At 39.3% G+C, this 102,734-nt stretch overlaps 3 protein-coding genes across 5 annotated transcripts in view; 1 reads left to right on the top strand and 2 right to left on the bottom strand.

Moving 5' to 3' along the window:
* Nucleotides 1-1,981, bottom strand: part of LOC306885619 (lipid scramblase CLPTM1L-like) — an 8,310-nt gene extending 6,329 nt beyond the window's left edge. The window contains exon 1 of the mRNA XM_079442268.1: nt 435-1,981. Coding sequence (XP_079298394.1) covers nt 435-599 — 165 coding nt within the window. The 5' untranslated portion in view covers nt 600-1,981. The remainder of the gene's footprint in view (nt 1-434) is intronic.
* Nucleotides 1,147-2,996, top strand: snrpd1 (small nuclear ribonucleoprotein D1 polypeptide). Its single transcript, XM_079442269.1, has 4 exons — nt 1,147-1,273; nt 1,810-1,886; nt 1,979-2,170; nt 2,251-2,996. The coding sequence occupies exons 1-4, from the start codon at nt 1,260-1,262 to the stop codon at nt 2,325-2,327; spliced, it is 360 nt and encodes a 119-aa protein (XP_079298395.1). The 5' UTR covers nt 1,147-1,259; the 3' UTR covers nt 2,328-2,996.
* A 15,558-nt stretch (nt 2,997-18,554) lies between these two features.
* On the bottom strand, nt 18,555-98,169 carry LOC306885622 (NACHT, LRR and PYD domains-containing protein 12-like). 3 transcript variants are annotated; one of them, XM_079442271.1, is made up of 16 exons: nt 97,979-98,169; nt 79,491-79,571; nt 79,235-79,351; nt 79,018-79,107; nt 76,889-76,975; nt 76,586-76,684; nt 74,666-74,776; nt 67,102-68,880; nt 66,709-66,882; nt 64,015-64,188; nt 43,670-43,840; nt 41,667-41,840; nt 31,592-31,765; nt 21,263-21,436; nt 20,377-20,550; nt 18,555-20,133 (listed from the first exon to the last, which is right to left on the bottom strand). In XM_079442271.1, exons 2-16 carry the CDS (start codon nt 79,538-79,540, stop codon nt 20,127-20,129), a joined length of 3,555 nt encoding a protein of 1,184 aa, XP_079298397.1. In that variant the 5' UTR covers nt 79,541-79,571; nt 97,979-98,169; the 3' UTR covers nt 18,555-20,126. The 3 variants fall into 3 exon arrangements, with proteins under 3 accessions (XP_079298397.1, XP_079298398.1, XP_079298399.1); XM_079442272.1 differs by having other exon boundaries at nt 79,491-79,602; nt 97,979-98,149; XM_079442273.1 differs by lacking the exons at nt 18,555-20,133; nt 20,377-20,550; nt 21,263-21,436; nt 31,592-31,765 and having other exon boundaries at nt 41,709-41,869.
* Between the last annotated feature and the right edge of the window lie 4,565 nt (nt 98,170-102,734).

Below are 102,734 nucleotides of genomic sequence, written 5' to 3' on the forward strand. Positions count from 1 at the left end.
TTAAAATATAGGCAAATAAAAAAAAAATTGATTAAACTTAATAGATAAAAAGTAAACATTAGTTAAAATATATTAAACTATAGATAAATAAAAAAGTAATCATAAATGATAAATCAAATTATGTATAACGAATAAGAAATTAAGTAAATATATAGTTCAGTGCTTTAATGAGTAAGAAAAATGGAAACATTTTTACAGTCTTTACATAAGAAACTACACAGATGCCTTTTAAATTGTAGAATTGGGGCCCCTTGCACAAGAATGATCATATTTGGGGATCAGTGGCATCTAAAAGATTGAAAATGCCTGTGCTAATGTACGAAAATGTAATGTTATTTATTAATGCATAGACATATGTAGCAATATGTGTCTCTATAAAGACCAGGTTTGACATGCACTGTGTGATATAAGCAGTAAATGCGCATGGCACTCACCTGCAGGCGAGGGCTCGCGGCCAGGTAAGGAGAGATACAGCTGTCACTCTCGGGTGTCTCGCAGGGTTTGGTGTAAACGATCCCGAACATCACCCAGCATGTGTGCAGCACATAGAGGAGGAAGACCCCCACGATCACACTCGTCAGAGAGGTCTTAGGAAACATCTTACTGCATCAATCACAGCACACACACGAGCAACATGCTGCTCAGCTGCCAATCAAATCAGTCTAAACCCGCGCATCAGCATCGTTCAAAACATCTCCAGACTGTTCTTCTTCTGATATCTCATCCGCTTTCACTGCAGCATCCCGTATAAAGTCACCGATGAGTCTTCATGATGCTCGAGTCACTTTAGACGTGATGTTTCAATGAGCGCTTACTTCCGGGTTTCACTTCCTGTTACAGAGGTTGCCAGATTTGGTCCCTTAAACGTTTTGAATATCAAATAATGTTGCTGTTTTAGAACTGTAAGCTCTTTAAAACATTTAAAAAAATATTTATTGCGACACGTCTTTGGACTTCTATGATCCAGCCGTGGATATAAAGACTTTTAAACGTATTATCACAATTAAAATATAATATACACAATTGTAACCTCGTTTTTATTTACGTGAATGTTTGTTTGATATTAAAAAAACGCTAATTAAATATTTATAAATATATTCTACTAATGTGTAAAAATATTGTAAACGGATTCTACTTCCGTTTCGCACAGGAAGTGATACCCCTCATAGCTCCAGTAGCATCCGACGCTTCTCTGTCGTTTTGCGCTACAATTTTTTCTCATTTCGGTGGAGGATTTACCCTTAAAATCCACCGCCAGCATGAAACTCGTCAGGTAATAAACATCTATGTGTATTATATTATTAATATGCACTAATAACACACAGCGAGGTGTGATGTAATCTGACGGATGGCGTTAGATGTGTATGTAGCTGTTAGCTTAGCTTCAGCAGGCGGGAATGAATGAATGAATCAGAATGTGTTTGTTTGGGGTTTTTATTTCATTATTTCCTTGTTTTAAATGCACTTGTTTTTTAACATGTAATTAGTCTTATGTTTATGCAATTAAGTTCTGCATTTGACACAGTTTGTAGACGCGGGCCTTAAATCTATCAAACGCAGCAACAGAAACAATGCTAATAACTTTCTGTTTGCTTGCTACTACAATAAAATCTGCTAAACGCATGTAGAGAGATTTATATATTAATGCTATTAGGGAAATATATAATGAATGTTTAAAGTACAATTTCCCATTTTTATGTAGGTTATCCAATATAAATAAAGCCTTTGTGTGAAGTTCCTTGTATGTGATGTTTGTGCTGCTGTAAAGATGTTTATTGTGATGAGTCGTTTTTGATTGTGATCCTGCAGGTTTTTGATGAAATTGAGCCATGAAACAGTCACTATCGAGCTGAAGAATGGCACACAGGTCCACGGGACAGTTACAGGTAATTATGATTAAAATTAAAAATGTTTCCACTGGATTCTGTAATTCTTGAATTGATGGATGTCTATGTTTTCTCTTGAATCCTGCACACAGGTGTGGATGTCAGTATGAACACTCACCTCAAAGCTGTGAAGATGACCCTCAAAAACAGAGAGCCCACTCAGCTGGAGTCTCTCAGTATCCGCGGCAACAACATCCGCTACTTCATCCTGCCCGACAGTCTTCCTCTGGACACGCTGCTGGTCGACATCGAGCCCAAAGTCAAGTCAAAGAAGAGAGAGGCTGGTGAGTGTTGAAACAAATCATCTAAACGTGACATTCAGCCATTGATACTGATGTATAATTTGTTTCTCTCTGTCTTGCAGTTGCTGGTCGGGGTCGAGGAAGAGGACGGGGTCGTGGCAGAGGAAGAGGTCGTGGCCGCGGCGGGCCGAGGAGATGAACGTCTCCAGCCACTCTACATTAGTGTGCTTTTGTACAGCATTTTTTGTTTTTCATTCAGAAAATATTTTGATGCTCATTTGTTTGAATTTTGTACATTAAATTCATTTCTTTTGAAAACTGTTTTGAGTCTTTTGTTTAGCTGCTGAACTGTTTGTATTGATCATAAGGCAGAGATGTTTCTGCATAGGTGTCTGGTTATTTTTCTACATTAGTCAATAAAATGCTTGATTTAACTTGTGTAGATGTTTGCTGAAAGATGTAACTTTATTTAAGTGATAAGACTGTGTCCGATAATATTATTTTTTTTATTTTTCGGAAAAAAAAAGTGAGAGTTTGTGTTCCATTTATTCAATGTATTTACTGCAGTCGGTACTGAAAGGCGCTCTGTTAGATCGCTGTTCATTGGAAATCTGGAAATAATGAAAGAAATTTATGTTCTTAATACAAATATTTCTGGTTATGCACAAAAAGTTTTTCAATTCAGTCACAATTATAATTTTTTTATAATGCTCGAAAAATCCTGATCCAAGTTTTGTTTTTCAAATATGTTAAAAATAGCTTTACTTTCCATAAAAAGTTATGATCCAGCTTTGTTATTTTTACTTTGGTTTAACAACGAAAAAGTATTGTAGCAATATTGCCCAAACGTATTTATTAAAGCCTATTTAAAAAAACAGCGATTCGATTTTTTTTGCTTTCATTTTTATTTAAAATACCGTATGTAGCTGACATCATAATCAACATATCAATTAAATTAATTTTCTTTTTTTTATTAAAATCCTAACCCAACTCAGTGAATCATTCTAAAGAGTCGACTCACCAGAACGATTTCTTAGCGAATCGGACACTTTTAGCTAGTTGTCTTTTAGCCAAACAGACCGCAGGGAACAAACTGGAGCTGCCTGCCAAAGGTTAGAAAAGCCGTCAGGATTTGCTTTTTTTAAAACGCGTATGCATATATTTTCTTCACGTTGCTTAGGGCACATCGTTAGTAAAATGTCATCCAGCGGGTTTTTCATGTACTTTGCTTTTGGCAGTAATTTACTGAAAGAGAGACTTCATCTAAAAAACCCATCAGCTGTGTTTCACTGTGTCGGCAGGATACAGGTAAACAAACACATTATTTGATCGATTACCATATTAAGCACTTATTTAATTGAGATACGTACATAAAATGACAAAATAGACATTGAAAGTATTGTGTACATTAAATTTAAAATGCTTGGAATTAACCTTCGCTGGAATCAGAAATATCTACTCTATAAAACAACAGAAAGGATGTAAGGAAATTGCATTTTGAAACAATGTTACCAAGTCAAGTCAAGTCTGCTTTATTGTCAATTCTTCCACATGTACAGCACATACATACAGAGAATTGAAATTGTGTTACCCTCAGACCCTTGGTGTAAACAGTTAACATTAAACACGTTCAAATGCAGATAATACGGTTTAAACATATGTACATACAACTCTATAGCTATACAAGTAAGGACATTGTAGAAAAAAAATAAAGAAATAGATAAAGTGGCATAAGGCGCATGGCAGATAGTGCAAACCAGTTAAATAAAAACAAAACTGTGCAGATATATTTGTAGTGCAAAGAGAGCTTATCAATCTGAGAACATTGTAGAAAAAAATAAAATAAAATAAAAAGATAGATAAAGTGACATAAGGCACATGGCAGAATAGATGGAGTGCAAACCAGTTAAATAAACCAAAACTGTGCAGATATATGTGTAGTGCAAAAAGAGCTTGTCAGTCTGAGGACATTGTAGAAAAATAAAAAAGATAGATAAAGTGACATAAGGCACATGGCAGAATAGATAGAGTGCAAACCAGTTAAATAAAACAAAAACTGTGCAGATATGTGTGTAGTGCAAAAAGAGCTTGTCAGTCTGTTAAATCGACAGGAGAACAGTCTTTTTATGAGACTATCCAAAGAGGTAGTTTGCAGTCAATGCTGGATGAGGTAGTGAACAGTCCAATGCTGCACAAGTGAGAGGTGCTGGTCACAGTTTGTAAGTAGGTGGGGGTGGCTGGTCCTGGGGGTGTGGGGAGCCGTGGGGGGAGGGGGTCTCATAGTGTCAGAGTTCAGTGTTGTATGGGGTAAAAAGAGGGGAGGGGGGGCAGGGACGGGAGGGAGTTCAGCTTCCTGACAGCCTGATGTATGAAGCTGTCCTTCAGTCTGCTGGTCCTCGCCTGGAGACTCCGCAGTCTCCTCCCTGATGGTAGCAGACTGAAGAAGCTGTGTGTCGGGTGGGTGGGATCACCTGCAATGCGGAGGGCTTTGCGGGTGAGACGGGTGCTGTAGATGTCCTGGAGGGAGGGGAGAGAGACACCAATGATCTTCTCAGCTGCTCTCACTATTCGCTGAAGTGACTTGCGGCAGGATGCGTTGCAAGCGCCATACCACACAGTGATGCAGCTGGTTAGGATGCTCTCGATGGTGCCTCTGTAGAAGGTGCACATGATGGGGGCCGGGGCTCTGGCTCTTCTGAGTTTGCGGAGGAAGTAGAGACGCTGCTGTGCTTTCTTGGCCAGTGCTACAGTGTTGTTAGTCCAGGAGAGGTCCTCTGTGATGTGCACACCCAGGAACTTGGTGCTGCTCACTCTCTCCACAGTCGCACCGTTGATGGTCAGAGGGGCATGCTGAGTGTGTACTCTCCTGAAGTCAACAACAATCTCCTTCATCTTCTCCATATTCAGAGAGAGATTGTTGTCACTGCACCACCCGGCCAGGCGGCTCACCTCGCTCCTGTAGTTTGTCTCATCTCTGTTGCTGATGAGACCCACCACAGTTGTGTCATCCGCAAACTTAATGATCAGGTTAGAGTTGTGTGACGGTGTGCAGTCGTGGGTCAGCAGAGTGAAGAGGAGGGGGCTCAGCACACATCCTTGGGGGGCCCCAGTGTTCAGTGTGATGGTGCTGGATGTGTTACTGCCAACCCGTACTGCTTGAGGTCTCCCGGTCAGGAAGTCCAACAGCCAGTTGCACAGAGAGGTGTTGAGCCCCAGCTGGACCAGTTTGTGTGTGAGCTGTTGAGGGATGATTGTGTTGAATGCTGAACTGAAGTCTATGAACAGCATCCTGACATATGAGTCTTTTTTGTCCAGATGTGTGAGGGCTGGGTGGAGGGCAGTGGCGATGGCATCATCGGTCGAGTGGTTGGACCTATATGCAAACTGGAAGGGGTCAAGTGAGGGGGGGAGGACAGACTTGATGTGGTGCATGACTAGCCGTTCAAAGCACTTCATGAGAATAGGAGTGAGTGCTATTGGACGGTAGTCATTGAAACAGGATGGAGATGACTTCTTCGGGACTGGAATGATGGTGGTAGCTTTGAAGCATGTGGGGACAACGGCCTGATTTAGCGAGATGTTGAAGATGTCTGTGAAGACATCAGTGAGTTCCACTGCACAGTCTCTCAGTACACGCCCAGGAATGTTGTCAGGACCCGGAGCTTTGCGTGCATTGATCCTGCTGAGGGACCTCCTCACGCTGTCCGGGGAGAGCGTCATCACCTGGTCGCCGGGAGGAGGTGGAGTCTTCTGTGCAGTGGTGCTGTTTTGTGCCTCAAAGCGAGCAAAGAAGGCATTCAGCTCGTTCAGCAGGGGGATGGTGCTGTCACAGGTCTGTGGTGGGGGCTTGTAGTCCGTAATGGTCTGTATCCCCTGCCACAAGCTCCGTGAGTCTCTGCTGTCGCTGAAACGATGGGCTATCCTCCTGGAGTACTGTCTCTTGGCCTCTCTGATGCCGCGGGATAGGTTGGCCCTAGCTGTCTCCAGGCCCTCCTCATCTCCAGCTCTAAAGGCAGCGTTCCGAGCCTTCAGCAGTCTGTAGACTTCCCCTGTCATCCACGGCTTCTGGTTGGCCCGGACAGTGATGGACTTTGTGACTGTTACATCATCAATGCACTTGGAGATGCAGGCAGTGACAGTCTCCGAGTACTCTTGGAGGTCTGTAGTGTTGTTGTATGTGGCAGCCTGTTTAAACATATTCCAGTCAGTGGTGTCAAAACAGTCCTGAAGTGGCTCTGACGACCCTTCCGGCCACACTTGAATCTGTTTGTGTATTGGTTTGATGACTTTGACGAGCGGTCTGTATGCAGGCATAGCATGACAGTGATGTGGTCTGAGGCTCCGAGGTGGGGGAGGGGGAGGGCCTTGTAAGCTCCTCTCTGGGTGGTGTAAACAAAGTCCAGGGTATTTTTTCCCCTTGTTGGAAAGTCTATGTGTTGATGTATTTTTGGGAACACACTCTTTAAGTCTGCGTGGTTGAAATCCCCGGCCAAGATGAGAAAAGCATCTGCTGCTCACTGGTGTGCTGGTACAGTTCATTTAGCGCCTCACTCCTGATGTTGTTGTTGGAGCTGGGAGGGATGTATACAGCAACTAGCAGTATGGCTGTATATTCCCTCGGTAGATAGAACGGCCGGCACTTAATAATCATAAACTCCACCAGGGGTGAGCAGTGTTTGCAGACCACAACAGCGTCGCGACACCATGCATCATTGATGTAAACACAAAGCCCGCCGCCGCGGATCTTACCTCACTCGACGAGAGCTCTGTCAGCTCGATAGCATGTTAGCTGGTCGAGCTGTATGGCGCAGTCCGGTACGCTGTTGTTAAGCCATGTTTCCGTAAACACAAAAACACAACAGTCTCTTACAGTCCTCTGAGTGGAGCGGAGTAGTCGGATGTAGTCCAGTTTATTGTCCAAAGAGCGTACGTTCGCCAGTACGATGGTGGGGATAGCTGGCTTGTGTGGATTGGCCGCTAGCCTAGCTCGGATACCTCCGCGCTTACCCCTCTTCTGCTTCCTCTCACGCCGCTTGTAGCGCCTCAGCTGTGGGCGAGATGCAGTAGTGGGGGTCGGTGATGGAGTAGGCTTTCGGAACAGGCCGAGGTCCCGCAGCTCTTCGGCGTGTGCTGAGTTTAACTCAAAAAATGTGATTCTGCCGACATCGAGCAGAAACTCACGACTGTATGCGCGCTTACAGACAGGTAGACGAGACGAAGATGTTCAAAAACATTGCGACTTACAAGACAAAAAACACGAAAACACCGTTCTGTCGGGAGAGAGAGAAGCCGCTGCGATTGTGCGCACCGCCATTTTGTATCCAAAAAAAAAACACCTACCTTGGTGGTTTTCAAGATGCAACTGATCCAATATTACTTGGGAAAAAATAGTTTATTACACTTTTCCCCTCTAACTAACTGTATGGTTAGATATACAGGTGCATATCAAAAAATTTGAATATCGTGAAAAAGTTTTTTTTTGGTAACTTATTTCAAAAAGTTAAACTTTCATATATTCTAGATTCATTACATGTAAAGTAAAACATTTCAAAAGTTTTTATTTTTATTTTGATGATTAGAGCTTACAGCTCATGAAAGTTAAAAATCAGTATCTCAAAACATTAGAATATTTACATTTGAGTTACAATTAATGACCATACCTACAGTATAAATTCCGGGTATCTCTTGTTCTTTGAAACCACAATAATGGAGAAGACTGCTGACTTGACAATGATCCAGAAGACTAAATTTGACGCCCTCCACAAAGAGGGTAAGTCATAGAGGGTCATTACTGAAAGGTGTGGCTGTTTACAGAGTGCTGTATCAAAGCATATTAAATGCAAAGTTGACCGGAAGGAAGAATTTGGGTAGGAAAAGGTGCACAAGCAACAGGGATGACCAAGCAAGCTTGAGAATACTGTCAAGCAAAGCTGATTCAAACACTTGTGAGAGCTTCACAAGGAGTGGACTGAAGCTGGAGGCAGTGCATCAAGAGTCACCACGCTCAGACGTCTTCAGGAAAAGGGCTACCAAGCCACTTCTCAGAATCAGAATCAGAATGAGCTTTATTGGCCAAGTATGTTTACACATACAAGGAATTTGTTGTAGTGACAGAAGCTCCACAGTGCAACAGAAAGACAGTAACAGGACAGGACACGGGTAATAAAACAAAATAACAAGAAATAGCCAATAACCAATGTACAAAGCAGCAAAAAAAGAAAAACAAAAAAAAACACAATATATAATATAGACAACTATGTATGTACAGGTCAAGTATGTGCAAATTAGAAATTATAAAAATTAAAATAAAATAAGTGAGTGTGGTGAATGGATGATGTATTAGTTGTGTGTTCCACGTATATTATTGAGTGTTCATGAGCTGTATTGACTGAGGGAAGAAACTGTTCCTGTGTCTGGTCGTTCTGGTGCACAGAGCTCTGTAGCGTCGACCAGACGGTAACAGTTCAAAGAGGTTGTGTGCTGGATGCAAGGGGTCCAGAGTGATTTTGCCAGCCCTTTTGTTCACTCTGGATGAGTATAGTTCTTGGAGAGTGGGGAGGGTTGTACCAATGATTCACTCAGCAGTCCGGACTACCCTCCGTAGTCTTTTGAGGTCAGATTTGGTAGCTGAGCTGAACCAGACAGTTATTGAGGTGCAGAGGATGGATTCAATGATGGCAGAGTAGAACTGTTTCAGTAAGTCCTGTGGCAGGTTGAACTTCCTCAGCTGGCGAAGAAAGTACAACCTCTGCTGGGCCTTCCTGACAATGGAGTCAATGTGAATGACCCACTTCAGGTCCTGAGAGATGGTGGTGCCCAGGAATCTGAATGACTCCACTGCAGTCACAGTGCTGTTCATGATGGTGAGTGGGGGGAAAGCAGGGGGGTTTCTCCTGAAGTCCACGATCATCTCCACAGTTTTGAGCGTGTTAAGCTCCAGGTTGTTGAGACTGCACCAGACAGCCAGCTCCTTAACCTCCTGTCTGTAAGCAGACTCGTCACCGTCCTGGATGAGGCAGATCAGTGTGGTGTCGTCTGCGAACTTCAGGAGCTTGACAGGGGTCTTTAGATGTGCAGTCGTTGGTGTAGAGTGAGAAGAGCAGTGGGGAGAGAACGCAGCCCTACAGACGTTAGGGCCACAGGTCTGTAGTCATTAAGTCCAGTAATTTTGGGTTTCTTTGGGACGGGGATGATGGTGGAGCGTTTGAAGCATGAGGGGACTTCACACAGCTCCAGTGATCTATTGAAGATCTGTGTGAAGATGGGGGCTAGCTGATCAGCACAGATTTTTAGGCAGGCTGGTGACACACCATCTGGACCAGGTGCTTTCCTTCTTTTGTTCTTCCTGAAGACCTGGGCCCGGTTGCATGAAAACCCTTAAGATAAGAAAACCCTTAATTATAAGGTTAAGGGTACCCTTAGTGAAACATGGGTTGCAAGAAAAAAACCTAAGGGCTTACTTAAGGGAAGTCAAGGCTGTCACTTAAGTATTTCCCTTAATTGCTTAAGTGTTCCCTTAAGTTCTGTTATGCGTTGCTACAAAGTCCTTAGTAACCGTTTCACCTTAAAAAATTAAGGGACCAAAATAGCTCCCTTAAGTAATCTTTTACTCTAGCAAGATGGCTGATTTCATGTTCATAGAAGAGGAGCAAGTACCTAGGCGCATTTTTAATGATCGAAATAATCCATTGGAGACTATGAATGATGCGCAGTTATTGAGAGAATATAGGTTTGATTGTCAGTCAATCCTTCATCTCACCGCAACGCTTGAGCCTGACCTTGAACACCAAACCCGACGAAGTCGTGCACTCCCAGCACTGCTTCAAGTTTTTATTGCTTTAAGGTTTTTCGCTTGCGGTACTTTTCAGTCTGTCATTGGCGACGTTTTCAGAGTACACAAATCCACTGTCTGCAGAGCTGTCCATCGAGTGGCCTTAGCTCTGTGTCGCCGAATTGACACACATGTCAAATTTCCTTCCAGAGATGAGCAGGACGTATTAGCGGAGCGTTTTTTTGCAGTTGCTGGTTTCCCACGCGTTTGCGGAGTGATAGATGGAACACATGTGCGAATTCAAGCCCCACACCTATATGAAGATCAATTTGTCAATCGCATAAATTTCCATTCTATAAATGTACAGCTGATATGTGACCCAGACAGCAAAATAACAAATGTTACTGCTGAGTGGCCCGGCAGTACCCATGATGCACGCGTGCTGTCTGAAAGTAACATTTATCTGAGTTTTGAGGATGGAACACACAGGGGCTTACTTTTGGGGGACAGCGGCTATCCTTGTTGTGCATGGCTGATGACACCTTTTAGAAATCCAGTAGGAGCTGCACAGGTAAAATTTATTTAAATAACATATTTAAGCTATTTAGATAAATCAATAAAAGTAGTGAAATATTTGTAGGACTATAACTTAACGTGAATAACTTTAAAAATGGTTAATTTATTTTGACGAGTTAAAGCAGGCTAATGTAACTTATTGGCCATAATTCTTTGTGCATTTTTAGTCATCTTTCGTTTTTATATATATATATATATATATATATATATATACATACATACATACAGGTGCTGGTCATAAAATTACAATATCATTAAAAAGTTGATTTATTTCAGTAATACCATTCAAAAAGTGAAACTTGTATATTAGATTCATTCATTACACACAGACTGATACATTTCAAATGTTTATTTCCTTTCATTTTGACGATTATAACTGACAACTAATGAAAGTCCCAAATTCAGTATCTCAGAAAATTAGAATATTGTGAAAATGTTCAATATTGAAGACACCTGGTGCCATACTCTAATCAGCTAATTAACTCAAAACACCTGCAAAAGCCTTTAAATGGTCTCTCAGTCTAGTTCTGTATAGGGGTCGACCGATATGTGTTTTTCAGGGCCGATGCCGATACCGATTATTACAGACCAAGTAGACCGATAACCGATATATTGAACCGATATATATGTCTGGTGTAAAAATGAAAATGAATGTCAAAATTAAGAATAACAAGGGCTCTGACAAAAACGGCCTTCCCTAGTGTTGGTTGCACTTCTTACTCGTCTTCCCCCATGCATCCATCTACAATAAGGGTAATATATAAAGAGAGAGTTAAAAGTGGGGCCACTGTATGCTTCATGATTAAGCCTATGAATACTAAATACCAAAGCTAAACAGCTTGGGGAAATGTAAGTATTTGGCTTCAATAATTTACATGTTAGAAATGTATGTGTAATAGCATAACCTCTCATAATTCTTCATTAATTATTTTCGGTTGACTAAATCATAACCTACAAGAGGTGACTATTCAATTCATCATCTAATGCACATCAATTGATTAATTTAAAAAGCGCAATGTATATAATACCTGTAAATAATTTAATTGTCTTCATAGCTCCATTGTAGAAGTTGCGAAGAAGACCGCAACTATTTTAATGAAACTATAACACTAATAGCCTGTTATAGGCTCACTTGGTTCAATAGCCTATTGAAATGTCCCAATTTCCGTCATCATAATCTTGGCCTATGTGACAGTATCTTAATCTTGGCCTATGTGACAGTAACTTAATCTTGGCCTATGTGACAGTATCTTAGTCTTGGCCTATGTGACAGTAATTTCCATTAGTTTTCATTTACAGAGTAGTGCAAATGAAGGCATAAAACATTAATTTAATTTATCTTTTAATCAAATGAGAGTTGAACTCTATTTTTGGCAAACAAATGTGTTTACTATAAATTAAAACATGTAAGAAATAGCGTATTGTGAGATTGTTCTTTTAAACAAAAGTTGTAATAATTATAGTAGCATTAGTAAATAAACCGAACTTTTATTTTGACGGGTTGCCACGAGGACCTCTTAAGTTTCTGTAGCCCATTTATGATATGACGATCGTTTTACTCAAACGAAACAGTCAAATGCTCATGAAGTAACTCTCAGAGCAGTTCTGGGGATGATGTTCATGTATTTATGTCCTCATTTAGTGACATGGCAGATGCGGAAAACACCGCGAGCGACGCGCACTTCAGTGTGTGTGTGTGTGTGTGTGTCAAAACCGCGCGTATGTGCCTTTCACATATACAGAGACACGCCGAACATGCAGAATTCATATTTAAATAGTCTTTTTGCAGCTTAATGTTTACAGATAGTCCATATCATTTGTTGATTTAAGTGTACTGACCTACTTTTGATTAATTCATCCAAACTTTGACTAATTCCGTGACTCCGCGTTATACAGTAAATTCCATATGACCGGATTCCGCGATTCCCCCTGCGTTTCCCCCCATCTCGGAAACCATAAATAGATAAAATTGAGGTTTTTACAACTTCAGTGTAGTGGATTGTAATTTATTGCAACTTGTGCAAGGTCTGCTGCTGCCTTTGAGAGAGAACTGATGCGTGATGAAGCAGCACCAGTTAGCAAGCGCTTTCGGTGTGAGAGTGCCTTTAGTCTTCCACGTTGATTGGTCGGACTCCTGACTCTCAACAAATCAGATGCGCGGTGGGCGGAGACTGCTCTAGACCACAGAGTGGTGAGTTCCGACAGGCTGCATCAGAGCCAAATAGCGCGTTTCATAATTAAATAATTTTATCGGCACATCGGTTTTGAAAATGACCGATGCCGATTATTATAAAAATTCTTAATATCGGTGCCAATAATCGGCCAGGTCGATAATCGGTCGACCCCTAGTTCTGTAGGCTACACAATCATGGGGAAGACTGCTGACTTGACAGTTGTCCAAAAGACGACCATTGACACCTTGCACAAGGAGGGCAAGACACAAAAGGTCATTGCTAAAGAGGCTGGCTGTTCACAGAGCTCTGTGTCCAAGCGCATTAATAGAGAGGCGAAGGGAAGGACAAGATGTGGTAGAAAAAAGTGTACAAGCAATAGGGATAACCACACCCTGGAGAGGATTGTGAAAAAAAACCCATTCAAAAATGTGGGGCAGATTCACAAAGAGTGGACTGCAGCTGGAGTCAGTGCTTCAAGAACCACCACGCACAGACGTATGCAAGACATGGGTTTCAGCTGTCGCATTCCTTGTGTCAAGCCACTCTTGAACAAGAGACAGCGTCAGAAGCGTCTGGACTGGACTGCTGCTGAGTGGTCCAAAGTTATGTTCTCTGATGAAAGTCAATTTTGCATTTCCTTTGGAAATCAAGGTCCCAGAGTCTGGAGGAAGAGAGGAGAGGCACATAATCCACGTTGCTTGAGGTCCAGTGTAAAGTTTCCACAGTCATTGATGGTTTGGGGTGCCATGTCATCTGCTGGTGTTGGTCCATTGTGTTTTCTGAGGTCCAAGGTCAACGCAGCCGTCTACCAGGAAGTTTTAGAGCACTTCATGCTTCCTGCTGCTGACCAACTTTATGGAGATGCAGATTTCATTTTCCAACAGGACTTGGCACCTGCACACACTGCCAAAGCTACCAGTACCTGGTTTAAGGACCATGGTATCCCTGTTCTTGATTGGCCAGCAAACTCGCCTGACCTTAACCCCATAGAAAACCTATGGGGTATTGTGAAGAGCAATACGCCAGACCCAACAATTCAGAAGAGCTGAAGGCCACTATCAGAGCAACATGGGCTCTCGTAACACCTGAGCAGTGCCACAGACTGATCGACTCCATGCCACGCCGCATTGCTGCAGTAATCCAGGCCAAAGGAGCCCCAACTAAATATTGAGTGCTGTACATGCTCATACTTTTCATGTTCATACTTTTCAGTTGGCCAACATTTCTAAAAATCATTTTTTTTGCATTGGTCTTAATTGATATTCTAATTTTCTGAGATACTGAATTTGGGACTTTCATTAGTTGTCAGTTATAATCATCAAAATTAAAGGAAATAAACATTTGAAATATATCAGTCTGTGTGTAATGAATGAGTATAATATACAGGTCCTTCTCAAAAAATTAGCATATTGTGATAAAAATCATTATTTTCTGTAATGTACTGATAAACATTAGACTTTCATATATTTTAGATTCATTACAACACAACTGAAGTAGTTCAAGCCTTTTATTGTTTTAATATTGATGATTTTGGCATACAGCTCATGAAAACCCAAAATTCCTATCTCAAAAAATTTGCATATCATGAAAAGGTTCTCTAAACGAGCTATTAACCTAATCATCTGAATCAACTAATTAACTCTAAACACCTGCAAAAGATTCCTGAGGCTTTTAAAAACTCCCAGCCTGGTTCATTACTCAAAACCGCAATCATGGGTAAGACTGCCGACCTGACTGCTGTCCAGAAGGCCATCATTGACACCCTCAAGCAAGAGGGTAAGACACAGAAAGAAATTTCTGAACGAATAGGCTGTTCCCAGAGTGCTGTATCAAGGCACCTCAGTGGGAAGTCTGTGGGAAGGAAAAAGTGTGGCAGAAAACGCAGCACAACGAGAAGAGGTGACCGGACCCTGAGGAAGATTGTGGAGAAGGACCGATTCCAGACCTTGGGGGACCTGCGGAAGCAGTGGACTGAGTCTGGAGTAGAAACATCCAGAGCCACCGTGTACAGGCGTGTGCAGGAAATGGGCTACAGGTGCCGCATTCCCCAGGTCAAGCCACTTTTGAACCAGAAACAGCGGCAGAAGCGCCTGACCTGGGCTACAGAGAAGCAGCACTGGACACAAATTTTGCATGTCATTCGGAAATCAAGGTGCCAGAGTCTGGAGGAAGACTGGGAGAGGGAAATGCCAAAATGCCTGAAGTCCAGTGTCAAGTACCCACAGTCAGTGATGGTCTGGGGTGCCATGTCAGCTGCTGGTGTTGGTCCACTGTGTTTTATCAAGGGCAGGGTCAATGCAGCTAGCTATCAGGAGATTTTGGAGCACTTCATGCTTCCATCTGCTGAAAAGCTTTATGGAGATGAAGATTTCATTTTTCAGCACGACCTGGCACTAGGGTTGCCACCTATGTCTGATAAAAAACCTGGACATATCGATGACCTGACCGACCGCTTTGCTCACAAGTGAAAATGTCCATTAGACCAGTGGTTCCCAAACCTGTCCTGGAGGCACCCCAACACTGCACGTTTTCGTTGTCTCCCTAATCAAACACATCTGATTCAACTCATCAGCTCATTATCACATGGGTTAATGAGCTGATGAGTTGAATCAGGTGTGTTTGATTAGGGAGACAACGAAAACGTGCAGTGTTGGGGTGCCTCCAGGACAGGTTTGGGAACCACTGCATTAGACATTAGACCCACAAGACAAAATTGGCCTTTTTGCAGTACGATTGTGCATAGTCGTGACTCGTGTATATTTTAAACATCTCAAGTATTCTCACTTATCTTACTTAACTTATAGCTTACCTGATTGCTTAGATACTGGTGCTTGCTTTTGCTTCCTCTTTGCTAAAGAAAGGGATGACATTAGATTTGCATTTACCATACCTTAGCCACATCTATAGCCACTTTTATTTAGTATGTCTCAAACAGACATTGGAATAACACAATCATACATAAATAGGCCTAAGCTTACCTAGTCTTTCATCTATACTTGGCGTTTCCCTTTGCTGCAGCTATCAGTGGTTTCTGTTCTTCAATGAATGTCTTGAATTCAGTGCATGACAATTTGAAATTCAATCTGACCTGAAGCTCAGACTTCACCAAAGCAGTTTTGCCTTCATGTTTAACCAGAATTTTAACTGAGCATACGGAGCAAGTAGCATATAGTGGATCGCCTGGTGTTTGCTTTAGCCATGTGGAGTAATTGTCATTTTTCATCCAGTCATTATTAAAGTAGGTCGAACATTTCATTTTCTTTTTTTACTGGCCTGTCAGTCTTTGTTGACACACTGTCATCTTCGTCCTCCGTCTCGCCACCCATGTTAACTCTAACAAACGATGTTGACGACGTATAATCTTCTTCACTGCTTCAATTTGCCGCCTGTAGTAACTGGCTAGCTGCCAAGACAGACGCGCTAGATGACGTAGTCTACGTCACGACACACCCACCGACCACTCTGTGCACAATGCATAGGCTATTTCAAGTGAGAAAATAGTAAATTGAACATACATATTCACGTAGCCTTTCGAAAACCAGGACATTCAGTGTCCCGGGAGAGTGGATACATTTCCCGGGACAGGTTATTAAAAAGAAGGACAATCCCGGTAAAACCGGGACAGGTGGCAACCCTACCTGGCACCTGCTCACAGTGCCAAAACCACTGGTAAATGGTTTACTGACCATGGTATTACTGTGCTCAATTGGCCTGCCAACTCTCCTGACCTGAACCCCATAGAGAATCTGTGGGATATTGTGAAGAGAAAGTTGAGAGACGCAAGACCCAACACTCTGGATGAGCTTAAGGCCGCTATCGAAGCATCCTGGGCCTCCATAACACCTCAGCAGTGCCACAGGCTGATTGCCTCCATGCCACGCCGCATTGAAGCAGTCATTTCTGCAAAAGGATTCCCGACCAAGTATTGAGTGCATAACTGAACATAATTATTTGAAGGTTGACTTTTTTTGTATTAAAAACACTTTTTCTTTTATTGGTCGGATGAAATATGCTAATTTTTTGAGAGAGGAATTTTGGGTTTTCATGAGCTGTATGCCAAAATCATCAATATTAAAACAATAAAAGGCTTGAACTACTTCAGTTGTGTTGTAATGAATCTAAAATATATGAAAGTCTAATGTTTATCAGTACATTACAGAAAATAATGAACTTTATCACAATATGCTAATTTTTTGAGAAGGACCTGTATATATATATATATATATATATATATATATATATATATATATATATACATACATAGATGCAATAGAGCCCCCCCCACACACACACATAACAAATACCAATTTAACCTCTGCTTTCACATAGAAAAATTTGTCCTGACTGCAATAAGTGCGTTTCAATTGGACAGTCTTGACCAGTACATTTTCAAAATTATTCCATGTTAGCAACACACACTAAAACAAACAAACAAAAAAATATATAAACACGCTTAAAAGCTCACGAATAGCCTACATTATGCACGATTATCAGAAAGATTATAACATCTTGTAATTTGCAGATTGGAAGACCGGAAGTAGGCTACAGGATTTTCATGTCAAAACCTAAATTTTACACTCATCCTCGAACCACTCCTGGAATCAAACCCATCATTTCAGCATTCTAGCACTTTGCTCTACTGATTAAATAAATAAATGGAGCTTTAATAATTTAAATGTAATGGATTATCAACTAATTATGAACCTTACTTTGTAGGTGCGTTCAGATGTAGTATATGTTTTTTTTTTTTTTTTTTTATGTCAAAGTGCATACAGCACCAAGTTTGACAGCTGAGACAAATTCTGTAAACACTGCTTTTAAAAATAAAGCTTTTTTTTTTTTTTTTGCAGGTTCATTCAGACAATCACCCTTTGTGGCACCAAATGCATTGAAAGTCAGATCAGATTGACTTCTGGAAAGAGGTTGCAAAGAAAAAGCATCAGCCTGCATCACACTTGGATTGTTTTTCACAGGTAAAAAATGTTTAAACTAAATGAAAATAAACTGAAAGTACTGAAACTGTAAATGACAATATGGTAATAATACTGTAAATGAAAATACAGTAAAGACACTACTGTACTGTAAATAAAAATACAATAATAACACTACATTTTTTTTTTTTACAGTAACTTACTGGCATCCATCCCTTAGTTTCAAAATACTTACAGTATAAATAATTTGTAATTTTCCAAGTTGTTACCCCTTTATTCTCCAAACTTTGCATATTATTCCCTTATAGCTAGACGGAGGTACTGTATAGGTAAACTATAATATAAAAGTTACACTGTAAATTCTGTTTACTTAAGCTATAAATTGCGGGCTGTAATCTAAAGCTTTACCAAAAGGTCCACAGCATGAATTTGTTTTTACTGAAGAATAGAAACAGAATATTGAATATTCTGGAATCACAAAATGAATTGTGGTTAAATATATCAGCTCCCAGTTTCTGTTACTAAAAAGTTGGAAAACAAGCAGGCTTGTTAGTTAATATGGGTCAACTTTGAATATTGTGTTGGGCAATAGGGTCCTTCAAGTCAAAAAGGTTGACAACCACTGGCCTAGAGCCATTTTGATAAATAATTACTCTCAAGAATGTGAACTATGAGGGAAAATATGTTATTTGCGGTCCATTATTTAGTTTGTCACACAGCAACACAATGCAAGAAAAAAATAATAATTAAAACCTGTGTATGTGTTTGCACAGAACCAGTATAATGTTGCAAAACTTCAGCAAACAGTTCTTTTGCTTTTAATAAGTCGGCAATGGTCATTATTGCTTGCAAAGAAGATATAACACATATCTAATAGTTATCACAACATTTTTTTAAAAGTTAAACCACTGCCTCCATTTCTGTACAAGTCTAACATCTGACCTGTTTTAAGCACTGACAAGCAGACACAGAGCCAGTGTACTACCATAACATTCTCAACTTTATTAAGAAAGATGGGTCATATTTATACCACAGATTCATACAAGAACATAAGGATGTCTTGGGCATCCAATCAAAGTACTCAAGAGGTCAAACAATAGCCTATATTAATATTAAGAAATATGACAAGCAAGATGTGCAAGCATGTCACAACGAGCAAATTTCCAAAAATTACTTATTTTAATTTTCACATTCTCAATTAAAATGCCTTCAAAATGATACATGATTTGTTGGAATCGGATGAAAAATTACTGAGCTACACTCATTTTAAGTCAATATAGTCAGCAAAGTAAATTCTGAGAAAAAACGAGTTAAAAGTTTTTTAAAGGTTCTAATGCAAAATCACCTGGCAACGGTGCATCTTTTCCTCCAATCCTTTTCTTAATGAGCATTACTATTTTAATAATCACAATATAGCTATTTTTTTATTTTATCTTTGTTATTATAAATAAGAACAGATGCAAAAAAAATCCCCAAAACAGTAGAATATAAGAAAGATAAAAATAGGCCTACGTTTTTTCTAAACAAAGCATTAAAATAAGAAAAACAAATAATCTAATGTAAAAATCACTTTAGTGTGTTCATTACAAATAAATGGATTATTAAAACTACAAAAGCAGTTCAATCAAGAGCAGTGATCTTTTCTTTTATTGTTAGATTAATATTTATGAGACAGACAGCCTATATAGTAAATTCTACTTGCTGCATGGATCTCATATAATGTTACACATCAGAAGTTTTTCCCCAACAGTTCCCAGAGCATTCACTTAAGGCATAACACATTATGTTTGTGTGAATAGCATACTTGAATACTGTAATTCTGTGTATACAGTATGTGTATGTATCAGGATTGCGTGCTGGCAGAAGTGCCTTTATGTGCACGATTCACATATTTGCCAGCGGCAGCACGACAAGCTAGCACAGAAAAAGGTAATAATTTTGGTTCCAATTCTGGTTCCAGTTCCACCTAACAATTCCATTTCCAGTTACATTAAAATGATCAAACAACTAATAAAAATAGCGGTGAGGAAAAAATTCCCAGTACTCAACTTGGATAATCCTTTTTGTGTTTACAATTTACTGTCAAATGAGTTTAATAGACTGGTAATGTCAACAAATTCAACATTATGTAGCAATTTTTGCAAAAATTATTTATCTGAAGGAAAATTATATGTTAATACACTTAGTTATCTCACTAAAATAAAGAAAATATGTAGATAAAATATAAAAATTAAATGTTATTATGTTCAAATTAACATGTCTGAAACTATCTAATACACTACTCTTTTCATTTTATACAGTTCTCTCAAATATAAACCTTTTAAAGACCTGCATTTATTTATGAGGTGTCAGCATTAAAGTATATGCTCCCAGCGCTTCACCCACAAGTTGCTCCAGAACCGTTTTCAAAACCGAAACTTTGGAATTTGGCACAGTTCCAGTATTTTTACAAAAACACCACCAGTTCTAGCTAAGAGCCGGTTCTCGGTTCCCAACCCTACTCTTTATTCACAATCAGCTCATGCAGAGAAGGCCAGAATTAACATCTAAAACCTGTAAATAAAACACAGACAGCCAAATTAGACAAACTAGGGCCTATATATACTGTTAGAGAAAGAAAATAATATAATCATGTTATACATTGTGTCAATTACTTAGGGTACTCTTTCTTTGCAATTTAATAATGCATTCACCAGAGACATAAAACTCAAACATGGTCTTCCCTACACAACTTTCCTTAAAAGGAATCAATAAGAACCAATTAAAACATGAACATTTTTAATCATCAATACTTACAGAAGTGTATTCAGTTCATAATGTCTATCATCTTCTAGATCAGAGAGCATCTTCACATCTGAGTCTCTCAGCTCATTTCCGGTCAGATCCAGTTCTTTCAGGTGTGAGGGGTTTGATCTCAGAGCTGAAGCCAGAACAGCACAACCTTCAGTTGTGACTCCACAATCACTCAAACTGTGGAAAACAATGACACTCTTCAGTCTCTCAGGATCTACAGCTCTACAGGATCTACAGATAATTAGGAACTTCAGAAAGAGAGACTTAATCAACGGTGTAGGAGCCATATTATTGTTTCCATTGAATTTATTTAATATATATATATTTGAATTATTATTTTTGAATAATAAGTAATGTTTTGTATGGTTGTCTTGTCTGTGCTTATAGGAGTTGGCGTGCACACAAGAAAGAGCAGAGGCTTAAATTCTTGAAATTTGTTTCAGGTTTTAAAAGTAAAATAAAGAAAATTAAGTTTTGGCAACTTTGGGGTTTTTATAGAAGAGGAAGCATGAATCAAACACTGGTCAATGGCGATTCCCATGTGGTAGAGAAACGGGAGTCTTTGCCAATACAGATGGCATGATTAACAGATCCAGTCTAAAGTGCAGAACCACTTCAACATGAGTGCTTGAGGTGGGTTCATCTTATCAACATTTTCACATTATAAAAATCTTGGCAAAATCCTCTACACATTTGCTGTGCAGTCTTAAAAGTTGTAAAATGATGTAAGACACTTTGGGGGGAAAATATAATGAAGATTAAATCAACATGCTCTTTAATTATCAGATAAAACACTTTTTAGTGGTGTTTAGTTTTTGTTTTAATTTTGTTCAATATTCACTACAGGAGAAAAACGGAGGATGCTGTTGACTATTTTATGCAAACTTACCACAGTTTCTTCAATTCACAGTGAAAATCCCTTAGTCTATCTGAGAGCAGATTAATTCCTGTCAGTCTTAGCTTATTTCTAGACAGATCCAGTTCTCTCAGGTGTGAGGGGTTTGTTCTCAGAGCTGAAGCCAGAGCAGCACAACCTTCATCTCGAACTCCACAATTGCCCATCCTGTAGAGAACAATGACACTCTTCAGTCTCTCAGTTCAGGATCTACAGCTCAGATAGCCGTAACTTCACAATTAGAAAGCAACTAAAAAAAGACAGTCTTTTTGAAAGGAAGACTACAAAAAATACTTGGTACAAATACTGAACTACATATAGAAATATTTTAAATTGCCTGATGTCTCTGTCCACACTCTATTTGCCCAGGGCCACTTATTTAAAGTATAGTTCCATAGTTCAAGTAAAAATGAAAATTCTGTCATTAATTTCTCACCCTCATGTCGTTCCAAACCTGAAAAACCTCTGTTTATCTTCGGAGCACAAATTAAGATATTTTTTATGTTGGCGCTGATAGCCTATGTGGGCAGCACGCCGACATACAGCGCCGTTGCGCTTCAGGAGTCCTGTGTTCGAGTCCCGACTCGAAGACCTTTCCTGAACCCACCCCCTCTCTTTTTCCCACTTCGCTTCCTGTCACGTCTGATCTGTCCTGTGACAATAAAGGCAAAAATGCCAAAAAATAAATCTAAAAAAAGAAGGTATGTTTGATGAAATGTGAGAGCTCTCTGACCCTCCATAGACAGCAACACAACTGTAATGTTCCAAGGTCCAGAAACGTAGTAAGGACATCAGTAAAACCAAGTCCATGTGACATAATTTTTTTGTGCGCAAACAAAACAAAAATAACAATTGATTCAACAATTAATCTCCCCAAAGTTACATCTTGTTACTTACATTTTGGAGAGTACCCAAGAATGTATTTGACGTAATCAGCTTTGTTTACATTTGAGGGGAAAGCGCACGCATGAACGTTGTAGAACCTTGTCGAAACAAGAACACACACACACCTATTAACAGGACAGCACGTTCCTGAGGAACCCCCCCCCCCCCCCCCCCCTTTCATTATCTGTGGTCATAAAATTAATAAATGACCAGCACTGCGCTCAACATCCTGCTCTGCTCTCCTTAACGTCTCACGAGACCCCTAAAACAAGGATAGATTTGTGGAGAAAATCTGGAATGTTTCTAAAACAGGACTTCATGGTTGGTTCTTATCACTTACCCATAATTCAACCAGAAACAGGACAAAGACCTCGGTATTTGGACATGATCTCCTGACCATTAACGCATAAATTCAATGATGCTATCAACCGGGAAGACCTTTTTATGATGAGACTCTGAGCTTGAAGTTTTACAGACACACACCCAAAAGTGACATTCCCAGCAGAGAGAAACGCGCCTTTTCTTCTTATTGGCAGAACAAAGAAAATTAGACCTTTATAAGTGTTCCAAAAGGACAAATAATAATTGTTGCTGCTACCAAAAGCAACATATATATATATATATATACACACACAATATATAGACAATATATATTAAGGTTGTATGTTTATATATATTTCAGTTATGAGCTTGCAGTGGTATTTAGAACCGATGGTAGTTTCGTAATCTTTTGATGCATAATTTTCCTGTAAAAGTATCACTGGTGTCTAGTATCATATGCATGATGTGTTATTTCTAATCTTTAATTTGAACCCTTTTTGGTGTTTTAGCAGGAAAAGATATCATTGTGTGTGGAATATCTTGAGTTTAGTTTCATATGGATGGGCATGATAATTACAAATCAATGGTGCAACTGACATGGTGATATTATAAACGGTATGCATGTGATAACGGAAAACTGAGCCGTGCGGGGCGGGGCTCCGCCCAACAGGAAGAATCCGATTGGGTCAGTCGCCCGTGGGTGGATCCCGAGTCAGGTCGTTTAAATGGACACAAGAGCTTTGTTTATGGCTTGTCTTGCTTGCTTGCGCGCTGCTTGAAAACTTTGGCTTCGTCTCATTGAGTCGCGCCAAGAGTGCTCCCAGCCGTTAACATCTGGCCGAGCATTGAACAACTACCAATACTTAGTCAAACTTCTGAAGAAACACTTGAAAGTCTGAAGCTATGTGAAAGGAACTCAAGGAAGAACTTCAAGCGTCATCACGTCACAAAGAAGCCAACCAACCACCGAAGGGCATTCCTTGAAACGCGACAGACGACGACACATCAGCAGCCAATCAGACGGAGGTTCCCTCCAACCCCTCGGAGACCAATGCGGAAACACCCGATCAGCTGTCAAACTCAACTTAAAGCAAGTAATCAAACAATTCTCCATAATTCTGCTGGAAACTGGTTGAAGTAATTTTAAGAGTAAAGATAGACAAGTTCTCTGCTTGAAACCTCCTCAGGGAAAGTTTCAGCAACTGGCAAAAGAGTGCTAATTTTAAGCTTTCTTCAAGTTCATTGCCTGCAATGTGTGTGTTTGTGTGCGTACGTATTTTGTTTTGTGTTATTTACCTTAGTAGTATTGTAGAGTAGCAAATAAACTTTGATTTATAAAGAAATTTTTTGTCTGGTGCTATGTGATTTTCAAGTCTGAAAAACTATTTGCCAAAGATCGCGTTACCTATGCTCAAAATTACCTAATCAATTTTGTATTATCGTGGCCACGGAAGTAACAGGATTGTGAAGATATTTTTAACGATTCCTGGGACGATCGTTAATAAGGTATAAGTTGGACGTTTTGATTAATATCAATTAATCATATCAATATTGAATCCATACGACTCGATTTCCAAAAGATGCTCCTGTTGCGTTGTTTTCACCCTCTAACGAGTCTGCACAAATTGCATAAAATGCGTTTTCAACAAAAACACTAACAAAAACATTGCACGTCTTTGCACACGTTATATAGATCTGAGTTTACTAGTTACCTTTTCCTACAACTACTGTGACGTAATCACGTTCTGTGCACTATGACCCCAAGGTTTGTCGCATGTGGTGATGTCACAAGCCGCGACATTTGACTTTCATTTGCTGTACATACTATTCAATGTGTTCTATTCGTCACTCTCTCTTTATCATTGCAATCTGTTGCTTCATCTTTTCTTTTTCACGCATACACACATATGCACCTTTACAAATGCAAGCACAATCACACACTCGCGTGCATAATGTCACGACTGCATGAAAAAATAAGCACATGGACACAGAGGTTTTGGCGCTACTAACGTTACTCACATCCAACGACGAGTAACTCTCCAACTGCTCATCTGCTCCAGATTCTGTTTCTAGTGGGGTTTATTTTTGTTTATATATGTTATGTATTTATTTATTTAATTTTTTTTTTACACAAGAATAACTGAGATGGTCTTTAGATATTTATTTATTTAGATATTAGATATTTATTTACTTGAGCGCAAATGGAGAAAAACTAACTTGGAAGTTTTTAGAATTGCGTGGAAAAACAGTATGTCCAGCTATAGACAGGCTCTAAAAGCTGCCAGAGCAGAGCATATCCGCAAACTCATAGATAATAACCAAAACAATCCAAGGTTATTATTTAGCACAGTGGCTAGATTAACAAATAAACACACGCCACCCGATCTAAATATTCCCTCACAGTTTAATAGTAATGACTTTATGAATTTCTTTACTGATAAAATAGATAACATCAGAAATACAATAACAAATGTAGATTCTACTGCGTCTAGTATTTCAGCTTCATTCATCGCACCCAAAGAAAAACTGCAGTGCTTTACAACTATAGGACAGGAAGAGCTAAATAAACTTATCAGTGCATCTAAACCAACAACGTGTTTATTAGATCCTGTACCCACTAAACTACTGAAAGAGTTGTTACCTGTAGCAGAAGAACCGCTTCTCAATATTATTAACTCATCGTTATCTTTAGGCCACATCCCAAAACCATTCAAGCTGGCGGTATTAAGCCTCTTATTAAGAAACCACTGGATTCAACTAGATTCTAATGAACTGGCAAATTACAGACCCATTTCAAATCTTCCGTTTATGTCTAAAATTTTTGAAAAAGTTGTGTCTGCTCAATTGTGCTCCTTCTTGCAAAAAAATTATCTCTATGAAGAATTTCAGTCAGGTTTCAGGCCTCACCATAGTACAGAAACTGCACTTGTTAACATTACAAATGACTTGCTTCAGACCAAGGCTGCATCTCATTGCTAGTATTACTTGATCTTAGTGCTGCGTTCGACACTATAGACCATGACATACTCATAGATCAATTACAAAACTATACTGGTATTCAAGGGCAGGCTTTAAGATGGTTTAGATCCTACCTGTCCGATCGCTACCACTTTGTTCATTTAAATGGAGAGTCATCACAATTATCACCAGTAAAGTATGGAGTACCACAAGGATCTGTCCTAGGTCCTCTGCTATTTTCAAAATACATGTTTCAATTGCAGTTAATTATTTGTCATGCTATACGTGTAAACAGATGACGGCGTTGTTGAAACCATGCTCTTTTGTTTGCCGTCAAAAGGTTGACCACTGCCATGTGTGTATCCTGTCACAAAATGCTGCAAAAAGTCCTACACAACGTTAATAGTTTGATTAAGGTGTTTACATGTCTGTACTGCACCTCGATAATGCGACTAAAATAGGAATACTCCACGTCTTAATTCGATTTGTGTTTACTTCGATTATGACTTTAGTCGGATTAAAGCAATCAAAAATCTCTGTTTACATGGTACATTCTTAATCAGAGTATTGTCTTAATCATATTAAAATCAGAGTATTGCTAACCATGTAAACGTAGTCAGTGTCCAACGCTGGTCCTGACAAACACACCTGAACCAACTAATTAGGATCTGAAGGAGCACTTGATAATTACAGACAGGTTGGTTTAATCAGGGTTGGAGCTGAACTCAGTAGGAAGGTAGATCTTCAGGAACAGTATGCACCTCTGGGCCCGTATTCTTAAAGATTCTAAGAATCCTTTTAGAGAGCTCCTAATTTAGCTTAAAAATTTAAAAGTCATTCAGAACCAATTTGAGTGCAACTCAGTGAGGAAAAGACAAAAACTTTTATCTTAGTGAGGAGGCGCCAGTTGGTAGCTATGACACAGTCTTTTGAAAACTGTGATTGGTTGGTTGTCCAAGAAGGAAACAAAAGAGCGCTTTTAAGAGTAGGGTTTATTATAAGCCTTCACTTTGAAATTACAGGTGTAATTTTTCCTGTTTTACCATACTCTGTCTCGCTCTCTCTCTCACACACACACCTTATATATATGTATGTATATATATATATTCTTTTTTTTTTTTTATTTACCATGCTGTTAGGGGTGTGCGATATGACGATTTTTGATCGTGGACGATAAAAATGTCTCCACGATCTGCTTTTTAAGAAATATCGTAGTATCGCGCTACCGCGCACATTGTCAAATACAGTTCTGGCGCCGCCGTCTCTATATACTGTACAACACGACATACAGCAGTAGAGTTACTCAGACAGGACACTGCACTTATTCGCGATCGCAAAACTACATTATTTGCACACAAGCCTTGCTGGTTAAATGTTTAATTCGCGCGCTGGTCTGACGTGCGCTTGTTCTGAGCGCATACACCTGAAGCACGCGCACTAAAACGCCTGTCTAACAGCGCCTGATTACTCAACTAAGTTATATTTTGCGCTAATACTGTCAAAACACACAAGGTTTACATACAGACTGAGTTGGTTATCTCTAAAATGAAAGTAAATGGTTAAGAGAGAAACGGATGCGTGCCTGTACTGTATATTAGATGCGTGCAGCTCTTAAAGGGACAGGACACTAAACGTGCTGTCGACTGTCATTAAATGGATAGTTCACCCTAAAATTTAATTTCTGCCATTATTTACTCAGTGGAAAACCAAACAGTTGCTGGTCCACATTGACTTTGATAGTAGGAAAGAAAAATCCTATGGAAGTCACTGAGGACCAGCAACTGTTTGGTTTTCCACCTTCTTCAAAATAGCATTTATAAATGTTCAGCAGAAGAAAGAAACTCATTCCGGTTTAAAACAACTTTTGAGTAAATGATGATATAAAAATACAACATTATGACAGAATTGACAGACAGATGACAGAATATTAATTTGTGGGGGAACTATTCATTTAACGTTGACAAAACAACAAAACGCAAAGAGAAAAATCACTCACAATTCTTGACTGAAAAACTTTAATACAGTTGCTTTAGGAATCAGTCTATCTAGTGTTTTGTTTTTATATTTGTTCATTCAATTTCATTGAATGCTCTGCTAAATACACCTATTGTACCTGGAAATAAAGCACTGTTTGTTTTATTTGTATATTATGTGTATTTGTAATGTGTATCTTTGTTCTTATTTTTTAATAAGAAAAATAAAATAATGACAAATATTTTTTATCTTCGCCCACTTTGGCCTAAATATCTGCCATGCATCTTTGTCTTTCTAGTTTGGCTGTAATGCTCAGACAACTTGTAAAACCAAAATAGTAAAACTAACAAAGAATCGTGATAAAAATCGTGAATCGTGATATTTCTATAAAAAATCGTGATATGATATTTTTCCCATATCGCCCACCCCTACATGCTGTCATACTTAACGTATTTTATAGGAAATGAACAGCGACACAATAAGGTTCTGAAAGTGCTGTAACAGACCCAAATCATCGCTGCTGCGTAGTTGCATTAATGTTAATGTTGTGATGATTACGTCAATTTGTGGCGCTATGGCATTGCTGCGCGGTGCCGGACATGTTAGCGTGTCTCTAATACAATCAGTCACAAACATGATCCCTGCATGATCTAATGTGTAGCGTCTTATTAACTCACTGTCATGCATTGTGTGCAACACATTTCTTCTCCCTCTTTCATGTTTCATCCATTTTCTCCACTGCTAAAAAAAACTCTTAAGCCTCTTAAAAGTCCTCGTTCGTACTCATTTTTAGACCTTAAGACCTCTTTTAAGGGTTAAGATGCTTTCTGAATTACTTTTTTCTTTACTAGGATCTTTTCTTTAATTCTAAGAGGAAACACCTATTATTTTCTTATAATTTTGAAACTAGGAGCAACTCTTAGCACCAAGATTTTAATGTGCTAAGGTTTTACAGAAAAAATGTACAGTCCTTAAGGACGGCGTTTTCCCCCACTCTACCCTACCTAAAATTTGCTGTTTTCACTGCTTGCTGATGTTGTATCAGACTGTTCCTTAATATTTCACAAGAAACTTGCAGCTTTTCTTTTTTCATGGGGTGAGCGATTCCTTGGAGGTTGATCCAGCAGATCCCCAGAAATCTGTATATTCCACGCATATAGTGGTTCTTGAGCTCGCCCCGCAATGAAGCGTGAAGTAGTGAATGTAGGTGTGAAGGCCAGCACGAGGTAGAAAATCTGATTCAGACAGGAGAAGCTTGAACTTGACTGGAAAACCTCCACGCCTTCCCCGTCTCTTGCAGAGCTTCCTTCCCGGCAGAGGACCAGGCAGCCAGCGCAGATAGTCAGGTATAGTCACCAGAGGAGAAGCAAACTGTGCGTTACACTTAACGTCACGGAATAACTCTTCAGTGATGTCTTTAATGCCAAGCAGTGTTTGATTATTGTAGATTAAAAATGATGAAACATGCTTGGTGTTCAAGACTGAAACTGATCCAACTCCTTTCTTCCCACTGCAATGTGGCCCAGGTCAACAAGTGGAAGACGTTGCCGCCTAGATGCTGAACATAATTATATCACTCTTTCCAAACCTCTTTCCAGAGACCGTTGGCATTAGTGTGTTGTCAGTTTATGATATCTAATTCGCATTAGATTCTATATAACTGATGTCAGTTAATAACAAATAATCTTTTGATTTATTTGTTGAAACTAGAATAAGGTCTACCTTATTACTTCCAGGCAGGGACGGACTGAGAGTAAAAAACGGCCCTGGATTTTCATCCAAATAGGCCCACCACAACTACAAACAGCCGCTGCTATCTCACAATATTACAGCAATCAATGTATTGCATTATGGCAAATAACATCACAAAACCCATGGTGACCCTGCTGAAAAAAACCCAATAGAAACCATCACAGAAATTCTAATGGTTTCCACTACAGATGCCATTACAAACATTACACAAACCATCAACTTTTAATCATTAAAACCATTAAATATGTGGGAAGTCGTGGCCTAATGGTTAGAGAGTCGGACTCGTAATCCAAAGGTTGCGGGTTCGAGTCTCCGGCCGGCAGGGATTGTAGGTGGGGGGAGTGAATGTCCAGCGCTCTCTCCACCCTCAATACCACGACTGAGGTGCCCTTGAGCAAGGCACCGAACCCCCAACTGCTCCCCAGGCGCCGCAGCATAAATGGCTGCCCACTGCTCCGGGTGTGTGTTCACGGTGTGTGTGCGTGTGTGTGTTCACTGCTGTGTGTGTGCACGTTGGATGGGTTAAATGCAGAGCACAAACCAATTACCAGTAGAGACCAATAGGGTCCATTAAAATTTCCATTAAAACAATACAATTTCCATTATAACCAGTAAAACCATTACAAATTCTATTGATGGTTTCTATTTTTGTTTTTCAGCAAGGAATGGAAATAAATGTATTATTATATGAACTTAAATACTTGAAATCTACATAAAAAGAGCAGAAAGCAAAAATGTATATGACATAATAATAAACATAAAATCTAGAAATCTGAAATTATGTTTTATTAACAAAGTTCGGGAGGAGCACGTTCAGATAATTAACCTAATTAACACAAGAGGAGCACAATCAGTAATCAACCCAGTTAACAAGAAAAGAGGTGTGTATATATATACACAGCAGATTTACCTCTGTTCCTTGACAGTTTTCCAGCATCCCTCCGCAACCCCTTCTCTGCACTTACAACTATTCCTGTCCTAACCTATAGGGGGGTACTCAGGGTTCGGGCCAAAGTTCCGAGCTCGGAGCCCTCCCCTCGGACAGCACGCCAAATACGCATAAACTTTATTCTATTTATTATATGTAAGTGTGAACTCGTGAAATTACATTCTTCAATTTGAGTATTCATATGTGTGTGTGTGTGTGTTAATCGGAGCAATCACCTTATATAGGCTACTTCATTTACTCTAATTTCTAACTCAATGTCTCTCAAGTGTAACCCGTTGTTGGATCGCTGCTGTCTCTTTATGAATGAATGGAATATTCATGCCAGACAATGTGGGGTGACAAGTAGCAGTGGACGTTCGGACTAGGGTTGTCCTGGGATTTTACTATAGTGCTATAGACTACATGCTGTGTATAGTGAGAGAGGCAGGCAAAATAACCTGACGTAACTGTTCGCTTTTTTCCTTTTTGCTTCTCACAACCACCTTTATCGTCACATTTTTTTGCTTGCCATCACGAGCCCACTCTCCTTCGCGTCAGTTTTAAAAGCAAAAATAGATTGCATTAGTGCCCCCTTTTGTCGGCCGTCAACGTCACTTAATTTGACACTTTTTCTTTGATGATGAACCAGCCAGGCCGACGGCCGTCGAACGGACTTCTCCAGAATGTCCAAATGGCCAGTCTGCCCGCCCCTACTTCCAGGAAACTTCAGTTTATCTTTCCATAAGATAACGTCCACAGTAACATCCAACTCAGTCACTTGCATTTATCAATCTTTTTTGTTTATCAATCAAATTGTTTCCATTTAGTAGTTGTTACTCTTGTCTATCCATTTGTTAAGAAAACCCCGTTATTACACTTGTGTCTTCCTTGTGTTGATAATACAATGAAAAAAAAGTCGCTACAAATTAACGATATCTCACAAATCCTTCCGATTGGTCAGACTGCTACTTCCTATAATTAAAATGTAATTCTTATTTATTCAACAATCTTCCATGATTGTTCATTATTGTCAAGGTGGAACTACTTGGCTGGTGCCCTGTAAAATAGCATGACCAAAATTAAATATTAATAATAATATTTAAGCCCAAAACCATTATCCTGGTGGTGCCACTTAAATCTAAAATCACAATTTAGTTGTGCCCCGTGTGAGGCTGTCTAATATTTTACATCATTACAAGTCTTTGTTTGTATTTTGAAATTCACTGTTCAATAAACTGCACTTGGGTGAACCACACTCACCTCCAGTAGAATAATTACATTCATATTATACAAATAAAGGGTATTTGTTCTTTTTGATTCCAACTTACATGGTCGAATCCTATTTGCATGGCACCCCTTCTGAATTTTTTAAAGTCTAAGCCACTTCACCAAAGGTTTCAACAACATAAAAATGTAAAACTCTTAGATTTTTTTTTATAAGTACAAAAACAAAAATCCTCAACTTAACAATGAAAGAAGATTTTAAGACTTTTATACAATCTTACCTCAGTATCTTCAGTTTACACTGAGGATCTTTCAGTACAGCAGAGAGTAGATTTACTCCGGTGTCTCCTAGTTTATTTCCAGACAGATACAGTTCTCTCAGGTGTGACGGGTTTGATCTCAGAGCTGAAGCCAGAGCAGCACAACCTTCATCTGTGACACCACAATCCCATAACCTGTAGAGAAAAATGACACTCTTCACTCTCTCAGTTCAGTATATAAACTAAAAAAGAAACATCCTCTCACGTTTAGCTTCTTTTATTTCAGCAAATTCAAATGTGTAATTATTTATATTAACATAAAAACATTCAATGCTGAGACAAAGTGAACAAGTTTCACTGAGAGTTGAGCAGTTCACACTGGGGGGGGGGGGGGGGGGGGGGGTTGTGGGGCATGGCACACCCTTTTATGGGGCCAATTTTGAGGGGCTCTGTAGCACTCACAGTTTTACCTGCAGTCTCCAAAATTCATACACTTATAGATCCCATCAGCCCAAACAACTTATGTGCTGACACTCAGTGCTCTGCCAAACAGGAAGTCACCTATTCAGAGTTTTGTGAAAAGTGCATGGCCTGGAATAGACGTAGTTGTCCTAAAGTTTTCATGCAATCTTCAAGATATGCCAAAACACTTAGGATGCTAAATTGTGAAGGGATTTTTTTTTATATACGTATATATCTTGAAAGGTTTGGCCATGGCAAGGTGATGAATTTATGGTGAAATGTGTTAAAACCTCTGCATATATTGACTTATTTTGATGAAACTTCAACAGTTTGTTAATTGAAGGAGTCTGATGACTCAATATGCTTTGAAATTGCCATCTGATATTTATCAAATTTGCTTCAAACTTTGTCAGAATAACGTCTGGAGACAGATTTAAAAATGTAAGGAGATTCTTCCTAGCTTAAATACTGTTGCCATGGCAATACGTCAAATTTTAATATTCTTCTCAGGTGTTGCTGAGGCTCTGGACATGCTTAGAATTTCATGCAACTTGACACGCACATCAGAATTATAGACCGTTAGACACTGGCAAAAGCTCAGAAATGGGCGTGGAGAAGGGTAGCACTCCACGCAGCACTGAGATCTATATGGAACCAGCACTGATATTTTGCCAAAAATCAGCATTGAAGCTAATATAATTTATTATCTTGAGGGCTGTCCTTCACCATCATCACAATCATCAGTCACCACTTACACCAGATCACACTCACCTGAATTCTGATTACCTGCACCTGTCATCTCCAATCAAGCCACCTACAAGAGCACACTCCTCACAGTCACTCATCGTCTGGTCTACTGTTCATATCCATGAACTATACCTGACTCCTTGCATTCTACTTACCTGTGTTACTATTCCTTAGATCCTCCGACGAATCCTCCTACTCTGTTTCCTCATTGCTGGCCAGCAATCTCCGACAAACCTGCAAATACAGAAATCCTTCTATACTCAGCTAAGAACCCTTGAACTGCCTCCAGTGCTTCATACTCACCTGCTTGCTAACCTGACGATCTTCTTCCCCTTATTATTCAATAAACCATTCCTGTTTATTCACTTACCTGTTGTCTCTGGCTTGATCTGTGACAGAAGACCGGACCATAACAGTCACCTCTATGGATCCTCGGCCTCCCACTCCCGTAGAGGTCCTTGAGGAGCTGGTGAACACCCTCCAGGCCTCTCTCATGCCAGTCACAGCTCCTCAATAAGCCTCTGCCAGTCCCATGGCCTTGCCTGCTTTCTACACGGGTGACAAGGCTGGATATGGCGGCTTCCTCCTGCAAGTAGCTCCCTTCATTGAGATGCAGCCACAGAAATTCACGACTGAGCGTGCCAAGGTAGCCTTCCTTATTTCCCTCCTCTCTGGTAGAGCGTTGTTGTGGGCTAAAGCCATATGGAACGCCAGCAGTACCATAATTAATTCCTATGAAGCTTTCTCTAACCATTTCAAAGGAAGTGCTTGGCTTTGCAACAGGTGAGCTCTCTGTGTCTGAGCAACTCCTGCGGCTGCATCAGGGCTCCTCTTCCACCAACGATTACACCTTACAGTTTCGAATGCTGGCGATGACCAGATGCCCTTCTCAGCGCATACAGGCAAGGATTAGATCCCAGGATTCGGGCTCAGATCGGGCTATTTATGATGATTCAGCTGGATGAGAGAGCTTCATGCAAAAAGCTGATCGAATCTCACAACGCTTATCTGCCTGCCACACCACCAAAGCCGCTCACCAGCCAGTCACACTCACCATGGGTTCCCCAGTACCAGAGCCCATGCAATTGGACTCAACACGGCTCCTTCACTCAGCGTGCACACGTCGCCTTGTGACCAGACTCTGTCTCTACTGCGCTGCAGCAGATCATTAAATTGGGACCTGCCCAGTTTGACCCCCACGTCCTGCGGTAAGTACCCTTCAATATGCTCACAAAATTTCTGCACCTTCCATGTTATCAGTGCAACTATTTACCCCAGGCCATTCTGTTACAGTACCAGCCCTCGTTGACTCAGTCTCCTCGGGCAACTTCATATCGCAGGACCTATTAAAGCATCTCAATCTGCCCCGAACACGTCAAGCCCGGGAGCTCCGTGTGGAAACCATCCAGGGAAAACTGCTAGGACGTGGGCGGGTGAAGTACAGCGCTCCTCCCCTGAAACTCAAGATTAGTAATTTGCATGAGGAAACTATAACCTTTCTGGTACTGGAGGGACCCACGGTGGACATCATCCTGGGACACCCTTGGCTTGTTCTCCACTCTCCGGAAATTAGATGGGACTCATGTAAGGTTACTCGCTGGAGCGAAGTTTGCCCTCACAACTGCCTCTCAGCCCTTCCCAGGCCACTCCACAAGACACTTACAGCCCTGATTGCTTCCACACTCATCGAAAGTCCCAAACCTCAGGAGAAACCTACTGTCCCATCTGATTATGAGGCATTCCAGGATGTCTTCAGTAAGCAGGTAGCCACTCATCGGCAGTGGGACTGTGCGATCAACTTGCTGCCTGGAGCTAAACTCCCCAAGGGTCGAGTTTATCCGCTGTCCGTCCCTGAGCGCAAGGCTATGGAAGAATACATCCAGGAGGCTCTGAATCAGGGATTCATCCGACCTTTCACCCCTCCAGCTTCAAGTTTCTTCTTCGTGGGCAAGAAGGACAGGGGCTTGCATCCATTCATTGATTACCATGCCCTGAACTCTCTGACGGTAAAGCTCCCCTATCCACTTCCCCTGGTCCCTGCCGCTCTTGAGGAACTCCGTGGGGCCCGCATCTTCTCCAAGCTGGACCTGTGGAATGCATATAACCTTGTTCGTATGATGAGTGGAAGACTGCATTCATCACCCCCTCTGGCCACTATGAGTACTTTTGTTATGCCGTTTGGCCTAGCTAACTCACCGTCCGTCTTCCAGAGTTTTATGAACAAGGTGTTCTGGGAGTTCCTTCACGACTTTGTGATCGTCTACATCGATGATATTCTCATATACTCCCGGAACTTGACCGACCACCGCCACCACGTGATGCAGGTCCTCCAGAGGCTCCGCCAATACCATCTCTACCTCAATACCATCTCTACCTCATCGGCCAAGAGGTATTCAGATGAAGGTAAGAGTGGCCTCTGCCCCAGTCGGTGAAGGAACTTCAGAGATTTCTGGGGTTCGCTAACTTCTACCATCGTTTCATCAAGGATTTCAGTCTGCATACAGCCCCGTTAACCTCCATGCTCAGAGGCTAGACCAAGTCCCTGTTCTGGCATTCCAATGCCCACGAAGCCTTCGAAGGACTCAAGCCAGCGTTCAGCACGGGCCCCATTCTTCGCCATCCAGATCCCCACGCTCTGTTTGTGGTTGAAGTGGATGCGTCTACCACCAGAGTCGGGGTCGTGCTTTACCAAAAATTTGGTGAGCCTCCAGCCTTGCGCATACTACTCCAAGAAACTGACCCCAGTGGAGCAGAATTACGATATCTGTAACAGGGAGTTACTTGCCATCAAGCTCGCTCTGGAAGAGTGGCAGCATTGGTTTGAGGGAGCTAGCCATTGATTCTCCGTCATAACAGACCACAAGAACCTCCAATATCTCCAAGATGCCAAACGACTCAATCCCCGCCAAGCCCGCTGGGCCTTGTTCTTCACCCGGTTCAATTTTACCATTACCTACCGTCCTGGAAATCGCAACTGTAAAGCCCAATTTATACTTCTGCGTCGGACCTACACCGTAGCCTCTACGCCATAAGCTGTGCGTCGGTTTTCATTTATACTTCTGCATCGTCGACGTACAGTACTCATTATTTAAAACTACAAAAAGGAGACAACAACGGAACAGGAGATGATAGCATTCTTTCAATCTCCACAAGGATGTGTACCACAGCAGATCAACATTGTTTGTCGTGGACAACTACTGATGTATGATGTTATGTACTATAATAAATAAGACACTTGTTCTTTGCTTTGTTTTATTTCAAATAAGAAGGTGTAACATTAAACTATATTACAGTGCTCATAAACGCACACAAAACTCAAGTACATACGGAGGGAGGGCTTCTAGCAGACCAATCGCAGCGCTTGCGCTCCGCGTAGAATTGACGCGCTGTTAGATTTTTGGAGAGGTGCACGTCAGGTACGGTGTAAGCTACGGCGCAGGCCTGTGCGTCTCTGCGTAGTTTATGACGTACGTTTGACGCAGAAGTATAAATTGGGTTTAAGGCTGATGCTCTTTCATGCTTGCATTCCCCTGACTCACCTACTGACCCAGAACCGATTCTCCCTCCAACCCTGATCGTCAGCCTGATCCACTGGAACATCGACAAGGACATTCGAGCCGCCACTCTAACCGAACCCGCTCCACTGGGAGGCCCAGAAGGGAGAATGTATGTTCCCATCTCCCAATTTCAGTCCCTTCTGGGTTCAGTTCACAACACACCGGGCACTGGACACCCAGGCAGCCAACGGACCTTTTCGCTCCTCCAAGCTCGGTACTGTTGGCCCAGTATGTTTCGTGATGTCATCAGGTACGTCCAGAGTTGCTCAGTCTGTGCTATGTCCAAGACTCCTTATCATCTCCCTGTAGGCAAGCTTGTGCCCCTACCAGTACCTCGCCGGCCATGGTCAGACATGAGAATTGACTTTGTGACCGACCTCCCCAACTCTGATAACCACACCTGTATCCTGGTGGCAGTAGATCGTTTCTCAAAGGCCTGCAGACTAATTTCCTTCAAAGGTTTGCCCACTGCACTGGAAACTGCCGAAAGTCTATTTACTCATGTCTTCAGGAACTTTGGATTCATCTCCCGTGTCTGGAGAGCCTTCTTCCGGCTTTTAGAGGTCACGGTGAGCTTGTCCTCCGGCTACCATCTCCAGACGAACAGCCAAACTGAGCGTAAGATCCAAGAACTCGGGCGAGTGTGGGACTCAGCTCACGTTCACCTTCAACGTGCGGTGCGGAGGCTCAAAACATTTGCAGATGCCCGGCGTTCCTCCACTCCCACATACCATCCTGGAGAAAAGGTATGGCTGTCCATCCGGGATCTGCGCCTCCACCTGCCCTGCAAGAAGCTGACATCGGTCCATTCGAGATACAGAGGCAGATAAATGAGATCACCTATCAGCTCCAACTACCACCCATGTACAGAATTTTCACCCCACCTTTCATGTGTCCCTCCTCAAACCCTTCTCTCCTTCTGCGCCAGGATCCACCATGCCGGACGAGCCTCCTCCTCCAGAGATCCTGAACCAACCATCCGTCTATCAGGTCAGAGACATTCTGGACTCTCGGCGGCGGGGTGGCCGGCTAGAATACTTTGTGGACTGGGAAGGATATGAACCCGAGGAACGATCCTGGGTGGTCCGGGATGGCATCCTTGATCCCATGCTATTAAGCAACTTCCATTGCACCCATCCGAATCGTCCCGCACCAAGAGGCCGTTGCTTGAGGGCGTCAGGAGCCGCCCCTGGAGGAGGGGGTAATGTCAGCGAATCCACACAGTGACTGCCTTCACCATCACCACAATCATCAGCCACCACTTACACCAGATCACACTCACCTGAATTCTGATTACCTGCACCTATCATCTTCAATCAAGCCACCTACAAGAGCACGCTCCTCAGAGTCATTCATCGTCCGGTCTACCACTCACATCCATGAACTACACCTGACTCCTTGCATTCTACTTACCTCTGTTACTATTCCTTAGATCCTCTGACGAATCCTCCTACTCCGCGTTTCCTACTCCGAGGTTGCTGCTTGCCAGCAATCTCCGTTGAACCTGCAAATACAGATATCCTTCAATACTCAGCTAAGAACCCTTGAACTGTCTCCAGTGCTTCATACTCACCTGCTTGCTAACCTGACGATCTTCTTCCCCTTATTCAGTAAATCATTCCTGTTTATTCTCTTACCTGTTGTCTCTGGCTTGATCTGTGACAGTCTCTGTACTATGATGCAGTCGGAAACCAGATTGAAAATTGTTCAGGTATCCATTTAAGTTCAACAAGTTGTTGAGCTGACTGAAAACAACCTTTTCAATAATCTTGCCTATAAAAGGAAGATTTGATCCCAGGTAAAAAAGTACTCTTAAATTTATTAAAATTGTACATGAAATTCAGACGGTAAATTTATAGTGTAATTGTACTCCCAACAGCCTTCATTTTAATGCCATTAAAATGCATAAAAAATTAATTAAATTGCATTTTAATATATTTTTTAAAAAGTATACAAGTAATTTGTTAAGTGCTTGGTTAAGCTTTTAAAAAATATGCTAAAACACAAGAATACTTTGTGAAATTTTTTTGTCAGGGAAAAACACAGATTCAGTTGCAGGTTCAACTCAGATATTTATTAAAGGCAAATCCAGAGGGAGTTTTGGTTCCTTGCCGCTGTCGCCTCTGGCTTGCTCAGTTGGGGACACTTAATTTCTAATGATTATCGTCAATTTGATTTCGCAGATACCATTTAAACTAAACTGATCTAGACAATGACATCTCTGAATTCAATAATGAAATGCCTTAACTGAAAATTGAGTGTTTAATCTTATTTTTATACATTACTGACACTCTATCCTCCAATTTGATACTAAATACTTTGACACAATCTGTATTGTTAAAAGCGCTATATAAATAAAGGTAACTTGACTTGACTTGTTTCTTCACAATACCTGCAGAACTTCTGATGGTTCGGCTGGCGACTGGCCTAGAACATGGGCGGGTATATGCAAATGTGGGGGGCGTAACTATTAGTGACCCTGACTGTAACATCACAGTCAGTGTTATGTTCTGATTCGCCTATTTTTCAGTGGTCTTTTTTTATTCACAAGATTTACATAAGAAGGAGGAAACAATGGTGTTTGAGGCTCACTTATGTCATTTCCATGTACAGAACTTCTTGTTTATTGAAATACTATTGTATAAAATCAGTCACATTGCAATCGTGTTGATATTGATATTCGGAGAAACATCATGGCCATATAATGTTGCTTATCTAAATCATATTTTGTAAATATCTTTTTCTTCTACCGCAGTATGCATCTATAAGTCAAGTCACTATTATTTGTATAGCACTTTTAACAATGCAAATTGTGTCAAAGCAGCTTTACATCAGCTTGATATAAAGCTGGGTGGCTTTATATCAGCTTTACAGTATTTAGACGGGGAAATAATGTGTCGAAACAGTGTCATTCCCCTCTGGCCAGACAAAATCAGCAGTTTAATCTAGGCTAAAGCAGAGCCAGATTGTGCAAAGGACTCATCTGGTTCCTGTGGTTTTGTCCCGATGGCCGTCTAGGAGACGGGGTCTTCACTGGGGAACAGTCTCTGGGGCTCATCTAGTTGTCCTGGTCTCTGCTGACGTTTATCCTGACTAGTGCTATACATTTCTGTGAGTTACTTTGTGTGTGCGGTCTCTCTCACACACTCACTCAGGCTGTGCAAGCCTCATCTGGCACGACATAAATACATTATCAGTCACCGTTTAAACTGAATGCAATTAAAATTAGAATCATTCTCACGCAAAACGGCGTGTGTACACGTGACTGTGAGTGTGCGCGTGGCTGTGACGTCATTGCCTGCGCCGCTGGCAATAAAAGGATCGGCTCGGAATCAGCAAGACGTGAGACATGTGAAAAATCGTCTGATTCCGATCACTGGCCGGTCAATCGGTGCATCTCTACTTCTTTATTGATGTTCAACAGAAGCTTGCAAGTGATACCACAGAAGATTTCACAGAAAACCCTAAACACTAGCACAAGATTAAGAGCAAGAACATACAACTCCAGAGCTCTTCTGGAAATCCTGCCTTTTGTGATTTAGACCCTTGAACAAATTCAGACAGTTTTGACAAGGAGTAACCAGGTAATGAAGTGGCACTCCATTGGCTCTCAAGCCATTGATTTTGAGTTCTGCTTGCATCTGGTGGGAGTAAGTAAAATTCTGTCAGTAACAGGTGTTCTCTCAAAGTATCTCCAAAAAGAAGACATTAGATGGACATTATTACAGCTGGTCTGCTGGTTACAAATTGCAGAGAACAGCTATTTTAAACACAATCTGATGATGCTATTGAGGATATGTGGGCTGAAACAGTAAAACTAGCCTCAACAATTAACATTGAATTGCAGGAAAACAAGAAAGCCAGACAAGTTTCAAAGAGGTTGGATGACAAAAGGCAAAGCCAAACTCACTTTTTATTTTGCAAAACTGGACTTCAGCATACAAAGTATCACTGACCTATTCAGCAGTGAAACCTTGCCTCTCATCAAGCCTTCATCTGAAAATTTTCCATACTTGAAATCCCTGTGTAATTTTTGTTGGAGTTTTGAATGTGGAAATAGCTAAGGTTGAATACAGGATGTTGAGTAATACATATTTTAACTTGCACTGCATACTTATTGCTGCCATAATAATGACCCATTTCAAATGTTTACATGCTTTTCATCTTATCTTTCTTCTTTTTGTACTTAACAACTCCCACTCTGCTGGAGCAGTTATGAAATATTGTTTTTGTAGTCACAACAAGTCACAACAACCTGGAGCTGAACACGCTCAAAACTGTAGTCCTGATAGTGGACTTCAGGAGAAATCCCCCTGCACTCCCACCACTCACCATGAACAGCACTGTGGCTGCAGTGGAGTCATTCAGGTTGAAGTGACTCACATTGACTCCATCGTGAAAAAGGCTCAGCATAGGTTGTACTTCCTTCGTCAACTGAAAAAGTTCAAAAAAGTTCAACCTGCCACAGGTGCATATGACAGTTTTATTGAGTCGGTTCTGTGCTCCTCTATAACGGTCTGGTTTGGGTCAGCCAGCAAATCAGATATAAGACGACTGCAGTGGACTGTTAGGACAGCAGAAAGGATTATTTGTGTGCACCTGCCCAGTCTTCAGGACTTGTACTACTTCAGAGTGAAGAAACGGGCAGGTAACATCATCACAGACCTCTGTCACCCCGGACACAACCTGTTTGCACTTCTCCCCTCAGGCAGACGCTACAGATCTCTGTGCACTAGAACGTCTAGGCATAAAAACAGTTTTCCCCCCATGCCATCTCCAGCCTAAACAGCTAACACATGTGCCAACAGCTAATTATTAGCTGTGTTCTGTAATTCCTGCCTGTAATTCATTCTCCATATCTAATTATTGCCTCTCTCTCAAGTACTATGTAAATACATATGAATATTTTCTATACAGCTGTGTATATAGAGTAAATATTGCACAAATCTGTACATAAATCTTATGTTCCAGATTCATACACATTATTATTTTTTTTTTATTTATTTATTGTTAAGTCTTATTTAAATGTTTCTGTTCTCATGTCAGATATGTATGTATGTATGCATGTATGTACCAAGAGCTTCTTAAAAACCACAACAAATTCCTTGTGTATTTGCGCACACTTGGCGAATAAAACTGATTCTGATTCTGATTCTAAATACTTTCCAGGATTTCAGTATTATTTTTCAATAATAAATATGCATGCGAATTACAGCGAAGTGCAACAGTTACCTTACAGTGTTCGAGCTATAGTTATAACTACAACTATAAAGTATTTATGAATATTTCAATGAGTGCCAGTGTGTGTGTGATTCAGAAAGATGAATTACCACAATATCTCCAGTTTACAGTGAGGATCCTTCAGTCCACGAGAGAGCAGATTCAGTCCTGAGTTTCCTAGTTTATTTCTAGTCAGATCCAGTTGTCTCAGGCGTGAAGGGTTTGATCTCAGAGCTGAAGCCAGAGCAGCACAACTTTCATCTGTGACACCACAATCACTCAACCTGTAGAGAACAGCTCAGATAAGCAGGAACTGTACAATCAGAAAGAGAAACTAAGGTGGCCCAGTCTAAGGTGCAGAATTACTTCTATCTGGATTAATTTAATGTCAAATTAAATGTAAGAATCTTTTAACTTTTCATGTGACTACCTTAAAATCCTTAATATGTCTATATAAACTACACAGTCTCATCCCAACTCGTCATATATTGAAGCTTGGTCAGGACCGTTTTGGCATCGCTTTTTGACACTCAAGGTACCCCTTTAGCGTCACTTTTCGACATGAAGGGTCCTCCGTTGTTTTAAATAGGAAACTCTTAGCATCAATATGCCGACGCAATACTGGGAATTTTATCATCATAATTAAATGATATATTGGGTAATAGCATTGCCATTATTGCATATATGTAGGGGTGTGATTTTTCAATGTAAACAGTCAAAACAGTTTTATTTATATTACATTATTTACACATTTATTAGCATAACCCAACCCTGCCCCCTAAACCTACCATCTGTCAATAAAACACAAGATATAGCAGGCAGATACAACTAACGTCATAATTTATTGAAGAAAGTCGTGACGTATTGTCAAGTATGGTGAACCATACTCGAAATTGGTGCTCTGCGTTTAACCCATCCAAGTGCACACACACAGCAGTGAGTAGTGAACAAATGCACACACACACACACACACCGTGAACACACACCCGGAGCAGTGGGCAGCCATGCTGCAGCGCCCGGGGAGCAGTTGGGGGTTCGGTGCCTTGCTCAAGGGCACCTCAGTCGTGGTATTGAGGGTGGAGAGAGCGCTGGACATTCCCTCCCCCCACCTACAATTCCTGCCGGCCGGGGGCTCGAACTCGCAACCTTTCGATTACGAGTCCGACTCTCTAACCATTAGGCCACGACTTCCCCCGAAGTATTAATATTTCAGGTCTTCCGAACAGATGCGATTGCCATCTCCGTCCGCCGTGAAGACTTCCTGTGTGCTGCTGCAGTCTGTGCGTGAATTCAAAAAATGCCGCCAGAAGAACATCAGCTTTGGTTGTGAAATGCCATTGGCTCTTGCATGTCTCATGATCGATTGCGTCATGCTGTTGTGAAAGGCTATTGGCTCTTGTGTGTCTTGTGACCAATTGCGTCATGCTACGTGATGGGAATATCTTTTTGAATGAGATGTGAGCGCGTTAATGGAGCGGGATAATTTTCAGCGATTAAAACCTTGTGTTTTAATCTCTTCTTCGCATAAAGACTTCGTATGGCGTCAGAAGACTTGGAATGCAACACAACGTCTTTGTAATGTTTTTATACTGCTTGTTTATGGTCAGTTTCTGCAATAAATAGCTGTGACTGCACTTATATTTGCCTGTGTGTGTTTTATTTTGTTCAGAGGTGGGTAGGTTTAGGGGCAGGGGTGGGGTTAGGTGCTCCAATGAAAGTAAAAATGTATATAAAATGATTTCTATTTTTTATAAATGCATGCAAACCATTAAATTAAAACAAACAACTGAAAACAATGGAGGACACTTCACGTCGAAAAGTGATGCTAAAGGGGTACCCTTGAGAGTCAAAAAGCGACGCCAAAACGGTCCTGACCAAGCTTCAATATGTGACGAGTTGGTAGTTAGACTGGGTTGATATAAAACCAGTTGTCACATTTTTACATCATTAAACAGTATGTACTATTGTAAAGATGTAAGTAAAAATCAAGTTATCTATAGTAACTTTTTTTAGTCTTTTAGCTTTTGTGGTCATTTTGTTTTATTGTAAATTATAAATTTTTCACATTGGGAGGACAACAAAGGAGAATGCTGAGATTTTTACAAGACCTTACCGCAGTATCTCCAGTTTACAGTGATCCTTTTCAAAAGCAGAGAGCAGATTCACTCCTGACATTCTTAGTTCATTTTTAGACAGATCCAGTTCTTTCAGGTGTGAGGGTTTTGATCTCAGAGCTGAAGCCAGAGCAGCACAACTTTCATCTGTAACACCACAATCCATCAACCTGTAGAGAACAATGACACTTTTCAGTCACTCAGTTTAGAAACTACAGCTCAGATAAGCGGGAGCTTCACAATCAGAAAGAGACTGGCATGATTAATAGATCTAGTCGAAAACAGGTCTAGTGCAAACCAACTTCAACATGGGTGTTTGAGGGTGTTAATTTCAGTATAATAGTAAAAATTTCTGAATCTTTACATTTTTTATGTGAACACCCCATAAACCTCCAACATCTCTATGCTAGGAAAACAACCTCAAAAAAGTACTGAAACCTATGTGTAAGAGCCATTTTTGACTTTACTTTAAGTTTTGTCATGTAGGGATGTGTCCAGCAGGGGTCCCTTTTGGGCAACTTGTTACAGAATATAGGTGGGAACCTTCCATCAGGTGTTGCTGGAAGGAAGGTGCACACAGTTTTTTGACCACTATGCTAAGCTTCACTATGCAAGTAAAACATGTGTATTTGTGAAGGACTGGAAATGTTATAGTGATGGCGAAGTGAAGTGTTCTGAACCAGCAAAGCTTTCAACACAATTGTATCGGAAAAAGGTTCATTACTCTAAGCTTTTTAAAACGGGTTATGCTGTTGCCATTTAGTGGTCATAAAAATAAATAATATCTTCCAAAGTGTTATGTTCCATTACAGCCAGTGGTTTCACATCTGGTTCTACAACTGATTCTTTGTTTTATTATATTTTATATAAATAATGGTCATTGCCGAAGGCATTCATTTTTGTTGGTGTACTGACACTAAAATAAGAAATATAAATAAAACATAAATTAAATATATGATATGTTTATTTTAACTCTGCCTCAGTCCTTAGACTGTTATTTCATGGCCAAATTGAATTTTTGAGTTCAATATAGAAATTACGTAAAAAAAAAAACAATGCTAACACATTATAATGTAATATATAATGTAAAGGAAACATTGCTGAGGTTTGCTTCGTTTGAACCAGATACTGAAGCAATCACATGGTTTTCAGGCGAATGAAGCTTCGGATGTCATAGATCATGTGCTTTTCTCAAAACGAATCAAGCTCCGATACAGTGCTTCAATGTGAAATGTGTTGTTGTTTTTTTATACAAGCTTCGAAGCTTCGGTGTAACATCACTAAAATGTGGATTTATTGACTGTTTGTTTGGATCCTTGCTCACTTGGAAACGAAGACCAGTCACGGTAAAATAAATCTACAACTGTGAGCATTTTAACTTGTGTGTGGACATTTGTTGTTAAGAGTTGTTAAGGCCACTTAATATAAAGTTGGACCGAATATTTAATTCAACTTATTAAGTTCTGATCAAACTGTTTTGTGAATTGGTACAGCATTTTAAATGTTGAAATGTATTTCCTTTAAAGGTCCCATATTGTCAAAACTGAAATTTCCTGGCTTTTTTCATGATAACTGAGGTCTAGGGGCTATGTAACTACCATTTAAGTTTCAAAACAGTCAATCCACGGTAAAGTGCACACAGCCTGCATAAAGTAACTGTGCCTTTTCATGAGCCCTTGTGACTTCCATAAAATGGTGACGTCTGAACTACTCAGTCACCGCCTTCAGTCACCATCCCGAGCACCGCCCAGCGTCCTTTTGCCAGACCCCCAGACAACATCGCGTCCATGCCATTGCTTAGCAACAACAACACGGAAACATATCGAAAAGGTTAACTTTAACGGACGAAACCAAATCAGCCGACCATTAACGTATTTCATACACTACACAGTCGTGAGATGCAAGAAATCTTCAGACGCGCCCATATCACAGGGAAGTCGTTGCCTAATGGTTAGAAAATCGGACTTGTAATCCAAAGGTTGCGGGTTCGAGTCTTGGGCCAGCAGGGATTGTAGGTGGGGGGAGCCATTTATGCTGCGGCACCCGGGGAGCAGTTGGGGGTTTGGTGCCTTGCTCAAGGGTCCCACCTCAGTCATGGTATTGAGGGTGGAGAGAGTGTTGGTTATTCAATCCCCCACCTACATTCCCTGCCGGACCCGAGACTCAAACCCACTACCTTCAGGTTACAAGTCCAACTCTCTATCCATTAGGCCACGACTGCCCCAACAACGCTGCAAACGTTAACATTTTTTACCATCGTTTCTGTCCAGTCCACTTGTTTTATCGCATTTAACCACAGCTGTTGTCATTTTTTTGTCTGGCAGTGGCAGCAGGTATGCGATCAAATTTCTAATTTGAGACTGTATTACGTTGATTCTGGCATCCAACATCACAAAAAGATGATATTTTAAGCTCCTCATGTCACTTAGCTGAATTAGTTTGAATGGGCCGCCTCCAGTTTTCCCTTTGTTTTGCGGAAGGCTGCATCCTCCGGAGGTCGCATTTGTAGGCTGCATACATCATAAAGAAGATCTTATTTTAGAACATTAAAAATTATTAATTTTACCATTATTCTTAGTTAAATATAAATTGTTGTAATAGGCTTATGACTCGCGAATGTAATGCTCAGTTAACTGAAATAACCAGGTTTGATGACATATGCAGCCTACAAATGCGACCTCCGGAGGATGCAGCCTTTCGTTTGAGAAATGAGACAGGGCCCCGTACTGCCCTTTACCCAGATTCCCTGGCCTCTGACCCCTACTACCTGGAAGCAGCTCTCCACTCTCACGAGTCAGGTCTTTGGTTCTGTGAGTCACTACCTGGCGGCTAGACTAGTGCGACTCCTGAGATTCACTTCAAGCTACGGGGTCCCTGTCTTCCTGCCTTCCTCTGGAGTTGCTGCCTCCGTGTTTGAGTCCGCTACCACCTTGGACAGGCTCAGTGGTCATCCCTCCTGCCTGTATTGTGTTGTCTGCCCTGCCCCTCTGTTTGGACTGATTCACTTCTCACTCTCCCTGCTGTTTCTAGTCAACGTCTTGACAATAAACCACCATTATCCGCTCATTTGCATCTGGGTCCCATTTCTTGCAGATCCCTGACAGAACGAACCAGCCAGTTCAGGACCCAGCAATGAGCATCCGTATTGTTCCTCCCAGTACCGCCAAGGGGAGACTGGAACTCCAACGGGCAGTGGCATCACTCCGCCAGCAGGGCCGGGAGGTGGGTTCATTTGCCCAGTTCTTCTGGACCATGGCAATGGGCTTGGAGTACCCGGACTCAACTCTAAAGGAGGCTTTTAATCTCTGCTTGGATGACCCCCTACCACAATGGGAAATGGAGCAACTAAGAGGCCTAGATTATTGGACCTTTCAAAGTATTTGCACCATCGCAAGGATTGGCAGATCCTTCTTGGGGTGATTCTGGAGACAGACCTTAGTTTCAGTAGTCATGTCAAAGCAGTAACTAAATCAGCATACTATCATCTCAAAAACATTGCAAGAATTAGATGTGTTGTTTCCAATCAAGACTTGGAGAAACTTGTTCATGCCTTTCTCACCAGCAGGGTGGATTACTGTAATGGTCTCCTCACCAGCCTTCCCAAGAAGACCATTAGACAACTGCAGCTCATCCAGAACGCTGCTGCCAGGATTCTGACTAGAACCAGAAAATCTGAGCATATCACACCAGTCCTCAGGTCCTTACACTGGCTTCCAGTTACATTTAGGATTGATTTTAAAGTACTTTTACTCGTTTATAAGTCACTCAATGGCCTAGGACCTAAATATATTGCTGATATGCTCACTGAATATAAACCGAACAGACCACTCAGATCATTAGGATCAAGTCAGTTAGAAATACCAAGGGTTCACACAAAACAAGGGGAGTCTGCTTTTAGCTATTATGCAACCCGCAGTTGGAATCAGCTTCCAGAAGAGATCAGATGTGCTAAAACATTAGCCACATTTAAATCAAGACTCAAAACTCATCTGTTTAACTGTGCATTTGTTGAATGAGCACTGTGCTATATGTCCGAACTGACTGCAATGAATTTTATGTATAATCATTTTCTTTAAATCATTTTCTATATCATTTTAAAATTCCTTGTTTTTATTATTTTTATTTCCATGTTTTTATTGATTTTTAATGTTTAGTTTGAACTTAATTCCATACAGTTCAAACTGGACTACCAGTACACTACTGCACAAATACAACAATCTTTTTGCCAGCACTGGATACCATCCAATGCACATCCATGACATTTGCACATCCGGTTTATATATAATCTGCTGCATCTTCGCATATTACTGTGTGTATATAACGTAGAATGTGTACTACATACTGTGTATAATGTGTATCGGTAACTGTATGTCTGTCTAATAGTACACTGTGTGTACTGAGTATATGTATGTGTATATTACACATTGTCATCTGTATAAGTCTGTACGTATGTATGGTAATGTCTATATGTAAATTGTTTCTGGACTGTCTGGAGCACGCTCTCAAGAATTTCACTCACAAAGGCACATGTGCTGTGGTGATGTGACAATAAAAGTGATTTGATTTGATTTGATTTATTTCACTTTCTTTTATGTAAAGCACTTTGAATTACCACTGTGTATGAAATGTGCTATATAAATAAACTTGCCTTGCCTTGCCTTGCCTTACACTGCCAGAGTCGGCCTGCAGAGACCATGCCACCCTCCCTCTCATTTTGAGTCAAGTTCAAGACCCTCTTCAGTCTCCTACATTAAAGCGTAGACTGAGGAGGAAGAGAGCAGCTAAGACTGCTGTATCTGTTCCGAGTCCACGGAGTTAGCTGCAGTCAGTGTAGAAATGATCACGGCAAAGGATCCTAGGTCTGTTTCAGTTATCCCTGGGTCTGTCCAGTCTTCTCCAGTCATCAGCGACCAACCTGTTCTCTTACCCTTGCTGAGTCAAGTCCCAGATCGTCTTCTGACTCCAATAAAGCGTAGGTCAAGACGAAGGAAAGCAACCCAGAACACTGCATCGGTCACTGAGCCTGTCAGGCCCGCTCCAGTCAGTCCAGAGCCTGTCAGGCCCGCTCCAGTCAGTCCAGAACCAGTCAAGTCGGATTCTTTCATCCCAGAGATGGCCAAATTAGCAGCAATAACGTCAAATGTGGTTAAATTCAATATAGTCAACTCAGAAGCAGCCACGGCTGCTGCCGCCTCCCCAGTAGCAGTTGATCACACACTGCTGTGCCCCCAGAAGCCAACGCGAAGGAGGGCCCGGGTGGTGCAGTTTGACATTGCCTCTCAAGGTGTCCCAAGTCCTCTGGTCCAGGAGGGCCTAAGCCACCAGATCCCAGGCACATTGGTCCGGGTGGGCCTGAGTCAAGAGGCCCCAAGTCCAGTGGTCCAGGATGACTCAAGTCAGGATGCCTTGCCTCCAGAGGTCTTGGAGGACCAGACTCAGAAGGTTCCTAGTCCAGTCGTCCAGGTGGACCCAAGTCAGGAGGCCCAAGGTCCAATGGTTCTGAAAAAAACAACTCTGATGGTCCAATATCCAGTGGTCCCAGAAGTATGTAACCTGGTTGAACCACACCCTAGGCTGCCCACTTCACCAGTTGTCTCTGCCCTAGTGAAGGAATCAGTAACTGTCCGTGTAACTTTACCTGAACCACCTGTTAATCCTGTCACGCCCAAGAAGGGCAGTCATGTCAGTCGTGCCATGTCCTCAGACCCTGTCCTGGTTCCAGACTTGGAGGCCTGTCCTGAGCGTCCTAATCTGCCTGCTACAGCCAAGAAGGCCATATCTGTGCTGCCAACCAGTCATGTCATGATAACTGAAGGGGATGCTGTCTGTCAAGTTGTGTTCTCTGAGACCGTTCCTGCCTCAGTCACAGATGCCTGCCCAGAGCGGTCAAATCCCCCAGCTATGGCCATGCAGGCCGAGTCTGAGCAGTCCGCTCACCTTGTCGCGACCATTGAAGCTGTTGTTAAGCAGCCCGCTCCCACCGTCCTGGCCACAAAGGTCCAGGTCAAGCAGCCCGATCTTCCTGCAATGACCATGGAGGCCATTCCTGGGCAGCCAGTTCTCTCAGCCACAGCTCTGGTCCAGAAGCCTCCAGTGTCTGCTCCAGCTCCAGTGCCTGCTCCTCCAGAGCGCCCTCCAGTGGCCACTCCCCAGTCAGTCCCAGAGTCTGTCCTTGCGGTCCCGCAGGGCCCGTCAGAGTCAAGCCCAGTGTCTGTCCCAGAAGCCCTGGAATGTGCTTCCAAGTCTGTACCTGAACCTGTTCTTGCATCTCCTGACCCTGTTTTCCAAGAATGCACCCTCCCTGCCAGTGCAGTCATGGCCCCTGAGTTTGTCCCAAGGTCCTTCACCAGTCAGGAGTTGGCTCCAGAGACCACTAAGGCCATTTTAAAAGACTCCACCAGTGAAACAAGCCTCCAATTTCTCCAGAAGGACCACCAACAAGGTCCCCATCCCGCCCTCCCTGTTACCAAGGCCTTATGAATTTGCTAAGCCGGCACCTCCCTGGTCGGCCACAAGCTATTTCCCTGGAGTATTTTCCTCCCCAGTCCCACCTCCTATGTTTAAGGGCCGCCCTGGAACTCAAAGTTTTTTTCCCAGCCCGCCCTCCCAGTTGGTACCCCCTTTGACTCCTTTGCGCAGTGTGGACGCCTGCAGGCGTCCGTTGGGGTGAGGGTACTGTCAGGATCCTACCCTTTCTCTAGGTCTGTCTAGTTTTTGTTTTTTGATTGTGCATTATCTAGTTTTTTTTTCTCTTTGGATTTAGATTTTCTCTTGTCTGTCTTGTCGTTGTGTTGTCTAGAGTCTTGTCTTGTTTGTTATCGTGTTTTGCCCTGTCCTGCCCTTTACCCAGATTCCCTGGCCTCTGATCCCTACTACCTGGAAGCAGCTCTCCACTCTCACGAGTCAGGTCTTTGGTTCTGTGAGTCACTACCTGGCGGCTAGACTGGTGCGACTCCTGAGATTCACTTCAAGCTACAGGGTCCCTGTCTTCCTCTGGAGTTGCTGCCTCCGTGTTTGAGTCCGCTGCCACCTTGGACAGGCTCAGTGGTCATCCCTCCTGCCTGTATTGTGTTGTCTGCCCTGCCCCTCTGTTTGGACTGATTCACTTCTCGCTCTCCCTGCTGTTTCTAGCCAACGTCTTGTCAATAAACCACCATTGTCCGCTCATTTGCATCTGGGTCCCATTTCTTGCAGATCCCTGACATGACCCTAGTTACCTGTGGTTGGCCTGGCCGTGCGTCACTCAGAAAACAACAGGCCAATCAGAAGAGAGGCTCATGAATATTAATTAGACAGGCCAAAATCGACCTGTTCTTAGCAGAGCTCCTGAGAGAAGAGCTGTAAAAATATATTGAAATGGTTTTTGGTACTTATACCGCAATTATATATTCTTCAGGACATCAAAAACTAAAATAAAACTCCAGAAAGGTGTACAATATGGGACTTTTAAAATTTGTACTGTTTTTCTTCAAAAACTCTTTTCAGTTTTTTACAGTATATGTACAGACTTTGTATTTTGTCTTTCAAAATAAAACTTGAATTTACAATCTTGAGCATGCTTTAACACTTTGGGCACTATTTTAATGATCTAAGCGCAAGGTCTAAAGCGCAGGTGCACTTAGGGCATGTCCGAATCCACTTTTGCTAGTTTTACGATGGGAAAAACGGTCTGCGCGCCCGGTGCATGGTCTAGTGTTGTCCCTATTCTCTTAATGAGTAATGGGTGTGTTTTGGGCATAACACGCAATAGCAGTTTTTGGGCATAACATACAACAGCAATTTTACAGAGCCTTTCTGTGTTTCTGGTCCAGTTTAGTCAAGTATTGAGTCTTAGCCTGTTTCCTTATCTCGTCTTGTCAGTCTGCAGCCTGCCCTGGAATTATCAGATGTCTCAGATTAATGCTTTGTCTTGCCGTTTTGGACTCTTGTTCACCCCTCATCTGGACTATTGTTTGTCTGTGTGGATTATCCATTCGCCTCGTCCCCCTGGATTATGTTTGCCGTCAATCGACCCACGCGTGTTTACTGGACTGCTCTTGTGACTTGCCCTCTATATACCTGTTTGCCAGTTTTCGACCCTGCTTGTGTATGACCATGTCTATGAATAAAGCCCTGCACATTGATCCGTAAGTCTCATGTTCTGATCACTCCGTAACACACATATTGATTTAATGTGGAATACCATTCATATTAAATAAGGGAAAATTCTGTGTTGATGTCAAGCCCTGTTTGCAAATAAAGTGAAAGTGAAAGTGCCGTGACATACGGCCAATTATGGTGATCCATACTCTGAATTTGTGCTCTGCATTTAACCCATCCAAAGTGCACACACACAGCAGTGAACACACACACACCCTTAACACACACCCGGAGCAAATATGTGCTAATATTGCCAACTCCTTGCAAAATTATAACAGACTGCTGATATTACTGAATTCACAGTATGAAATATCACAAAACATTACTTTTGGTACCATATAATAGTCATAAATTGCTCAGTCAGTTGTTGTTTGTTCTCTCTCTTCTGTGTACATACAACAGAACCAAGTAAATGTTTAGAGATTTTTCACATTCTCACTACCTTTTAGCATCAACACAAGGAAGGTTTTAGGTTTTGAAATTGTGTGATATCAGTCTCCAGAACATAAAAAACTAGCAGTTTGGGTGGGCCCATGATCTTCCATCTAGCAGCACAGTAGAACCAATGTAACATCTACATTAGATACAACAAACCTAACACAAACTATAACAAGTGATTCATAGTGTGTTATAATTAATTATTTGGACATTTAACTCCTCTTCCTTTTGTATTCACAGGTTGATGACAAATGTGGTAATAGCCAGTTTCAATAAGGATGTAATGCAATGTCTGTCCAACGTTGGAGGTTGAAATCAATTTAATGTTAGGTTCTGAAGTCAACCCGATTTTCATTTTTGACAAAAATACAATGTTTGCCACCGTTGGAGGCTGACGAAAATCTGATGTTGGGTTCTGACGTCAACCTGATTTTGATTTTCAACTGAAAAGCGAAGTCTGTCCAATGTTGGAGATTGACGTCAATCTGACTTGGGTTCTGACACCAACCCGATTTTCATTTTCAACCAAAATGCAACAACTGTCCAACGTTGGAGATTGACGTCAATTTGACAATGGGTTCTGAAATCAATCTTACGTTGAATTCTTATGACAATCTGGCATTGCGTTCTGATGTCAACCCGATATTCATTTTCAACCAAAATACAATGTCTCTCCAAAATTAGGGTCCAACATCAATCTGACATTATATTGATGTCTGGTGCCTGCTGGGGAGGCCAAAATATATAAAAACAATATTGATTCTCTAAGTTCAAAAGTGGGAGGGTCAGGGGCACAGAGCATCTGAAACAAGCCAATTAGAGCTCAGCCTCAAGTTTACAGACCTAAAGGGCTGCCCTCGACTAAATATTTTTCTGGTCGACTAATAGTTGTTCATTTGAATCATTAGTCGACTAATCACACGTTTATTAATAAACCATTTAAATTATAATAATGAGCCTCAATTACCTACATAGCCTAAACAGCAAGAAGGCTGCATTAACAGTTTAATAATTAATTGATAAACTAGTTCTTTCATTGTTTTCGGTTTAAGAGATGAAGTCAGCGACACTGACTTGTCATCTCCGCAGTAGTGGGTGCACCTGTCTGCATGTTTTATTTGGACTACATAATCTGATAATATTTGTCCTCCATTTGAGTTGGTTCATTTGGTTCAATAATGATAATTTTAGATGACCTTTCGGATGTATTTAATTATAAAACCCTTTATAATCTATAGTAACATTACACATTTCATATTTTCTTTAAACCTTCTTGGATATTAAAACAGGCACCTGAAATTCAAACCAAATTAAAGTTACATTGTGCATGAATTTGCACATGTTATAATGTAAGCATCATTAATAACCTCTTGTGTTTAATAATAATAATAATAATAAAAGATTGATTAGTGAAATGAAAGAATGATTAATAAAATAAAAAATGAGAATGATTAGTAATTGTCTCTAATTGGCCTGTTAAGGTAAGCCCTCAAAACACTTCTTATTTAGTGGTACAGTTTTGCATGATTTGTATATTATATTTAATAGTTCACATTTTGTATAACCATTTGCAATTAGTTTTTAAAATGTAATATTACATTCTTAAGGATTCTACACCGCTTACATTTTAGGAGCACTTGTGCTCCTACTTAAAAAAATAAAAAATAAAAAAATAAATAGGAACATCTTCTGATCACTGACAGAAAGTAATCTTCACATTATAAGGCAATATTTGACACCTTCAAGTTTTTTTTTTTTTTTTTACCCTTGTAATGCCTCTAACTTTTTTTTTAATTTGTCATTTTTTTGTGCCAAAATATTTTGATTTATAAACTTTTATCGAAAATTTTAATTAAACAATAAATTCAATTAAAATAACAAGATACAATTAGGAAGAATAAGTTACAAGTCAAATGAAATCAGCATCAACAATTATCATGTCACAGAAGAGCACAAATGTGGCATTAAGCATTATTTACAGATTTTTAACAAGACTCAGGTGGCCTTAATGCATTTCATAATAACAATACTATGAGATTAATGTTTTAAATATACATTTTTGAATATAGAAATGTAAAACGATTTAAATGACTCAATTTATACTTTAAAAATGAAACTGAAACGCCAGTAGGTGGATGTAAGTCACTGTCTTTGTCACTGAATCATTTATTCAATAGATTAATTCAAACGGCTGAGTTATTTAGGAACGAAGTAAGTGACTCTCTTTATGAATGGGTCATTGAATAATTGACTCACTAGATTTGTTCAAAAATGCAGATTCATTCATAAATGAAACACAGCTGTGTTTGCTTGGAGAACGGCTCAGCTGTGATGTTGTTTGGAATTATTTTAGTTGACTTTATTTTATTTTTAAAATAAAGAATTATTTTAGTTAACTATCGCTTCCAGCTTCGCTACTGTTCTTGCTTACTGCTCTGCGCTTTGCTCCCTGTTTATGTACTTTTCTCAGATTTTTCTAAGACTTTAACTTCAGCAGATCAGAACAGTGCTCAAACAACAAAGTTTTTTGGGACTGGAATACTCTTCCCACTGCCAGCAGCTTACATTCCAGAGACAGGAAAACACAGCTGCCATCATTCTAACAGACAGGAAAGAAAATGCCTTTTGTGGAATGTACTTGCTGCATGAACTGCCACAGACTTCTAAAGGATTGTGGTTCTTGAAACAAAGTTACTTGCTAGACATCCAAACCAAGTGGAACACACAGCAGATCGTCATCACGGACCCCCTCAGCATATAGCCGGTGAGTCCTGTGAATCTAGTGAATCTCAACAGTTTATACCAAGTGTAGAGGAACAAGCTGAAACTGATCGATAGACTAAGGGACAAGCTGAAACTGATCGACAGACTAATCAATGGCACAAACAGGGAGCGAGACCCAAAGGCACTCGAGACATCAGATTGTCACGAGTATCTTGTATTGCTGCCGTAGCATCCTCTACCCCAGATACGGCTATGACAATGCTTGCAAACACTGGTATTCTACCAACCCCCTATACATCTTGAGAACAGATTTGAAGCATTAATGAATGTGGGTGAGGTGAACATAGATTGTATCAGCAAGCAGCTAACATTGCTACTAGCAGGCTCTCAAGGTCGAGCAGACAGCAGCGTTCAGCTCAGAGCGCAGCCGAGCCCAGGACTCTGATAGTGGGCGACTCTATCATCAGAAACATCAGTAGCAGGACTACAACTACATGCTGCTTTCCTCAATCAACCGTCTCTGATGTGAACAGGGAACTTCGGAACATTCTAATGAAGCACAAGACTGCAAATCGAATTATCATCCATGTGGGGAAGAATGATATTCGGAAAGAGCAGTCAGAACTCCTTAAGAAGGATTACAGTGAACTCTTTGAAACACTTCAAAGACTTAAAGTTCAGTCATTCATCAGTGGACCATTCCCACCAAGGGGAACTAACATGTTTTCACGGCTGCTTGGGCTGAATACATGGTTACAAAGAACCTGCAGTATAAAAGTAGTCAACTTCGTTGACAACTTTAATCTTTTCTGGGGCCACAGACAACTGTTTAAACTGGATGGCCTCCACCCAAACAGACTCGGTGTAAGAGTGCTAAAGGACAATATCTATTTCTCCCTTTGTCATCCTTCAGTAGTGTGTGCCAATCCACTCGGCCTGAATGGCACACACACACCTGGACAGAATATGAGTGACCACAGGACTTCATATCAACTTCCGAGTCATCATGTGGTTGACTTGACACATCCCACAAGGACATTGATAACGCCACGCAGCCAAAACAAACTCTGCTCATAGAAACTATCCCAGCTGAGCCCTGCCCACAGAGCTCATCACAAACAGATTGTGACGTACTACAACAGCTCCAAGACTCAGCACCCAAGGACGACTTTTTGGAAAACAGCCAGGGAAGCCAGGACAACATATCACAGCCACCGGTAACACCAGAGCCAGAGCCCATCTCACCAGACACATTATCCCTCTCTCCAGCATCTCCACTTCTAAGCTTCTCACAGAAAATGGTGGAACTGATGTATGCTGCGACCAAAATCGTCCACTCTTTCGCTGCAAGCCCACAGATATCAACTAAAAAATGGCGGGCTCCACAACCACCAAAGCCTGTAGACCCAGCTCTCCCTCCTCCTCCTGTGAGAGCTCTCCGACTGCTTCCACAACGCCAGGGCCCAAACCCTCCTCCATTGACTGTAGGTGAACCAAAAACAACTGATAACAGCTCTCAGTGATATGTGTCGGGTGCCCGCTATGTTAGCAGCAACTTTCACAAATGTTTACAGAACAAGCGGGAACCCAGTGTGCTTGTAGCTTTCCTTATTTCTGTTTTTATCACGTGATAGAAAGTCTAAGGCCTTCTCAAGCCATACGGCTGACCCATCTAACCTGCGGCCTATAATGCATCAATCCAAGACTGCTGTAGAGACAAAATTTAATTCCATCAAGTTAGCATTTTTAAACATTCGCTCACTAAAAAAATAAATAATTTCTGATCAATGATTTACTAACCACAAATAACCTGGATTTTATGTTTCTAAATGAAACATGGCTAGAAGACAGCTGCAGTGCAACAGTCCTCAATGAAACAGCCCCTCCTAACTTTAATTTTACAAGTGTCTGCAGGAATGTTAGGAGAGGTGGAGGTGTAGCTGCTCTATTTAAAGATGTTTATCAATGCAAACAAGTGTCATTTGCTCAGTATTTGTCTTTTGAATACCTAGGTAGTGTGCTGAAAAGTGCTCCACGCACCCTGATTATCATTATTTACAGGCCTCCAAAACACTCTCCAGCCTTTGTTGAAGAGTTCACCGAACTGTTATCAATGATTTCCTCAGAGTTTGACTGTTTTGCTATTGCAGGGGATTTTAATTTTCACATAGATAATGCAGAAATCAAAACTACAAAAGAAATTATAACTGTTTTAAACACTTTTGACCTGAGTCAGCATGTGCATGGACCCACACACAATCGCGGACACACTCTAGATTTACTCATCAGTAGAAGTTTTAAACATTTCATCCATTGTTATTAAGGATGTAGCACTATCTGATCACTTCTGTATTTTCTTTGATATATTGATCTCTGTTACCACTGAATCTAGATCTGTATCTGTCAGAAAGAGATGCATTAACGAGAACACTAGTGTGCTATTTATGAAGGCTATACCTTTAACACCAAGCATTTCTGCAGACTTTGTTGATCTTCTCCTGGATTCATTTAACTCAAAAGTTAAGAATGATGATATTGATTGATGATATTGCTCTGGTAAAGGTAAGCAAGAAGACTGGCAGAAAAAATGATCTTGGAGAAAATCAACATCAGTTCAGAGTATGAAAAGACAATGCAGAAAAGCTGAGCTGATGTGGTGGAAGACGAAACTCGAAATTCACTATAGCATCTATGAAGACAGCCTTCATGCTTTCAATGTGGAACTAGCCACAGCTAGACAGACCTTCTTCTCAAACCTTATAAACAGTAACTTTAACAACACTCACACTCTTTTTGCAACTGTGGAGAGACTGACAAACCCCCCCCCCCCAAGTCAGATTCCCAGTGAAATGCTCTCCGACAGCAAATGCGAGTTTGCTTCCTTCTTTTCTGAGAAGATCAATTATATCAGAAAGGAGAATGGCACGTCTTCCAGTTATGCAGAGGTCACACAGATTCGACCGCAATTTCAAAAAGAAGTGACTATGTCTGTTTTTGAAGCAATTGATAGCAAAATTTTGGAAGAAATAGTACAGCACCTTAAATCGTCAACCTGCTATCTTGACACACTTCCCACATCTTTTTTTAAAAGTGTGCATAACTCTTTAGAAGAAGATCTCGTAGAAGTGGTGAACGCCTCACTTCTTTCTGGGACTAGGGATGGGCGATATCTTATCGTTTGCGATATACCGTTGAAAATTCTCCTCACGATAAAAATTTGTCTCCTCACGATAATAACGATAAGTCTAGTTGATGATGTAGTTTTGTGCGCGCCCGATTCACTGTTCACGTGCGGAGTGAAAACAAGCATGGCGGAAGGCGGACGTGAGGCTGAGGAGGAGCTTGTTGTTAAGCGAGGAGCTACCTCCACAATTTGAAACTGGTTTGGTTACAGAAAATCAGATGAGCAGCAAACTACCGTAATATGCAAAGTTTGCAGAAAAACGGTGGTTACAAAGAGTGGAAACACGTCCAATTTGAATTTGACATAAGAGATGCCATACTTTTAATAAAGTTAGAAAAATGCCATTACAAAGGTAAAAACAAAATTCCCTGTAAATCACTTTAAGTCAAATATCACCTCATAATGGGAAGGTTAATTTTTGATCAGAATTTTTGATTATTGATTTGAAGGTGCTGCTAAATTTTTGACCGTGCTCCTAAATATTTTAAATTAGGAGCACAAGTGCTCCTAAAAAGAAAAGTAAGCGTAGAGCCTTGAGATATATTTCTCATGTATGTGAGGAGCCCCAATTTTAAGTTTTATTTTTTTTATTATTATTATTTTAAGTTGTTTCATTATCAGGAAAAAATGCAAGTGATTCGCGCGAGCACCTCACTGTCATGCATACGCATTCTTTTCCGCACAAACACTTGAATATGAATAATAGTATAGACTCTAGAGAATAGCCTCATAAACTTGTTTTAATAAATCGCTCATGCATTAAATAACGATACAAAACAGGTTGTTAAATATGCTGAATATATTGTTCAAATATTTATAAAATGTGAAACTGTAGCTAATCTTATTCGCAGTCTAGCATTTTGCATCTGCATAACATAGTGAATTATTTTTAACATGCAATGATACAAAATAAAACCAAACAAGATTTGTAATGAAGAAAAAAAATATTTAGACAAATAAGAATGATGTAGCCCACATCTCTTGAGCGTCGCACTCAGCATGCGCGTGCCGAACACGCTAAATCTTGCTCTCTGCATGAATGCAACGCAGATAGTGACACAAGTTTGTTTGAAACACATAAAAAGTTTAAACAAGATAATAATATTAACAATGAACATTATATGACATTTAAAATAGTTTTGGCGATTTTTCCTTCAGTCCGCCTGTGCATTTCTGACCCAAACAGCAAAGCAGTCTAAATCTCCGCGATGTTCTCGTTAAATATGCAATTTCTGAGATATTACAATTAATTAATTTCTAAAATGTTATGATATGGAAAGCCTGAAACAGATCACAGGCTTTCAGTCATCAGCAACGTGGTAAACGTGTGCCAGTATGCATCTGATTTAATATGAAGCGTCCGTAATGCATTATTATGGTTAATAAGAGCAATTAATGGAGATGAGCTGTTGATCATAATTAGCATGGCCATAAGTTGGCTTTGTACAGAAAGTTTCAAGTTAATTGCATTAATAATTACTATATGAAATAAACTTAATCTTTAAAACGTTACGGACGTGACACAGCGCTGAAGCGTCCTGACGTCATAAATCTAGCCCTTATAAATCCAAAAATCATCGCTGTGTTTAGACTAAGTGAGTGTATTTACTTTTCAGACAGGCCTCCATCTTTCTACAAAATACTTACTGTTGACATAAATTAAAAAAGTCTTTGGGCAGTCTTTGATATCTCATTTCAAAATATGAAATACAGTCGAATGAAAATATATTTTTACTATAGGTGCACCCCTCATATCAGTCATATGTGGTGGATAAACATAGCGATTAAAGCACGTTAATGCAGTAAAATACAGACCTAAACGCACAACTTAAACAGGGTTTTGTTCTTTTGGTAAAAACTTCATTTTTTTTTGGTAAAAACTTCATCAAAACTTCATATCGCCCATCCCTATCTGGGACTTTTCCAAACTCCCTGAAAAATGCAGTTGTTAAGCTCCTTCTGAAAAAGCTTAATCTTGGTAACACCATGGTGAGCAACTATAGACCAATATCAGATCTTCCTTTTATAGGTACAATTATTGAAAAGGTAGCTTTTAATCAGCTGAACAACAACTTAAACTCAAATGGATAGCTGGACAATTTTCAGTCTTTTCACAGCACAGAGACAGCACTCATTAAGATAATAAATGATATTCACATTAATTCTGATTCTGGCAAAATATCAGTGCTGGTACTACTATCTTAGTGCTGCGTTTGACACTGTCGATCATAACATACTTCTAGAGAGACTGGAAAACTGGGTCGGGCTTTCTGGGATTGTACTCAAATGGTTCAGGTCATACTTAGAAGGGAGAGGTTATTATGTGAGTATAGGAGAGCATAAGTCTAAATGGACGTCCATGACATGCGGAGTCCCACAAGGCTCAATTCTTTCACCGCTCTTGTTTAGCTTACCTATATGTTCCCACTAAGTCAAATAATGAGAAAGAACCAAATTGCCAATCACAGCTATGCTGATGATACCCAGATTTACCTAGCCTTACCTCCAAATGACTATAGCCCCATCGACTCCCTCTGCCAATGCATTGATGAAATTAACGGTTGGATGTGCCAAAATCCACCAGCAGGGTGGATTATTGTAATGGTCTTCTCACCGGCCTTCCAAAGAAGACCATTAGACAGCTGCAGCTCATCCAGAACGCTGCTGTCAGGATTCTGACTAGAACCAGAAAATCTGAGCATATCACACCAGTCCTCAGGTCCTTACACTGGCTTCCAGTTACATTTAGGATTGATTTTAAAGTTCTTTTACTCGTTTATAAATCACTCAATGGCCTAGGACCTAAATACATTGCAGATATGCTCACTGAATATAAACCACTCAGATCAGACCATTCAGATCATTAGGATTGAGTCAGTTAGAAATACCAAGGGTTCACACAAAACAAGGGGAGTCCGCTTTTAGATATTATGCCGCCCGCAGTTGGAACCAGCTTCCAGAAGAGATCAGATGTGCTAAAACATTAGCCACATTTAAATCCAGACACAAAACTCATCTGTTTAGCTGTGCATTTGTTGAATGAGCACTGTGCTATGTCCGAACTGATTGCACTGTATTTTATGTATAATCATTTTCTATTCTTAACTGTTTTAAATTCATTTTAAATCAATTTTTATATAATATCATTATTATTATTAATTCCTTGTCTTTATTGCTGTGATTATTATTATTTTTAATGACTATTTCACTTCCTTTTATGTAAAGCACTTTGAATTACCACTGTGTATGAAATGTGCTATATAAATAAACTTGCCTTGCCTTGACGAAATAGAGCACAATCAAACAGTGTTCCTAAAATGTAAGTCACTTAATATAACTTTTGTTTAAAATAAAAAATGTATAAAACTGTTGTATAAATTCAGTTTCACATTTGCAAACTCCCTTTATAATCATAAAAGAACTGTTACTCGTCTTGCATCTCACAAATTGTCCATTTTACTTAATGAAGCTCTCTACACTGCATGATGAATCTATACATCGTCTCTACACTTAGCTTGTTATAATGAATGACAAAACCTTCAGTCTGCTTAGTAATTTCATGATCTGTTGTTCTGTGAAGAGTAGAGCAGCACGCGTAGTGATAGTTAAGCATTTCTTTTGGATGCAGTCTGCAGGTATCATGCCCAATCACAAAAGACGGCATTGCGCAGCGAACCATAGACACAAATATTGCGCTAGGTTTATGTACAGAACTGTGAAAGCTTTTTCATAGTCTTTTGAATGGATAGAATATAGAAATCACTTTAATTTGCATATAAACCTAACCAGTTGGAAATGAAACACTGTCCCCCCTCGAAATTCACTCCCCAGACTCCGTCCCCCCCATTTCCAGCCCTGACTACCACACAGACCAGTCATTAGCAATCTGCGTAAATCCGCCAATGTGGATTTTTATTTATTTATTTTCTGCGACTAATAAAATTTTGGCCGACCAAGCCTCTTCTGGTCAACTAATGGTTAGTCAACTAAGGGGCAGCTCTACTAAAAGACACCCATTTGTCCAGCACACCGCACACACAAAACAAACGAAGAACAGCTTTGATTTATTTTATTTTTAATAGGTGCTAACATGACTACCAGTTGAATGGTATGAATAAATAATGTAATTTCATTATTATTTTGCAATATACAGGTCCTTCTCAAAAAATTTGCATATTGTGATAAAGTTCATTATTTTCTGTAATGCACTGATAAACATTAGACTTTCATATATTTTAGATTCATTACAACACAACTGAAGTAGTTCAAGCCTTTTATTGTTTTAATATTGATGATTTTGGCATACAGCTCATGAAAACCCAAAATTCCTATCTCAAAAAATTAGCATATTTCATCCGACCAATAAAAGAATGGCCATTATGTTCATTTATGCACTCAATACTTGGTCGGGAATCCTTTTGCAGAAATGACTGCTTCAATGCGGCGTGGCATGGAGGCAATCAGCCTGTGGCACTGCTGAGGTGTTATGGAGGCCCAGGATGCTTCGATAGCGGCCTTAAGCTCATCCAGAGTGTTGGGTCTTGCGTCTCTCAACTTTCTCTTCACAATATCCCACAGATTCTCTATGGGGTTCAGGTCAGGAGAGTTGGCAGGCCAATTGAGCACAGTAATACCATGGTCAGTAAACAATTTACCAGTGGTTTTGGCACTGTGAGCAGGTGCCAGGTCGTGCTGAAAAATGAAATCTTCATCTCCATAAAGCTTTTCAGCAGATGGAAGCATGAAGTGCTCCAAAATCTCCTGATAGCTAGCAGCATTGACCCTGCCCTTGATAAAACACAGTGGACCAACACCAGCATCACTGACTGTGAGTACTTGACACTGGACTTCAGGCATTTTGGCATTTCCCTCTCCCCAGTCTTCCTCGAGACTCTGGCACCTTGATTTCCGAATGACATGCAAAATTCGCTTTCATCCGAAAAAAGTACTTTGGACCACTGAGCAACAGTCCAGTGCTGCTTCTCTGTAGCCCAGGTCAGGCGCTTCTGCCGCTGTTTCTGGTTCAAAAGTGGCTTGACCTGGGGAATGCGGCACCTGTAGCCCATTTCCTGCACACGCCTGTACACGGTGCCTCTGGATGTTTCTACTCCAGACTCAGTCCACTGCTTCCGCAGGTCCCCCAAGGTCTGGAATCGGTCCTTCTCCACAATCTTCCTCAGGGTCCGGTCACCTCTTCTCGTTGTGCTGCGTTTTCTGCCACACTTTTTCCTTCCCACAGACTTCCCACTGAGGTGCCTTGATACAGCACTCTGGGAACAGCCTATTCGTTCAGAAATTTCTTTCTGTGTCTTACCCTCTTGCTTGAGGGTGTCAATGATGGCCTTCTGGACAGCAGTCAGGTCGGCAGTCTTACCCATGATTGCGGTTTTGAGTAATAAACCAGGCTGGGAGTTTTTAAAAGCCTCAGGAATCTTTTGCAGGTGTTTAGAGTTAATTAGTTGATTCAGATGATTAGGTTAATAGCTCGTTTAGAGAACCTTTTCATGATATGCTAATTTTTTGAGATAGGAATTTTGGGTTTTCATGAGCTGTATGCCAAAATCATCAATATTAAAACAATAAAAGGCTTGAACTACTTCAGTTGTGTTGTAATGAATCTAAAATATATGAAAGTCTAATGTTTATTAGTACATTACAGAAAATAATGAACTTTATCACAATATGCTAATTTTTTGAGAAGGACCTGTATATTTAACTTATCTTTAACATGTTGAAGTAGGATTCTTCCCTGGCTAACTTTATGGGGGTGGCGACCCAGCGCCCCCTATTGACCAGCCACCCCTGTTAGTGTCAGAGAGTTATTACTGTCACAATGTGACCATCAGATAAATTATTTACCTTAGTTTCTCCAGATTACAGTGAGGATCCTTCAGTACAGCAGAGAGCAGATTCACTCCTGCCACTTTTATTGTATTTCCAGTTAGATCCAGTTCTCTCAGGTGTGAGGGGTTTGATCTCAGAGCTGAAGCCAGAACAGCACAAGCTTCATATATGACTCCACAATCACTCAACCTGTAGAGAACAATGACATTCTTTACTCTCTCAGTTCAAGATATACAGCTCAAATAAACAGGATAACTGCTATTGATAATTAATAATAATCCAAGTGCACAAAAAAGTTAAAATAACAAAATATACCATATAGCCAGTTATTTTGTCATTTATCACTGGATGGAATGACCCATGTCGTTCCAAATCCATAAAAGCTTAATTTGTCTTCGGAACACAATTTAAGATATTTTGGATGAAAACCGGGAGGCTTGTGACTGTGCCATTGACTGCCAAGTAAATAACACTGTCAAGGCCCAGGAAAGTATGAAAGACGTAATAATAGTCCATCTGCTATCAGTGGTTCAACCGTAACGTTATGAAGCTACGGGAATACTTTTTGTATGCAAAGAAAACAAAAATAAAGGCTTTATTCAACAATTTGTCTTCTCTTGCGTTCCACCTACCCACCACATGGATACGCTGTTTTCATTCAAATCAAAGCGTAAATAAATGTAGAAGATGTTTCCGTGTGGCGCAGCTGACACAGAACAGCATATGCAGTTTGCGTCCAGCGGATACTCTCCAAAATGTTACTACGGTTACGTGGAAGTGACACGGAGGAGATGAATTGTTGAATAAAGTTGTTATTTTTGTTTTCTTTGTAAACAAAAAGTATTCTAGTAGCTTCATAATATTACAGTTGAACCACTGATGGCAGATAAACTATTTTGATGTCTTTCATACTTTTCTGGGTCTTGACAGTGTTATTTACTTGGCAGTCAATGGGACAGTCACAAGTAGGGATGGGTATCGTTAAGGTTTTAACGGTATTACTACTCTTATCGATACTGCTTATCGATCCGGTACTTTAACGGTATTCTTATCGGTACTTTTTGTTTTACTTTGTTTCTTTGTTCATATTCTTACAGTATCTTATCTTATGTATATAAAACACTAAAAATGCCTGCACTTCATCAATTTGTAAATGCACCAGTGTGCAGGTATTTTTAGTGTTTTATATACATAAGATAAGATACAGTAACAACATGAACAAAGAAACAAAGTAAAACAAACTGACAAATACAATAAAACAAAGACAAACGAAATGAAATAAACAGTGCTTTCATTTTTCCATGAAGGTCTACTAATATTAATGTTCAGGTAAGTAATAGTTACAAAAGTAATCAAATGTAAATGAGCACTGCCTAGTTTTCACTGTATGTACTGATAGATTTATGTTTATTAAAGCTATAACGTTGTTCAGATTACGAGCTGTGGGTGATTTTCTCTTTGCATTTTGTTCTTTGATTAACATTGATGGCTCAAGCTCCAGTCTGACACTTTAAGACAATATACTGACACGCATCGGATTTTCTCCCAACTGTTCTCGTCCATTTAAAACATAAAAGTGAAGACTCTCATAACCGGCCATTTTGACACATTGTGTGTGTATTTTTTGGCATATTTTTGTGTGTTATTTCGACGCGCCCGAAGCTCAAAGTGTGCTTGTCCGTTTTGGAGCACGCCGCCGCGCAGTCACATGCGCGCGCACACATTTCAGCCTGGGGAAGAGCAGATTGTACTTTCAACGTTTTACTATCAAATATGTCCTGCAATGTAGCAACAGTAAAGACGGCATTTTATAACAATCACTGATTGAGCTGATTCAGATGTTAAGTTTTGGTTCGGAGGAACGAATCCGCGCCGCTATGAAGGGAAGGGAGTTGTGCTAGAAGAAATGCGGCTATAATCCTTGGAAGCCAAAATCGAAAAAAAAAAAATATATACTTAGCTTAATATAACAGCCACAGGCCTAAAGTGTGAGCAGATGTTTGAATAGTTGGTTCTCTCTTCTATCATAATTAAACAGGACATTCATGTTGCGTGTGCTGAAGCTCCGCGTGAGCGCGATCTGGCTTCTGACTTGCGCATAGCAAAAATGCATCATAGACAAATGTTTGAATATTATTGCACATAAAAACAGCTGGCGACATATACACACATATATATATATATATAGAGAGAGAGAGAGAGAGAGAGAGAGAGAGAGAAACAATAAATGTGTGTGTGTTTTCTTAATTTCTCCAATACCGACAGAAGTACCGATAACGTCAGAGCTTATCGATACTCCGGTCTTTTATAATTTAGCCCCGAGACCGATTTAATACCGAGTTTCGGTACCCATCCCTAGTCACAAGCCTCCCGATTTTAATCCAAAATATCTTAAATTGTGTTCCGAAGACGAATTAAGCTTTTACAGGTTTGGAACGACATGGGGCTAAGTAATTAATTACAAAATTGTAATTTTGGTGTGGAGTTACTCTTTGCAATGCTATGCAAACATACATTTAGTATGTTCTGCAACAGTTAGGACAAAAACATAGAATACCTTCTGACACAGGTCCACATTCAAGCAATTCACACAGTGAGCTTAAACATTAATATTAGTTTTAATTTAATTTCATTGTACATCATTCATTAATCCCATTAGGAGGTGAAGGAGGATGTTGAGATATTTATACTTTTATACATATATCTTACTGCAGTTTTTCCAGTTTACAATGAGGATCCTTCAGGCCATCAGAGAGCAGCTTCAGTCCTGACACTCCTAGTTTATTTTTAGACAGATCTAGTTCTCTCAGGTGTGAGGGGTTTGATCTCAGAGCTGAAGCCAGAGCAGCACAACCTTCAGCTGTGACACCACACTTACCCAACCTGTAGAGAACAAAAACATGCATGAGGCAACTGAACTCACACAGACACACAAAATCCTCAAACACTTTTGTAAGTGTATATCAAACACTCTCCTGCTTGCTGCAAGGTATTGGATTTTAAATAAAAATCCCATTTGTTGGTTTGGAAAAAAAGCACATGCTAAAATCATATATGTGATCATGTTTTGTCAGTGTAATGATTGTTGTAAATGTGACTTACTGAACTGATCTGGATTCTTTAACCACAGGCAGCAGCTTCCAAAGAACTTCATCTGCTGTATTTTCGGCTCCAATAAACTGTTTTAGATCAAAAACATCCATCTTCTGCTCTGATGTCAGCAACACATAAACCAGAGCTGACCACTGTGAAGAGGAGAGTTTGGTTGTTCTTATTTCTCCAGATCTGAAATAACCTTGGATCTCCTGCATCAGTGAATCATCACCCAGTTCTTTCAGACAGTGGAACAGATTGATAGATCTCTCTGGAGAGCGATTCTCCCTGATCTTCTGTTTGATGTACTGAACCGTTTCCTCTTTGTTGTAGGAGCAGCTTCCTGTCTGTATCAGTAGTTCTTGTAAGAGAGTCTGACTGGACTCCAATGAGAGACCCAGAAGAAAACGCAGGAAAAGGTCCAGATGTCCATTCTTACTCTGTAAAGCCTCATTCACAGCTCTCTGATGTAGTTCAGATAACGAAACATGTTGAAACAACCAGTTTAAAAACCTAGACCAAAGATTTGGTTTGGTGATTTGGTCAAACACATTTCTGTTCTGCTTAGTACAGGATAGATGTGCGTATAGAGCTGCTAGATGTTCCTGGATGCTCAGATGAACAAAGCAGAAGACTTTCCTCTTAAAGAGTTCAAAGCCACACTCCTCTCTGAAGATCTGAGTGCACAATCCTGAGTACACTAATGCATCTTTCACTTTAATGCCACACTCTCTCAGGTCTTCCTCATAGAAGATCAATTTGCCTTTAACAAGCTGCTCAAAAGCCAGTTTCCCTAGTTTGAGAATCATTTCTTCATCCTTCGCTTTATTCTCATAGTCCTTTCCATGTTTGATCTTGGTCTGAATGATCAGGAAGTGTGTGTACATTTGAGTGAGAGTCTTGGGAATCTCTCTATGCTCTGCTCGACTCAACATCTTCTCTAGAACAGAGGCTGAGATCCAGCAGAACACTGGGATGTGGCACATGATGTGGAGGCTCCTTGATGACTTCAGGTGTGAGAAAATGTCATGGGCTAAAATTGAATCACTGATTCTCTTCTTGAAGTAATCCTCCTTCTGTTTATCGTTGAAGCCTCGTACTTCTGTCACTCGATGTACACACTCAGAGGGAATGCTATCAGCTGCTGCTGGTCTGGAGGTGATCCAGATGAGAGCAGAGGGAAGAAGATTCCCCACAATGAGGTTCATCAACAGCATGTCCACTGAGGCTGATTCACTTATACTACGCAACCTCACATCACTCTGAAAATCAAGAGTCAGTCGACACTCATCCAGACCATCAAAGACAAACAACACTTTATATTCATCACTGGAAATTTCCATTTCTTTGGTTTCAGGAAAAAAGCCATGAAGAAGATCTGAAAGACTGAGTGTTTTGTCCATCAAGTTGAGCTCTCTGAAAGGAAGTGGAAATATGAGCTGGATGTCCTGATTCTCTTTCCCTTCAGCCCAGTCAACAATGAACTTCTGCACAGAGACTGTTTTTCCAATGCCAGCGACTCCCTTTGTCAGCACAGTTCTGATGGCTTTGTCTTGTCCAGGTGAAGGTCTAAATATGTCATTACATTTGATTGGCGTGTCCTCTGTTGCTGTTCTCCTGGATTGTATCTCAATCTGTCTCACCTCATGCTCATTATTGATCTCTCCACTTTCACTCTCTGTGATGTAGAGCTCTGTGTAGATCTCATTCAGGAGTGTTTGGTTTCCATGCATTGCTTTTCCTTCATTCAAACACTGAAACCTCTTCAGCAGATTTGATTTGAATGTGCTTTGGATCAGAATGAAAGATTAAGAGTCGTGACTGAAAGATTTAAATAATTCATTATACCATAAATTCAATGATAATAATTATGCAATATCACACTATCAGTCATCCTGTTGGTCTGAATATGGCTTTTACTAGTTTATACAAGCTGTGCTGATATTCAGTGGTCAAATTGTAAAAAAAAAAAATATATATATATATATATATATATATGTTTGTGTGTGTGTGTGGGGGGGGGGGTAGCTAACTTTACATAATTACTACAAAATTTGCCTAATTTTTAAACATTTCTAATAATAAAAAAAAATGAAATGAACTATGATTTATAAGCTGTCTTCCTTGTGGGGCTTGAAATGTCCTGACAATGTCAAAAGATTCAATGAAGGTTAAACAAGTCCACACACATGCATGCACACAATCTCTGTTTGTCAAATTTCTTATATTCTGCCCCTTGTTTAGGGGTGTGCGATATTGACAAAAATTATATCTCAATATTTTGGGAGGGATTTTTGTTGATGGCGATAATTAAATCATATATATTTTTTGTGTGTTTTTGTGCTAGTACTATGGCTGGTTTAGGCCTGTCATGGATAAATAAAACAATGAAAAAAAAAAAAAACAGTTGGTGGCAGCAAATGCCAACCGTTTATTGAATGTCTCAATAAATGTTTAAATGAATCCTTAAATCAAACGATTCGTTCAAAATGATTCAAACAGAATCTAAGCAAGTGACTTCTAGTGAATCTAAGCAGTGATCTTAATGAATGGATCACTGAATTATTGGCTCACATAATTAATTCAAAAACAGATTAATTCAGCAATGAAACAGTTCTGAGATGTACAATAGCTCTTTGTTTGGAACTACTTCATTGAAAAACTGAAAAAAAACTATATTTCTTGTAACTCACTCTATTAACTTCTTGTTTGTTGAAATGTTGTATAAAATTAATATAACATTTGTGATCACGTTCATGTGCTGAGATTCAGGAAAACAGCATTCTTGCTTGTGTGATATTAACTATATCAAACATAAAGTAAATTAACACTTCTGAAAGCTGCAGTCCATAACTTTTTTTGGTTAAAAATGATCCGAAATTAATATTTGAGCAAGTACATAACCAGCCAGTGTTCAAAACTATCGCCTTACTTTAACCTGATTCACAACAGTTAGCTTATAATGTTTTGTAGTTTGAGTGGTACGAGTAGGTTTTTGCGGTAAATTCGAGCATGGCACTGCGTCATTACGTCACATCTGTAAACATAAGGAAGTTGTCCTGGCTAGTAGGTTATCTCGCGTGAGGATCCTGCAGGTGGAGGATCTTTTCTAGCCTTTTCTCACAGCAGCTGTAATAATTAAATTTATCATTTTGATGGCTGATTGTAATCCAGAAATGTTTATGCGTGTATGAAACACATGTGAACGAAATTAAATTATATTCCAGTTTTAAATGTGCTTCTGATTACAGATAGCCTGGGATTACACAAGATTTGTATTTTAAAGAAAACTAGTTTGAAGGGAGCATAATGGGATTGACTGCCACACATACACCTCAAAAAATTTGATTCAGGGCTTCCGGTTTCACGATGTAGTGAGAGGTCGCGCGGTGTTTGTGCTCTGACTTTTTTACTTAATTAGTACTTTCTGCAGAGGTCTTTACTTATAATTTGCACTTGATACAGTGTCTTTAGTGTTCAGGGAGCAGAACTAATATAGAAATGGGCAACAATACTAAACCTGGCTGTGCTAAAAACCAAGAAGCTTCAAGTAAAGACGATGAAGCATCTGACATGGCAGCGTCACCTGTTACTTTAACGGTAGAAGTGCTCGTGTCAGAGCTCAAGAAGTCAAGGCGAAGTTTGTCAGATGAATTCACAGCTTTGCTGAACTAATTTTTATCCCCTTTACAAACATCTCTGAAGAGCATCCATAGCACTTTGGCCTCACACACCACCACTATGACGGAAATGGAGACGGCGCTCACTGACCATAGCGGCAGGATTACTGAGTTGGAGACCGAATTAACGGTCTCCAACGGTTTAAGAGTTTATGCAAAGTGGTAAGGCAGCAGGTCCAGACGGCTTTCCGATTGATTTTTATAAAAGGTTTGCCAAACAACTAACACCTTTATTGTTAGACATGTACAATGATTCTTTAGTCAATGGCTCTCTTCCCTTAACTCTCACTCAGACTTCTATTTCGCTTATACTTAAGCGTGATAAGAACCCTGTTGAATGTGGCAGTTGGAGGCCTATTAGTTTGTTAAATTCAGATGTTAAATTGCTGGCTTCCCGTCTGGATCCCTGGCTTCCTAAAATAATCCCTGAAGATCAGACTGGTTTCATCAGGGTGACAATTATCTTAACATATTCAATGTCTCCTAAATATTATTTTTTCTCCATCCACTTCTGCATCCAGTGAGAGGATTATTTCATTGGATGCAGAAAAGGCTTTTGACCAAGTCGAGTGGAGCTATTTATTCACTATACTAGACAGATTTGGTTTTGGCTCTTTTTTTATCTCATGGATACGTCTTCTGTACACTGCACCTGTGGCCAGTGTTAGAACTAACTTTTTGTGTTCACAATATTTTACCCCTCTCTAGAGGCACCCGTCAAGGGTGTCCTCTTTCTCCATTATTGTTTGCCTTAGCAATAGAACCTCTTTCTATAGCTTTGTAAAATTCCTTGCTCTTTTCGGGTATCACTAGGGGAGGGATAGAACATCGTGTATCACTCAATGCTGATGACCTTCTGCTTGATATTTCAAACCTGGTCAGCTCGGTCTCTGATTTGTTGCATATTTTTAACACTTTTGGATCCTTTTCTGGATATAAGCTTAAAATATATAAAAGTGAATGTTTCCCAGTTAATAATTTGGCTAAACACATTCCAGCTGGGGCGTTGCCATTTCAGTTATCCTCTACAAAGTTTTGTTACCTGGGAGTAAACATTTCACATTCCTTTGATCTATTATATCAATACAATTTTTCTAAATTGCTCACACAAGTTAAATTAGATTAGCAACATTTGGATAAGATGCCTCTCACTTTATTTGGTAGAATTCAATCAATTAAAATGAATATTTTACCTAGGTTTTTGTTCCTTTTTCAGACACTCACAGTTTTTTTTACCCAAGTTCTTCTTTAAACAGCTAGATGGGGCAATTTCTTCTTATATATGGCTGGGCAGATCTCCTAGGCTAAGTAAGACTTATCTTCAGAGACATAAAAAAGATGGAGGTCTAGCACTGCCTAATTTTTTTATTTATTACTGGGCAGCAAATATTTCATAACTGGTACAACTCTCCCCATTTAGATTGGTGTAAGTTAGAAGCACAGTCCTGTTCTTCATCTTTGCTCCCTGCCTTGGTGTGTGCTCCTTTATCCATTTGCCCCCTCAAAGTGTACCACAAATCCAGTAGTATGCACTTCTCTTAGGATCTGGAGGCAATTCAGACAACATTTTAAACTCGCTGCTCCTTCTCTTTATGGCCCTATTTACAAGAATCATTTATTTATTCCTTCAACTCTAGGATCTGCTTATGCTTCATGGGAAAACAAAGGCCTTGTATATTTCTCTGATTTATTTATTGATGGAGTTTTCGCAACTTTTTCTGATGTTTCAGTTAAACTCAGTATACCACATTGTAACTTGTTTTGTTTCTTTCAAGTGCGTAACTTTGTTCATTCTCACTGTCCTTCTTTTCCACTCTTGCCTGAACCCTCCTTATATGAGAAGTGCCTATTACAGAAATACAGATCTATTTCCTTTTTATATAATTTAATTCTCCCTTATGTTTTGCCTTCAACTTCTCAGTTTAAACATCAATGGGAAGAAGAACTCGGATGTAGTTTGGATTTGGATTGATGGGAATTAGCTGCTGGTAGAGTTAACTGTTGTTCATCCTGTGCCACACTGATTCTGATCAAATTTAAGGTTTTTCATAGAATTAATTTTACAAACGTCAAATTAAGTAAGCTATTTCCGGGTGTGGATGCCACTTGCAATAGTTGTTCTTTGGCTCCTGCTGATCATACCCATATGTTTTTTTCTTGTTCAAAGCTGGAAGATTTGTGGAATTCCTTTTTTGATACTTTTTCTAAAGTTTTTAATATTTCCCTTGAACCATGCCCCCTAATTGCTATTTTTGGTCTCCCATCGGATTTGAATAAATACACAAACTATGTTAATGTTCTTGCCTTTGCCTCATTGATAGCTCGCAGACGAATTTTACTACACTGGAAGTCTTCTAATTCTCCTCCCACTTTTTCATGGTTAGAAGATTTGTTTGCCTTAAGAGGTTCCACTGACAAATTTTATAAAAACTGGGGTCCTCTACTTGACTTTGTCAAAAATACACCACTTATCTTTACTGATTTGTAATATGTATTTTGAATTGTTCTGTATAGTCTCTTGTCCTTTTTTAAAATTCTGTATAATTGTCTATTTGTTTTTATTTTCCAAATGTTTTTTTATTTATTTATTTTTTACGTTTTATTTTCCTCCTTTGGGGTGGGTGCGGGGACAGGGTTCACTGAGGGTTGTGACTATTTATGTTTGTGTCCGTCCTTAGTAGTTGTTTATATAAAAAAGGAATATATAGATTTATTAATATTGCTCTTTCATTGTATTTTGTATATTCCAATAAAAAATAAAAAAAATAAAAAAGAATATTAGATTCAACCGCGCTGGAGCTGCACTGCTACACAACCCATGCAAGAGAGATAATTCTGCAAGCAGCTGCAATTCCAGGTTTTCAAACAGAGAGAGCGACAAACAGGCAAAATTTACGGACTGCAGGTTTAAATAACTTGAATTATAGGAACATTCTAACTGCATTGTAATAGGCTTCATCATGTGGTGAATGTTTTGGACTCTCAAGACGTGTTTTTGTTTTGTTTGTTGCAAAGTCAGTGACATAGTCGATAATGTCATCTCTCAGCATTATCTCTCTGTCCCTCACAGTCAAACATACAGCTCAGTAACATCACATCAGGGGAATGTTTTTAAACTGTAATCAAGGACATATCATATCTTCTGTTGTCTTCTTTTTAAAGAACATCAAAAGTTGCGTTTGAAACATTTTGTGCGAAAACTGTTATTTAGTTTATAAACTATTATACATACGGAATATTCATATTTCATTTGCACCATAAGCTTTACATTATACACAGCGTTACTAATCTAAAGGGGATGGTATGGGGGATGGCGGTTTTACAGAGGGGATGCTTTTTGTCATTTTTTTGACATCCCCCTCAGTTTGAGTCCTGCTGATATTCAGACCAACAGCACAATTGAACCTTTGCAAAAACCCGCCCTCTGTAGTTATAGTTGCTATGTCTGACAAGCCATGCCGCTCTCACACTACACATCATGTTCCCACACAGTGAAAAATACATCATGGAGCAATAAGGAAACTTAGAAATTCAAACAATACAAAACACAACAAACAAACAAACGTTTTGTGGCTCTTTAATGTGTCATGACTGAAGTCCACCAAAGCTAATCTACTTTCCTGTCTGATTTGTTTGTTGGACAAAATGGCGGATTCAGTGTTATGATTGGTCAGATCGCCTGTCAATCAAGCTCTTTGAGAAGGGTCATTTGAGAGTAAGCTTTTTTACACGAAAGTTAACACTGAACAACTTACATTTTAGACACAATGTGGACTATTTACCAGCTATTTACTAGTTACCATTTACTTTGTCTATTATTCATAATATCAAAGTATTGATGTAAATTATATATTCAAAATTTCAGTGAGTCTGTTACGAAAGAAATACTGTACCTCAGATCAGTTGATCTTCTCTTAAATCTTCCTCTCTTATCCATAGACTGGTCATTCTTCATGGAAACATTGCTGGGTTCTAGTGGGTTTGATGTCTGCCTGTGGAGTTGACTTTAAAAGAATAAAACATAGACACAAGAAAACATATAGTTGATTTTATATGTAGATGAACCTCACATAGAGTAGCTATCTATCGGTCTACCTATCCATCTATCCCAGGCATTCTACCCAGGGTAATGATGGGGGCTCCAGGACAGGTTTGAGAATCACTGATCCAGTCTATCTAAGCAGAAAACAACCCAAGGTTGACCAAAGTGCTGTACAGATCAGTAAGCTAAAAAAAAAAGCAGGATCTATAACAATCTATAAGACAGCATACATAAAATTAGAATAATACATTAAAAAGCCGCAATCAGAAGATGTGTTTTAAGTTTAGATTTAAAAGAGGAGAGTAATGACGCCATTCGGATTGATACTGGGAGACTATTCCAGAGTTCAGGGCCCGCTATCGCAAAAGCACAGTCTCCATGATGTTTTAACCTCGATCGACGAACAGAAAGCACTCCAAGGTTGCCGGATCTAAGTTCCCTGGACAGATTATGACAACGTAAAAGATCTGATAAATAAGTTAGAACAAGACTGTGTAATGCTTTAAAAACAAAAACAAAAAAACTGTGTCTCTCATTCCTAGACACAGTCTGGAATATTTACTTCTTTTATTATTCATACGGGCTAATGTGAATACAGTGACTATCAGTAGTCCAAAGTAGGGATGTGCATCTCCATAACTGAGGCCGATGCGATACGCATCTCGATGCATAGCCAACGATGCGATACATTAAAGATACATATAGGCAGCTACCGATGCGATGCGATACGATTCACTGCTATTACGATGCGATGCGATACGATTCACTGCTATTACGATGCGATGCGATACGATTCACTGCTATTACGATGCGGTGCGATACGATTTCGATTCGATTCAACACGATGTGATTCAGTGTAATACGATGCAATGGAGAAAAATAATATGCTGTGCAATTCAATATGTAGATATTTAATTTGTATTTATTTTGTTCCGACAGAAATCTTATCTTAAAGTATCTTAAGTGCCATCTGACTTTTTACACATGGCTCTTTCACAAACAAAAGATTAGTTTTTTTTACAAAACCAAAAGATTAAATAAAAACAGACATTCTTTTCCTGTCTTGTCGCTATAGTTACTTTTAACAGCTCAAACATTTAACAGGTGAAACAATTTAAGAATGCTGCTCAGGGATAAACAATAAAGAAATGTTCTGTAACTTCAAGTGTGTTGTTAAATTAGTCGTGCCTGTATATTTTATAGCGGCGTGACATATTTTACAAATTGCATGGGTTTTGTCAAGATTTCCATCTTGCTTATAAAACCCAAAGTATTTCCAAACACTGGATTTAAAATGACTTGGTGGAAGAAAGAGTTCCGAGTCTGCCATGTTAATCCGTTCTAGGTGGTAACTCTCAGGAGGACACCTCTTGGTCTACGTAGTGTTGTTGTGATACGTCATAATCACGTAGCAGCTGCAGTGGTGATGAGAGAACGCGCTTTCGCAACAGTTCAGAAAGGAGAAATCAATCTAAAAGTTACATAACAAAATATTGGTCGCTTTATAAATATTAAAAGAATAGCGCATCTAATAATAATTATATATGAATAAATCGGTTTTTACCGATGCAGATATGTTAGAAACGATGCATCGCGATACAAATGCCAACTGTATCCGATGCACGCTTATTTAAATCGATGCATCGCATCGTAAGCTTTTATGCCGATGCACCGATGCAAATCGGTGAATCTTACCATCCCTAGTCCAAAGTATTGATGTAAATTATGCATTAAAAATGTCAGTGAGTCTGTTCATAAAGAAATATTGTACCTCAGATCAGTTGATTTTCTATTAAAACTTCCTCTCTTATCCATAGACTGGTCACTCATCATGGAAACACAGCTGGGTTCTAGTGAGTTTGATGTCTGCCTGTGGAGTTGATTTTAAAATAATAAAAGAATAGACACAAGAAAACATATAGTTGATTTTATATGTAGATAAACCTCACATAGAGTAGCTATCTATCGGTCTACCTATCCATCTATCCCAGGCATTCTACCCAGGGTAACGATGGGGGCTCCAGGACAGGTTTGAGAATCACTGATCCAGTCTATCTAAGCAGAAATGTTGTACCTGAGATAAGCCGATGTGTCTTCTCCTGTAAATGTTTCTGGCCTGTCCATTGACCCATCACTGGACTCTGGTGAGTAGAATTTCTGCCTGTGGAATTGATTTTAATAGAGTAGAGACAATACAATAAACATAATAAAACCTGAATACCGGAAATGTTGGGACGTTTTTAAATTTGAATAAAATGAAAACAAAGACTTTCAAATCACATTAGCCAATATTTTATTCACAATAGAACATAGAGAGCATAAATGTTTAAATTGAGAAATTTTACACTTTTAGCCACTAAATGAGCTCATTTCAAATTAAATGCCTGCTACAGGTCTCAAAAAAGTTGGCACGGGGGCAACAAAGGGGTGAAAAAGCAAGACATTTTGAAAAGATTCAGCTAGGAGAACATCTAGCAACTAATTAAGTTAATTGACATCAGGTCTGTAACATGATTAGCTATAAAAGGGATGTCTTAGAGAGGCAGAGTCTCTCAGAAGAAAAGATGGGCAGAGGCTCGCCAATCTGTGAGAGTCCATAAAAAGATTGTGGAATACTTTAAAAACAACGTTCCTCAACATCAAATTGCAAAGGCTTTGCAAATCTCATCATCTACAGTGCATAACATCAAAAGATTCAGCGAAACTGGAGAAATCTCTGTGCGTAAGGCACAAGGCCGAAAACCTTTGTTGGATGCCCGTGGTCTTCGGGTCCTCAGACAACACTGCATCACTCATCAGCACGATTCTGTCATAGACATTACTAAATGGGCCCAGGAATACTTCCAGAAACCACTGTCGTAAACACAATCCGACGTGCCATCTGCAGAGGCCAACTAAAGCTCTATCATGCAAAAAGCAAGCCATATGTGAACATGGTCCAGAAGCGCCATCGTGTCCTGTGGGCCAAGGCTCATTTCAAATGGACTGTTTCAAAGGGGAAAAGTGTTCTATGGTCAGACGAGTCCAAATTTGACATTCTTGTTGGAAATCAGGGACACTGTGTCCTCCGTGCTAAAGAGGAGGGAGACCTTCCAGCGTGTCGTCAGCATTCAGTTCAAAAGCCAGCATCTCTGATGGTATGGGGGTACATAAATGCATACGTTATGGGCAGCTTGCATGTTTTAGAAGACACTATGAATGCTGAAAGGTATATAAAGGTTTTAGAGGAACATATGCTCCCCTCCAGACAACATCTATTTCAGGGAAGGCCTTGTGTATTTCAGCAGGACAATGCAAAACCACATACTGCCGCTATTACAACAGCATGGTTTCGTAGTAGCAGAGTCTGAGTGCAGAATTGGCCTGCCTCCAGGACAGATCTTTCACCAGAGAACATTTGGCGCATCATTAAATGAAAAATACGTCAAAGACGACCACAAATTCTTCAGCAGATGGAAACCTATATAAGGCAAGAATGGGACCAAATTCCAACACCAAAATTCCAGAAACTCATAACCTCGATGCCCAGACGTCTTCAAACTGTTTTGAAAAGAAGAGGAGATGCTACACCATGGTAAACATGCCTGCGTCCCAACTATTTTGAGACCTGTAGGAGGCATCAAATTTGAAATTATCTCATTTTGTGCATAGAATTGTAAAATTTCTCAGTTTAAACATTTGTTATGTCATCTATGTTCTATTGTGAATAAAATATTGGCTCATGTGATTTGAAAGTCTTTTAGTTTTCATTTTATTCAAATTTTATTTAAAAAAAACATTTCTGTAATTCGGGTTGTAGAATAGTTAAAGGAATTCAAATGGTTTAATTTTAAATGTAGCAAACAGAAATCTTTTTTTTTATTATTAAATGGGACATTTGTTACTTAATTCAGAACCTATATGTACAAGAAGAAAGTTCAACATAAGCCTATATTATTAAAATACCAATAAAGTGTGATCTATGCTTTTTGTTTTATTCTAAAAAACATGAGACAAAACAGAATTAAATGTACATTTACAGAATTTTACTGTTTTAAAAACATGGCTTTGCGAGTATCGTTGGAACTGAAGGTCAGAATAAACAATAAATGCATGTCATTGTTGACATTGTATATTATTGACAAAAACATGTGTAGTGATGGGGGACCTGCAGGACAGGTTTCATAAGCACTGATCTAGTCCATCTAGACAAAAATATTGTACCTCATATCAACTGATGCACGAATGTATATAGACCCATCACTTATCATGGACACAGATCTGGTCTCTGGTGGTTTTGATCTCTCCCTGTGGCTTTGACAGAACATAATAGAAATAGAAAATAGATACAATAATTCATATAGCTGAAGTTTTATATGTAGATAAAATTCAAAGAAAATGTATCTATCTCCATCTGTGTATCCAAACAAAAATGTTATACCTCAAATCAGTTGATGTGCATATTCCTCTAAATGTTTCTGGCTTGTTCAAAGATCTGTCAGTATTCATGGACACAAAGCTGGACCCCTGTGGGTTTGATCTCTGCCTGTGAAATTGACTTTAATAGAACAGAAACAAAGACAGTTGAATAGAGATGACAGAATAAAGATACAGATTCAGAAAAGTAGATACATTATTTAGATTTTTAAAGTAACAGCATTACACTATAACATTAAGATATGAAGATTTTGATGTACCTGGATCCTGGAAAAAAATCCTCGTCGCTGAATGTTTGTGTGTCCTCCATGACTCATTCAGTCTTTAGCTACACTGTATGTCTGATGAGTCAAAAATACTGAATCAGACACACTGAAAAAAAAATCATTTGCAATTTACTGGAACTTGTTTTTTTTTCCACTGTTTATTTACAGTTTGCTTGAATATTTTATCCAAATTGTTTGCCATTTAAAACATAAATCTTATTTATTATCTTATTTAAATCTTTAATACATTTTTTTAAATCAAATGAATAAAAAGGATTGTTATTTAAGCAATTTTGATTTAATATTTATTTTGTAACCAAAAACTAACACATTTTGTATGATTAAGACAATGACAAGACAACACCACAATATCAACGTGTAAAAACATTTATGAAGACTAAAATGTAGTTTCAAAAACAAATACTTTACTAAAACTTCTCTTCACTTTCATCAACAAAAAATGAGGAGACAAAGCATTATAGACTTTTATTGAAAAAAAATATTTAAAAAAGCATTATAGCTTTTTTTTAAATTACAATACAAATTTACTGTTCATTACTTCAGCAGTTTTCATGAATATTGTGAAAGAAGTCTCTCCAGTTTCTCATATTTGTTGCTTCTTGTTCATGTACTGTGTAAGCATGACTTGAAATCGAATAACATCCAATAGTCCAATAACTTCGGTAAAGTTTAATAAGAAAATCAACTTTACACAATTTATGGTATAGCTTACTCCTCCCGTATGGTTGGGCAAGAGACAAAATTATCATGTACAATTATTATTATTAGGGATGCACGACATTTATCGGACAGATAAATTATATACCGATATGAGAGAAAATGACAATTTTTATTGCTCCGATAAATAAATTAAATCCGATAACTAGATCCGATAAAGTATGCTTGCTGGTAAATCAATCAATCAGTCTGATTTATCTGAGATTCATCTTTCCGAGTGCAAGTGATTGCAGCTTTAAACTGCAGTGACTCTCAGCATGTGTTCTCAGCATGTGTTGTGCTCATAACGTCATCATTTGCGAACATGTCTTTGCCGGTCTGGAAGTTTTTCTCGGTGGCAGAGGAGGACAATACCATTGCTATTTCCAACGCACGTTCAGCAAGGATTCCGAAAGGAGGAAAAACGGCATCAAGTAGGGTTGTGACAGTGAGGAAATGTTCCCACTGGTTAATTGACGTGTGTCAACACCTTACCGGTATCACCTCGGTGGATGGGGGGGGGGGGGGGGGGGGGACGTCGCTTGAGTCTTTTCTCTTTTCATCGCTTTCCTTTGGTTTTAAATAGCTTGTAAGCTCTGTGTGCGTTTTATTTTCACTTTCAAATTAGTGGCAATTCGGCGTCAAGCAGTTGATTGTTTTTAGTTTGCTTGAGTTTTCTCACTTTCCTTTGCTTAAATAGCTTGTAAAACCACCGTGCATATTTTATTTTCACTTTTAAATTAACGGCAATTCGGCATCAATTGCTTGAATTCAATTCAAGCAACAACAAAATACAACATAGAACATATAGCTAACTTTTATTAACAAAACGAATAAAAATACACCATGCTATATGCCTAATATAAAATAACAGATAACTTACAAATTTTAAATATGTATGGTAGGCCTATACAAAATTGAAAATCAGTAAAGACTGAGGAACAAATAATTATAAAAAGTAGAAAGTTTATTAGTGAGATGGAAAGTTTTGAGGCACGGAATGCATACACCTTGATGTAAAATAATGGGAAAAATATCAGTTTAAATAAAATAAAAATCAGCAAATACTGTGGAACCAAATAGGCTAAATGAGAAACAAATGTTTAAAAAATAAATAAATAGACCTTCCAATATCATCTTAGATGGAAGGTCAACAGGCTTTTCAGAATCCAAAAATATTTTTAAAACAGGCGCTTTTACATTTCGTTTTGAAACTCTTCTGCCATCGTCTTGTCTTTTTCACCTCACTCTTGTCAGTCAGCTCGACTCACTCTCCTCAGGTGATAAATGAAATCTGATCTGTGATGCGCGACTGTCGTTCGTTTGGTGTGGCGACTTAACCTTGGTATGAGGATGCACTTTATTTTTGTTGAGCATGCACTTTTGTTTTACATTTTTTTCGAGGCTGACAAATGTCAATGCATTTTTTTATAATGTATTTGAAAACACGTGACTTAAAGACAGTGTTGTGCTAGTTACTTCCAAACTGTAATACATTACAGATTACTTGTTACTGTTATTTAAAAGTAATTCCTTACCTTACAATATTACTGTCTCAGAATTGTAATGTGTTACATGACTCCTGTATTACTTTTGAGTTACTTTCACCAAAATATCTACAGAAGTAGAACTTAACATTCTAAAATGACAAAATGTACTAGAGCCCTGCCCTAATGGCAAAGTGTTTATATTTAGTTCTGGCTTTTTATTAAGATCATTTAGAAAAAATGTTTGGAGCATTTTTTGTTCATTAAATAAGTTTTTTCTTTCTTAAAGTAACGACCAAGCCGCAGACTGGCAGGCTGATCATAGCTTATGTTTGATCAATTTAGCCTTCTCAAATCATCACGACTTGCCTAAAATAAAATCTATAGATATACTAAAACACTTCAACCATATAGCAATGATTAAACGTTAAACCTAGATAAATGTGCACTGCATCCAGTTTGTGCGGAGAGTGGAAGCTAAAGCTCAGGACATGGAGGCACCAGCGCAATCAATTGCATTTTTTTTTCAATGGAAACCACTTACGCCATAATTTTTGCTCATAAAGGTAAGAGTAATACATCATTCTGAACTGTAAAGGGTCTACTTTTATTTGTGTGCACTCACAATATCAACAAAACGTCCTTTTATCTTGAACAGGAGCGCTTCACAAAAATGAACCGAAATACATGCCTCACAGACATGATAAATATATCTAAAGAAAGCTTTAAATTGCTACTTAACGAAATAAATAAAAATGAAAACAAAAACTATTTAATACAATCGTTATCCGTGAAGATTCACTTCTTTTCACTTCTGCATGGATCGTGTTTATATGTATTAGCGAGTGTCTATAGGTGTATGCATGCGTCAAGTTTATATGTATATGCAAGTTATTCACAAGTGTATGTGCATTCATTACTAACATAATATGTATTGGTATGGATTTCATATTAGTGTGCACGTGTATTTCATATATATATATTTTGAACATCCATTAGTATACATGTATATGCGAGTAATTTATAGGTGTATATGCACGTGTGTTATGTATGTATTGATAAGCGAAGTTTGATTTAAATCCTACGTGGCACCTCATACTGCAGTAAAGACTTTTACATCGAAAAAAATAAATGTTTTTGTAAATGGAAGTTATTTTTTCTTTCAACAACAACGCAGCTAACAAATGCACTGAGCAACACTGTCATCAGAAATCACTCTTAACTGTAATTAACGTTACATCAAAGATAACGCTTTCCTCAGTGGACATTCAAACTTATGTTTTATTGTGTGTAGGAGACTTGAGATGCTGTATCAGATGCAGGAAATCACACTTGCTCAGTCCATCTCTCTCTCTCATAATACTTTACTCTACATAATACAAGCTTTTACTGCAGTAATACAATAAGCTTTCAATGAAGCAACTCAATGTTCCTTCGTTACTAGTTCTAAAGTGTCATTTTTTAATTAGTAACGGACGGTGCGTTCCAAACGGGATACATGACGACAAAAGGGCACTTCAAGAAACAGTTGTTTGGTCCCCTACACCCTTCGACCCTTCAAAGCTCTCACTCTGGAAGGTAAACCCTTTGAAGGGATTAGTTAATTTATTATATTATATTACTTTTTCATATTATCATTTCACACATGAATCGGCATTTTCTATCATGTATTTCTATAATAAAAATATATATCTGATATGACTTAATATATAATTAGCATCAAACAAACTATTTAATTCTTATTCCCAAGGATTACAGATTAAACGGAAAAAAAGAAAAATGATTGCACAACCATCAATTAGGTGGCGATATGCACTAAGTATATACACTCACCTAAAGGATTATTAGGAACACCATACTAATACTGTGTTTGACCCCCTTTCGCCTTCAGAACTGCCTTAATTCTACGTGGCATTGATTCAACAAGGTGCTGAAAGCATTCTTTAGAAATGTTGACCCATATTGATAGGATAGCATCTTGCAGTTGATGGAGATTTGTGGGATGCACATCCAGGGCACGAAGCTCCCGTTCCACCACATCCCAAACATGCTCTATTGGGTTGAGATCTGGTGACTGTGGGGGCCATTTTAGTACAGTGAACTCATTGTCATGTTCAAGAAACCAATTTGAAATGATTCGAGCTTTGTGACATGGTGCATTATCCTGCTGGAAGTAGCCATCAGAGGATGGGTACATGGTGGTCATAAAGGGATGGACATGGTCAGAAACAATGCTCAGGTAGGCCGTGGCATTTAAACGATGCCCAATTGGCACTAAGGGGCCTAAAGTGTGCAAAGAAAACATCTCCCACACCATTACACCACCACCACCAGCCTGCACAGTGGTAACAAGGCATGATGGATCCATGTTCTCATTCTGTTTACGCCAAATTCTGACTCTACCATCTGAATGTCTCAACAGAAATCGAGACTCATCAGACCAGGCAACATTTTTCCAGTCTTCAACCAATTTTGGTGAGCTCGTGCAAATTGTAGCCTCTTTTTCCTATTTGTAGTGGAGATGAGTGGTACCCGGTGGGGTCTTCTGCTGTTGTAGCCCATCCGCCTCAAGGTTGTGCGTGTTGTGGCTTCACAAATGCTTTGCTGCATACCTCGGTTGTAACGAGTGGTTATTTCAGTCAAAGTTGCTCTTCTATCAGCTTGAATCAGTCGGCCCATTCTCCTCTGACCTCTAGCATCAACAAGGCATTTTCGCCCACAGGACTGCCGCATACTGGATGTTTTTCCCTTTTCACACCATTCTTTGTAAACCCTAGAAATGGTTGTGCGTGAAAATCCCAGTAACTGAGCAGATTGTGAAATACTCAGACCGGCCCGTCTGGCACCAACAACCATGCCACGCTCAAAATTGCTTAAATCACCTTTCCCATTCTGACATTCAGTTTGGAGTTCAGGAGATTGTCTTGACCAGGACCACACCCCTAAATGCATTGAAGCAACTGCCATGTGATTGGTTGATTAGATAATTGCATTAATGAGAAATTGAACAGGTGTTCCTAATAATCCTTTAGGTGAGTGTAAATGGCCTTTGAACAAAAGAAGAAACACGGCACGCGATTCATCGTTCTGTTGAGAATGTCTTGAACTTACTCTGGGTTGAATGAACTTACTCCCGGACACGTTTTTGGAACCGACAAACCTCAAGTAAGCAGGTTTTGGGTTAATCAACCGAAAGTTCAGGGTTTAGCTGACGGTAAGTTAATCGTACTTTCTGGAATACACCCCAGGTCTCTTCAGTATATTGTTTTGGTCTCTAACTTTACATGGTGTACAGTTGCCCTGGAGTCTGACAAGTTTTGAATTACTCTTCCCATTATTCATGAATTGCAGGGGGAAGAACTATCCACGACTAGCACCACATGAACAGTTTCCTTTTAAAGGTCCCCAGTGGCCTGTAACATGAAGCGAGAGAGTTGCAGAGTAAGTTTTGAGTTGACAAAACACGATAAAGCCAACCTGGTTAAGATCAGGTTCACTGGGCTCACAAAGCTCGATATAAACCTTCTCTCCCAACTCAGAGTTTGAACCAGAGTTTGTGATTAACTCTAGAGCGTGTGCACCTGAACGTGTGACACGTGCAGCAAACAGCCAATCACACGAAACATGGAGAGCATCAGCAAAGCTTAATTTGGATTCACTTCTTGCAAGAATCATCACAATTCACTTTTCTTCTGAAGATTAAGAGATGTCGTTATTACAAATTTAAATGCATTTACAAGGCAGGAATAAACACTTCTTCTGCAGCAAAGTTTGGCAGCAGAAAGAAAATATACGTCTATGCATTTTAAAAGTTGGATATATTAAAGCTTATCTATATGTATGTGCGCGCGCGTGTGTGTGTGTGTATATATATATATATATATATATATATATATATATATATATATATATTTATATTAGGGGTGGGAGAAAAAATCGATTCTCCGATGCATTACGATTCTCTCTTCAATGATTCAGAATCGATTCTGAGCTTGAGTTTTTTCCCAGCATATGGCACTAGAGACGCGGCGGGCTTCATTGCGCAGAATTGCATTTTCGAATACTTTTATATACAAAATTGATGTAGGCTACACACAGTCAGATATATTTTCAGAGCAGGACAAAACATCTGATATATCGAAATAGATCTGTGCATTAGTGTGAATGCAGCCTGTTAAAGCTGCCACCGTCTATCATTTCATCATAAGTAATAATCAAAAGAAAAAAACAAAAACATAATTATTGTCTGTAAACTTTCGGATACTTAAAGAACACTTATTTTAAATAAGTAATTTTTTTTTTTTAAGTAGCCTGCTTATATAAAAAATTAAAGTAAATTTTGCACAAAATAAATTTGATATGAAAATACAGCCCTGTGCAGTAATATTTAAAACTGAGAATGTGACGCATCGTGATATTGAGTTGACAATGATAATCGTAATTGAACTGAATTGTGAAACCAGTGAAAATTCACACCCCTATTTTTAAGATGGCAGTACTGACATGAAGAAATTCCACCTATAAACAAAAAACATATAAACTGCAGTTTTGGTTAAAATGTAAAGTTGTAAAGATGTATTTGCACAGCAGAAGAATTAATTGGGGGAAAAATGTAGATCAAGAATCGTTTTGGAATCAGATCGTGATTCCCAGTATTGGAATCAGAATCGGATCGGATCGTGAAGTGCCTGAAGATTCCCACCCTTAATATATATATAAATTTTATTTTATTTTTTAAATACGAAGCTTAAAATTAATTGCCACTTCATCTAATAATTAAATTAATATATTATATGAATTATAAACAATTACAATTAATATAATATAAATATAATAAATAAGTAGCTGCAAAAGTCGGGCAATTTTGTCTCTAAAATTCTTTGACTGTAAACTGCTTCAATTTGGAGTGAGAGATACAGGGGAGTGGTTTCCCTGCATCAGATATATGTCACTTTGCTCACAGCTGATTCGTCCAGTTTGGGTTTGTGATCTCTAACCTAGTCTCAGCCTCAGATGTCATGCCCACGGAACATTGCCTGAACGTCTGATGAATATTGCACACAAAAGTGGAAACACTTCAGGAGTTTCATAGTCGTCGTTGGATTGGTTGAATTATACAGGATTTCCAAGAGACGTGTGGGTCACGTTCTTCAACGTTCCGCCTGGAAACAAAAAGGTGCGTTCGACTTCATGTGGCGCCGCAAAAATCGGCTGCGGCCTGACAAAAGCAATGCATTCTGGTTAGAACATTTGTCCGACTTTGATCGGCGCTACAGCCGCCTTACGATCACATGTGCTGTCAAAGTACCGCGAGAGCAAAACAAGACCAGCCGCTGAGGTCAGGCGCTGCAGTTGCTCAAAATCGGCTGCGAGAGCCTTGATGACGACACACTTTATTCTCATTGGTTAGATTCTGTCATGACAAGCACGAGGTGTGTTGCGTGTGTTTATTCTAACAATTAATTTCCAATAATGCTCACACATCTGTTTTATAACAGTAAAGCTTATTTAGTGTAATCGCACTGTTATCTTGAGTCATTTTTTATCAAAAACCCTGATAAAAGCATATATACCCACAGATGGCGCAGGTGATGGCGCAGTGGATAAGATACATTAGGGATGGGCGATATGGCCTAAAAAATTTATCACGATAATTTCAGGTATTTATTGCGATAACGATACAAATGACGATATATATATATATATATATATATATATATATATATATATATATATGATTAAGTTTTAAAGATTAAGTTTATTTCATATAGTATTACTAATGCAATTAACTTGAAACTTTCTGTACACAGCCAACTTATGGCCATGCTAATTATGATCAACAGCTCATCTCCATTAATTGCACTTATCAACCATAATAATGCGTTACAGACGCTTCATATTAAATCATATGCATAGGCTACTGGCACACGTTTACCACGTTGCTGATGACTGAAAGCCTGTGTATGGCTATACTGCTGTGATCTGTTTCAGGCTTTCCATATCATAACATTTTAGAAATTAATTCATTGTAATATCTCAGAAATGGCATATTTAAGTCAATGCAAAGACGCGAATAGACATCCTGCCGCGCAATTCGCGCGAATGACGCAGCGCGAATTGAGCGTTTAGAGCGAAATTCTATACATATGCTCTCTGTGGCAGTCATACATGTGCGCCTGGCAGAAGCCCTGCCCATGTTGTGCAGTGAATTTCACGCGCGAATGAAGCGAGTAAACCCAAAATGTTCACGCGTCCAACTACGCGCGAATAGCGTGATTTATTCGCGCAAGTCGCGTCCGGTGTGAACGCACTGTCAGCCTCACGTCCGCCTTCCGCCATGCTTGTTTTCACTCCGCACGTGAACAGTGAATCGGGCGCGCACAAAACTACGTCATCAACTAGACTTATCGTTATTATCGTGAGGAGACAAATTTTTATCGTGAGGAGAATTTTCAACGGTATATCGCAAACGATAAGATATCGCCCATCCCTAAGATACATGCCTTTGGTGTGAGAGACCCGGGTTCGAATCCACTGTGAGACACCAATGTGTCCCTGAGCAAGACACTTAACCCCTAGTTGCTCCAGAGGCGTGTGACCTCTGGCATATATAGCAATTGTAAGTCACTTTGGATAAAAGTATCAGCTAAATGAATGAAACCTGAACAGATTGTGCTGTATATAAAGTATATAAAAAGTGTTTCTGTTGCTCAAACGTTTCTGTGTATTCCTCATATATTGTATTTAATACACTGTATTTGTGATAAGAGCATGGAGTAGAAAGTGTCCGACTTGACGTCTCCACTTTTAATTCCGCCCCGACTGCAAGCGCCTACTCTCGCCAGCCGGTGACAGGCTAGTGTAGTTAATCTCGAACGCACCTAAAGAGGCCATGACGCCAAACCCCCCTCACGAAAGAAGAAAGTCGTCGTGTTTACTACTGTGATGACGAGCGCTTATCAGGAACAACTAAACGCTGGATTTTCAAAAGTATGTGAAATATTTAAAATTCGCAGCATAGAATCTTTAAAATATGTCCGAGAGTTTTACACACCGGTCTGTTATTCTGACGACATTTCCACGCCCCGAAACCTGACGCTGAACGAACCAAACTGTGATTGGTTGTTTGACATGTCGGTCAAACGGCCTCATAGGCGGGCCTTGGTCAATGAAAGCTGCCATAGATTGAACTGACGGCTGAAGGTCTGGCTGCGCAAGACTATCTCTAAGCCAGAATAAAACCTACTCCGGAGCAGGGTAGCCGTGTAGCATAAGTTACCATGGAAACAAAACAAGCAAAACCAACCAACCCACCTTCTTGAGCCCGAAAACTCAAGAGTTTGCTCAAACTAAATGTGAACTTATCTGGGTAAAAACTGAAACCAGCTTCATGCTACAGGCCACTGAAAATGGGGGGTTGGTGTTAAAGAATTTTGTTATAATAACCCCTACTTGTAAATACAACTCGTTATATACACTATAAACACTTTAAAAGGTGACAGACATGTATATGTTTGTGAAAGATGTTTTCTCTTTTTTGGAGGGATGATCATTTTTAAATCATACCCTATTTGTTGCATCAAAATTAGTTAATACTTTACTATATTTAAGGGTGGATAATTTTGTTAGTTGTTCATTATTCATGCAACAATAAATAACTACAATAACTTTGTCTAGTGCTCTTATGAAAGTAGCATGATTTGTGAAAATTTAACTATAATGAATGACAACATAGACATCTTCATGGCTAGTTTTTGCGTATTTCATTTAATTCTGTAACCTACTTGTTCTACAGATTTGTGTACTAGTGTTAAATGCTACTGTTTTGACAGTGTTGAAAACGTTTCTGACAGATAATATCATGATAATTTTTGCGTTTCTCTCACTGAATGTCGTATCCTGTCAGCAAAAACCTGTCAATGGGATTTTTGATTGCTGTCAGTTGCGCCCGTTTTCGACTCCCTGCCAAATTATTACCCTCATCGTTGAAATCGCTACCTGATTGCCTAATCCTAACCCCGCCCCTAATCTTAACCCCTCCCACAAACTGCTCGAGTTTGATAATCAACTGTCAGTCAACTGTTACCAAGCAATCAATTACACACAAGTGGCTAAACATAACGTCAAAATAGAGAAACAACGGCATGGTTTAACTTGCAGAATGATCGGTAGGCTAATGTTAGCCTCTTGTCATTTTGGTCGCAAATAGTCAACTATCCATCCATCCATCCATCTTCTTCCGCTTATCCGGGACCGGGTCACGGGGGCAGCAGTCTAAGCAGAGATGCCCAGACTTCCCTCTCCCTAGACACTTCCTCCAGCTCTTCCGGGGGGACACCGAGGCGTTCCCAGGCCAGCCGGGAGACATAGTCTCTCCAGCGTGTCCTTGGTCTTCCCCGGGGTCTCCTCCCAGTAGGACGCGCCCGGAACACCTTCCCGGGAAGGCGTCCAGGAGGCATCCGGAACAGATGCCTGAGCCACCTCAGCTGACCCCTCTCAATGTGAAGGAGCAGCGGCTCTACTCTGAGCTCCTCCCGAGTGACCGAGCTTCTCACCCTATCTCTAAGGGATCGCCCAGCCACCCTGCGGAGAAAGCTCATTTCAGCCGCCTGTATCCGGGATCTTGTCCTTTCGGTCATGACCCAAAGCTCATGACCATAGGTGAGAGTAGGAACGTAGATTGACCGGTAAATCGACCGCATTACTGCAGAAGCTGCACCGATCCGTCTGTCAATCTCCCGTTCCATCCTTCCCTCACTCGTGAACAAAACCCCAAGATACTTAAACTCCTCCACTTGAGGCAGGAACTCTCCACCAACCTGAAGTGGGCAAACCACCCTTTTCTAGGGTGGTTTGCCCCAGTCAACCTAACCACCTAGTCAACTATCTGTAGGTTATATATATTTATGTCTTTTTATAGGATTATATGTCTGTCAATATGTACCACGTAGTCCTGAGGCACATCATTTCGTTGTATGTCTTCACAGCAGAACAACAAAGCTCACTTGAACTGAACTAATTGAAAAATCATGAGGCTGTAACCAGTGTTGGGGTAACGCATTACAAGTAACGCAAGTTACGTAATACTATTACTTTCTTCAAGTAACTAGTAAAGTAGCGCATTACTTTTTAATTTACAAGAAAATATCAAAAAACGCTAGTTACTTTTTTCCCATTTATTGACTGACAGTGTGCTGTGTGAACATGATGTTACTGTAGTTCTAGACTAAATGTGAATGTGCATTAATTCATCCCACTCGCAAAAAAAAAGATTTAGTATTCATCAAAATGAATTAAAACAGTGAAATGCAAACTCAGAATATGACGCAAACCTGCAATAATTAAATGAGTTGAACAATACAAATGTATCTAATCCCATTTTATTAACCAATGTCTTTGCTGCTGACCTTTGCTGACATCTGATTGCTCCTGCTTGATCGATTGCTTCAGTCTGTCCCTGTCTGTTGTGCTGCTGAGAGGTTTGCGATTGTAGCTCCGCTTTTTATTGAATCTTTACCTTACTTTCACTCTCTGTTGTTTAAAGTGATAATATATAATTAAATTCCCTGAAATATTCTGGTGTTATCTATCAAACTAATCTAACTAATTTGATCGTTCGCTTTTAAAACCGCGTTAGCATTCGTTAGCCGGCTAGCTTGTTACTCGCGTTTCTATTCGTGCCTATTATTCTTTTTTTTCCTCGCTCCGTTTTCATTTCTCTCTCACTCCGTTTTTCACGAGTTCATCAAACAACAGTGGTATGTGGTAAGTTAAGTTGGTGTCATTCATCAATCACGGTGAGTAATGGCTTCTTCTCCTGCTATTGTTGTTTGCACTGCTTGCCACATGTACAGTTTATCTATCTCTGTCGGCGACGAGGGATTCACATGTGATAAATGCAGGGAAATAGTTAGGCTGACAGAGAAGATTTTAGAACTAGAGACACACATCCAAACTTTAGTTGAGGATAGTAAGAATGCGAGGGCTATAGATACGGCCTTGGATGCGACTAGCTCAGGGAGTCCTGTACATTGTTCGGTTCCGGCATTAGAGCCCATGCAGCAGGGCAGCTGGGTGACTGTGATGCGGCCTAGTTGCGGGTCAAAACACCGCTCTTCCGTTCCGATCAGAACATCAAACAGGTTCTCCCCACTTAGTGACGCACCCACTGAGAAACCTGATGAAAGTGCTCTAGTTATTGGTGATTCTATTGTAAGAAACGTGAAAATAGAGACACCAGCCACCATAATCCAATGTTTACCTGGAGCCAGAGCGCCTGACATCATGCCAACCCCTCAGAGGACCTCAGAGGATGCAAACGCTCAGACAACATACAGAACTACCAAATTTTGCCATAAGTTAAATATATTAAGGTTCTGCAATATATAAATATATTGTGGAAACTTAATTTCCTCTAGAGCTGCTTTGCAATGATTTGTATTGTAAAAAGTGCTATACAAATAAACTTGAACTTGAACATCTTGACAAATTTAAAAGTGCTGGCTAATGCTAAACGTAAATTCAGTAAGAAGTTTAAAAGAGATGGTGTTCATCCCTCCTGGGGTGGTGCCGCTCTTCTCTCTAGAAATATAGCACATGGTCTTAGAGTTCGTACTTGACTAACTGGGGCCCAGATCAGGAAGCAGACAGACTGGCTAAACATACCGTCAGCTAACCGCCTCACGTCACAGAATTCAGTTAATTCTCAGCACATAGAGACTCTTTCACCTAGATATCACACTATAGAGACTGTGTCTGTTCCCCGAACTAGAAAATACAGAAAACGTCCAAACCAAATTAAGAGTAAAACCAAACCAATGATTTTATGAACTACTTTACTTCCAAGATCAATACTATCAAAGATAAAATTGTAGCCATGCAGCCATCAGCTACATATGGAAGCCCGTTTCTGCCTGTAAATAAAAAATAAAACAAGGTAATTGCAACTTTTTATCTCACAATTCAGACTTTTTTTTCCTCGCAATTCTGAGATATAAACTCGCAATTCTGACTTTTTTTCTCAGAATTCTGAGATATAAACTCGCAATTCTGACTTTTTTTCTCAGAATTCTGAGATATAAACTCGCAATTCTGACTTTTTTTCTCAGAATTCTGAGATATAAACTCGCAATTCTGACTTTTTTTCTCAGAATTCGGAGATATAAACTCGCAATTCTGACATTTTTTCTCAGAATTCTGAGATATAAACTCGCAATTCTGACTTTTTTTCTCAGAATTCTGAGATATAAACTCGCAATTCTGACTTTTTTTCTCAGAATTCGGAGATATAAACTCGCAATTCTGACTTTTTTTCTCAGAATTCTGAGATATAAACTCGCAATTCTGACTTTTTTTCTCAGAATTCTGAGATATAAACTCGCAATTCTGACTTTTTTTCTCAGAATTCGGAGATATAAACTCGCAATTCTGACTTTTTTTCTCTGAATTCGGAGATATAAACTCGCAATTCTGACTTTTTTTCTCTGAATTCTGAGATATAAACTCGCAATTCTGACTTTTTTTCTCACAATTCTGACTTTTTTTTCTCGCAATTCTGACTTTTTTAAGCTAGTGCTTCGCGATGAACCATGCAATGTGGCCATTTCACAAGTGGAGCTACTTGCTGAACGCGAGCAGCTAGGCCACGCTCACGCCCCGTCATTGCTTGCGCACCATCCGTGCATAGGCCAACGCATCGGTCCCAAGCCAAACAAAACTTGGAGATATTGCTGTTACAACAATTTATTGTTATTTATTTATTAACAACATAAATGTATTTAAACATGTTTGTGTGTGCGTGGCTGCGTGCGTGCGTGTATTTCACAAAAACTAAAGGAAAGCTTTTAACTGTAGCCTATATTCTGACTAGTTTATTCGTTATATATATATATATATATATATATATATATATATATATATATATATATATATATATATATATATATATATATATATAAAACTAAATACGACCTCACGTTTTATACGTTTGCAGCCTCTGCAACTTCCGTCCGTCATAAAAATTAATTCGGATGGTTCGATTTTCTGCATTTTTCGCATCCGTAGCAAATATTTTGAGGGGTGTTTTTGACAATTGAGAGCCACCAAATGACGAATATGAAAAAACGAATACGACAGTTTCGGACTCAGTCAGGGTGCAAGGACCTTAAACTTTTGAGGCTTGCGCAGCTTCTCGAGGAGAAATCAAACAAATGAGCGCCGTTTTCTAAAGTCTATGAGCGCAGCACACACAAATAAACTAAATTGACATACTGCAGTTAAATTTCAAAATGTGGTGTTTTTATATTTATAACATTTGAATACAGTTCAGCAACATACATCACACGACCTGACGACCAAGAGAGCTGACAATTGACCATCACTTAATTTACCATCACCTCACGATTGAAAATGTGACACTGATTTCATATGACAGTTCAACAAACAAGTTAATAATATTAAGTCACTTACATTTTTGATGAAATAATGACTGTTTTGGTCTATTTTAGCAGCGAAAATAGATCCGATGAATCCAAACAAAGATCACAGCATAGCGCATCTCACAGCAACACTCAATCGTGTTTTGAATGATTCAGTGTTTTGAACGAATCGGTTGAGTCAAAGATTCAATGACCCATGCACAAACATCTGCCTCATTCTTGATGAATCGGCCGTTTGAACGAATCGTTTGAATGAACGACTCAATGACTCGCTTAATAAAACCGCTTATCACCTGCATTTGCGCTCACTATCGACAAACCAATCAAATTTGTTCAAAACACTTTTTTTTAAATCAGTCCAAACACATTTTAATTTTTATTCAAGAGTTATGTATATACAAAACTATAACTTTTTATGACAGTAGTTTAGTGATAAAAAAAAATGTGAATTTTTTTTTTCCAGTTTTTTTCCCTCCCATCCTGTAGCCTACTCGCGCCCCCCCCCCCGCGAGAGTGTCCGCGCCCGCCCCACCGGTTGAGAACCACTGATCTAGATGAATGTTGCTTCCGAATATGATTTTTGAACAAACATAAAAATGGCTCATTATTCTTTATTTCTGTGTTTTGCGCTCGCAGTTGGACTGTACCATTACCACCGGGCTTTCAGACACAACATTCTTCATTTCTTTATAGTTCTGAGTTTGAGGCAGCTTCTATCGCGTTATTTTAACAGCTGTCAAGTAAAGAGCGTCTGAGAAACAAAGTCAGAATTGCGAGAAAAACTCTGGCTGTTTGATAATGCCTAGAATATCAAAAATTGACTGCGGGAGGCAGATCCTTTTATTTAGCACACAAACTCTGGAACAATCTACCTAACACTGTTCGGGAGGCAGACACACTCTGTCAGTTTAAATCTAGATTAAAAGACACATTTCTTTAACCTGACTTACACATAATACATTACTATACTTCTATTATTCAAATCTGTTAAAAGATTGTTAGGTTGCATTAATTAGATCAACCGGAACCAGGAACACTCCTCATAGCACACAATGTACTCGTTACATCGTAAGAAGAATGGCATCTATGCTAATATTTGTCTGTTTCATTTTTATTCTGTTTCTCAGTCCGTGTCCGGATCAGATGGTGGATCGACACCGGGAGATGATGTCTGCGGCCTTGATTGTCGGCGGAGGCCAGACACCTGGATTAGCCCTGGGGTCGGGGACTAGTGATGCGCGGGTCGTCTTGTAACCCGCGGACCCCGTAAAGAAATTGTCACTTTATTTGCGGGGCGGGTTGGGGTGGGTCATTAAAAAAAAAAAAATCCATGTATGTTGCGTGCAATTCCCTATAGCCTATATTAAATATTTGGGAATATCTATTTTCATGTTTTATTAAGTTCTTTGATAAGGTTACGTCACGTGACAAGTCACGAAAGCGCCAAGCAGCTACCGCTGCCAGTCACAACAAAAACAAAGAAATAAAAGTGAATATGGAAGACGAGGTGCGGGAGAAATTGTATCCCAGCCACAAGCGCATCAAGCAAGCGCACATTCAGCTCTGCTGGCCGGGTGCTGGAGTCCAGGCGAAATAGATTAAACCCCGGTACAGTGGATGCCATTCTTTTTTTGCACAGCGAACGTAAAAACGCTAAATGAACATTTCCGTGTGATAAATGAAAAAAAAAAATGTCAGTGGTTATTTAGCGTAGGCTGTAAACTGTAGGCCTGCCCTATACAAATCTAAAATAAAAAAATGTTTAGCCTAGATTACAAACGCTGCTTTGTAAATGTTTAAAATGTGTATCTTTATCTTGTTATTAATATGACCTGATTTATCGTTCATATTCATAATCATATGTTGTTGCCAGTTTACAGGGCAATGTTTCCAAGCACTTTCAGGCTGAAATAAAGGCTGTTTTCATTTGAATTACAATACCTAGTATGTCTATTTAATGGTCGCGGGTGCTGGGCGGGGCGGGTTGTAAAAATATATACAGTGGTGCGGGGCGGGCTGGGGCGGGCCAAATAATTTCATAAAAGCGGGACCCGCGGGTTGGAAAAATACCCGACCCGCGCATCACTATCGGGGACATATCCCCAGTGAAGACTTCGACTAAAAATACAATAAAACTAAAAATAAAACAAAATAACTAAAAATATAATAAAATACCTTACTAACTATTATTGCTAGAAATTGCAACAATATAAAAATAGAAATATAATACATTTATACATTTAAAATGTTAATTAAATCAACAATTAAACAATAATATCCTGGCCAGAGGAGAACTGGCCCCCCGACTGAGCCTGGTTTCTCCCAAGGTTTTTTATTTCTCCATTCTGTCACAGAGGGAGCTTTGGTTCCTTGCTGCTGTCGCCTCTGGCTTGCTCAGTTGGGGACACTTGATTTCTAGCGATTATCGTCAATTTGATTTCACAGATTCTATTTAAACTAAACTGAGCTAGACAATAACATCACTGTATTCAATAATGAAATGCCTTTAACTGAAAATTTTGTGTTTAATCTTATCGTTATACATTACTGACACTCTATCCTCCAATTTGATACTTTTAAGTGCTTTGACACAATCTGTATTGTTAAAAGCGCTATATAAATAAAGGTGACTTGACTTTGATGATCCAGTTCAACCATACTAATAAGCAAAAAATGATTTTAGATAAACTAACAATTGTGCTTCATTGTTTTTTAATTGTTTAAGAGTGTTGAACCTTCTTCTCCTGCGTTCTACTGTACAGATGTTAATTTATTTTTCCTTCAGCCTGAGGTTTATTCATTACACTTTTTGGTGTGAAAAGGCTTTTATATTTGCTATAAATAGAACTTCTTTTATTAAAAACAATCAAGCCGTGCTCATATTTAAAACGTAATGCAAAAGTAACGTAACGCATTACTTTCCATAAAAAGTTGCTAAGTAACGTAATTAGTTACTTTTTTAGGGAGTAACGCAAAACTGTAATGCATTACTTTTAAAAGTAACTTTCCCCAACATTGGCTGTAACTATTTATGAGCATTTTATCATCAAAGCGCAACACATCATTTGGGTCCTGCAAAAGTCTCTCCACCCTCAAACATTGCTTTTCTTCGTCTTGTGTAATTAATAACTGTATCGGCATTCTAAAAAAGGCTTATGTAGCCTAATGTGTTTTTTTTTTTACAGTTGGATTTCAAGGCTGCATACGATTAAAATAACCTACTACTTCTTTAAAAGTCCGTTTAGCTCATTCAAAAGAGCGGAACATAATAACGTTCTTCTTTGTGATGCAGTTTCAAATCCAAAGGAGAACAACGCAGTGTTCGCTATTAAATGTTTTAGTGTTCATTCATGGACAAACCTTCATGATGTCCTTATCGTCTATTATTGTTCAAGGACACTTGATGCTTAGTTTTTCCGGTTAAAAGAATCTTATGCTCAGGTGTAAAAAACAAGGCGCAGGTAAAACACAACCTACTTTCACTTGATCCCGAAGCAAGATTGTGCCAACCTTGTTTTGAGAAAAAAAATCATGTACTGCGCTACGTTATGCGGAAGTCGGGTCGCTGTCGTAGGCTATTGTATGGATAAAATGTACAAATCCCTTTCATTTCCTCAACAAATCTAACCAGTTGGAACTGAACAGAAGAAAAAAAATAAAAATAAATGTAGACAAGTTTCGTCTGATTTTATGTTTTACGGTAAACATAAAAAATAAATGATGACTATAAGCTGACAATAATAAAGACATTTATGTTTCTTTAATCACTAATATGTTTACGTTAAAGTATGCTATTGTTTGCTAAACCCAATGCGAAAGTCACTGCCACCTAAATACTCACCTTGAACGAAATGTGACGTTACTCCAGCTTCTCAAAATGTTTATATCCCTTCAAGTAGAAATTCCTGCGCACGCTACTGTTAAATGTATTCTATAATACTACATTAACATTCGGCTACCATTAAACATGTCGATTCTCGATCTGTCTGCTTCCGTTGATGAACCCAAGTGTAAAATGGCGCATGTAAAACTGATACTTTCACTTTCCATCTCGCAGCAAAATACGCCAGTACATTAAGACAGGCATCTGCAATTCTGCCCAGATTAAAGATAAATTGTGTTTGAATTTGTAAATCTTATAATATAATTATTATTAATGGCCTCTTGTGTTTAATAAAAAAAAAAAAAAAAAAAAAAAAAAAACATTGATTAGGGAAATGAACGAATGATTTCATAAAATATTAGAATGATTGTCTCTCATTGGCCTGATTAGCTAAGCCCTCAAAATACGTCTTATTTAGTGGTACAGTACTGCATGATTTGTAGATTATATTTAATAGTTTACACTTTGCAAAAACGTTTTCAGTGAGTTTTAAAAGGTAACATTACATTCTTAAGGACTCCACACTTACGTTTCTTTTCAGGAGCACTAGTGCTTCTACTTAAAAAAAATAAAAAAAATAAATAAATAAAAGGAACACCTTCTGATCAATGACAGAAATTAACCTTACTATTATAAGGCTCCTTAAAGTATTTTTTTAACCTTTGTAATGCCATTTTTTACTTTATTAAATGTATGTCATATGTTATGCCAACAATAGATTTATTAACTTTTTGTAAAAAAAAAAAATAATAATTAAACAATAAATTCATTTAAAATAAGATACACTCAAGAAGACCTGAAATCAGCATAAACAATTAATCTTTGCACAGAACAAAAGAGCACAAATGTGGAATATTTACAGACTTTTTAACAAGACTCAGAGGTATGAACTGGGTTCGCTTTTGTAGTCTTTTGGATGGATAAAATATAGAAATCACTTTAATTTCCAAATAAATCTAACCAGATTCAAATGAAACGCCGTCCCCCTCGAAATTCACTCCCCGGACTCCAATGTTGCTTTCACATCGTATGGCAAGCCGTTTTAACATTCAATCTATAAGACGCACTAGTATCTAATTTAATGTTACTGGTACTTATTTTTTAAATACTAGTATATTTTCCATTAAGTACTAGTACTTAGTCATTAACTACTAGTGCTTATTCTTTAGGTACTAGTGTCTTTTGTAAAGTTGCTAGTTGTCACGAATCTGGTCCATGCTCTTCCGGACAATCACCACCAGAGGTCACCCGTTCACCACATTGACTCTCACACTACACAGCACACTGGACTTCAGTTCCCACAATGCATTGCACGGATCACAGCTGTCTCCATTCACACATCACACACACCTGATGCTCATTTCACAATCACTCACTCTCTATTTAAGCCTGGGACTTGCTATTGCTCAGGGCCGAGTATTGTTTTCATTTATCACTCACCTAGCGATAGCAATTTACAGAGCCATTGTCTTAGCCTTAGTCTTGCCTTGTTTTCCTGCCGTGTCTGACCCTGCCCGTGTTTCCTGGATTTGCCCTTCGCCTCTGCCGTTTGGACTCTGTTCGCTCCCCGTTTGGATTATTGCTCTCGTCTCTGGATTATCTCTCTGCCTTGTCCCTTTGGATACTGTTCGCCGATCGTCGACCCACGCTTGCTCCACGGATTGCTCTGTCTTGCCTCTGCCATACATGTTTGCTGTCTCCCGACCCTGCCTGTATGACCATGTTTTATAATAAAGCTTTGCACATGGATCCGCACGTCTCACGTCTCGTCAGCCCCGTAACACTAGTACTTATTCATTAGATACTAGTACTTAATCAGTAGATACTAGTACGTTTTCATTAGATACTAGTGCTTATGTATTAGGTACAAGTACTTATTCATTAAATACTAGTACTTATTGATTAAATACGAGTACTTATTCTTTAGATACTAGTACTTATTCTTTAGATACTAGTACTTATTTCAATAGTGACTAGTAACTATTATATTATTATTAGTAACACATTTTAAATTTTTGCCATTGACTTCTATGGGGATCCGTCATTGAGATATCAACTATTCAGTTTTGACTAGTAAGTATTCCACTAGTGACTAGTACTTCATTTTTATGTACTGGTAGTTATTCATTAGGTACTAGTACGTATTTTTTAGATACTTTTACTTATTCATTAGATACTAGTACCTATTAAATAGACACTAGTACTTATTATTAGATACCAGTACTTACCCATTAGATACTAGTACTTATTCTTTAGATACTAGTACTCATTTATTAGAAACTAGTACTCATTCATTAGATACTAGAACCTATTAAATAGATACTAGTACTTATCCAGTAGATACTAGTGCACATTTAATAGATACTAGTACTTATTCGAAATGTTACTAGTAAGGTTTTTTATTTTACTAGTCAATTTTTTAATTGAACTCTACTGTAGCCATTAGGACTAGTCATAACATAAGACAAGTAAAAAAGCAGATCTGACTAGTAAGATACGAATTGTTACTAGTAGTAATCACAAAAGATACTAGTGTCTAATAAACAAGTACTAGTACCTAATGAATAACTACTAGTATCTATTAAATAGGTACTAGTATCTAATGAATAAGTACCAGTATCTAAAACATAAGTACTAGTATCTAATGAATGCTTACTAGTAATATTTAAATAAATACTAGTCACTATTGCAATAATTACTAGTCAGAAATCAAAAGATGATATCTAAAACAGAATAACTACCTACCTGTTCATTTGGAGATATCTTCAACCTCATAAAGAACTAGTAAGAATGTATTTGGAGATATCTTAATTCAAACAAGTCATTACATAAACATGAGTACCTCTCAACCGTCCAATCAGACTCCACGTGGTAATACAATACATTAATATGCTGATTTAATTTGATTGTTAAGTAGGGCTAACTGGCTTTGTATGTTAGCCTACCTTGCTAATTGGTTACCATAAAAACACAAAGAAAAGATTACAAACCTGTTGTCTAACAAAAGTATATTGACATGTTTTTACTCCAAATTCACATCATAACATCAGTCGAGCATTTGAAATAAGTTCCTTTTGTGATCTGACAAGGTTTCATTAAACAGAATGAAGCAGAAATCATGCCACTTTATATTATTACAGTGATAAAGGCTGTCAATTAGCATTGCATTTTAAACATACTTTATTCTTATAAAAATACCCAAAATGGCTTGAAGAACATAGATAAAACCATATATTGCTGCAATCATTGTTTATTTTCTTTATGCTTCATCATTAAAACGTCTATCTGCATGGCTACAAACAGCGAAAGCTGAATGTCTTTGTCCATATGGGGGATTTCCTGGAAGTGAGTCTTACTAGTGGAGTTTCGTGAGGGCGCTCTCTGGCGAAGAGTATGAATGAAAAGAAATTACATGAATTGAGTATTCGTTATTGCTCACAAAATAACGAATAAAAATAGCTAAAATAATTATGAACTTTGAAGTAAACATTTGCAAATCCTTACGTTTTTCCTTTTAATTGTTTTTCCCTTTTCTTGCAGCTATATTTATTATTATATTTATTCTTAAATACTCAGTTTTGTATATTATAGTGAAATAGTGTTATTACAAAGTAATATTCCTTATTTTGTTTAATGTTTTTATTTATTGGTATATAAAAACAAATTTGTTGACCAAATCATGCAGCCCTACACGTACAAAAAACCTGTTTTTTAATTTTTTATTAATAATGTTTGGCCTTTTTCTCCAAATAAAGAAAATGTTTGTCTGAAAACCATAAGGTTCGGATTTTGTGTGCCCTGTACAGAACATTAATGTAAAAACATTCAGTGTCTGTAGCACCAGTATTATATGCAAAAACATTAAGGTACAGCCCTGATATGATATTTATTGTTTTTACTGGAGGAAAAAGAGGAAAATAACAGATAATAAAATTGGTGTCTTATCTCCATCCTGCCACTAGAGGTCACTCGATGATCAACAAACACATTAGACTACTATGTTTACGTAATTACAGTGTTTCCAAACTGACAAAATAGGTTTTCTATGTGCTTGTGTACAAATGATTGTTTCTTTTCTATGTGGTTTCCACAAAAAAGTACATTCATCTCCTTTCCATTTCTTGTCAAATCTCTCTCCTATATGTTGCTGGTTCATTAATATTCAACATACGATTAGCATACTGGGCAGAAATGCTAATTTTAAAAGTACTAGTATCTATTAAGTTCAGGATATCTCTGCTCTAAAAAGTTACTAGTAACTAAAAAATAAGAACTAGTTCTATTTTGTCTTAATAAGAAGAGTATAAGTAAATACTAGTTACTATTGGAATAAGTACTGGTATCTAATAAATAAGAACTAGTATCTAATGAATAAGTACTAGTAACTTTAAAAAAGACACTAGTACCTAAAGAATAAACACTAGTAGCTAAAGAATAAGCACTAGTAGCTAAATAATAAGCACTAGTAGCTAAAGAATAAGCACTAGTAGCTAAAGAATAAGCACTAGTAGCTAAAGAATAAGCACTAGTAGCTAATGAATAAGTACTAGTACTTAATGGGAAAGATACTAGTATCTAAAAAATAAGTACTAGTAACATGAAAATAGATACTAGTACGGTTAATAGATTAAATGTTAAACCGGCTTGCCATACACGCCGAGTGTGAAACGAATGTTCACCTTCTGCTAGTTCACACCTGCACGCTGGGGGGCGC

This window comes from Barbus barbus, assembly GCF_936440315.1.
Source record: "Barbus barbus genome assembly, chromosome: 19".
Lineage (NCBI taxonomy): Eukaryota > Metazoa > Chordata > Actinopteri > Cypriniformes > Cyprinidae > Barbus > Barbus barbus.

Excerpts from the sequence above, each read along its gene's own strand:
- snrpd1 (XM_079442269.1), top strand. Across the intron at positions 1,887-1,978 it reads GGTCCACGGGACAGTTACAG|GTGTGGATGTCAGTATGAAC; the intron begins GTAATTATGATT and ends TCCTGCACACAG. Across the intron at positions 2,171-2,250 it reads GTCAAAGAAGAGAGAGGCTG|TTGCTGGTCGGGGTCGAGGA; the intron begins GTGAGTGTTGAA and ends TCTGTCTTGCAG.
- LOC306885622 (XM_079442271.1), bottom strand. The coding sequence starts at position 79,540 with ATGGAGGACACACAAACATTCAGCGACGAGGATTTTTTTCCAGGATCC. Across the intron at positions 76,976-79,017 it reads CGTGCATCAGTTGATATGAG|GCAGAAATTCTACTCACCAG; the intron begins GTACAATATTTT and ends TCAATTCCACAG. Across the intron at positions 76,685-76,888 it reads GACACATCGGCTTATCTCAG|GCAGACATCAAACTCACTAG; the intron begins GTACAACATTTC and ends TCAACTCCACAG.